This window comes from Colias eurytheme, chromosome 17 (assembly GCF_061535395.1).
Source record: "Colias eurytheme isolate Ceu_HAF_F1 chromosome 17, ilColEury1 Martin Lab GWU primary, whole genome shotgun sequence".
NCBI classification, from domain to species: Eukaryota; Metazoa; Arthropoda; class Insecta; order Lepidoptera; family Pieridae; genus Colias; species Colias eurytheme.
This window is the reverse complement of record NC_142996.1, coordinates 7085920-7230098: the sequence shown is the minus strand read 5'-3', so window position 1 is coordinate 7230098 and position 144179 is coordinate 7085920. Positions and strand designations below refer to the sequence as shown.

Genomic DNA, 144179 nt, shown 5'->3' with positions numbered 1-144179 from the left:
AAAACGACCGTTATTTTTTAGTTTTTGGTGTAGTGCTCAAAAAAAATTAGATAAGTAGATTTGAGTTCTAGCTATGTAAACTAGACTATATTACGGTTGCGTGAAACGTAAAAATATGCCCAGAATCTTTCGTTTATACCTTGGTGTAGTCGATTGAAATTAAGTCTTTAAGTGGGAAGATATCATCCCAGTGTTCGTCACTGCACACGACATTCGCAAATTCTATATATAAAATCTGTGTGTCTAAAAAATCTTTTTTAGTTGGTATAAGCAACTTATTTATTGTTATTCGTTATTTTCTGATCAGATAATTAGAAATCTTAACTCAATACATTAGTATTTACCTATTGTTTTTATTTTGTTTTAGAAAAATGCCATTTTTATGTTGAAGTCATTCATTTTTCAATTCCCGAATTCTTCCCTCAGTAAAAGAAACTTGCAGTGATGAGTACTTTCACCTCCTTTATTAAAAAACTTGATCTTTATAATTTTTTACGATAACATTAAATTCACAAGTGGAGTCAGGGCAACTAACTAGTGTTTTAAAATATTGATGTCTGGAGTGGACACTGGGAACTATAGTTCCCACCTTTCCAAACTTTTTACAAGAGATAACAGATGACGGGATATATACTTCCCACCGAAAAAAGGGTACTTCCCCCCCACTAACCCCTTTTTTGTGTGTATTTTTGAAATCTACGACCCAAAATTACCCAGGAACGTATCTTACTTTTTTGTTAGCTCCTCCACAGGCTCGCGTTTGAATAAGGGTTTTGGCCTTTTTTACTGATGGTGACAAATTGTAAATGTGTATTTTACGTCAATCACGCCGTAATATTTCGAATTCAAAGGTCAAGAAAAACATATTTTTTGAATAAGTTATAGGTTCAGAATATATAAATGATTTAAAAGATTTCGGTATCCTTATGGTATTTAAAATTTAACAATAAAACAGTGAGATTCTGGAAAAATTATAATAATGTCTAAAAATAGCGTTTTATATCTCATTTTCCCTACCTTACATCGTCTTTTCCTATAAAAAACCAAATACCCATACTTATTGATCTGATCCGAATAATTTGCTTCATTGACTTCTATGAATACGACCACAGGGCATGTACTATTACCAATTATTGACAGAGGTTTCTCGCTTCGTCGGAGAGTCTCTATAAATTATAATACAGTACCTAATGTGTGTAATGATGTGCTAAACGATTTTGTATGTAATTGTTTGCTATTCATAATATATTTATTTACTACTTACGAAAATTTTGCACAAAGCAAAAAAGACAGATAACCTGGTAGGAAAGAAAATTTAAGAAGTATAAGGGATAGCGCAAAAAAAGAAAAAGAAGTGTTCTAGAATATCATCGTGATTCCGTGTTCTAGAATATTCTATTCATAGTCAATAATATGATTGTCCGTAAATCGACCCAATGTCAAGTTAGTTCAAGCGAATATTGTTTAATCACCCGGATCATAATCAAAGTCTGATAGATGGCCTGAAAATTAATTACTATTATATTGCTATAAGCTGTTCGTATAGAATTATAACAGTACATATTTTAAACTTTCTGTTACGAAATTTTCCATGTAACTTTACTTCTCATTTATAAAGGTATTTTGTTCACAATTTCAACCAAATTGCTTAGAAAATGGTTCAACATAGCGTTGTCAGTATCTACCCGATTATCGCTGAATTTTCAAACGTTGAATGAGGTCTTAAGTTTTAAGGAGCAATCTCGATGGGCATCTAAATCTTGGCACGTCGTTATATTTTCTTTTTAGAAGGACGGTTTTGGCACGTACCCTCTTGAATTGAGAAATAGGTTAGTATCGGTCTCCCTTTCAAAAATTTTGCTTTGATATAAAAATTGTAAATGATATGTTTTTTAAAGTATGAATATTAGTTCCCGTGAATATATAAATTTAGTTCATAGACTATCCGATCACTACTTTTTAGCGCATATTTTCGGTAATTTAATGTTATTCGGATAATGTTTATAAACGTGATATTCGTATTAAAATTTAAAACATGGGATATAAATTGATATGCTGCAAATACCTTATTCAGTTTTTCTCAGTTTGCTAGCTTTTACTGAGATTGTTGGTCGATATCTAATATTATTACCATAAAAAAGGAAAATCTGTTAGTTCCGGTCCATAATAAATAATCGTACTCGAGCTCTACTTTTTAGTTACGTACCTACACTACTTTTTAGCGCATATTTTCGGTAATTTAATGTTATTCGGATAATGTTTATAAACGTGATATTCGTATTAAAATTTAAAACATGGGATATAAATTGATATGCTGCAAATACCTTATTCAGTTTTTCTCAGTTTGCTAGCTTTTACTGAGATTGTTGGTCGATATCTAATATTATTACCATAAAAAAGGAAAATCTGTTAGTTCCGGTCCATAATAAATAATCGTACTCGAGCTCGGAAAGCAACTTGCGTTAATCTAAAAATTTTGAATGTACATAGTGGTATTAAGGCTCCTTACTCGGCGAAGTGAAGACATGTTACTTTGCGTCAAGTTTAATTGAGTTTATGTGTATCGACATTTCGGAATTAGCTGGAATTAGTAGTTGAAAATGTTTGCTTGAAGATGTTAATGCATTAGACTTACATTTTAAATCTTTTTTCTGAGCTGAGTTGGAAATGACCATAATAATCCATACTAATATTATAAATGCGAAAGTAACTCTGTCTGTCTGTCTGTTACTTAATCACGCCTTAACTACGGAACCAATTTGCATGAAATTCGGTATAGAGATATTTTGATACCCGAGAAAGGACATAGGATAGGTTTTATTTCGGAAATCCTACGGGAACGGGTTTTTCTTTGAAAACGCGGGCGAAGCCGCGGGCGGAAAGCTAGTATGTATTATAAATGCGAAAGTTTTTAAATGGAAATATAAAAGTTTTTATGTCGGGACTGTCTATATTTTCCTTAGACTACGCGGACGAAAAGCTCGTCACCATAAATCTAGCTATCTTTTATCAAATGCTTTTCTCCTCACTTGGTGACAAATGACTCATGTCGCAAATGTGCAAGGAATACTTTTTAAACACGTAGTACTTCCTAGTCGTTATTCGGGTGAAAATAACACTTGTTGCGTTTTTAAATTAAAATTAAAACTAATGATAGAGTAGTCAAGTGGCTCTATCTTATGCATTCTGATATCAAATTTGCGAAAGTATGAACTAATGTTGAAAATAAATTTGATCTTGGAGAGAACAATAAGTCTTTTAGAGCGTGATATAATGAAAAAAATAAAGACATTTCTTTAAATAATTCTAAACAACATGATGCGACACTTATAACAGTTCCAAAAAGTCAAACTAAAATATTCCCCGAACTGGATAAGTTAATTAACATATCTTGTAACTTACTACTCATCCGATGCGAACGATAAATCCAATGTGATTGATTCTCATAATAATTGGATAAAGTAACATTAAAGTTATGTTTTAGTTGAGAGTAAACCTCGTCTCAAGGATAAGTGGTTATGTGAACATTGTTTGACACGATTTAGTTTTGTTAGTAATTTAAGTAATGTTATGTTCTAGCAGCGCGTATGGAATTTTAATGAAATGGGATTACATTTTGCATGTGGCTTTAAAGGAAATTTATATTTAGCGAGCTTCACCTTATTTGCGTGTGACATCGAGTGTGCTATTGAATACTAATTACTGTTACATCTAATTAAACAGCGCTCTTAGTGATAATTGAAGTGTTTGAAATTAATTTTGTTATTCATTTAGATACGAATTAAGTCAAATGCCTAGGAAAATAATTTACATTTAAATATTAACCACCCTTACCGAAAACCAAGAAAGTTTTAAAATCAGCACCATTTACATGTAGTACCTAGGTTACAAATAGAAAATCCAGTGAATGAAAAATATTTAAAGAGTAAAAAAGCTTCGCTTTTGCCATACCCTGGTCACGACAAAAGATGCGGGTTTGAATTCTGCTCTATGACCGAATTTTTTGTAATCTGCAAATATATAAAACATTTAAATCGGTATTAATCCAAATCTCTGGAAAAATATTAAATGTAATGAAAAATAAAGAACACAATCACAAAATATAAAGATAAACTCCCGGAAAGGCAATATCCCAAAGCCATATTTGGCTGCGCTGGGCTCTTAAAGGTTTCCCTTTATAATGACTATATGGTCCGGGAGCCAGCAGCAGATTTTATGACCAAGTTCCTCTCAAGCGGTAATTAGTAAAATGTATCAAAGTATAGTATTATGAAGCCTCGTGAACGTCAGCTGGAGCTCGGTTGGGGGGAAGAGCGGTTGTAGCCTCCCGTATCAGCTGACGGTTTTTCCACCAAGATACAGCCAGCTGACATATATATTTATCCACAGTTACATATAAGCTATCATCAGGTAAATTTTTGTTTGAGAGGAAATAACGGAAAATAAATTTTTCTTTAAATTTAACTTTCATGTTCGAGACACTAGCTGACGTATAATACACCATGTTGTAACCAGCTGACTATTTTTTTTCGTTGAGATATTGGGTTAGCTACAATTTGACAAATTTTTAGCTGAGAGGAAATGAATGAATGAATGTATTTTTTTTCCTATGTGCGTGGGAGGCTACAACCGCTCACCCCCCAACCGAGCGCCAGCTGACGTTCACGAGGCTTTATAATACTATACTCTCATGCGTCTGACGAATTATCTCTTGAGAGGAAATAGTTAACCAAATTTGCACCTGGCTCCCTAACCAATAGGCATAGGCACATAACTTTATGTTATTTCTAAGACATGTTCGTGAAGTGTCTTGGCGAAATGTCAATCATAAGCCGTAGGATTTTCGTCTTTGCAGACTGACAAACTGACAATAATTTAAAGAAAATCCCGTGATAGGCATCCACGGGATTTTGAATCAATGCGGAATGACTTTGGAATCAATTAGATCGAGATATGAATTTTGTCATTCTGGGTTTGTCGGCCTCTAAGTACATAAATCTGTGCACTGCGTTTGTTCCTGGGTATAAAACCTTCAGTCAGAAAACAGATCGAATTGTTCAGATCGAATTGATCGTTGTTGGGAAGTGTGTTACAGTAACTGCTTTATCTTACCCAATTTCAAGGATTATCACCAAGCTTATTAAAAATCAACTCAGTACTTCATTAGCGTTGTTTATATTTGATATAGCTACGTAATCACGTTCACTGAACGACGTGGCAGAGACAACGCGGGAAAAGTTTAATAAAATCTTCCGCAGAAAACTTTATATGACTTTACATGGAGGGATAAACGAGAAATGTTTTATGTGTGGGAAGAGGAAATTACGATATGTGTATAAAACTGTACTAAAAATTATATCCGATTAACTAATCAAAACATCCGATAACTATATCTGTATTTAATAAAATAAATACAGATATAGTTGCATTTATTTACGTTTTTTACATCAAGTTAGTTCCTTTAATACCGAATTTCTTCTAATTTACAGTTTTATTTAAGGGAAGTTACCTACCTGCTTATAAAAAATTCAAATAGGCGGTTACTTTTTAAATATTAGATATTTTAATTTCTTTTACTTAAGTATAAACAAAGAAAAAACCAATTCAAAATTCAAAAATTCAAATTCAAAATTCTTTATTTGGAACAATGACTATTATTAACATATTTTTTTATCTTTGACTCCTAGTTTTATTTTTCCATTATAATAAGGATTTAAAGTTCAACAGCCGGCTTAAAGAAAAGCACTTAAAAATAACAGGATAAATCTTATTAAAGATCTTTTATTAGATTTATAATGTAACAAATTATATTGCAAAATTAATTTTAAAGCTAAAACTTTACAATATATTAAACTTTTCGATTTAACTGTGGCGAACTGAAAAATCATTGCTGCCTACAGTAAAACATTAAGGAGTGCTAATTTAAGTCATGGACAATGTGAAAGCAGTTTAGTTTTTGTTAAAAATAAAGATTTTAATTTCCCAACTGTCAATGTAGATCATGATGAAGTCAGGAAATTAAGAACAAATCATGATTTGATATATAAATATGTATGTAACTACACAGGTCATATTTAACGTCCGGTCATATTTAATGTAAATCTTTATTAGCTTGAAGAAAATTAACTACATAGACCTACTTACATCAAAATTTCGCGTTATTGAGGTATTTTCAATTACATAACTTCATCTTATTTGTCAGTCAAAATTAGATCAGGTACGTTCTTATTTAGGCGAAATTATTCAGAATGTATTGGCAAAGTACAAATATTACAAACATGATAAAAATGATGATATGTTCCTTTAGATTAATTAATATTTATGCTTAATGAAGCTTAAGGCTACTTTGAATAAAATTATTGAAAAAAACACTTTGAAAAACAGATCGAACAATGTAACATTATAAGTATTGCAAAGACTTCTAGTTAAAAGTAGAAAAGTATGCTACCTATATTGAAATCATCATTTAACTTGTTGAATTTAAGAATCAAAATGTTCTTTTGTAATGTAATGTCATGTTGTTTGCTTTGTTTGAGCGACATTTTTCCGAATCGACTCCTATAGCCAATCCAAATAAATGACAGTCTTTACTTAGACCAACATCCGACAATATCACTCGCCCGAAATTGGCAAAATAGCTTTGTTCGGCTAAACACATTTTGTCTGTCAATATTGTTATATATTGAACTAGTGATAGAGTGTTTTTGGCGTTTATTTATTTGTCATAGTAAACAGCTATTAATATAAATATTAAGAACAAGCAAGGTAGTTAAGTGGTTAAAACTAATAAAAAAATCGGAGGTACGAGACTAGACGAGCGTGCAACAATTAAATGGTCTATTTGCACATTATTCACTGTTTTAATCGTTAAATTATAGCAACATGAGATAACCTAAGGTTTTTATACTTCAAGGATTCAAACCTTTAACAAGAAATAAGCATTACCATAAATTTCCAAAATATGTGACACCTCACACTTTAGCCTGCTTGTTTCATTATATTATAACTAATGTTTAATAAACTTTAATATTTATAGGAAAACGTTTCGATTTAATAATCATAAATGTATTTATTAAGGTTTTCTAAATGTATTATCAACAAATAAATATGTTTAATACATGAACCAAGACTCCAAAAGTCCATACATAATAATATTATGATAAGATCAACATGTACGCACTGTACGCAGGACATGTTCAGTTAGTATATTATGGTAAACATTGAGTGACCAAAATACATCTACAATCACAAAATGACTATTATTTAACCCATTGAGCCCCAAGCGGCCCGTTCGGTCCCAGACACAATAGATTTTCTATTGTGTCAGTGGTTCCGGGGCCTGAGTTAATAATATGTCTTTTGAACATAATATCTAAATATAAAAATTCCATAAGTATGATTTTTACAAGCAATCGTTCGCACCCCGTTTTCTGTAATACTCCAAATAATATACTTACCACTTGGCACTCTGTAATAATAGATTTTTCATAGTTATGCAGACTAGTCTAGACTGAACGCTGCATATTCGTGTTACATAATTTATAAACTGTAATTTAGCGAAATCGTGAAGTAGAGAATTTTTGTTATCTTGAAATGAAAACCTTATATAAATTATGTTAACCATATTGTTAGGAAATTATATCGTATTGTTTTAAGTTTAAACATTAAATTTCAATAAGTCAAAAGGTTTTGAAAATACAGAATCCCGTAAATATAGGTATATTTACGGGATTCTGTATTTTTATACGATAATACTATGATTTTAATTTTATTATAATAACTAGGCTTCTAGATATATCATATCAATAATAATTGTAGGTAAGTATTTTTGCGACGCCCAATCATGAGAAACGATAATGCGAAAATTATTACAAATGAAAATTCGTCTCCATAATATATACTTACAATAATTAGATATAGAATATAGAGAATATACTACATACTCCATATACAATATAGAGAATATCCAAATAAAATATAGAACATCAAAAAGTGACCTTAAGTTTCTATCTAAAAAAAACTCTGAGTCATTCTTTTAAATGAACAATTTCAGTAATGTAAGTTGAAGTTTTGCGTAAGTTCGGGAGATGTATTAAAGCTTACGCAATAATATTTCCCTGTATTCAAACAAGTTTTATTAGATTGTTTGCTTATTAATATTTTGATCGTTTTTTTTTTCATTCATTAGAACGCAATACCAGTTTTCGTATTACAAATTTACATAATGATTGACCAATTTTCCTTCTTAAAACTCGTTTGCGTCCCCTTTGGGAAATCCCCAAAATGACAATGAGCCACTTTTGTTTTAATTGTTATTTTCCTATAAACTTCAAGGGATAATGAGTTTTTGTTTTAATGTTTTTTAAGTGTTGATTGATGCGAGTTTTTGCTCTAACTAGAGCATTGTGACTCTTCGAACGTTGGTAGCGTTTATTATGTTTATATGTTTGTGTTTGTGTCGTTCACGGTATGTTTTCAAGTATTTGATTTGATAAACATAATATATTTACACATACAAATAATTCCAAAATAATAATAGTTTAAAAAACTAAAAAACACGCTTTTAGTTCGGTTTTCTATAAAAAGCGTATTTTTATTTTTTTTAAAACTATTATTTATTTTATCAAATTAGTGTATTGTCATCGGTCCTCAATAAATCTACAAAGTTTGAACGAAATCTGGCCGTTTAAAGTGGGTCAAAATCGCGCCCAAAGAAACCGGTTACAAACATACAGGTGAAGCTAATATAAAGCGTGTAATAAAAAATATATGGCAGCGAAAGTAAGTATATGTTTTAAAAATGTAATTCTAAGATGTTCAGCCTTTCTCGGAAAGAAGACTAGTTGAAAAAATATGTTATGTTAAGTTGGAATTATATTATTTTTCATTAATTTCTCGATGTTTTCATTTCTTTAACCATACCTACTATTCATTAATTTACTGATATATCCTATCACAATATTAAATATTATTCAAACGTTTATTATTATATTTAAGAACGAATTTACATTTATAAAAAATGTGTGCGTGTACTAGTGTACACACGTAAGAAGTGAAACTTCTTTATAACCTTATTTTTCAAAAAATAATTTACTATATGCAACTTTACAGAAATACGCGTGGTAGGGATATGAAAAAGATGGCGCGTAACGGAAAAATGTCACGCGTAACGAAAAAATGTTACTTTAAATTTTTTTCCAACGCCGATAAAGAAGTTTCACTTCAATAAACATTTATATAATTTACATTAATAATTGTAAAAATTAGATTATTCAGTTTGCGTCGATAATCATCTTCAATTCTACTTGGAACGTCCACATGAACATACAAATTATTTTTGGGTTACATATATGTTATTAGTAGCGGTCCGCCCCGGCTTCGCCCGCGGTACACATTTCGCAATAAAAGGTAGCCTATGTTCTTTCTCAGGGTCTAAAGATTGTCTGTGCCAAATTTCATCAAAATCGGTCCAGTAGTTTATGCGTGAAAACCATACATACATACATAATTACAAACCTTTCCTCTTTATAATATTAGTATAGAAGTATAGTTTTAATGCCTAATTTTTGAATACTCACTTTCATAAAATTTCTATATTGTATTGTAATTATTTGTTTCTTAAGTAAGTACTTTCAGTCCTACAGTACCTACCCATCAAAAATATTGAACGTTCATTTTATATAAATTAAATGTGCCTTTTTAAGGTTTGTAAGAAAATAACACTTATTTAATGGAACACTTTCAAAGGCAACATTCAAAAAGCACATAACTATGTAAACATAATCAGGCATTAAGTTGAGATTGATTTTTAACGTAAGTAATAAAAAGAAAACAATATCATGTTTCTATTTACATTACAAACACATTATAAAGCTGCTTCTGATTTCCAATTCTCATATTGAAAAATAATAGCTAATCTTCATGCATTATTCGAAAAATCTAATCTCATCGTGCATCTTAAAATTCTGACGAGAACAAGCCTCCCTTATTACATTGCAATTCAAATAAGACACGAAGGTAGTTGAGGCAGTTTATTATAGAATTTTTGCTATTACTTCCAAATACCAAAGGCGGTACATTCATGGAATTGTGCTTTAGAATTATTAAGTTGTTACTATTTTGTTTCCAGGTTCGTTAAGAAAACTCTTTATAGTAAGTCTTGTTCGGTAAGATATTTACAACTTGTAATCCCATAATTGGAAAGATATCAGTGATAATATATTAAACTAGCTGTGCTCCGTGGCTTCACCTGCTCCGCTCCTGTGGTTCTTAGCATGATGATATTTTTCCTCGATAAATGGGCTATCTAACACCGAAATAATTTTTCAAATCGGACCAGTAATTCCTGAGATTAGCGCGTTCAAACAAACAAACTCTTTAGCTTTCAAATATTATTATAGATTATGGGCATAAAAGTACATATTCTTTAATATTTTCCCCTAAGTAGGCTACATAATAATGTATCCCAGTAACATATTATGTTGTATATGTGAAAAGTTATAGGACGTATCTCTTCAGTGCATACAATGGAAAGGTTCGGAGGATCACCTTTGTACGGACCCTTCCGCGAGTCGTATATCTATTGGCATTTTATCCTGTTATCTTCACAAAGCTTTCTCAAGTCGCCAGCCTTTGACTGAAGTGCGGAATAAATTGTCTTCGGCCCGATTTCACCGAGAAAAAATACGTTACTGAAAATGTTATCCACTATTAGTGAATGCTTCTAAATTGTTGTTGTTACTGGTTATTTGTTGGTGGAATTAGGTTTTTTTGTGTATGTTTCACATGAATTCTGGCTGAATGGTGATGCTTGGGATCCACTTCAAATGCAAGAAAGTTTCATTTATGTTTATATTAGACATCATAATAAATTATAACTGATAACCACAGCTGATAACTAACCTACTTGTTGGATATTTCCTGTAGATTGGAACTTTAAGAAGCTTTTTTATGCATTCGATACAAAAATCAAGTTACAAACAACTACTTATGCAAATTTAAAGTGCAGTCTTTGAGCTGAGACGTTTTTTTTATTATAGCAAAAGTGGACTCGATCAGTTTCAGAAACTCACCATTTCCTGAACATTTATTAATTTATTTATTCCAGTACATATATTATCCATACTAATATTATAAATGCGAAAGTAACTCTGTCTGTCTGTCTGTTACTCAATCACGCCTAAACTACTGAACCAATTTGCATGAAATTTGGTATGGAGATATTTTGATACCCGAGAAAGGACATAGGCAACCTTTTATTGCGAAATATGTACCACGGGCGAAGCCGGGGCGGACCTCTAGTATAAGTATATTTCGATATAGTAGATGAAATAGTTGATTTCCTACTATAATATTTTGAACGTTAAAGTTTGTGAGGATGCATGAAATTAGATATAGAGCTTGTAGTCTGGCATATAGGTTTCATTTTACCCATACAATAAGAGTGAAGTCGCATATTCGACTAGTGGTGATATCCTTTAATAAGTATATTAGTCTCGTATCCTACTAGTAATATTATAAATGCGAAAGTTTGTGAGGATGTGTGTGCGTTTGTGTGTGTGTTTGTTACTCTTTCATGCAAATTCTACTGAACCGATTACAATGAAATTTAGCACACATATAGAGGTTAACTTGGATTAACACATAGGATAAGTTTTATCCCGGAAATCCCACGGGAACGGGAACTATGGGAATTTTCCTTTGAAAACGCTGGCGAAGCCGCGGGCGGAAATCTAGTCGTTCATATTTTCACTATTTTTTGAAATTATTTTATATCCCCGTGTGTATTTGTTCTTGTTGAATAGTATATTAAAATTCAAGATACGTAGGAGCCTTGCTCTATGAATGTAGATTTTTTGTCATTCGTTAAGCTATGTTACATACGTGTCATATCCCAAAGCCTATTTTGAAGACACCCTCTCTGGCGCAGTCGGGTAAACCTTTTCAAATACTATCACGTAATGTTATCAAAAATAGATAATCACATCTTGTATACTTTAGCAATATCTATTGGGAAAACGTCACGCATATTATTTAATAATTTCTTTTTTGTGAAAACTTACGTTAGTTAGTTACGTTTAGTTTCATTCATTCATAATGAATTGCTGTTTTTAACAAATTCTAAACGTTTGTATATTACAAGTTATAATCTGCAAGTTATAGTAAGACAGTTTAAAATCTGTCGATTGAAGTAATCAAGGAATTGTTAATATTATTAAATTATCTTTTTAAGTGTTAATAGCTATAATATCTAAGTAAAATGTGTGAGAATAATTATTTATATGTACGTGATATTTAAGCAACTCACCTCTGCGAAATTCTGCCAAGAATTTGTTATCTAGACTCTTCAGAGACTTTGATGTGTGACTATGAATAACATAAGTAAGCTTGTTAAATTAATACTAGTGTAAGAAATTACACGAGTTTGAATGTAATAAGAATGTACTGCGATTCTACACAGCTACCTAATTGATGTAGGTAGTTGATAACAAATCGCAGCAAGTCAACGACTATTAGCAAAGTGAGGGTAGTTGGGTCGAACGTCATATAAACAACGTCCGAGCCCCTAGGCACGATTCGTACGAATGCGCCACGAGTCAAAAGAAAGCAGCTTTTTATAGTATTCGACAGCTAAGCATGTTCACTGTTCAGACATGAAGTAATGACAACTACATTGACAACTATTCATCCACAAAAATATTAAATCAAAAATTATATACGTCTAAACCTGTGGTCGTCTAACCACTAGCATGATTGCGTTGACATTCTGATGTTTCGAATAATTATAATATATTTTGCCATTATTTCCACAGACAAGATTGAAATATTTAGTACTAGTGGTCCGCCCCGGCTTCGCCCGTGGTACATATTTCGCAATAAAAGGTAGCCTATGTCCTTTCTCGGGTATCAAAATATCTCCATACCAAATTTCATGCAAATTGGTTCGGTGTTTAGGCGTGATTGAGTAACAGATAGACAGACAGAGACTGCCTTCATTGGTTATTCACTGATCGATTTAAACATAAAGGCACCCACAAACTAGCTATTATTTTTCTACCCTCTTGTTACACAAAGTATGAGTTGTCGTCGTCTCTATGTTCGGGCGTTTCACTCTACGCCAAACAGTCGTAGAGAATAGTTCAGTGGTCTTAAAAGTTAAATATTCATTATTTAAATACATTATGACTATGCAGTATTATGTATTAGTTATTAATAGTAAATAGCATTTCACCTACCAAGCAACTCGTGTGTTTTGTACCGAGAAACAGCATTTAAGCCAGAAAACATGGAATTTAAGGTAAATATACTTTGTAATCAGTATTAGCTATTTTATAATCCTCACACTTATCTACATTAAATTAAACATTAATTGTTAAGAATATAGTAGCTTCAATCTGTTTGTAAAGCGACTGTCTATACAACATTTTTATGGTAGTATCTAATATTCAAAAATCAAAGCAGACGAGCATGTCGGCCAACACATCGTTATCAATCAATAGGCACGTGAATGTATTAGCTGGTATTACCCCGCTCGGTAGTCAATGGGTTAAGTAATTGTGAAAATATTTACAAATATATTTTCTGACTGCCAGAAATAAAAAATAAAAATAATGGAATATAATATGCATACCTTTATTAAAAAATATGCGCGTATGCTTATAAAGAAAAAGAAAAATAAATAAAGATGTATTGAAAAGACTGGCATGTGAAAACTCGAATTTGAAATTCAAATAACTCATCACTGATATTTAAATTGCAAATTTTCATACAATCCATATTTAAATGAGAGCACACAAAATTGTTAAGAAAATTACCTAAAACATAGCATGCATAGACGTTAGCGTCTTGTCGACCTACAAACGTCGGTGCCCAAATTTTGTAAACATATCTCCAGTCTTGTCTTTCAGTTTATTATAAAACTTGTTTAAAATGCATAAACGCAAACTATTACAGTAATATAACATTCATGCAAAGAAAATTGGTATATTATAGATTAAAAACCGTCCGGTTAAGTAGAACCGCACGTCAGTTATTTGCCGCCAAATAATAATTTATTTTTTATGTCTTCCCAGTAATAATTGTGGTTCGAATTACTTATAAGTAAAATTATTAGAGGGTAGTTTATTATTAAGTATTAACGTAACGTATCTTCGCCAGCGTGGTCAAAGGAAATTCCCAAGGAAGTTAAGATGTTTCGCCGCGTTGATACTAAGACCAACAAAAACTATAGCATTTATCATTTATTTTAGTTTTTATTTTTTAAATATGGAATAATCATTTATTTGTCTTCATTTGTGTTCTGTCAATTAATTCTTTAATATAACTCAAAATATAAAATATATGTATAGCCATATGCCTTTTTAATTTTACGGATTTACTACGGACCTACCTATGTAAATAAAATACATTTCGGTATCCATAGTCTAATTATTTCTCTATAAAAATTGTAAGCTCTTTTTATTGAGCAATTGTTTGATTACATCCTATTTTCGGCCTAAACCCTTAATGACGTAACATTCCCCTGGAGCTATGTAAAAGGAATAAATCAACGTTGAACGTTGGCGGGGAAAGTTTTAACAAATACATATATATATAAAAAGAGTAAATATCAACAACAAATAGGAACAAAAATCCAAACATGACGCTTAAAGCAACAGATTTGTTGAAATTTCACGATATTTCTGGAAATTCATAGGTCAACTAACTACATCTTAGTGAGAAAATATAAACGCATTTTCATGTGATATAGTTACTGTTCTGTGGATATAGTATAGAGATATATTATGCATACTCTTAATTTTGGCAGTATTATATTATAATGTATCATGAACTGAATAAAATTAACCCAGTTTTAATTTAAATATGTAATTTCTTATGTTACAGGTATTTTTCGTTATATTATCGGAAAAGTTTTATTGAAGCTCTAAATGAATGTTATAGGTACCATATAATTGTAGACAGACAAATCTGCGTCATCCATGTTTGTTATTGACAAACCGATCAAGTTTCAGTGACGTCATTCTCATGAATTTGTTCGTTTTGTATCGAGAGAAACCAAATTTATTTTATGGTTAAAGATTTTAAAGTACCTACCTAGAGGTAAATAATTTAATTACAATGATTAAAAATCTGATCTTGATAAAATTATAGATCGAATATACTTATTAGAATATCAACGTATAATTTTGGTTTACTCTATAATATAAATAATATAATATATTATGTCCTGGCTATGTAATAAAATTATCCAATTTGTTATTAATTGTAATAAATATAAAGTTAAACTTTTAAGTTTTATTGAAAATGTTAAATAAATTTCTGCAATAATATATTATACACATAGAAAACGTCATAAACAGATTACGTACTGGTTCTAACATTTACATACAGTACCATAAAAAGTAAATGAAAAATTTTCACGCAATGGTAATCAATCATTGCCATTTGTTAAGGGGTTTATGTTAAAAGACTGACCTTTAATATTTACCTGAGTTTATTTTTAAACTCTTCGGTGATTTAGGATTATAAAGCTATTTTTAAAACTAAATTTCATAATACAGCTTTTCTATTACAAGTTGGTTCAATTTGAAAGAAGTGAGTAGATACGTATACAATAAAGACTGCACTATCATTTATGGTAAAGGCAAATAAAATAAATAAATATTTCAGGACATTTTTCACATTTAGTTTCAATGTTGTAAAATATATAGGTATGTATTATGAAGTCATGCTATCTTTATTTGATGATCAATATCTATATACAGGGTGTCCCACTGTTGGTATACTAAGCTCAAAGGAGGTTATAGTTTTGCATAAGCTGAGTACGTAAAAAATACTTAAAAAATTCCAGACGCATTTTTTTTTCAAATAGATGAAATCTTAAAACTCTATGTGTACACCCATAACAAGCAACCCACCCAGCTTTGCCACCAGCACGTGGGCTATCGTTTAAGATTATGTTTTCATAGACAAAATGCTCACATTAGAGAAGCGTTATATGCCGGCTGCGCGAAACCAGAGAAGAAAACATGGATTTTCAGGAAAAATTTAGCAAAAAATTTTTGACGTAATTTTGTTGTTTAAGTATTTTTTTCATGATCAGTATATGCAAACCTATAAGTCCCTTCGCGCTTAGTATACCAATAGTGTGACACCCTGTATATCTTCTAAAAAAGTTTATGATGTGTAGACATCTAAAATTCCATTATATCAAAAAAGGAAAAAAGCAACTACCCTGCATACTGCATAGCACGCATAGTTCAAAAAACTATTTCCATCGATGTTTTCACAACGATTAAAACAAATGGAGGTAGTATGAAAACTCTCAACTGTATTAAAGATGCGGCAACTGTTTACATCCATGAATAAAACATGACTAAACTTTCAGCGTGGTTTAATATCTTATTTTATTAAGTTAATAACCAAGTAATGTGATTAAAAGGTTAGTATTTTGTTTATTTTAATGTATTTATAAACTACCTACATGAAATAAAGTTAACTATTGCGTGAGAAATAACACTAGGAAATATTGTGACGTATTCTTTACCAAACTTTTTGCCACAGAAATCTATGTACACTTCAAATTTAGTTTTTACTATTTAAATCATTGATTATTACATACATATAATATGTTTCTACAAATGACGTCACAACTTTATACATAACTGAGAGTCCGTATAAAACTATATTAACTAACATGTTGAATATGGCATGCCGAACAATTTTAGACCAAAATTAATTTTCCGGGAAATATTACCTGATAGCTGCAAAACCTATTTGTCAAGCGTTCTGTTAATAGCATTCAACAGCCTTTCTAGAACTCGGAAAGTTTCAAAGGAGCTTTATTGTGAATTAATTGTTGTATTTAAAGCCGGGTATCCACTTAGGTTCGCCGTAAACATAATGGATACGTCGTGATCGCGGAGCGCAACTGGAGCACGATCGGAGCACGGCGGAGCGCTCCGGAAGCGGTTTTTTGCGCGAACTCAAAGGGGAGCGCAGTTTGTTCGTGGACGCGAGCGTGTGTTTGTTAAGTTCGCGAACATGGAGTGGTCCGATGAAATGATGAATATATGCATTATTTCATTATTTCTTCTTCCCTTATTCATATTACCTTGCCAAAATTGAGGAGGTTGTTTGTATTCCATCACAATATAATGTATCAAAATATAAGCTGCACTTCCTACTAATTCTGGAGGCGGCATGTTTGCACCGACCGTTTGTCGTGTGTCTACTGGAGACCGGAGCGCGGAATTTAGCGCTCCGACAGGAGCACTGATGTTGCAGCCTAAGTGTGTACACTATACACGTTCACGTTCGCGGAGCACACATTGTTCGCAATCCACGGCGAATCTAAGTGGATACCCGGCTTAAGATAATTTTATGACAGCAAAGTTTTAAGACATCTATTGAGGGAACAAGAATCTGAAGTTTCGTTGATAATAATAATTCTTGTACTTTTATTTGTATTTAGAAGAGTTACAATAATTGAGGTTTTTTTTTTTGTAATCAATTTTATTGACATGAGGTTATTTCAGTATAATTGCAAAACATAATATGTTCATAGTTTCCGTGTTATAAATAATTATTCGTATTTATTACGAGCCACCACAGTAAGAATTTCAACTAGAAACAATCTTGTAGGCTCAGTTAGTACTGTGACAAATTACACGGAGCAGAATCTATATACTAATTGCTGCTGCAGAAGAGTTGAAGAGCTGCTGAAGAGTTTGTTTGTTTATTTGAACGCGCTAATCTCAGGAACTACCGGTCCGATTTGAAAAATTCTTTCGGTGTTTGAAAGCCCATTTATCGAGGAAGGCTATACATATCACGCTAAGACCATCAGGAGACACGCGGGCGAAACCGCGGAGACTCGGAGAGCAGCTAGTTATAAATATAAAGACAGCATCCAGTATAGGTACCTACTGTCTAGTGTCTAGAACACCAATAAAAAAATACATTTTCAACTCTACAACACTAACAGATAGCCACACTAATATTTTACTTTTGATGTAAATCATTGCATAGGTGTTACCAGCCGTTAATCATTTTATTTGTGGGAGTTAAATGGGAAAATAAATCGCACCTGCATGTTCAAACGATGTGGACGTGAGCGGAGTACTGTATACAATATAAAATACCACAAATCTGCGAAAATAAAGGATTTTCCTTATCAAGGTGTAATGGAAAGGAATGTCAAAAAACATGGATTTATTCGATTTAGTGAATTATGTATGAACACATTGTTCGTTTGCTTTTATATGAAAGAGACTTTGAATAAAGTTATACTTTTGTGTGGTTTCAAAGTTTACATGAGTGAGAATATTAGCCAGTAAGTTATATTATTATTATTAGGTTTATGTTGGTTTATCTCTAAGGTTTATCTGTCCAAGGTTAACTTCAAAGTTCTTCTTGTCATAATTTAAGAAAAGAGGTAGCGTTCGCAATGGATATTTTTTAACAATAATTAATGACGTCGTTAATTATATTAATAGCCATCAGATCATCCCCGATGCAAGAATAAAAATGGAACAGACGAAGGAATTAAAACTCTAATCTAGGTTAAGAACTTTAACATCTGCTCATTCTAACCTAAGTTGGGGAATGCTAGAATTAAAGTTTCCAACTGATAAAACTTCTATAAAACTACCATTTTTCTATCAAGACATATTTATGGTTATAGATAAAATTGAGAGGTGAAGTATAAGGGCAATTAATTAAATTTAGGATAATTTATTATGTGTTTTTGATTCCTGACTTTCAACAAAAAAAAAGTTTTTTTAATATTCCTAATCGTTCGTTAAATATGAACAATCCATCAATCGTCGTCATTTTTTAATATTAAATTCGAACAATTCGAAACTTCTAAATTTGATATCTGCTAACAAATTTAACAAACGTTATATAAATAAACACAGGCTACAAAGGTTTCTTATAATCTTTAGACATAACAATTTGATATTCAGCGGCAGTTCTTAGAAAATTATAACGATACCTATCAATGTATGAAGTGATATATTTTCTTAACAATGACGGTTTGTGCGTAGGTTTTAAGTGTTTATTTTGTAAATCAAACGTTTAATTACGAGCTTTATTTGTGTGGTTACGATTTATCCTAAGGGGAACTAATAAATAAATATTCACTTGATTGAAGTCTATTAATCAGACAATAGAAATGTTGACTTTTGAAGAACCGGACCGTACTTCATTTTTTTAGAGAAGCCTTCAACAATTCCCTAAATGTTTACGTACCTAATATTTTAGTTGTTATCGTAGGTAATATAGGTAATAAGTTAGGCAGTAGATATTTTCCTTTTATTGTTCTTTCTCGTTTAATTAAATAATATGAAATAAAATATCATGTTTTCAACTGCGCTTTGTAATTGGCATATAGTTCATTAGAATTCCTTCATACTAACAACTTGAATAAACTTCCTGCGAAAGCACAATGGGGTTTATTAAATGCAATCGTAGTGATTCGTTTAACCATCAGGCGTATTGGAAAAAATGTTTTTCTAGTTTTATACAATAGCTTTAGTCCCGTGGTTGAAGTAAATTCAAATGGCAATAAGATGTGAGACCGTTAATTGGTATTTATACATTGAAATATAAATCTTATCACGGTGAGATGAGATTTAAAATTGAGAGTTGGGTGACATTTTGCGTTGATCCTTATTTTACGAATAAATTGCAGTACAATTAACCTTTACAAATAAACGCGATATAAATAGAAATGGGCAAATCCAACAAAATTTATATATTGCCATAACTTTGAGGCTTTAAAATTAACATAATAATATCACAATTCTGAACAGGATGGTTTAGGTAGGTTATTATAATCAATTACATGCAATAATTTATTTACATACAAATGTAAATAAGTTTAGTTTATTGAAGATTTTTATTGCTGCAATATTTTAAAAGATATAATAGTCAAGTTTCCTCAATCTTTGCTTTCGGGCTGAAAATCTGTATGGTTGATGGTTCGTACTTCCAAGGTCACACAGCTCAAACTTCTGACGGTTCTGCAGCCGTTGGTCACCGTGCTCAATGATACGATTAACTAATTGTACAAATTTTCACCCGGATAATTAATAATTGCCAAATATTGTGTGGATCAGGGAAGTCGGAGACCTTATGTATTAAATTTACTGGACTTTATGAGGTGCGGAAGTAATTTTACCATTTATTTTTTTAATACAAATCAAAAAGCTAAATACTAGTATAGAAGTTACCTACATACTTCAAAAGAAGCGGATTTAAAGTTTGATAAAACAGTATGATTTAGTCACTATTATTCTAATAAAATTTACGCACAGTACCTATTGAACATAGTATAAATAAAATTGCGTTTACATAGATCGTTTTCCAGAAAAGTACCACTAAAAATAAACAGTAATTTACATCAAACGGTGCCCTTTACCATTAATGGTTTTAACCACAGAATTAAATACTTATTTTTGTAACTAGTATTAACTCACCGTTACAAGCCGAATTCTTGGATCTCGATTGCCATTAATAAGAGTTCTAACAGACGAACGGCAAGTTGTGAACGGCAGAGGCTACTTCAGCCGTCGCCACCCGTCGACGGCAGTCGTCGAAGCGTTGACGTATTGACTGCTGCCGCCGACGCTTCGACAACTGCCGTCGACAGGTGGCGACGGCTGAAGTAGCCTCTGGCCTCTGCCGTTCATAACTTGCCGTTCGTCTGTAAGAACTCTAAGTTGACAGTTCAACGAAGCGAGAATAAAGTAAACGAATAAAATTACCTATTCAATTTAATTAAGCGCCCCTCAATTACGGTCTTAGCTGTAATACGACACTCGATCTTTTGTATTGTTATCTTGTGCAGATGAAATGTTCTGTAGTTTCTACAAGCAGACAGTAATAATAGACATTGTAATGTAGTCTTTAATTGTTGTTGTTACCGTTTGTTGATTATTTTTTTAATGAAGGGAAATTTGGAGCCTTGTTGGGCGTCGTGTATATTATGTGTTACGTTTAAGGTATTTCTGAAATATTTTAAAGATTCGAACTCAAATGATATTTTTGTAATAGAAAGCAAGAACGAAGAAAGAAAACACATTTATTTTAATGTAATGCCACGCAGTAAAAAAAGAAAATAATAAGGCTTTAATACAATGCAGTACATATATTAAATATCGATTGGCTAACAATAAACAACGATAAAGAGTGACAATTGTTATCGGACTCTCAAATTAAATCCGATACAACGTGTCCATAGTCCATACAATCTGAAGCATCGTCCCGTTTCAAATAAGTCTCAAGCGGGTGTCGAAGTTCCTTACAATTCTCAAAGCGATGCAATGCGAACAAGGTCATTGAATAACATCGCGTTATTGCTTGTTGGATTCAAATAAATTGCTTCTGAGATCTATAACGACTTGAGTCTGATTAAAAACGTTTAACCGAGGGAAACGAATTACGTTCAACGCGTGGGTTATGTGAATATGTAACCAGAAAGTAATTATATAGGTACATTAATTGTTTTATTAATGAAACTTTAATTTTGGTCGATTAGAAGAGAATCGAGCTTGTTATTAGAATACTTTCGAGTACACAAACTTCAAAGTATCAAGCTGTTGAAAGTTCGTAATTGTTGTTTGTTTTAAACTAATTTCATATTTTTATTTACTTTATTTGGCCCTAATTTCCTGGTTGCTTTGTTTAAACTATATCGGAAAGATAACACAAATAAATTGGTACGATCACATTTACGTTGGTTCACTCGTTAACAATATATTTTTAAAATCCTTTTCTGTTATCTGTTCGAGGTGAATTCCACATGTTAGGTCAGTGACAATAATGAAGAAGCTATAGAAAATCCAGCTTTAGTTATCTCAGACCCCTGGCTCCCTTGAGATTAGCCTAGTTTTATTTGAAACTTATTTGGCTTGAATTAACCACTAATACAACGTATATCCTACTATATATTTCAGAGATTTTAGTACATGTATTTATAATAATTATTTGATCATGTCTGTTTAATTCCAGGCATCAATAATGGAGATACACTTATTTAAAATGTTATCATAACATTTTATTATTCTAAATCCTATCACAATAATTAATACCAAATCAATATTAATTTACAAAAGTAATAAGAGCGTATGATATTTTTCATACATTAACATTGGCTTACATAATAAGAACATCCTCTCATCCGTGAGGGTACGAAAAGGCATTAAATTATAATTAAGATTGGTCCAAATGAACAATATGGTATACCGTATACCGTAATGACCTTACATTTGTTTAATATTTAACAACCTAATATATGTAATTAGATAATTGTATTAACAACGTGTTTCGTATACTGATAGAATGAAAGATATAGTAAGTATGAATATTGTGGACACATCACAAGTACCTACTATAAGTCCAGGTGAATAATTAAACTCAGTCATCCTTTGCTGTCATCCTTTAAATTTAAAAGGACCGATTGCATAATAATGTTTTTTTAGGGCGAACTGTCAGAAGACTTCTGATTATTTTTAATATTTAAAACTTGTATTAAAAAACTGTTACCAAAAAATATTGTGTTGTTATAAGCTTAGCTCTTGTCATGTATTTAGCTGAAACAAGTAAGTAGATTATAAGATCATCAATAAACAAAAGAAAGTAGATTTATATAGGCGTAGATATATCTATATAGGCATATAACTCACTGCATTTTCTCGGATCCCTCTATACTCGCTCATTACTGATCCATAGCTTTAGTTCATACTATATTTTTCCACCATAACAAGTGCGAACGGATTCATTAAGTTGAAAGTGACGTAATTTCCTGTATCGCACGTTTATCACGTATCTGCATTACCGTGCTCCTCTATAGACGACAGAAATCGGTGGAATTTCATTGTGAAAGGGGATCACGTAGAGACGAGGCTCTGTACGAACAGGATAATGCAGTACCTATCAGGCTACAATAGTTAAACACGGTGGTACGTGTTCCACATGTATATTAGAAGCATCATTAGTTTGTTGTGTTGAGTTGATCCGTGATTAGTAGGGATTTTTCTCACTTCATGTGAGGTAATTAGATAAGCAGATACGTACCTACGACTTATCTTTATTGAAACTTTGGACTTAAGGTTATGTTTGTAACGACATTGCGATGTTTTTATAACATGTATTAAATAAAATAGCACTATAAGACTACCCTTTCTAGAAAATGACGAAATATTCTTTAATAACGTGGGCTATTGACCATACGGTAAAATACTAACATTATGGCCCTGTATAAAACTCCAATCCTTTGCCAAGGTCGAGGGCCAATCCCCTGTAATAGTAGCTATTTCATTATTATCAAACCTAAGTATGGTTTTATTATATAATTGAAATATTTCGTGACGGTGCACATTTTTATTATATAATTGTATGTAATTAAATGGTTCATATTTGATATTCTACACATTTTCACTTGAAGTCGCGTGCAGATTTGACAGCTATCGCGTGTTTATATACCTATTTAATTTTGACAGAATGTCTTGAAGTAAAACGTAAGGCTTACAATTTAAATTTATAATTACACACGGTACGCTATGTTGTTAAACACGACTGAATTCACAGCTAAGCATACTTTTCAAATACTGAAACATTATATTTAATAAACTTCACGACTACTTACTAAAGAAAAAAAAATAGATCTCAATGTATGTAGGGCATATTTAAATAATTTATTATTAAAATAAATCGCGGTAACATTTATATGAACGGGAGCTTACAAATTAATTCATTTTTAAAGCTTCAAAAAGAATCCTTATAGATTCGTTCTCAGATATTTTATATCAGCAATTTTTACTGATGACACTTGGGACTGTATAAAGTGATTGAACTGCTAAATAATTTAGAAATTGACATTTCTAAATCTTTATGATAATAATTATTAGTGCTTTCCTAATTCCTTGGTGAATGGAAATTTTGAGTTGTAGTTATTTCAAATATGCCTGTCTAAAATTACTTAAATTAGGTATGATGAAATGAAATAAATAACCACCATAATTTGTTTATTGGTAGAAAACTGCCTGAATTTTCTTCATGAATTTCATACTAGCTCCATCGCCATTCGGATTGACCCGGAATAAAAAACAAAATAAAATATAATTAATCCATCAATATAATATTGTAGCTCTCTGGTTACTGTAATTATTTGTCTTAAGGCACAGTGTGTTTAACGAACATACATACATATATACACATAGGTACATAATACATATAAATCCATCCACACAAACTTTCGCATTTATAATATTAGTAGGACTCGGCCATTCATGAAAAGTGTAATACCAGAATAGAAATAATAAAAATAAGTTCAAAAGGGTTTTCGATGTCTTTGTGAAAATATAGTTTTTGAACTATTTCGTGAAAGTAAAGAAGATAAAGCAAGAGCTATTCGAAAACGGACACTGAATAATAATGTGTCAGATACGTGAATAATTTTATCTTCAAGTGGTATTCAAGCCACAGATCAATATATTGTTGGAAATATTTATTTTATTTTGGAAATAAAATAAAAAGAAATTGTATGAATAGGTTCTTGCTGATATAGAGTGGAACTAAGAGACTAAAGTTGATGTCAAGCTTTATTCTACATTTCTATGGACATTAAAAACACTAGAATAAATTGTTCAAATAGTTATTTGATAAAACTTTCAAAAGCAAATTGAACTGATAGTACCTACCCTGTCCATTATAGTATTTTTCAAAGTGATTTTTCTATTCGAAATACCTCGATTAAGATAAAAATTCAAATGCCACTCAATATAAATAAATCATATGCCAAATAATGAAAATAATACAAGACGTAATTTTGTCACTCAAACGATTAATATTAGGTCACTCAAATATTATTATGAAGCTGCTCATTTTGTATTTTATGTAACGCAAATTAATGTTTGTAAGTTGCTGATCTATTAATTTATCATCGCTCGCAGTCAGTCGCTCTCTTAGTAATTCTGTTACCCCAATTAATTATTTTTGATAACTAAAACTTTAATTTACAGTCTCTCGTTTAAATACTACCCATAAATAAGTTGTCGTGGTATTAACAATCTACGTATTGAATTAACTGAGCCTAGAGTTTTCAAAACAACTAACTTTGTGGATATCAATAGTTGATAATAATTATAGAGCTTGTGACGAGCGTTTGTAGGTACTTTCAATTTAACAATACTTTAGTCATATAACCCTATAAACATATTATATACTTAAACATATTCAAGAAAAAGGTAATTTATTTTGAATTTTCTACAAAATAAGACGATGATTATCGTGGACAATTTAATACATTTTTTAAATATGGCTTCCATAATACGGATGATAATATGATCCGCAATAGAAATGAGAAAGGACTTCTTAGACCATTATGCCTTTGTGAATTGTGATGAATGCACGATGTAATTTCCAATCTTCTTGAAGCAGATATCTTATTTGTTGAAGGAATAAAATCATTTTAAAATATGAGTAGGTACATTTGAGTATTATTTACGATTGATTTATGTTACATATTATATTAGAAAGAGGGAAAGAATAGACATTTAAAATTCGATTACTAGTCGGTATATTTAATTGTGAATGATAAAATAAAAAAATAAAAAGGCCGACTGACGCTAAGCTCTATTTATTGAGAAACAGTTGATCAACATTGTCGATAAAGGGCAAAAATGTTGCTGAAAACTTTAAACTTACCTTACTTACTTAGTTACTTAATTTAAAACTTTAACTTTTTAAGTTTTAACATGCGTTAAAAGATATTGCAATTTAAATTGTAAAACAATATCTGATTTAAGTAATCAACCTAATTAAATGATGTAGCATTTATTTTCCACTACCTAGCTTTCGCATTTATTGTATTCAAAAGTAAAAGAAATAGAAGCTTATCTTAATATATATAAATCTCGTGTCACAATGTTTGTCCTCAATGGACTCCTAAACCACTTAACTGATTATAATAAAATTCGCACACCATGTGCAGTTCGATCCAACTTGAGAGATAGGATAGGTTTTATCCCGGAAATCCCACGGGAAAGGGAACTATGCGGAGTTTTCTCTGAAAACGCAGGCGAAGCCGCGGGCGGAAAGCTAGTATATTATGAATTACAATGAGATTGTCAAACGAGTTATATTTTGACAGCAAAATAAATAATTTTTTTACAAAATTCACTGGCAGAAGCTTCTTAAAATATCTTGATTGATCACCAGTGTGTCACTGCATGTCAGATTTAGGAAAAATGTAATTCAGATACATGTTATAGTTATTGTACTTACACTTGGTTGGTCGACGATTCTCTTCTATATTATTTACTATCTAGTACCTATTACACCCCTCGCCACTGTACCGCAATTTTTAGAGACTACACTTCAGGTAAGCTTATTAATTGTAAAATTATATTATGTAACGAAAGTTTTTTAAGTGAATTTAATTTGAGTTCAAGCTAATTTTCAATGAGTTTTCCAGCCATTTATGGTTGTCAGTTATAAGTGAGATGAAACATTAATCATTTGCTCTTAATGATGAAAAAACCAACAATTTATCAGCCTATTAATTGCCTACAATTTTTCTTACTTGAAAAATATTATGATGTATTTATTGGTTTCATTTTTCAAATAAAAAAATCGTTTATTTGCAAGTAAACATGGTATATAAATGTTTTAAGGTGTTACGACATTGTATCTTTGTTATGGTAATTGATTTTAAACAAATAATTGGATAGTTATACAATAATTTTCCTGAGAATTACATAGCTTATAAAGTTTCAAGTAAAAGGCTAATTTGAATAGTTATCAAAAATCAATATTCAAGTCGCATTGACCCATATAGGGGAGAGTACAGGAGAAACAAAAAGTCTAAGGTGGAATGCAATGACTCCAATGTTTAGTTCAGTCACGCGATTGCTTCGCGTCGCAAGCTTACTGCTTACATTCAAAGACTTACTAACTTTTAGACAATACAATATTAAATTGACTAATTTTATGGTTAAAAATACACATTCATTAATACGCGTATAAAGCAAACAAATATAGGTAAATTTTAGAAGAGAGAAGATACATTTGCATACAAGGAATACTATAGAAATTAAAGTCTTTAACGGATTTTAAACGCGATTTATTCAGTATATCATGATCCCCACGTTTCACACACTGCAGCGAGCGTGGTCACGGGGAGACTCCATTGCTTTTTTGTAACATTTTACATATTATAAGATATTCATACTGCTACACATTTTTATGGCTTCTTAACTTTGACAAGTGATTAAGGATAATAATCTTAAGATATAAAGCATTTGGTAGTTATAGAATGTAATATATTTTGGTCTGTACCAGTTATAACTTTCCGCTAAGTTCAGACGCATCCCTGTAATTTTACGCAGTTTATAAAGTTCCTAATGCCACAAATATATGTAAATGAATGCAAGCGTGTCTTTCTGCTTTGAAATGCATATTGACTTAACTCGCATGTACCTACTCAACTAAATTTGAGATTAAACCAGGATTATAATAATCTTTTGTGAGTAAAACAAATTTAAACTCAGTTAACTATTTACATAGTTGTAGAAAATGGTTAGTTACAAAAATCTTCAAAATGAAATAATAATACTTCAAACATAACATATTAAATAAGATTATAAATAAATTACCTATCCACACATACAAAAAATGTTAAAAAATTCAATAAATACTTTACTTAAAATTGCGTCACGTAAAATTCTTGTTTAGGTACAAGGATTTATTGTAGACCTGGATCATCTTCAATTATATTTCTTTAGGATGAAGATCTTATTATCTTCATAATATGATATTCAATATTGATTAAGTATTCTCATGGCTTCATCTTTTGATCTGGATTGATCGACAGAATTGGTAAATTGACTGAAGATTGACGAACCAACATAATCTATACATAATTTAATTAAGAAGGTTCTTTTTATATTAATTTTATGGATTGAGGAATAAAGAACTCGTAATGGATCCATTTGAAAGGATTTGCCTTGACTTTATGAGTACAAAGTCACTGTCACTCAAAGCTCTAACTAAAGTGGACTTCAGGGGACAAAGGCTTCTATTACGAAATTATTTGCATAGCGAGGGTACATTTTTGCGCATCGCATATCAGTTTAAATTCTTCGTACTTTGCATAAGTAATTCGAAGAAATATTATATATAAAACGCAGATTCATTTTTCAATTTGTGCATTTCTAATCAGTAATCCTTTTTAACTACAGTTTCTTGAGAATCCCCTTTTATATAGAGGAGAGCTTCCTACTATGTACTTAATTTTATAAATACGATATGACACAACACAATGCAAATTAGGAAATAGATGTTCTATATAGATTACTCATATCCCTTACCTACCTATTTCCTACTTACATATTCACCAACAACCCAAAAATTAAATCACAAGTACAAAAATAAAATCAAATATCGTGGCACCTCTGACCCACTCGTAGCTCACCAAAGCAATTCCTCGGTTTCTATAACGACGGACAACCCCACTGTTTATGAGCCGAACTCTGCACGATAACAGTAACGCACCACCTTCGAAACTGAACGGGTCTTTCCACCCCGAAAATGCAGAGTGTATCCCTTCTAATAATGACGTAATAAACCAATTACAATGTTTTACCTAATCGTGCTATCGTTGCTTGCGAGTGTGCTGTCTGCGAGAGAACCGAAGCAGATAAATATAGCGAATCAAGGGACGATAGCCGGGATGTACATCACCCGGTTCCGGACCAAAAGAATAGCAGCGTACCTCGGCATTCCTTACGCTCAGCCTCCCCTAGAATTCCGCAGGTTCAGCCCACCGGAGTACACAGACCTGCCGCAATGGGAAGGGGTCAGGAACGCGACCCTGTTCGCTCCCGATTGTATGCAGAGTGATCCCAAAAAGGAGGACGTACAGAACCCTTTGAGTAGACACGACGAATTATTCACTAAGTTACTAGAGTCGCAAATGGAGGAACCTAGGAAGAAGGAGTATTCAGAGGATTGTCTGTATTTGAACGTGTATGTTCCAGATGGTAAGTATACCTACTTACATATTATAGAAGAAAAGTCAAGATCCAACACATCTTAAAAGATTTGCCGAAAATAAGTTCGAGCTTTTAATTACTGTCAATCAGTTTTAAGTAGCATATTATTTTAAATAAAGCACTCCCCTCACATGTTTTTGACCATAAAACTGATTTAGGTCACAGATAATATAGGGCTAGAAAAGAAAGATAAATATGCGTGATCAAAGATTAGATACATTATTACCGGACGCAATCGTCATTTATTATACGTAGCAAATTCCTGCTAAACACACTAATATTCGGTACTGAAAGTGTATGGAAATGATTTATTTCATTCTGAGGGAAAGCGCTTACAGGAAAATGGGGTACGCAGTCATTTATTAGCCTAGTTTTCCAAATACAACGTACGTAACAATCTGATAAGGCAGTCAATTCGCCAACTGTACGTTTGCTTTTCTATACATTGAGGTTATGGAATTGTTTGAGTAAGAAAATGAAACTTATAATTAATGAGAGAAAAGTTTTGATTTATGTGTGAAATTCGAGATAAAAGATTTAAACATTTGTATCGTACAACTTGAATCAAGAAACTTTAAATCCACTTTTGAAATACTATAGAATGTTAATTCTTTCTATAGATATATGATATTTATTAGCTAATGAACCTGAGATTTTAAAACTTCAGTCTAAAGTTCAAAACGCAAGCAATGATAGACACGAAAACTATTATTACTAAACTAAGTAGGTATAATCTGGTATAATGTTATGATAAAAATATGTAAAGTAATACTTTAAACAAATTTAACAACGCATTTAAAGGTCACTGCTACCTGATATTCTAATATTGTATAAATTGTGTTCTCTACGTGTTCGTGGAAAGATTAGCGAAAATTATCGGCGCATCAGAAAGCCATTGCCATAAAAATTTTATTGGTATGACGCGCGATTTTGTCTCATTTACCATTTGAGTACGTTGACGCGACCCCTGATAATGAACTCGGATTGACGGCAGACGAGCGTTATAATTAATCTCCCGACAGCTAGAGGCGTTACCCCTTAATTACAAACACGACATTTTACAAAACAGATTATATTTACTAAGTGCACTTCTCGTATACATCGATTCATCACATGTAAGTGCTTTGCAATGATTCATAGAACTGGTTTTTAATGACATACGATGGAAAAAATGTCATAATTGATTATTTATCTAGTGATGAGAGCATTTTAAATTATCATAGAGCTATTTTGTTTTATTACGTAGTAACTTTGATCCTGTTCTAAGAATATCATGCGCATGGAAATGTGTGATATCTGATACATTTCTAATTTTCTGGAATATAACGTCAATGATATATATAAAATTAAATGTATATTCCCTATTCTAGAAATAGGTTATAGCCTCTGGGTTTACTCCGATACGTACGTTATCATGTAACAGCCATTTCACATGCAAATTTCCATCCCATTGCACTCTCGTATAGATCCTATTTCCCTATTATCCAGTTAAACGATACAAAATATTGATACCTATTAAAAGATAAAACATATTTATATAAATCTGTACCGATATAACATCATTCATCTTTCAATTGATAGTAGTAGTAGAGTAGTATAGAATAGTGGTTATTATAGTCTCTTAAATTGACTTTATAAAAATATTAATTCAATTTCTTTTTCTATTGGTAAAGTGCTACTAGACACATGAAACAGATAATAAAAATATCGCCGCTATGTAATTTAGAAGCAGTCAACGTTGCAATTTCATATATTTATCAAAATATAAACAAAGTATCTCTTACACTTCAATTTCCCTAAAGGATATGAAACAGGCATCTTTATTGAAAAATGTGTCAATGAAATTTTGTATAAAAATGAGAAAATTGTTCTGAGAAATAGTAACGCTTTGTATACGCATTTTTCATAATACACTTTTTATTATTGTACTGCGTATTTTTAGAGCTGAATTCTAAGAATAGTTTTATTACTATTGAGATAAATTTTGAAATATTGTGGATATTTTTATAATTTTCTGGATAACATTTTCCTATACATACATATCCTTCTCTCAATATAGGAGATTACAGTCTGAAGACTTAAATATGAACATTAAATATATGGCAGCTACTTTCCCACATAGACCTGTAAAATCAACGTCTAATCTGTGTATTTCCCATATCAGGTCGAGTCCAATATAATTATACCCTCGAACATCTAAAAGCCCTTACTTAAAATCTTTGCATATATTATATTTCTAGCTACGTAGCAAGTCGGTTCCCCATGCAAGTTTTTGTATACTTTGTAATCGATAAAGTTTGCCTTTGTTAAAGTACCGTAATTATAACTTTGAAGACCGCTGCTAGTTTCGTTTACCAAAATATGCAACTTCATAATTAATTTCGTAATAAGTTTGATCCTTTAAGTCTGATATTAATAGGGACGGTTAGGTTGTTCGCTAAAACTTTACAAAATATTATATTACGCTTTTTAGTATGGTTTGGGATTCAAAATTATAAGCGATTATGCGTATGGAATTCAAAATTAAATTATAAGCGTTGTGAACAACAACTTTTGATTGACCGCATGTCTTTTTCCTGTTTCATCTATATCTATATAAAAATGAAACCCGTTTCGCGTTGTCACGGCATCACGTGTGAACGGCTGAACCAATTTCGATAATTATTTTTTTTTAATGTTTGTGGAAGTCTAAGGATGGTTCTTATGTAGAAAAAAAGCCGGGGCGGACCGCTAGTTGTAAATAAAGTAAAGAAAATTATAGAAAATCCAATCATTTGTCTCTTCAAGATAATAATAAGCTATTATAAAATGTCAAGGATTACAAAACTAGGTAGACTTAACAGTCACAATGCAAACTCTTTTCACTGTCCGGGAATAAATTAGCTTTCAGCTGAATAATGGGAAGTCATTGTTTTTTCTCCTGGATGAAAAATTTATAGCAGTAAATTATCAGACCACTGTTCAGACTCATGATTGAGAACATTTGTCTAGATTAATGTAGACTCTAACTAGATGAGGAATGGTCTGCTCTCTTTTTGTTAAAATGTAAAAATATCTGAGGTCGGTTTCATTGTCTTTATTGGAAGGTTCTAGAATGTGTGAGAATTATGCTAAAATATAGATTGGATACTCTAACAGAATTAAGATAATGAATACCTATAGTCGGGTATATATAATGAATATGGTTTGAATGTAAGAAATTCCTATATGTGTTTATATAGGACCATGCCACATCGAGTTTAGTATCCAATTAGTATCTATTTATTATGTCAGATGTTTTCTTATTTATCCCATATGTCACGAATAAAAATACCAATCAAAGATCATTTAAATAGATTCGATTGTTCTTATATTTAAAATTAAATGTAGAACTAAGTAGCACTTGTATAAGTATGATAGTCATGAAAATTCGTGATAATGAAAAAAATCTTAATTAGTCCCACCACACAGAGCGAGCAGCCTCGCGAAGCAATTCCTGCGCGAAGTTTCCTTAGTTAAGGCACGTCCACACTGACTGATCTTCCCGCGGAAAAAGCTTCGCGAAGCTGTTCCCCCTGTGTGAACCCGCCTATTTCTGTACAAATATTTTCAGCATCTAATAATATATTGCCAATACAATCACGATACCGTAATTTTCTCTCCTGTATTTTTAATAAATCCATTGAGATTTCATCTAAATATAGAAGCAAAATTGTACGATAAATTTTAGTAATTCTTCATTAATTTCGTTGAGAACAGCAATTTATTAGATCTTTTATACTATTATTTTCGATAAACCTCTCAATAATTTATTAGTTTATTATTCAGAGATTTATATTGATAGATAATTGATTTCATATTTGGTGAATAGTTTTCAACCAAAGATCTATTTTGGGTCAAAGAAGAACCGTACATTAACATTTCAACAACAACATTTACATACAACCTAGTTTGTAAACAAAATATTTTCTTATAAATATTACTCAGTTCAATTTAACGTCTTATTAAGGTCATATAAGTCCACAATTTCTTTTTAAAAACTCGTGAAAAATCAGCTGCTAAACAACAATTTAAAAAATTACAAATAATTTTTGTTAGCTTTCTGTTACAGTTGGATGAGTGGTTAAAATAAAACAATTTTATTAACTCTCAAAACAAATCATTTATATTGAATGGTTGTATTCCTAAAGGGCAAATGCCATCTGTTTAATCTGTTTATCCTGTTCTCCTTATTGACACAATTTCAATTTTCAACCATTCTCTACATCTGTTAAGGGCGCCGATATTGCTTACGTGCTTGAATATCTTTTAGATGTTTTTCTTTACATAAAAAAAGGTTAAATAATAATCGAATTGCTATTGTTATACCAAATTTTTATTTGGGAAAGAAAATTCCCACCACGATAAAAAATTGGAAGACGCTAGGCTATATAATTGTAGTTCTTTTCATTATTTTACGAAAAATATAATTTTGATATCTATAGTTCAAAGCAAAGGTCGAATCTCATAACATTACCCAAAACAAACTATATCAAGACATTTAATGATGCTTTAGATCTTAAACATTATACAGTACATATTATACATATTATTCCAACATAAGTAATCATCAGTATTCAACTTGTTAATTATTTTTTTTAATAGGACTAGAATTAAACGAACATGTAACTTACTAGAAAAAATAGCAAGGAAAGAATCGGCACATGTATTTATACTAAAAATGCCTTGCGTGTGTATAATGTTCAATTAAAAAACGGACGTGTAATTAATATTATGCGTACAGAATCGGGGCATATTTTTATATTATTATGAACTTATGTGGGGTATATTCAAATTGTGTGGAAAAATAAGGATATGACCGTCGTGTTCTAGTGTAACCCCTTTTATAGGAACAAAACCTACTTATTTGAAAGTAAAATTTAAGCTAGCTGACGCACTTTTCTTTGGCCAGGTTATATGATTATTGGAGCTTTTTATTGCCTTGCTGTAGAAATTGATTTGATCTCGTATTTTTTTTTTATTCGACCTCGACCTTGAAACTTTACTTTGTTAAGTATAATATCCAGAATCAATTAATGATATTATCGAAGCAGGTCGAAATTTTCGACTTTAATTTCATTTTGAACCCAAGCACGATCGTGCACTGACTTAGTTTTCAATAGTTCCAATTTAGCGTTCAGTTAAATCGATCTCGATTGAAACAGAGTTTAAGTTGTCTTAAAACTATGAAAAGAAGTGAAAAACTTTCATTATTCCAACATAAGTAATCATCAGTATTCAATTATTCATAATTCTTTACTTATATATGCAAAATTCAATATTCTTTTTGTAACTAAAATTTTGTAGAATTCATAAAATCGTAAGAAACGTTGCTAGTATCTCACGCTCAGCGGCATGTGTGACGCGATAAGCATCGCTTCCATCGTCACCTAATCATAATTCCCTTTAAATTTTATTTTATTCGTACGTCTATATATTAAAAATAATATTTATTCCATATATTGTCCTGTGATAATATAATCTACGCAAACAATAGTTGCTATAATCTACACAGATACCTAATACTTAAATACAGAATTTGTTATTACTAAGTCTGAAAATATTTTTAATTCATATCCAAGTAATACAAATAAATTTTCAAGAGAATGGATTTGCGTAAGACAAATTAGCAAAACATGCAAACAATTGTGTTTGTTTGTAGCAAAATTATTGCTACGCGTGAAGTTAGTACAAATATTTGGGCATAAACTTCGTGTCAAATTTTAAAGGGTGAAGTGTCTTTGCCATGTAGTTTATATTTTAATTCTTATAAAGTTTAAATATTACATGCTTACTCATTCAACATGACTCATTCATTCACTCATAATTATTATTCCAAGCATTAATTTTTCCAAGTTTCATTTTTAACTTTTCCATTACAAGTATTTATTCCCGTTCAATCAGCATAAATCGTAACTTTTAACGGACATAAAATCCAGCGAAGGTACGAATATAAAGTTTAAATGCAAAACGCAACGCTTTTAGCCGAGATTAGGGTCTAAGCCCGAAATAATGTATTCATCGATACTTCAAAAGGAAGGCTGGGTTGGGTATCAATGATCGAGCTGTTAACTTGATGGTACATTTGTAAAGAATTAAATACACCACGATATAGAAGTATGTTCGTTTAGTTTTAAAAACTCCTTGTACCTTTTAGCCTTTAGAGCTTTTTCTTTATAGCGGTTGTGAAAGGAGACCTTCTAATATTTTGTGCTTTTATTAGATTTTTTTTTTGTTTGAATAGTTCTTGAGTCGAAGATGATACTTATTTAGTATCTTAAGCTAGTTAAGATGTAAACATGTATGATATATGATAATCGACTGACTCTATTATGTAGTTATATTATACTAGCTATGTATATTATAATATGTATTATAGAAGTTAAACAAATAAACTTTAGTTGCAGTCTAGCAAACATCAGCGAGTTGGTGCCTGGGAAATATTCCGGTTGTTATCCTCTCGGAGAATATGAATATTCAGTTATCATAATATATAGGTAGAGTAGGTATCTGCTTTAAGAAGAAAGAAGAAAAAAAAGACGTGTGGCACTCGGGGACTGCCGCGGTAAAGCTATTGCATAGCATGCCTTCAATCCACACCTCCGTGCCCGTCGGAGTGGGGAGCGTGAGGTTTTTTCGTTACGGAACTTCTCGATTCGGTCCCCGCGCTCTAGGCCAGCGATAGAAGCTATGCAATAGCTTAAAAAAATGTTTACTTACCGAAACAGAGTGACACAGAAAATTGGCTTCAAAAACAAGAAAAATAACAAGACTACAAATAAAACAATGTAATAAAAAAAATACGAGGGATTTTTATGTAGGAATATTACATAAATATGGTAAATAATTTTCGAACAGGCGATATTAAACGTGCCGGATATCAATTTCAAATCATATTTTCTGCTAATCGTTAACAGATATTTGATTTGTGAATGATATTATAATCGAATGTCCATAGGTCTTTACATAATAAAAAAACTCGTAAAAATTAAGTCTGATGTCGCATAGCATTATGGCATTATGGTGATAAACGTGTTTCTGCATAATATTGTTTACTTGCGGGCTAATATAAAAAGCTTTAGACTTTTGGGATATTTTTGTATTATTATTATAAGGATTAAAATATTTATTTTTGCCCTGCAGCCTTTGTATCCCAGTACCTATAGGTATAGCTAGTAATTTACTTATGTATTGACTTACGTCTTACGTTGCGTTTACATCAAACGAACATAGAGCTAGAGTTAGAGCAAGAGCATTATTTCGTGATCTTTAAGGGTAAATGAAAATTCAGTGTTGTTCGGTACTAGAACATTGCATAGAATCTTTTCCATCGCACTTAGAACGAAAGAATGCTCTACGCCTGTTTACTCTAAAATAATTTTATTTGGCATAGTGGAGTTAGAATGATTATTTTTCCGACCCAAATATCGACCAATAGAATTGCACCATTCGACGTCACGTGGTACAACCTACATGGTATTATACTGATAATTTTTTGAAAATTTTCTCTGGTCGTTGACGTCAAATTGACAGGTTCAATTCAATTGTGAAATTATTGGCCGACATTTGGAACGGAAAAATAATCTCCCGAATACCACACGAGCTTCAAAATTATCTGGCATTTCTCTCAAGGTTCCCTGCAAACAAATAAAGTCGTCAAGTTTTTCAGGAAAAATCACTCGCGCTTCGCGCTCGTGATTTTTTAACCTTGACTAAAAACTTGACTCCTTCATTTGTTTGCAACGAACCTATCGGAAAATACCCGATAATTTTGAAGCTCTTGTGGTATTATAAGTGAGCATTCGGTAGTTTGATGTAAATGCACCGTTTTATTAAAAATAATAAACGTCATAATTTTTCACATAAATATGCTTCAAAACATATTTTCGTAAACCCTTCAGCGCTGTGTCATAACCACTAATAAAATATTCTAATCTTGGCATTATACATAGGTGTGAAAAGGCGGCTAAAATGCATTAAATGTATGCAAATAATTACCCCGTAAGCCACTTACACGCTATTATGTGACCATTATTAAGATTTGCGTTGTTTATTTCAGCAAAGAAGCATAAGCATTGTTAGTAGTGAATATCGCATATACTCACGATACGGTTAAAAACCTTATAATTTTATGCAATTTTCCATAATCGATTCACATTTCCCGGAACGATAAAGGTAGTGTTTTTATCGAGGAAAATAACAGTACAAATTATTATTACAAAGCTTATGCACATTTGAATTATTTTACAGTTATTTAAAAATCTAAACGTTTATAAAAGTGTTGTTGTAATGAAGGTATTCGTATGCCTTAGTTATCTCAGGTCTATAATATTCTTACGAAGAACTTCAGACTTAGGTAGGCTAAATAATAATTTCTATAAAATACTTTTTGCTGTGTACAAATTTAATACTTACATTTATTTTTTATATATTTTATTTATGCCCGAAGTCTTTCTGAATAATATGAGTAGAGTTTGAGATTATTATGAGGCTTTCCCAATTAGTCAAAAGGATTAATAACAAGCGGAACTTTTTCTAAAAATTAATTTTAATCACAAGCATAATATATCAATTGATTGTATATTTACATTTTCAATTTTCCAAACGTGTTTGTTTTTCACCAAAAGGGTAACTTGAGTCGAATCTACCAAACTTTAAGATTGCGGTGTCCATTTTATTTACAAGAGATTTAAGAAAGGGTTTCGAACTTTTAAACAACCATTTATTTTGTTCTTTATTACCCGTATTAAAATAATCGCTTAAGAATCGTTTTAGATGAAAATTTCTGAACGCAAACTTTTTAAGATTAGCTGTACAAATTGCCAATTCAGATTCATAATAAACTTCTTCAGTATTTAATTTTCATAATGAATTGATGTACATTTAAGTAATTTATTTTTCAAAATTTTCTCTATGTCATGATAAGAAATAATATAAATTCTAAATTTAAATAAAATGCTGAAGCGATATAAAATAAATACTCAAAAGCGTTCTAAATACTAGTATATCTCTGACCTCAATACAAATACAATCTACATTTCAAGACCAAAAATATTTTGCCAATACAGAGCATTAACTAAATAAGCCACTTAAATAGTCGAAGCAGCCACTCAGAGTTAAATAAACGCTACAATATCGCTGACCTGAATATCATCAAAAGGTGATAAATATGGACTTGTCAAACATTGCAGACCAGGCTTTACAACGCTGAATAAATTTGAGTCATTAATGCAAGAATTCCGTGCCAATAGCATACTCGTTAAGCACTTTGACTCAACCTAACCTTAATCTACCGACTACCCTCTTTCTTGACCTAAATTTGACATGCATTACAGAAAGGGAAATTCATTGTAGCAACATATGTTGGATTGTTGCGCATTTCTTTATTTGACACGCGATTGTTTCTGCGATTTCCATAGCACGTGACACGTCTGCTTGGGGTGATTAATTTGAGGATTTAAATATGAAAAACTTAAAGCTTTTGCAATGAATTTACACAGAATAAAAACTTTTCGTCAAATGGAATGTATTTGTACATAGTATTAGATGGTTATTGGAGAATTAGACTTGCATTTCGTTTAAGGCCCAAAAATTTCAAATAGATTTCCCAGGTAAAAACTTCTTTGTTATCAATCTAGCCCAATTTTCGAAATAGACCCTTTTAGTTCAAGAAAAGCTGACAATATGAGATTGGAAATGCCACGTAATTCCAATATTCATTCGATTGCTTTAATGCTTATAATTTGGAACTCATTCGCTATAATTTGACGTAAAATTGTAACAGTAAAATTTCAGACTTGTTAAATAAGCAATCGAATATGAGATGACGAATATTTTCATTGAATATACACATTTGTGAATAAGAATATAAAGAGATTCTTATGAAATAATTAGTCGAGTTGCTTGATAGAGATTATAAATAAAATATATTTTATAAAACCGATGGAATATTCCTTTGTTAGCTGGAATATACTGGTAATTAAGAGTTTTATGCGAAAATGAAATATCAAAGAGAAAGTTTGATTAGTGACTTAATTAGGACATACATTGATTGGTCCCGTACGTTTTCCCTGGAGTATATAATTTGAGAACTACTGATTAGCATAACTATATATATCATGATTCATGACGTATGATATTACCTTATATACGTGTACATGATCATTTAGTGTTATGTTAATTAATGGAAAATTATTCTGTGGAATTAGTTAAGGGTCTGTTTAAATCTGCCTGAGATATTTAAATCGGATTATTCTCAGAGATATTTCTTACTAATATAAAGTAATTAGGTATTCCTGTTTATGCGTCTTTAATACTTAGTAGCAAAATATATTAATAAATGTACCCTCAGTTCCCAAAAGATTTGTGGATTAGTGTTATTATAACAGCTAATTTTATATATTTTTCTTTTGTTGCAGATGTGAAAGTAGAAGGTTACCCCACGATGGTTTGGTTTCATGGAGGTAATTTCGTTCGGGGAAGTCCAAATTACATAAATCCATTTCACCTTGTACTTAAACAAAAGGTATTTATCTAAACTACATATGCGACTGAATATGAATGTATTAAAATTAAGGTTGCACAAAAAAATTCATAAACATAACGTCTTATTTGTGAAAATGTTTTAATAAAATTTTCATTCGTAATATTTGCATTAATTCAATAAAGTTTTCATATTTCCAGGTAATATTTGTTTCAGTGGCGTACCGCTTGAATATATTCGGATTTTTCTCCACGCTAGATAACGAGGCGCCCGGCAATTTTGGCTTATTAGACCAAGTCGCTGCATTAACTTGGGTTAAGAATAACATTGAAAGTTTCGGAGGAGATCCCGAAAATGTCTGCATATTTGGTCACGATGCCGGTGCTGTTAGCGTTGGACTTCATTTGATTTCGTCTTATTCATCTGGACTTTTCCAGAAAGCCATTGCTATGAGTGGCAATGTGCTCTCTCCTGATACAGTAAACATCGCAAGAAAAGAAGTCATTACAGTCGACAAAGTTGCGAACGCATTTAGTTGCTTTCGAAAACCAACTTACCAATTACTAGATTGTCTTAGACGGGTTAATTATCAAGCTCTATTGGATATCGGCGAACCACTAGCTGAATGGAAACCTCTAGTTGATAACGGTTTCAGTAATATATCTCTTCCATTTCTCACAGATCTTCCAAGCAAAATGTTCAAAGACGAAATCTTCAGTCCCGTACCAATTTTGACTGGCTTTACTAATATGGAAGATGCCTTACTGTTGGATAAAGATGGTAATGAAGATTCAGGACTAACTCAAAGGGAGTTTGATGTCATGCGAGAAGAAGTTATTCTTTCTGATATTACAGTAGATAATAGTTCGTGTTTTACAAACCAACATCACATACAGGAAGCTGTTGCATTTTTCTACAAACCAATTCCACCAACCAAAAACGAGACTATTTTGAGAAAACTATTTCTGGAGTTTTATACTGACAAAGTATACGGGGCCACGACTTACCAACTAGCTAAATATATGAATAAGCATTCTCCAGTATATCTATATCGTTTTGATTTGAAGCCCTTTTCGGATGTAGCCAACGACGGGATCCCGGATTGGGTGGCAGTCCCTCATAATTTCGATTTAATTTTTACATTTGGCTTACCGCATTTAGCACAGCCGGAAGACTTGACGAAATGGGATTACCGAGATAAAAGCATATCAGAAATTGTTATGAAAATGTGGTCGAACTTCGCTTGGTATTCCAATCCCACGAATTCGGGCGTGATTATTCAATGGGATCCTTTTGAAGAAGAGAAGCCAGGTTTCTTTATAATAGACAGGCAAAATTTTACAATGAGCACAGCACAGACGGTAAATTACAAAGCGTTTGAATTTTGGACGGATTTTTATCCCAAGGTTGTTGAAATAGGTACAAAATGTTGTAAAGAGGTTCAGGATGACTCTGGAGCGGCATCCATTGTAGTTGAGAGATTAATATTGCACCTGGTTACATTACATTTGTTTTATGTTGTGTTTAACCCAAATTAATTCTGAAATAATGTACTTAAAGTTTTAATGTTATTTTTGTATAGTCTATTTAACTATAAAAGAGACATAATTTATTTACGATAATATTAATGGCCACTGTAAATGATGTATTATAATATTTACTTATTTGGAAATATATTAAAATTACATTATACCTACTGAAGTATTTTTCTTTCCCTTACGTTTGCTGAGTTGGTACTTTGTTTTTTTTTTTTTTGGAATAACACAGAAGGAAAATAAAAGCAATGACTCGTCCCACAGGTATATTATTTGCATTTTTAAGTAGTACTTAAATGTAAGCGATACTAAAGTAAGCACAAACAACAATTTTTCCTTATTCTTGCTAAATCGTTTAATATTTCAAGGTTGAAAAATATACCAACGTAAAGACACAAAACTTTCCCAGACTTTTTGGTTTATTTAGATTAGATCCAGTTTATATTTTACTAGTGGTCCGCCCCGGCTTCGCCCGTGGTACATGTTTCGCAATAAAAGGTAGCCTATGTCCTTTCTCGGGTATCAAAATATCTCCATACCAAATTTCATGCAAATTGGTTCAGTAGTTTAGGCGTGATTGAGTAACAGACAGACAGACAGACAGAGTTACTTTCGCATTTATAATATTAGTATGGATTACATAATTTATAATGCCTTCACCTACTTGATTAATTACCTACCTGCGACTTATATTGCCATTTGCCTGTATAAGTATAGTGTTTGGGTATTCAAAAAGTCCTTTATGTAGTTCAATCCCCGATAGCAACTATTTCCGACACCGAATCTGTCATTTAAAATCATTCAGTGAAACTTTGAGCATCAAAAGCTCGCACACTATGAAAACCTGTGTTGTCGTGGGAATTACGAATTATATTGGTTGATAATAATTAATGGATAATTATATTTATTTGTGACATAATAAAACACAATTCAAAATGAATATAATATTTACTAATCGAAAATCTGTTTGTATTAACGTATAATTAATAGCAGAGTTACAAATATAAGTGGTTTTGGTATTAAATTAAGCTGTTATTAATTTTACAAATAATAATTAAACGAATAAAGTGGTAGATAATAAAGTTATAATGACGTTGTTATTTATTCGCATTGTTTGTAGTTGCAAAGTAGATATGAATATACAATATGGAGTTATCTGCTTTTCTCGCGTGGTAGGTACCCTGTTTAAAAGTAACCTATTTATTAATCCAGATAAAAGATTTTAAACTATTTCTGTACCACTAATTAATTAATATTAATTTTATACAGTCACAGATATTATCGATCGGTACAGTGTCGGTTGTGTATTTCCCCACTTAAAAAAAGAGTGGGTATCTACATTTTAGAAAAAAAAGATTAGACACCGAACACATTAAAAATATGGAATAGGTATTGTCAACAGTTGAGATAATTAATAATTATGAAGTCATTTTTTCGAAGTTATTATCAAGCGAAGCTTGAAGGATAGATTTGTGTTGATTTTCCTCGTTCTTTATTTATGCAATCTTAAAGTGCCACAGTCAAGCGTCGGAAGGAACAGCGTGAGTACAGTGCAATATGTATTATATTTTTTTGACAAAAGGTAGTCCATGATAAGTGTAGTTAGTCCTACTACTAGCCTAGTGTTGTTTCTGCATACATGTTTGATAATCTTTCACGTTAAAACTACTAAATTCTTTTAAAGTGCAGTGCGGACAGTGCTTTAGCAAAAGCATTGCTTTGCTAAAGCACAAAGCACAGCACAGCAAAATATGGATTTCCTTTTTTCCGTAGTTTCGTTCGCAGGTGAAACTACGTGGCACATCTAGTGTTTAAACAAGTACTGACGTAGTTTTTAATTTATAAAAAAAATGGGATTTACACATTACATAGATAATGCTCTGACCTTTGAAACATAGACCGTACGATCTGAGATGCATCAATGCCATTTAATTAACTGGTTAGTGTTTATGAATAAAAAAATCATTAAATTGTACCTCATTCTATTTAGCTAATAGGTATGTAAATCGTGCATAAAATTTAATCTAAATCCCGATTGACGGTCATTTTTTTTTAATTTCCTCCTTAATTTTATTTAAATAATAATATGCCGAATAAAACTTGGATTTAACACAATAAAAATAAAAGCAATCATATATGTATTATTTATTTTATTTATAACAAGCGTAGTCTAGTTTATTATTAACTAGCGGTCCGCCCCGGCTTCGCCCGTGGTACATATTTATGTTTTCTCTACATAAGAACCATCCTGGTACTTCAAGGAACATAATAAAAAAAGAATTATCGAAATCGGTTCAGCCGTTCTCGAGTTATGCGCTTACCAACACATTTTGCGATTCATTTTTATATATAAGATAAGAGAAGATTATATTTAATACATAAACGTTTTATTGCCCCGAGTTAAGATTTAACGAGTCTACCCATCACAATAATAATTTTATCTCGTCTAACGGGAAACTTATCCGCTGTGTTTTTGCATCAAACGGAATAACCAGTTGGTTTTACACCGTTGTGACTAACAGATGTATTTATAAATCTTATAATTATACCAGTATTAATTTATATAAAGCTTGTGTGTGACAAAAAAACATCAATTGCTTTCGTACAGCGGATCTGTGCTTATCAGCGGTGAGATTTGTTTATAAACAAATAAGTTAATAACATAGTGATTCGGCAAAGTTTGAAATACGTAATTAATCGTTTTTTATTCGTGTTGTTGTTAATTTACCTCAAGCTTGGTGATTTTTTGTGCTCTTTAATTTGAAAATAGATAGAGGTAGGTGTGATTGAGTAGCATATTATTATGTTTTTTTGTTGTACTGAACATGTTCTCTGGGAAGGAACTGTCTTCCTTAACACAGGATTTTCCTAGCTAGGAAGACAGAGCCACACTGTAATTGTACTGTATTAATTTTTGTACTCAATAAAGATATTTTTATTTATTTTATTTATTTATTTATTTAATAAAATAAATTTACAGATATATTTATTTACATAGTTATGTAGTTACTTAATTTTAACAAATTTCTTCATCATTACAATCTGAATTAATGAAAATATACCTATTACCTACTTATACTTCAGGTTTTACCTACTACCTATTTATTAATTTATATCTACGTATTATCATTGTGATATTCCTAAATAATAATATGATTATTCTATCTATAGGTAATAGGTATCTCTACATTTACAGAAATTCGTGTTAGAGACACCACTTGTAACTCTAAAACGGCTGAACGGATTTTATTAATTTTTGATTTGTTGGATTTGTCACCGATCGGAATAGGAGGATTAATAACTGTTAAACATTTTCAAACTTAAGCGTCAAAAAGTCAAGACAGGCCTGGGCGAGCAACTAGTCTAATATAATTTTCTAGTACCTAGGTATCGATATAAAATGCCCATGCTCATATCCTACGTTTCAATAATTTTATTAGTGTTTAACATGTGTTTAAAGGTTAGATATAAATGTCAAAAGTTAATTAGTTTATACTTACCAAATCAAAATAGATTACCTATCTATCTCCCTATATAAACATAATCTTTCAACGCAAATAACCGATACGTATTAAATATCCTTAAGTATAAATTATAATAAATCTACTTATTAACTTCCAGCGAACAAAGCAATTTAATTAAATATTTAAAATTTGCAGATGTTTACTTGGAAGATTGTATGTTTACTTGTGACGGTAAATTTGGTGGCGGGTCAACGACCTACCTTCGCAGGATTCAGGCCAATCGGCTTTCCAGAACTACAGAACAAAACAAGTGAAGATGGACTCGGAAACAGGTAATCAATGCATTTTAATTTAATATAATATTATAATATTATTTTTGAGACGACACAGGAAAAATTGGAACTCAAACTCTATGTAAAGTAGGTATTTCTCATTAATATGCAGGTGTTTATTTCAATACAAGTTTGTCAAAAAGAAACCAAAAATGAAAATTACCCATAAGCGCGATTGATGATTTTGAGCGAAATTTTTCGTTTCAAGTAGGTAATGTGAAAAACAAAGCTAATATACCTATTAGACATTTTAATCTACCTATATTTTATAGGAGAGGTGACACGAGTTCATTTAACTTTCCTATTTTTAAAGGGTTAGCAGTCTTAGATATTATATTTTTGTAATCTATTTATATTTAGCAATCACACAACATAATATTATGTGTTCTAATTTTCATAACAGTTATTAACTCTATATTTGTAACTAGGGTAGTGTCTAGATAACATATTGTAGTAGAGTTGTTGTAGCTTACTTCTTAGACGTCTTCTTAGAGTATGTGTAGTTTACTTCTTAATTAGGAACCTATATCTACGCCATATTCCCTAACATTTATCTATTTTCCAGATTTGGCGATGACGGAACACCGCTACCTTTACCCATAGAAGCCAAAGGCGATGTAGAACTAATAAAACGCATCAGCAAGCTCCCAGTCGATAAGCAGCCTTTCTGGTACATCAATTGGAAAGCTCTAGAAGAAAGCCGCCGTAACCCACAAACATACGACCAAAGACCTAACCCATTCATACCTTCCGACACATCTTCCAATGTAAATGGTCCTTTGAATAACGCTTCCAATGTGAATATCCCTTCGAATAACCCTTCTAACGTGAATGTCAACATTCAGCCAAATAATGCGTCAAACGATTTGACATCTAAATTTGGAACTGTTAACGATACTCAGCCTAAGCCAGAACAAGCTAAGCCAGTTCAAACGCAACAGACGGGCTCTTATAAACAGTATAGGTACAGATCGTATAGAGGTTATTAATTTGACGTCAAATATTCAGTTATGCATGTAATTAACTCTTGCTAATATTATGTGGTAAACGAACAATGTCCTTATAATTGCATTACGTAATCTTTATTAGTGATGTCCGTCTATTGTAAACAATATAAAACCTTGTACTGATTATCTCGGTACATAATACAGGAGTTGTTCCAAAGGATTGTTTTTATTGTGTGAATGATATTATTTGAAGCCTTTTTATACGATTGGCTTGTATTTTTTACAATAAATAAAATTATAAAATATTATAAATAGTTTTATTGATCATAACATTATCAGTGATACGGGCTGGCTCTTATGATCAGCGCCGGTGTAAGGGCCACTGACACCCCGGGCGAAAATATTGTGGCGCCCACTTGAGGTGTTCTGAAGGTTTGCACCAGGAGAGGCAAGAGAGTCCAACTTCAGACCTTGGCGCCCCCCAGAATTTGTCGCCCTGGGCCATCGCCCCCTCCCCCCCCCCCCTAACGCCGGCACTGCTTATGATATAGGTATAACTGGTAATCCACTAACGTAATGATAATTAACTATATCGCATAGGTGTGGCATAGGTATCAACTTTTTTTTTGTCGTACCTATACAAAAAAATATATTGTTTATCCTGTGCTTAATCAATTACCACAATCTATACGACTGTTTATTTGAATATCACGAAGCCTTTGGAAAATATTTCGATATTTTTTTAGAAACTTATGCGATTCAAAAGCTTGTTTATACCTACTAAACAATGGAGTCGCTGGCTTATAACATAATTTGATTTTTTACAACCGCTGGAAACAAGCGAACATATTATTATAAAATCAAGCGATCAGTTTCGTATTTTTTGTTACAAAAAGCGTGCTTAAAATTTATCGGATTAGGCCCGATTTTTCAATCCTTGGTTAAAACTTATCCGTCCAATAAAGTATTACACGATAATATTAAAATGTCACCATTAAACTGTCAAATCCGGACAATTAGAATGCATTTTTGAAATGTTAGTTTAATACGTTATCCGAAGAATAAGTTTTAACCAACGATTGAAAAATCAGCCCTTAGTCGATTTAATTGACTACTAATAAGGTTAAATTTTTGATGCTAGAGCTAGTCGAGACTCGTATTTTAAAACGAAAACTCGTATTCAGTGTTTTTCAGTTTTAGAACATTGAATAGAATCTTTTCGAACGTACTAAGAATGCTCTACGCATGTTTACACTAAAAGCATTTGAGATAGTTGGGTTAGAACGAGCATATTTTGCTCGTTTGATGTAAATGCACCGCTATTAGACAAACATTATAATTTATTTATTTATTTATTATATAATATGAGTATAGTTTAAAGGTTTTCAAATAAAACAACTATTCAAATAATAAAACACATTATATTGACTTTTAAATAAATAAACCTTAATTACTAAGCGTATACTTACAACTACACCTTAGAAAAATATAAATTATAGCAAAATGCAATAAACCTAAAAAGAATGACTCAAAAACATTGTTCGTTTCAAATATTATGTTTCACAACTACCCTTCAATGTTTGTAAATGTTAAAAAGTTAAAATTTCAATATTATTTGTTGAGGGTAGTTGTAAAAGTATGGAGAGCCTATGTAGCACAGCCCTAATTGAATGTTAAGTCTTATAAATATTATTTATACATTTTCCATATTATTTTGCGGGTAGGTATAACTATTTACTGTGTGATCAACAACAAATTCTTTGATAAATACTAGTACATATTATGAACTATGAATCATTTTTAATTCAAGATTAAACGCTTAGAGGAATGCATTGCAAGTACATTGAAAAATATATAACTCAGAAATCAGTAGAACAATATTTGAAATTGATAAATTCAAATAATCTCAAATCAATCATAATTAAGCAAAAGAACAATTTTACACGAAAATAAAAGAAATATGAAGCCACAGGGAATTGGTTCATTAACTAAGGAGAATTCATACAAAAAATGTATAGCAAAAAATATTAGGTAGAAACATTGATAGATTATGTACAAGGAAAATTGAGACGAATCAGTCAGTATATTAATTGTAAATACTATAAAATAATACCATTTGGTATCGTTTATCACCTATAAAACATTCACACAGTCACGATATAAGTCAACGTTTTCGTGAGCAAATTCGCATAAGTACAAAAATCACAAAAACATTAACTACAATATTACATTATACAACATTTCAATGCATTGTTCCAGCCACAGATTAATTTGTCAATAAATTAAAAACTGCACAGATAATACGAAACGTATTTGGCATAAACTAATAATAATACTTTACAAGCCTTTCGCTTGGAACGCAATCAAAACAATAAAAGCTCTCGTTTTTTAAACTCACAACGAAAAACAACAATGGGTTTTACCAATGATATTATAAGTAAAAAGTATAAAACATTCGATCTTAAAAAACAAAAAAAAGACGCCAAAGTAAGATGGCATGATTCAATAGATAATAATCATTCTTTCATTCAACTCTTTTGTTGTCTCTTTTCTACTCATATGTGAACGAAAAAGAGCAATTAAAGCCAATTCTGGCCAATTAGCCACATTACAATTTACCTTTAGTCTATCTGCACCTTTCTGCTTTTAACATCATTGGTTTTAACATTAACAGATTGTTACCGCGCTATAAACAAAGAGGTTAGAATCAAGATGGCGGATATTTTTGTTCTAGAAGCTTCGCCGGTTGATCCCGTGACTGAAGGAAGTCGGACACTTTTGTAATGGCAGGATTTTTCGGATGCGTCGTTACTTGATAGTCTTGTGTAGTTAGGGTAGTTTTGGATTTGGATTGGCTGAAAGAAAAATATAAGAATAAATACAAGCTTATAGCTTTAGTCTAAGGATGGAAAAAAAGACGGGTTGCACTCCGGGAGTGTCGGCAAAAGTGAAAACTTGATTATTAACGTTGAGCATGTTTGATATTTTGGAATAGTATCCGTCTTACGCTTTTTCGATCAGGTCACGTGTCCCGACGCGAGTTTAAGATTTTATACCCATTACAGAAAAAGTGCTCAACGCCGCTAAAGAAGTTTTCAATTCAAAATTAAAGTTAATGAAAAAACATATGGGAAAGGTTGAAAAACAATTCGTTTTCGTTTACTTTAAAACTCATTTACGCATATTATTATTGTATTTCCATTTAATTTTACCATTAAATAATATAAGCTGTTAACAATAAAACTTATCTGGTCCAACATTAAATTCCGGGTTTTCCGTTAAATGTGGTTTCAATGACCGCAAAGCTTATAAAAATATAATAAACAATTACTCATTATATCTATCATTTATATATTTTATATTAATACTAGTGGTCTGCCCCGGCTTCACCCGTGGGACCTACATGTTTAAACTATCCTATCTCTCAAGTTGGATCGAACTGCACATGGTGTGCGAATTTTATTATAATCGGTTAAGTGGTTTAGGAGTCCATTGAGGACAAATATTGTGACACGAGATTTAAATATATTAAGAAGAAGATATGAATAATTATGTTCACATTACAATAACAGTTCAGGGTACGGTGATGATAGCAGTATTATTTCACGCATGGAAAAGTGCTGCCAACTTAGATTCCACATTGGAAGTAATATTGCTTTACATCAGGGAACAGGAGTAGTTCATGTTATATTCAAAAGACTAAAAAAAATGTGTGCGTGTACTAGTGTACACACGTAAGAAGTGAAACGCGTAACGGAAAAATGTCACGCGTAAAGAAAAAATGTTACACTAAATTTTTTTCCAACCCCGATAAAGAAGTTTCACTTCAAAAATACTCTCTGTTAATATTATATGATTGTAAAATTTGTAATCTTATATATAAAAATGAATCGCAAAATGTGTTGGTAAGCGCATAACTCGAGAACGGCTGTACCGATTTCAATAATTCTTTTTTTATTATATTCCTTGAAGTACGAGGATGGTTCTTATGTAGAGAAAACGTAAATATTATGTACCACGGGCGAAGCCGGGGCGGACCGCTAGTGGTACATAAAACTGTTAAATCCATACTAATATTATAAATGCGAAAGTAACTCTGTCTGTCTGTCTGTTACTCAATCACGCCTTAACTACTGAACCAATTTGCATGAAATTTGGTATAGAGATATTTTGATACCCGAGAAAGGACAGAGGATAGGTTTAATCCCGGAAATCCTACGGGAACGGGTTTTTCTTTGAAAATGCGGGCGAAGTCGCGGGCGGAAAGCTAGTAAATAATAAATAAATACTCACCGCTCCCCAACTATCATCTCTCTTCTTACAGAACGTCATATGCCATCCTCTATACAATGTCTTCTCAATTTGTTCAGTTAATAGCGGCTCGGACCAGGGCATTTCGTTCAAGTGCGCCATGAATGTTTTGTTGCGGAATTCTGGGGGTTCCTTTATTACTAGACCCTCTGTGGATGAATACTTTAGTATATGAAAAATGTATGTGCATAATCTTTAACAGTGTTTACTGAAATTTTATGAACAATGTCTGACGATATACAGAACTATATCGTGACATTTGACGTCTTTATCTAACATACTAATAGCGAACGAAAGATAGATAGTTCTAACGCGTACAATATCAAATTTAACAATTAATGGTATATAAATATAATGGTATATACCACAGTATATACTCTTAAAGTAAATAAACATATTAGCGGCCTTTACACGCAAACTCTATCGCGCGTTCTGTGGATCGTACAGGATTACGCGCGGGAAAGCCTGCACGCTCAATCGCTCGCGATTACCTTTGTATGTCTTAACTGCGACACTTGTTCTTTCGCGCGCGATTATTCGTGTTTGCTTTCCTTAGCGGAATGAGCGGCCGTGTAAAGACTAATCGCCCGTGATAGACCGCGTGAAAGAGGCGCGTGTTGGAGTGTGTGCAATGCACACGGTTTTATCGACAACCGCGAGTGATAGAAGTGAAAAAATGGAGACAAGATATCGGGTGGCGCAAGTTATCATGTTTGCTGGTTTAATTGAACTCAAAAAGAAAAAGAAACGTTCAGGGTGGGTTAAAAAATATAGACAGCAATATTGTCACATGCCTTTGATTAAAGAATTAAGAGAAAATTATATGCTTGGTCTTTTAAATTCTTGTTTTTGTACTCCTCCGATTTAATTTTCCAGAGACATGGGAAAGATCTGTCTATAGTAATAAGTTCCAATACTAATTCCTTGCTCCACGTGCGTATGTCCGCCATCTTATTCGTGCGCGAAAGAATTTGTGTGTAAAGGCAACCACAGTACAATCGTGAGTGCGATTGCGCGCGCGACTGATGAGCGCGGCTTGTGGTCTTTCCTTCCGCGCCCTACACCCTTTATACGCACGCTCTTTCGCTCACGATTGCTGTTTCATGCGCGATAGAGTTTGCGTGTAAAGGCCGCTATTGCGTGTAAATAAAATTGGATTACTTAACCCAAATACAAGAAAACAAGATACAGGCCTTGAAAAGATGTTGATTCTATGTGATATTTACTAAGTTTTTATGATATTACTCACTCATTAAGCCGACTCCTTGGTCATCTCCCTGCAGTGCACTTATATCGCCTTCGATTTCTTGTGGCAAGCCTTCCAAGTTCCTGTAACAAGGTATGATGTTATTTTTAACGTGATAACGTTTTTAAAATCGTTTTAGTCGGGTGACATGTTCAGAAACTTGTGTCACACCAAAACCTCACGAGCGCGATCGCAGGTATAACGAGAGAGAGACGGACCGATCTCCCGTCTCATCTCGAGCGCTGCCACCAATAAGACGTTATCACGTAAACATCTCGATCGTAAACCTACTTTACAAACAACCAATTTTTTTGATGAACGAAATTTGCACTTGGATAATGACAGCCAATTTTTTTTTGAACACCTAATTTTCAAACCACTTCCCTCACCATATTTCCTCTTAATCTTAGATAATATTTGCACTATGAAGGCAAATTAATAACAACACAGGTAGGTACGTTATAATCCCCGAACGCATTTCTATTAGTGACTCATGAAGAAATCATAAAACATAAAACAATTTATATGCAACACACATGATGGTTGTTGGACATTATTTTTCCCAGACTCAAACAGGTAAAACCTAGTCTAAATGCCATTTTTTTGTGTGCAAATTTCGAATCACAATTACGTCATAAGCAAAAAACTTTTATTTTCCCATACGTCCATTCAATAAACAAGTTTAAAAGTGCGCATTAAAATCATCAGAAAAAAAACTTGATGGTACCTATACCTACTGCGCAAAATCATCTACAAATTTTGGTCTTGGAATATATGCTTCCAGATTAAAATAGAAGAATATATTTCTTAGATAATATAGATAAATAAAATAACCTAATCGTATACATATTATTAAGTATATATAATAAGAAAAAAATAAGCTTTTAGTCATAATGCTCCTAAATTTTCTCCCATATTAAAATTAAGACCGATAAGATTAAATCAAGATAAATAAAATAATCTATCTATAAAAAATAAGAATATTAATAAAATAAAATGAACATGTAAATAAAAACTTACCCAGAAGACAGGAATATTTTCTCGACTTGCATCATGCTGAGTCCATAAAATTCTTTAACTCCAAATGTTTCAAAGAACTCAACAACTGGGGTCATTGAGTAGCAGCCGGCTAGCTCCGTCCGAGGGTAGTATAGAATGAAGGATAGGCACATTTCCTGTAGTCAAAGAAATAATTTATAAAAATGCACTGGAATGAGGTCTTAAATACTGTAAATTCTAAATCTTATAAACTTTTTTTCGGTAAATTTATCGATTGACTATTCAACACAAAAACATATTTTTCAATGCAAATATCAGCTCGGGATTAGTTTGTTCAACAAACCAATAAAAAACTATAAGTACAGCCTAATAGTATACGTATATATAGTAAGTAATAGTTATTGAAAGGATATAAATCGAGATTAACTAAGAAGATCTAGAATTTATATTTAAATACATGTAATAAATAGTATAATAACTAAAGATATAACAAAATTATCTAATACAAAATATAATTAGCATATAAACTGACCTGCGTAGCGGAATATCCACCAAGTATTGGCTTATCTCTGCTTGAACTATCGTAAGTGCATTCGGTGATAAGTGTATCGCGTTTGAAGAACCGTCGCCCACCCGGAACGATCCGGGATTGTTGATAACGCGCGTCGTATACGTTTTCCTGAATAATATATGGAAAAACACATGTAAGGGTTTTTTTTATTTATAGGCGATAACCTGGATTGAGTAGGTATGGTAAAAAATTCTTAAAGTTATGATCTTGATTGCTGAAGCCTGAATAACTGTTTTTACTTTTTTTTTTCTTTTTGGAGGGAAAGTTTGAATGTTATAAAAACTGTTTGCCCAAGCGCTAGATGGCGTTGTCAAATATCATGAAAAGGCAACTAAATAATAATTTTCTTTTGCAATAAGTGGATAACAGTAACCTTATGAAATTATAATTTGCGATACTAGGCACTTCTTGTGTTTTATTTTCACAAAATAACTTTTTTAAAACCGCCATCTAGCGACGGAATTAAGAATCATCCTAAAATTTTATAAAAGCGCCATCTAGATAAAACTACTGGTACTACAACAACGCGACACATTACATAAAACCTAGACGCTTTATGTTAATATATGTCATAAACGCTAGATGGCGTTAAAATCAAAATTACCTCTGATATTTTAGGAAGTTCCTCGTTTCCTCTAATGTGCTTGAGGGTGATTTTCCTAGCGGTACCGTGAGCGTGCAGTAGAACTGATACAATATTGATTCCTTCTTCTGGCATCGTCTGTAAAACAAAGAAATTTTTAACCTGTATACTTTTATAATTATTTTTTATGGCCTTATTATATGTATTTTATTTAATAAAAAATCGGGATCAAGTTTTGTGTCTCTACGTTCGATATAAGAGAACATTGAAAAGATAGGTACGTGAAATTTAAGGTTACAGTTTAATTATAAAAAGTACTTTAATTTTTACTCTATTGAAAATTGAAATAAATTTGATTCAGTTTAAGCTCGGTGCTTTATTGTGAGCTAAAGTACAACATAATGTGCTTATTTTATTAAGTGGCTTAAAAGCCCTTGACAACTATTTCCACTCAACCAAAACACATTTAGCAAAATTTTCATTAAAACCGATGCTTTAAATCCATCACTCTCCGTGATTGATGTTTAAAACGTTTATAAATTCCAATGAGAGAATTTCCCGATTATTATAACTGGTATTAAATTTAATGGAATTAATTTTCGGTTAAATTAAACAATTATAACAAGACGCTTTATAAATATGGACGAAATTGAAAAGACTATTTATATACAAATTTCTTAGAATTTGGGAGCGCGTTATATTACAGAGGGGGTTTGTAGAAAATAATCACGTGCAAAACTAATACCGACACTCCGATACCGATACCGAGTAACGCTGCGTCGTGGTTGCGATAAACTGGTGCTGATATGTATCGTACCGGTATATCGTAACTACAGTTATCAATATAAGAATAGTACTCACGCTATTAGTGCACTCCGGGCTGCATATACCCACGGTGCGGTATGCGCGCTGCTTCGGCGGTATCACGTGTAATACCGACACACCGATACCGGCACCGAGTAACGCGGCGTCGTGGTTGCGTAATACCGGTGTGTAGTGGATGCGGATACCGGAGTTGTCCAATACTGCAAAAAATAAAGCTTATATAAGTTTTGCCTAAGCCCTATGTTATACTTATTATAAATTGTTATAAATTCCCCTCGAAACATCGACGAAATATTTTGTTAACGTTATTTAAACAATACTAAATAAACGTTAAGAAGTAGTGGTTAAGTTTACCCTTAAGTAAACAAAGACCATGTCGCTTAGCTTAAAACGTCATGTAATCAACTTAGTGATTATGTCTTACGATAAGCACTACACAAAATTCTCAAACTTTACAGCCATATAAACATAAATGAAACATAAATCCGAATAGCTCTCAGCGATACAAAACACATTGTAATTATCTGAAAAGTACTCAAAGTTTAAGGATAATTACTTACCCTCGTGTAACGCCTGGTTATCATAATGAACCTCCAACATATAGTATGAGACGCCACCTCTCTCCCCTAGCGGAATCCCAACGTTTTCCGGCAAGAATTCACCTGCAAACAATCATGAACCTTATTAATAAGTAATACGATTGAATTTTAAATGATCTCGAAGGTGTCAGTAATGGATTGTTGTGGTTCTATTTAAGGAATTCAGTTTTCACATCTTGTCTTGAGGAAGATAAACTGTATTGCGGTTTATTTGTGCGATTTAATGAGGGCTGATTTTGTATACCTCATTGTTTGAATAATTACATACTTTAGTATATTTTAATCTCTTTGATATCTTTGTTATTATTATGATAGCAAAATCCTTTCGAAGAGGTTTAAAAAATTGTTCTAGCTATTTTGAAACCACTTTTAAGTAGGTATGTAGATGTAAGTGCACACAATATACAAAAACCATCTCATAAACTATTAACATAAATCTATATCTACATTACCTTTAGAACCCATAGCCCACGCGGCGATAGGAGTCACACATGTCGCCAATTCACCAGGCCTACTGGGCCCAAAGAAGCCTTCACCCTCCGCCCATTCACTCCACAGCCTTTTATCATGGTCTTCAGCACATTCATACAACACCATATGATGAACTGGAGATAGACTGTCCTTCTCTATAACTGGCTTGCCGTTCCTGATTGGTCGGCTGTCTATTAAGGGCTGGTAGCCGACTATGTGATGCTTCTTTGGCAGGTCTGGTGCTTTGAAGATCTTGCACCAGAAGAGGGTTGCCATTACGTGGGGGATTGTGAGCTGAAATTTGAAATAATGACTGTTGATAGAAAAATTAAAGTAGGGAGTTTTGTATGAATTGTTGTTATAAAGTGCTGAAACACAGACCCTTGCATACATATCGATTTACTGTATGTAATCATATTTGTGTAATGAATCGTCTTCATAGCCAATAGTGAGACAAATTAAACTAAAAATAGTTATTCTGCGTTAAGTATATGTTTCCTAGTTAAATATTTGTAAGTACAAGATTCATAATAATTTTAAACATTGTACGACGTACGTATCAGCCATATGAATACACGACTCGATTTAAATATTTAAAATTAAATAAACAGACTGATTGAGTGAGGCATTTTTAAAATAAAAGTACACTTCAGACGGCACGATTTGAATACACGATAATAATTATTCCTATTAATTCATTTAAAATTTAAAACACACTCAATATTCCCACGAAATATATTGAATGAAAAATCGTGTTTTCGCTCAGACGACACCGTCGTTTTATAATATAATTAACTAGTTTTTAAATCATAAATTGAAAAGTGTGCATTCATTGCCTTTTTTGCTATTAATTATTAATGAGAGGAAGTAATAAATATGCTAAATTAGCACGCAGGACGTGCTAGCTTTATCTTAGTATTCTTAACGTAATTATGTGAAAATACTAAATTGCCATGAATAAAGAACACGTTTGTCCTCATTATTCATTAATAATATGAATAAAATTGACAGTTCTTTTTATGTTGTTATACAAAAGGACGTTCATTGGAGCTTTATTTTCTTTGGTTGTATACCTACTAAAGACTAATTACTAGATATTATTAGGAAGGAAAATAAAGGAAAATTCTAATTAATATTATAAGAAATGCATTGAATTTATAGACTATTATGTGATTTTATTAATCGTTCTCTACATAAACAGAATACCGTTGTAAAAATATGTTCTCGTTTATTTTGTATAAAACATATATTTTATATGATATATTTTAAGCGTTTGAATTTGCATTGCATAGAAATTATTCATATAACTGAGTTTCGTGGGAAGTCAAAACTGCTTCGGCAATGAATTTCATTTGAGAATGTATTTTTATTTCAATTACAATACAATACAATAGATATGATATTTTAAGAATTATTGCTATTATGGGAGGTTAAATATTATATTGTATGTGTTTATTATCAATAAATAATAATCTAAGTATCACAATTTTTTTTTTACAGAAATTTAATTTAATTTCAAGTAGTTTCAACATAATACTAATTTCAATAACTTACATTAGCAATCCTGACGTCCCAATGTTTGAGCGGTACGGTGTCTGGTTTGGACAGAGGTTGCAATAACCTCAGTGGTCTGGTGCCGCTATTCACATGTCTGGGGAGGTCCCCATCGGAGCCCTCAGGGCCTAGAGCCCAGAGGATCTGGGTTGTGTCTTCCTGTAAAAAAAACATGATAAATTATGCGATTGATATGGGTATTGATGGTAATTGGAATCAGTACATAGTTATAGAATGAAGTCGCCGATATAGGCCAGATATTATGTGACTTACAAGAGAACACTACTGAATATGTATAAATTTATAAAGAATAGAAAAAATTCGATCACGAGGCGGGACTCGAACCCGCATCCTTTCGCGCCATTCCAGGGCGGATGCCAACTCAGTAAAGCATTTGAATGCCATAGAACCAAAAATATCAATTTCAACACTACTGAATATAAAATAAATTCGCTTTTCTCTGTCTTTGTTTATGTATGTTTAGATCTTTAGATTTCGCAACGTCTTTTTGATGCAGTTTTTTAATAGATAGAGTCGTTCAAGAGATGTCTGTTGCTCTGTAACACAAAACTATTGAACTGAACTGAATTCGCATCGCATAATTACGTGATTTAACTTTTATTGTGGTGAAGTTAGTATGTAATTAAAAATTTCACTTGCGTGTGTGTGTTTTCATACTTATGTATAGCTATCATTTATGGTGAAATAATGATTATGTGGCTTCAGGTAGAATATTAATTCCAATGGAGAGGATTTTAAAATTTATTGTCGCTTAGTTGGTAGGTTCTGCGCAAATTGGCGCAATAAATTTGCGCGTAATTAACTCTATCTGGCTACTTGCACCTTGCAACTGGATTCTTTTATATTTTAATGAATATAAAAGTGAATACACTAGTTTATCAAAAAGTATTTTGATACCTAGGTAGTCTACCTACCTACTATAATAATATAATATAGATACTTACAGGAATTCATCTAATTTGATTTTGAGATAGTATAAAATTAACTTATTGAAATAATTGTTATTAAATTATTACAATTTGCCTAGTATTCTATGGTCGTTGATATCAGGCATAAGTGAGTTAATGTTGCAGTGAACAAGATAAAAGAGAACTGAAACTGCATGATCGTCATATCCTACTGTTGTTACCTACTTTCTTAATCATTTACTTACTTAAAATTATGTCGTTTATAAACAACGGAGGAATTCTTATATGTTCTTATTTGGTATAATACTTACACCAATAACAAAGTCCTGTCGATCACACGTGTCCAACTGCCTCCTGAACTCCAGGGTGGTGTGGGTGTCATTCTGGTAGCCAGATATCAGCTCGTAGTTCTGCACCTCGTCAGCTACAGCTCTGTCTTCGAAGGTGAGGCCGTGACAATCCTAGAATAGTTAATAAACATTGTTAAAACAATCTTATATTATTGATGTAAGATATTTTTATGAAAATTGAAGGCACTGATTACTGTCTTTTGATATATTATGTAGGTACCTAATAAATGATGATAATCTGGTTCAGAAGATCGAGTAATGTTTTAGTAAATGTTTAAGTTTTTAATTAACTTTTTTTGGATTACAAATATTTGAAGTTGCTGCTAAACATTATTAAATTACGTTCACAATTAAATATCGGATCAGAATATAATAATTTGATATCCTCATAAGGTTTCGGGAACTGACAAAACAATCGTCTCTCATCAACTCTATAATTTAAACTACAACCTGTATTTAACAAGGGTTAGAAATTGATTTCATTTCAACATCATATCTACAAAGTAGGCACGGATATTTCAACTAGTTTCTAAACACAATCTAGGTAAAAAAAAAGTTACGGATGCGTGTCTGTGCAAAAAAGTATCGTATTCATACCGGTATTAGAGGAAACAGACTGTTTGATATATTTACGAGTGTAAATTAAATGTTTTGGTCAAAACATTCATTTATTTTATATCAGTTTCGTATCTAAAAATTTATAATGTACTTTCAAAATGCAGATGTTTATTTTTTATATTATGGTTAAGTATTATGCTTACCTAATCGAAATTATTCATCTATCATATTTTTTTATATCACAGCCATAAGTAATTCACCTTTATCAATCGTCTAGTCAAAGAGGAAGTTCTATACAACCCATTATTAAACCCACACTAATCTCACAATTTTCTCGATCCTTTATAACAAAAACTGTTAAAGGAATGTGACCTTTATCACGTACATAAAAGCACCCATGTTTGCGTAGCTATTCCGTTTATTTTTTCAAAGAAAACAGCTGATACGTTTTGAAAATAGTGAGGCAGATGTTATATAGGTGTGCAATAAAGATAAGTAATAATTCCACTATTTCTTGTTTTTTGTACAGCAGATGTCACGGCCGCACGTGCCGCTCCGTATGTGCGAGCACCTGGCTTCGCTCGCAAGTCGCCATACAGTTTCATTTACCAAATGTCAATGTGCCTATGCCCTTTGTTTGAGATACCACCAACTTTACGATGTATAAAATATCATTTCGCGTTGAAGATTTTTATATAGCGCGAAATAAAAACGTCGAGTGGCAAGAATAAATTTGTAAGCCCCTTTTTGCGAGCGATAAAAATGTTATGATAAAATGGATGAAATATTTTCGCTATAAGCTCCGTTCGGCGATGCTTAATTTAGCAGCTGATAAAACTGCATTATTAGCTGTCAGAATGTCTGTCAAGATATCTTTCGGCACTTAAAGAATTAGGAACTGCTTTTTGCAATTAGATACACTTCCTTTTTTAATTAAACACGTTTTAGTTTGAATAGCAACAATTTGCTATTATTTTGGCACGAGTATTCATTACCTACTAGTAATTAAGGTTGCATCACATAATATATTATATGCATAGTAGAGTTATTTAAAACAGACAATGAGTATAAAACAAGAATCAAGAATTACTACAATATGTAATAAAATTAAGTACGGCAATGATTAGCTCACATAAAGTAATTAAAGATAAAACTCTTGTGCATAATAATTTTTATTCAATTACTTTATTATTGCACCAATTATGTATCTATACAGAATACTTTAAGTGCTCATAAAACCGCATACAATTTACGATTAATACAATTTAATATAACATGATCATTTATACATTGTCCTTAACAAAAAAGCAAGCTGCAATTCACATCAAACTATCACTACATTTTTTTGCAAACCGGTTACTCAAAATCACAATTAAACCCAGGATGTTAATAAGAACAGCGCACCGTGGGAACAAAGCTTTCGTTCAATCGTAATCCAGTTTGGTGTATTTTTATAGGATTGATAAAAATCGTCGAGAATATTAAACACGATAGCGGAAGCCATGCAGAACGTTTTATTGGCACTAAATACAGATATGCATGCTTTGGGACACCTTTTATGATTAAAGTCGACTCGACTGCTTGTTGTATAAAATTTGTGCATTCAAATATATCGATATTTATTGATTGGTGGCTGCTATAGAACCTACTTATTTTATTAATATTGGGTATCAATGTCCTAGTCAGAATTTAAATTGCAAATACACATTAGCTTATGAAGAACGAGTATAGATTAAGTTGGAGGTGGATTTTGGCACCGATTAGCCTGGATGTAAAATGCATGAAAATTATTTTATGAAAGCTCGATAACGATATTATTTAAATTTCACTGTTTTATCAGAAGGACGCCACACATATGATAAAAGAGATGGTATGTTGTTTTAACTAAGGCTGCCTAAAGCGACGGATGTCCTCAATTCCTAGCATAAAAACATATTTTCATAAAACGATACAAAAACATGCGAGTATTTACAAAGTCTTTCTTACAATGGGATTCGGTGGCATGAAAGTAATGAGATAGGGGAATTTGCATTTTCTATTCTATTACCTATAGCAAAGAGTTAAATATTGTTTGAAATAAACACCAATCGTTTCCTGGTAATGTTCACTCTTCGTCGTGTTCGTACATTATTATATTTTCATTTTCGCCTTAGAGGAACATTGATAAAATGCTGCTGACACCACAGATTCGGAGGGTGATTTATTGTAAACAAATTTAATAACTTCTCAGGATATTTAGGGGTTTTAGGAGGTACTAGGTATACTGACACATAGGTGCACAAATATGTAATAAATAAGAATGGATATTTTATAAAGGACATTTTCTAAGTTATATGATTATTCATACCAACTATCCATGAATCCAAGCCACTGTGCACTGTTATCATAAATAATGTAAGGTAATCTGAATGTAGTAGGAATGTGAAAGTTAAAATGTAGGGTAACTTAGAAGAAACCTACCAACAAACTGCCCAAGTCCGCGCATTATCTATTAAAGCACACAGGACCATCTATTTTATATCATACAATACTCTACATCTCTATGGCTCAAACGGAACAACTTCTACGATCTTTAGAAAATATACCATTATCTTAACTCAAAACATCAAGCGGTTAAAAGTTGCATAGGTATTGAAACCGCAAACACGGCGGCCGCGGCAATCCTCCTACAATCGATTACCCATCTTGCCCATCTCTAAACCATGTCAGGTAAATTGTCTATGAACCTATTGCGTAAGAGCGGTCCCATTGTGCAATTTTACACCAGTACTGACGGAAGCATTAAAATTCCTTCGTCGCACACAAAAGAATAAGTTTTGAGAAACGTTTGATGGTTGGCGCATGTGAATCAAGTTCACAATGGCATTGATGTCAATTGCGAATGCTAGGTGTTCTCGGTAGACGATATGTGACGGTATCGAGGTATTTCAAACTTTCTACCTGAATTTCGATGAATGAATTGTATCTGTAATAATAAGGTGCTGGGTAAATCCGTGTGTGAATTTATTTGTGGGCATAAGCTATATCTTTTCTCTGTGGGAAGATGCTCAAAGCAATATCGTAATCGTAATAGATATGAAGCACTATAAAGCCAATATAAGAAATCTCCTCAATATATAAAAAATTAATCGTCATCTCGTCATCTGTTGCAACGATATCTAATAAATCAAAACACACGCATTACAAAAGTACTGTATAATATTTCAAGTAACTTTTTCTAATCCCACCAAGCATGCAATTAACTAAAACCGATATCACGTAACCCATGCAATATGAGCCCAGACCTTCGTAAAAGCACATTCCCAAATGTATTTATTAATATTACATTAATATTATAATCTAACGTCAAAGCTTCGATTCCATTTGCATTTTTATCGAAACGCTAATGTAACTGCTTAATTTGCGACGGAAGGTTTTAAGCATGTTTCATGTTGCATTTAATATCACATAAATAACAATTATGTATGGCCCAGGAGGGATACTTTTTACTCCATGTATGAGAATTAATCAACGTATAAAATTGATTAGCAATTCAATGAGAATACGGGATGTTGCCGTGTGAGCGTTAAATCATTAGTATTTCGGTACCAAATCCGTAAATCCTATCGGGGACATGTATTCATTTAAATTATGTAAATTCAATACACGGTTTACGTGTTTAGTTTTAAATATCAATATGGTTATCGTTTAAATTACATGTATTTATGAGTGATGGTAATGAATTAATGTGGGAACATTGCCATAAATTATTTGAAGTCACACAGTAGTCATTTAAATATCTTGGCTGCTGTTTTTTTCCTTCCTAATTATCACCAATTAGTTTCGTGTAAACAATATTAATTAATCTTAATCCAGTGCCTACTTATACCCTTGAATAAGCATATAATTATAAGAAGCGCAAAATGCACAGAGCAAGCAAAATGGCTTTTTCTGATCAGTGAAAAATGCTTATTCATAGATATTATATTAATAGCATAACGTTTGAGCTTTCATCTTTCTCTGTTTAAAATTAATGATATAATTTTTTATGTAAATCTTGGGTGGGATGGTATTTTCTACCTATCTAATATAAATTAAACAACATAACAAAATTGTCCCACTGTATTTGACGGTAGGTATTATGATAGCAAATACATTTTATATTCACATTTAAACGAGGCGCAGGTGTCTGTCCCGCATGCACCTTGCATCCGAATTAAGTACATTATGTAACAAACATTGTTTGATGGAATAATGAATGCCTACTTCTTTTGGAACAAGAGGTTAATACACGCACGATTAGTAGATATTAATATTGAATCTACAAAGCGGGATATTAAAATTTAAAGAAAAATATGTAATAATGAAAAACTATATTTGAAATATTATGAGCTCTGTGTTTATTATGGAAATTAGTACAAATAATAATATGTACTATTGTTTCCTATATATTCTGACAATTCCATAGTGATTAAATTAATTAAGCTAAATAATTAAAAATATACACTAAAATTATAAAAAAGCGCAGAAAAAAATTGTATGATAAGTATGAGTGTACGTATTTTTGGTGAACGTAGTTATTTTCTTTTACATTTAATTACCTACTTACAAATAAAATTATGTTGTTGTTAATGCTGATTGAGGTCACATTTAATAAAAATACCCAGCGCAATATTTATTGGAAAGCTGTACGTTAATAGACGTCCATTGTTCCAGGGAGTAAATTAAAAATATTTTAAAGGTTTTTATTTTCATTTCGCACTACAACTACAATATTTTAATCACTTTTGTAGTTCAATTTTAAATTTCAATCTTCGAACGTCGATAACAATTTTATATTTTTACAATATTTACAATGTTTTGAGTGAATTTTAAGTAGTCTTCACAAAAGGTCTGTCGATGCGTTTGTATAATGCAAGATACTAAAGTTTTCCACCGAGCATCGCATCAGCTATTTTCATTCTTATCACAAAGGAGATACGATTTAAATCAGCTTTGGCATTAAAACCATACAAAGTTCCTCGTATTGTATCGTATGCGAATTGCGAAGTTATTGATCTTTGATAAAGCTAAAGAATGCCAGGATTGATCATTAGAACGAGATTACGGGTACCGACTTAACTTTTTAGTCTCTGATGCGTTTATATGGTGTTTATTTATAGTATGAACGTTAGTCAATACTTCAGTATGTGGGAACGAGCCCGTCAATGTTCATTGTTCGGTACAGGCGACCAGATATTCTACGCACTAAAATTGTAGGACTTCCGTTGCGGTTTCTGATTTTTTAGCCGGAAAACCATCGCTTTGACGCTAAAGGGCTTTATGGGAGTATTAAAAGTTCGGATTTTATTTGTCTATTGGAGCAGCAAACTAGAAATGTTCACATGAATATGTGTATTTTGTTAGATTGTTATTTAATTCATAGTTATCTCGGACATAGCATGTATATTACGAGGAAAAAATGTTGATACCAATATCATCAGCTACTTTATTAAACATACATCTTAATTAATGCCAGTTACCTCACCGTGTATATATATTATATACGTAAATACTAAGTACAAAAATGCCCTTTATATGCCACAAGCTTACAAAGAGAATCGTCAACGAGCTAGAATTAGCAGTGCTATCTCCAACTCCACTTGAATAGCTCTTACATCCAATCGAATCCCTTAATCCTCCTATCATTCTTATACACATACAAGCTAGATACGTGGGAATCTATCACAGGAAGCCTGATTAGATCTATTTATAGGAAATGTCTATGTATTAATCATTCTGTAAACGTGTCACCTATAAGTGAGCTACGTGTACCTGAGTTCGTTTAAAATGTTGTATCACCAGGGGAATTTTAAGTGATACAAAAACAACGTGATCAGAGTAATGAACGTATCAAATACAGAACAGATTGGTATTCAAAAATTTGAGATAATGTTGTTTTTGGACATTTTGCACACGTTAAAGGTTAGGTTATCGTGTTGGGAGTGGATTGTGAATTATTGGTTGTATATTATCACCTTTTTATGATGCTGTTAATGTATCAGATGGATTCTTATAATTTATTACCAATATTACGTATCCAGAATGTATTGTATTGTATTTATCATCAAGTTGCATTCAACAACGATTCATAGAAATGTATGCAAATATTCTAAATAAGAATTGCAACTATGTAGTAAAAAAGCAGAAGTCCGTTATTGTGTTATTTGTGTTGAATCAAATTGATCAAAACACAATCTTCTATTTAAAAATAAATTGTAGAGAGATTTCGATCAAGTTCTTAAAAAAAGAACGAACCAAAAAGCAATCTACAGTAGGTTGACCTCCTACTTATTGTTAAAAATAGAGTCGTCATATAAATATTGAGAATATTAAAGGCGATAATGAGGCAATAAAATGAGCACTAAATTTTACAAATGCAGACCAGACTGCATAGAGATGACTCAAATTACAGTTTCTAGCTCTTACAGTTTCGCAATAAAATATATAATAACCAATGAGACAGATTAGACCGTGGGAATTACATGTGATTTTGAAATTAAAGATTTTTAACGGATTTTAAACGCGATTTATTCATTATATTATTTGCCTGTCTCCCCGTGACCACGCTCGCTGCAAAGTCAAAAATCGTCGGGAAAATAATATGATGAATAAACGGGAAAATAATATAATGAATAAATCGCGTTTAAAATATTTTCTAAATGTATAATACTCGCGTAAAATCAAACACTAGAAAATACAATTACATGTGATTTGAATACATTTGATGCAGATGTTCAATGCTTCGATATTAAGTAGGTAATTCGTGATGATATTTTGAACGTGTTTCTCTTATAAATGCTAAGTAAATGTTCCGTGAGAACGTCTTCAGTGTAATGTAATATTTGGCTTGAACTATTGTTTTTGTACTTACGATAAGTTTAACAAATTCTAGATTATTCGAAGATTCCGCTTCGTATTTGGCTGTTTAGACTTTAAGAATATCAGATGACATTATTAAACAAAATGGGTATAAATTGTATTCAAGTCTAATAAATGTTTGCTAACAATGTTAATTTAGCTCGTAGCGTGTTGAAATTGTGTTTATTTTAAGCAATATCACAGTTTGATCTTAACAGTTATTTACAAACTAATATATTTCAACCTTTTAGCTCCTCTGAGAAAGGTTTGAATTTATAATAATTTATAAATCGTATTCCTATAAAATATGTTTCAAATTACACATTAATAATGTTGATCTACTTATACTCTACAATACATCGTATTTCATTAAAAAAAACTTGTATACCTACCTAATAAAGAGTGAAGCTACCAATTTTCTATGACAAATGAAGGTAAAGGAATTTTTATGACCACTTATAGGAAATAATTTCAGCGTAGGTCGCGATGCCCGTAAGCTAGCGCGTTAAACATTTGGTTCAATAAATCGATTAAAATTTTTCTTCGCTTCCTGTATTAAATTGAGAGCAATAAATCAGTACATACTCTTATTTGGACGGTTTAATGTGAACATGAATATTGCATTTGGGAACATTTTTAATTAATAAGTATTCATTTTTTATGGATACGTAGAATTAATGTATTAAATTGATTTATGAACGTATACCTAGATGAAAAAAATACGATTCTAGGATCAAATATATTTCACGTCCTTAATGTAAGTATAACATTTTTGTCTTGCTGTAAGTACTAAGTAGGTGCCTAAATATTTTATATTCTAATAAACTGAAAGAAATTTCAACAAAATAAATTTTTTATATAAAAAAAGGTTTTTTTATTCAATTCCAACTTGACATAAAGAAGATGTATCACAACAATGAGTCACTGTACGTGATTGTACTTTACGACGCGATTGTACGGAGAAGCTTTAAAGTACAGTCGCGCATACAATTCATAGCATTGGGAATTCCCAAAGAATGACAGCGCGATGGGTACAGCCGAATACTAATTGCCCTTATTTCGTATTCTAAATTACGATAGCCGTGGAACGAACTGGAATTTGACTAAATAAACAGTCGCTTTATGAGCTTCTAGTTTTCAAACATAAAACTTTGAAAACATTTTAAATTACGTGAGGATAAATTAGTTTGAATATAAACCTACACATTTCATTTATGCGTAACCATTTTCTCTACTTAATATTACATATCAGTAGTTTATAGTTCGTCAAATATTCCAAACGTAAATTATTAAAAATAGTCTAAGTATATCAATCAACTTCAATACAAGCTTTACTAATTTCAACACAGGTTATTTTATTTTTTTTTATACATAAGCTCTAAGCTTTTCAATACGACTGTACTCAGAAATGTACAGGATTCAAAACCGGACTGGGCAGACTGCATTGTTACGTAATACCTACAGGATATGTAGGACTATCCTGTACATTGAAACAGGACCAAACAAGCGTAATTAAATACACAATTATTAAATCGATTAATATGAATTGAAAGCATTAAAATTGTTTTATGAAATTATGTGGAACTTAATCGCTTGTTGGAAAGTACTCGTATGGAAAATTATCATTGTTTTGTTTTGTTTAATGAATGTGTTAATGTTTTTAGTAAAATGCTTTTGATTAATATTATTTGTTCTTCTTGAAAATGAGGTACAATATGAAACTAAGTTTGAATGTTTTCTATTGTAATTTGTATTGGAAAGCACACTAACACAAATGAATCGGATTTGGGCGAATTTTTTCGAACTTACCCGGCCTAAGCTTACTTTCGGCAGATATTAAACTAAAAAGCAGATGAAACAAAAGCGAGCTTCTAATTAAAATGAAGATCAAGACTTCTTTTATAAAAGATTTTAATATGAGCAGTGCAAAATACTTTTACGGTTTCATATAATTCAAATAACAAAAGAATCTTTGTAATTAAAGACATGTGAGAAAAATTACAGGAATTCCCACATTCATAACTACCCAGATACTAAACTTTTGTAGTCTTTTGTTAAAACTTGATGTATAATAATATATCTAATCTAATGCATATACCTAGAGGAAAAATACCTACTACTCATATTTTTGTATGTTAACTTGAAAAATAATTTTAGCATTAAAATTAGCGAACTTGAACTAACTTGAACTTGAACTATTTAACTTATTACAATCTTACAATATTGCAACTGAATTTACCCGGGTTGAACATTTACAAAGAAAATATTACAGCTGCACCCACCACCCACAAAATCATCAAAATGTTTTTGCACTGCCCTATAATTATCATTTAACACATATCAATGTAGACAATAATTAAAACTCGGCCATATGTAAAACAGTTAAATTCACGTAAACATTCCTGAAATTGAAAGAGCAATGATATTATTCATAGACGCACACTAATAGCTCGAAGACCCTAATGGTTTTCTGATAGCATCGATTCCTAATCGTCCCCGCTCTGCTTCGTCATACTTGACGTAATTGCTATTCATACTATAGATGTATGTTTGTTTGTTACTTTAATAGTTGGTATAACTAATTGCTATTTAAAAAATACGAATTGAGAATGTTATTCGTTTTTAGGGATGTCTCTCTTTGGAAGACTACTAGTTATCGCCAAAATCTTTTTTATATAGCACATGTGACTCGTGACTTGTGAGTGACGCTCCAACAATTCACAGATATCTAACGACACCGTACATATTAAAAACCTCCAAAACCTCTTCATCTTTTCCTACCTATAAATTCCTATCTATGGTTGTTTTTAAATAAATTACAATTTATATACAAAAGCTTTGCACGAGATGTTCAAGCCAAAAGATTGTGCAACACTCACGTTATTTAAAACCACAACCCAACCTTTGTCATTAGATTCTTGTATTACATAATGGTTAAACAATGGCAAGTTAACGCTGTGTCAACGTCCACGCATCGAACCGTGGCGGTTGTCAACTCTTAGCTTTGTAATGGGCCCTCTTCACAATGTGCAGCGTTGGACGAGTAGAGGCAATCACGATAGGTGTAGGTGAAGCGGCCGTCATTGTAGATGTTTATGTAATGGCAACAAACATAGACGATCATTTGTTGGGCCAACGTTGCCCATTGTGTAGAGGGCCCATAATATCATGTTTGTAACAACCACCATTCTATTGTTTTTGACGTCAACATGTGGACATATAGTTTATGTTCTAACAAGAAAGTTGATCGTTACGCTCGCGATCACGGTTTTTAAAGTATAATTTTAATTTGCGCTTTTTGGAGCAATTTGGAAGTTCGATTGTATTATTTGGTCCATGAATGTTAAAGCGGTTCAGGAACGTATCCAAATTTTATGTATAAATAATGATTTCCTCAACTTTTGAACCGAGTTAATATACCTAATTTGGAACTTTTTTTCTAAAACAAATCAAAGTATAGTAGAGCATAATTTGATAGAATAATGATATACAATATAATATATATCAATTAATGTACAAATTTTACATGATTTACGATATAAATATAAATACTTAAATCTGCTATTCACCAAGCGCTCCTAATAATACTGCTCTATGTTCTGGAGTATCTTCTAACCCTTATAAAATACATACTACGGCCACTGGCCGTTTTTGGTCCAAGAATATTAGTATAATCCTCTTCTAGCCAAAGATAGGTAAGGGTTGTGGATTCAGCCATAATGATTAAAGAAACAGAGCGAGTGAGATTCAAAAGGATCTTTTGTAGCAGGCACTTAATCGCAAGGTCCATTCAGACCTCGCATAGTCTAAATTAATACTAAGATTTTCTCTATTACAGTATGAATACCTTGTTTAATCTAATCTTCGCTTATTAAGTCCTAGTCTCTACTGTAAGAATTTTAATGAGAAAAAATGTTTTAGAGCTTTTTAAATTACTGAGGAAATATTTCGACGCACCTAGATATCGTTAAAATTTAAAAACAACCAACTAGAAAAGTAAATTGATATTTTCCGATACGACAAAATCTAAGATACTATTAATACCTGCAGTAGATAATTTTTACTCGAAAAACGTGAATGAATTTGTGAAGTTAGTAACTCAATATGATCCAATTTGAAAATAAAAACTCAAAAGTTAATCCCATAAAGCGCAGTTCATTAGGCTTATTTTGGTTTTTTGACACAAAAAATAGTAGATATTGGATTACTGTAATGTTAATAGCAGTTAATTCGATATCGGAGCAGTGGGAGCATAAATTTAGGGCCGACCGCAATTTATCAAGCCCTTGAGATTTACTATGTGCGACAATATTTATAATTTACTTTTGGTAATCACCTCAAAAACGAGGCTTGTTTATTAAAGTATTTATTTATGCATAATTTATAATCTTTAAATCTTTGAATAAGATTTTCGTAATTACGTTAACATGTAAATTTCAGGACCTAAGGGTACCTACTTAAATATTAAATACAGTAGAGATTCAATAATTTTCATTTTTAATGTAGTTACTAATTGTATAAAATAAGGATTTCTATGGTTGTGTTAAAAGTAAACTAGAGACCTAACTGATTTAAATTACAATTAAATCTAGCGAGGGTGGACGTTAATGATACACAGATAAGTCTAGCTTAGTTCAACTCTAGGCTGTAATCTTATTGTGATAAACGAAGCTCTTCCTATATATATAGGAATTACATACATACATTTTTTGGTAAAAGACTAAAGCTAAACGACCAAAATTAGATAAGTCTAATAAGTCCTTTGAACTCATTCCTGATACCAGAAATAAGCGTATCTATTGTAGAATCTATTACTTATCTATAAAAACAAACTAGCATTTTGTAATATCCTAAAAAAGAGTGCATAAAAAACATCGACAAACATCACCGAAAACTCGAATCAAAATTAACATTGAAAATCAAGAACGTGCACCGTGAGACCAAAACAACAGGTGCACCGAAATATAAATATACGTATAAATATATGCTTACCAAAAGCTGAGCGTTGCCGTGCCTGTCGTCCACCCAAGCGACGACCAAATCCGCTCCTCTCATATTCCTCGCTGAATTAAAACCCAAGCCTACGTAACCACGTGTTTTCGCTTCCAATCTAAACGTTATACTCGAATCCGTGGTCACCCATCGCAATAAAACATCCCCATTCTCGTCCAATCGCTCCGAATGCGACCATATCAAACTCGATTCGTACGATCTTGAATCAAACGATTCCCTCCGATGCCGCGTTCTATATTCGTTCACTATTCGACTCGTTTTTTCATTCTTATTTTCCGTCTGTAGTAAGCCCAACGCTTGCGAGTTCTGTGTGGGATTCCTTGGTAATTCGTTCGGTTGGACGTTTTGCTTGTATCTCGGCAGTTTCGCATCACATAAAAGTGAAACGCTTAAAATAAAAAGAGCTTGTATGTTCATTTTGTTATTGTTTCTTATCCGAACATCACTTTCAGAGTACCTGCAAAAAAAAACAAACATTAGCGATTTCAGAACACGATTGTTGATAGTATTTATTGTTATTTTATATCATAATAAATTCTTAACAATACCTAGCGAAAGCCTAATAAAAATACATGTAAAATACGTATAAAATTCCTTGGTTATGAAATATTTACGACAAGAATTTCGCGAAAGTTGAGAACTTTTAAGACGTTGTAAACGCAATATTTATATGAAAAAATACGCAAATACAACGGATGAGCCTCGTAAAAAGTTATTTGCTTTATTCGAGGAATAAATTCAGCGAATTACCAGTAATTGTTATCTTGTTGACAAAAAGTTGCAATTATCGAAATTTAAGGCTTTGGGAGACAATTTATCGGATAAAGCTCGAAGAATTCCGGATTTATAATATTTTTTATGTGGTTTCGAGATGTCGTACAAGGAACGAGGGGTGAACAAAAAACGGATCGTAAAAATGTTGCACGGACCATCAAACTGGTACTGTTTCCTGTTTAGCGCATCCCAACAAGAAACTTAAAGACCTTCGTCTGTATAATATAATAATGTTATATAATCTCCACCTTTTTGTTCAACGCTATTTGTAGAACAATTATTGAGGTTACGTAATCTGAGAAGGATGATATTCGAGTTAAATTCTTTTAATTATTTCAAATGCGTGTAGCATAATTTTGTATAATTTCCAGATGGCAATTTAATTAGGTAGGTACCTATCTAAAATATATAATGTATTAATAGTCTCTGAATGAAGTACCTAAATAGTAAACAAATATAATTATTGTTCTAAATTCTTTCTTTTTCTGTATTTTGACGATTCAAAAGCGCTTCTAAACGAAGTCTAGTTCATCGTTGTTTGAGTTTAAATTTATGCGAAAAATAAAGAAAAAACATATTTTCGTTTAAAGACGAGGCTCCATCACTATAATTTTACAAATGAGAATGATAATCAAGTAACAAAAAACCGTAAAAGGTTATTCTTTAGATGTAAATTAAATCAAGAAAAAGACTAAACTCATTACTAATTGGCAAAAAGCAGCCCGCTAAAACCTTAACCGTGACCGGCTGTCAAGGTAAAAAACAATAATTTAAAATGCAAAATTTTTAATTTATTCCTAATCGTAACAGTTATGTTTGTTCGCAACGGATGTGAGATTGTTGCAACTTTATGATATCATTAAGAAAAACTATAATAAATTTGCAATATTGAAAATAATTTTAAGGTGAAAATAGACTTAAATAATAATCACATGACATTTAAAAATTTAATCTCGCAAAAAAAATAAAACTAAGAACATAATTTTCGTATAATATTCTGTCATTACTGTTTAACAAAATGTTTTTTTTTTTTTGTTATTGTCCGCTTATAAATTCAAATTTGTTTGTTTTAACGTTATCAATTTGCATTTAAAAATATTCAAAACTAAACTTAAATTAAATATTTTCGACACACGATATTAATGCAGGATAATTAATTATCTAGACAGCCTCACGATTCACAAAAGAGCAAAACCACGCAAAACGTTGGAATTCTACAAATTACTTTAATGCTAAACAAAATTGCCGCTAATGTGACTTATATGTTAAAGATCTCTCTAATTATTAAATATATTATACAAATGTATATAAATATACCTTAAAATGTTGTAATAAAGATACCAATAAATCTTGTCAAATTAAAATGCATCTTACAAGCCCACATATTTTATTAAATAAGCTATACCTACGTCGTATGTCAACGAAGAGTATTTTTCATGTTCTTAAAATGTTCCTAATAATATGTCCAATATAATGAATATAATATTTAAATGTTTTACTACATCTAGTTCTATCTGTAAAAGCACCCCGTTGTTTGAATAAAAGTGTATCAAAATCTAATTGACTAAATTAACAGACAAACAAACCGTATAGTTAGTAAAAGTAATAAATTTATAAAGGATACAATTCTGGCTGTCCCTATTAAATATTCAAGGCACAAAAGATATGAGAATAAGCGAATATGATACACAAACACAACCTTCGAACCATCTGCGAACGAACACCTTTTGAGATTTACGAGCGTATCACGGAAACATTCGATTCAATATTTATTTATTGCTAATTTAATATCTATAAGTATATATCGTTTAATAGCGAAACATTTGTAAATATTTTTTTCATATTTTCTAAACATTCATTAAAAAAAATGACATGATAATGATGATATTTTGGATATATGTAGCTACATACGGAATGATAGTATAGAATAAAAAATCGAGATCATATTGTTATAATATGATGAGCTCAGGGAAACATGAAAATGTGAATCGGTTTTATTAATTATATACAACCACTAAACTTGTATATTAAGTGATATAAAATTTAACAATCGCTTATTAAAAACATGGTTTCTCAGTTCTATTAAAGTTCCGTTATAGTCCATTGAATGAGTCCCTCCAAGGGGGGTCTAGAGTGCGTGAGTTAGTAACGTAAGATGTTTCTTCGGAAACATGTTAAGAGTCCCTAGGTAATAAACATACTAAAACCCCGGGACACTAGGAGGAGCCCCGGAGTGGGGGGAGGGGGGGAATGGGTCCATTTTTTCATTTTTCGCTTAAATCTCAAAAACGGTACATGTTAGAGAAAAACTTTCAAGGAAAAGTTGAAAGGCCATAAAATTATCTACAAGTTGTACCTAAATCATTTTTTCCTATATCCTACCGTTTCTGAAATTCTGAGTTATACGCAGTAAAACATGATTTTGGCTCAAACAATTTCCACATCAATCGATCAAAAAATATTTCTTTCTTCCAAAAAACTCAAATGTGCAACTTGTGACCGGTACTGATAGATTGCTCTTAATTAGGTCTATAATTGGTAAAATAAACACATTCCTCCATGGAAGCCTTTAGGAGGAATCGATTGTCAAAATATTATATTAGGGCAGTTTGAGTTACTGAACTTGGTCTTTTTATTTTTTTCTTCCAAAAAACTCAAAAGTGCAACTTGTGACCGGTACAGATAGATTGCTTATAATTAGGTCTATAATTCCTAAAAATACCAGATTCCACCACGGAGGCGTTTACGGGGAATTGAATTTTATCAGGGTAGTTACGATACATGAACTTTTTATTTTTTTTCTTCCAAAAAACTCAAAAGTGCAACTTGTGACCGGTACAGATAGATTGCTCATAATTAGGTCTATAATTGATAAAAATACCAGATTCCACCATGGAGGCGTTTACGGGGAATTGAATTTTATTAGGGTAGTTAGTTAAAAAGTTCAAGTATCGTAACTACCCTAATAAAATTCAATACCTCCTAAACGCCTCCATGGTGGAATCTGGTTTTTTTATCAATAATAGACCTAATTATGAGCAATCTATCGGTACCGGTCACAAGTTGCACTTTTGAGTTTTTTTGGAAGAAAAAAAATAAAAAGTTCAAGTATCGTAACTACCCTAATAAAATTAAATTCCCCGTAAACGCCTCCGTGGTGGAATCTAGTATTTTTATCAATGATAGACTTTATTATGAGCAATCTATCTGTACCGGTCACAAGTTGCACTTTTGAGTTTTTTGGAAGAAAAAAATAAAAAGATCAAATTCAGTAACTCACACTACCCTAATATAATATTTTGACAATCGATTCCTCCTAAAGGCTTCCATGGAGGAATGTGTTTATTTTACCAATTATAGACCTAATTAAGAGCAATCTATCAGTACCGGTCACAAGTTGCACTTTTGAGTTTTTTGGAAGAAAAAAATAAAAAGATCAAGTTCAGTAACTCAAACTACCCTAATATAATATTTTGACAATCGATTCCTCCTAAAGGCTTCCATGGAAGAATGTGTTTATTTTACCAATTATAGACCTAATTAAGAGCAATCTATCAGTACCGGTCACAAGTTGCACTTTTGAGTTTTTTTGGAGAAAAAAAATAAAAAGTTCAAGTATCGTAACTACCCTAATAAAATTCAATTCCCCGTAAACGCCTCCGTGGTGGAATCTGGTATTTTTATCAATGATAGACCCAATTATGAGCAATCTATCTGTACCGGTCACAAGTTGCACTTTTGAGTTTTTTGGAAGAAAAAAATAAAAAGATCAAGTTCAGTAACTCTAACTACCCTAATATAATATTTTGACAATCGATTCCTCCTAAAGGCTTCCATGGAGGAATGTGTTTATTTTACCAATTATAGACCTAATTAAGAGCAATCTATCAGTACCGGTCACAAGTTGCACATTTGAGTTTTTTGGAAGAAAGAAATATTTTTTGATCGATTGATGTGGTAATTGTTTGAGCCAAAATCATGTTTTACTGCGTATAACTCAGAAACGGTAGGATATAGGAAAAAATGATTCAGGTACAACTTGTAGATAATTTTATGGCCTTTCAACTTTTCCTTGAAAGTTTTTCTCTAACACGTACCGGTTTTGAGATTTAAGCGAAAAATGAAAAAATGGACCCATTTCCCCCCTCCCCCCACTCCGGGGCTCCTCCTAGTGGCCCGGAGTTTTAGTATGTTTATTACCTAGGGACTCTTGACATGTTTCCGAAGAAACATCTTACGTTACTAACTCACGCACTCTAGAACTTTTTATTCCATGGACTATTAATTACACACACCACACGACTCGCAAAGTTGGTCGGAGTGCAAAACGATGCAACTGTCACGAACTAAACGAGCTTTTTTAACTTAAATTATAAAAGAGTAAATATAGTTTTATCAAAATACAACACACAGTAATAATTTTATTTAATAAATTAGTTATGTAATAATTTATAAACTACATACATGTGTTCATATGTGTATTTCTTATTATAGGTACTCATTTATGTTACGATAATCTAGAGACGAAATTCTCCATAAAAAGTTCCAGAAAATATTAAGTTCTCATGAGACATCCAAAAACATCTTACTTTAGTACGCGCTTAATTAATCGTTAACTTTATAGCAGGAGAAGGAAAGAAGCATGCGGGCCATATATTAAACGTCGCTCTTTAACACGCAATATCAAAGGAGCAGGTGTCTTTTTGACCTTCACTTTAAACTAATGTATGTTTCAAATGCCATGATTGGTTAATATGTCAATGCGCAATTGGCAAATAGAGCCAAGACGTTCATACTGTAAGCTATGTACTACGAATTATTAGATTATGATTCTTCACGCTCGTAGTTGTCACTCTGCTGTGGTTAATAACCTCAACCAAGGGAATGCAGCTAACAATTTTCGTCACAAATACGTTGACTTCGAGTTTTTCTGACCGACAAAAAGTAACTAACGGCTCGATTCCCAATAGAATATCGCTAACCACTTTTTGTCTGATTACTTTTTATCACATTTTCTGGGACAAAAACGATTGCAATGGAACAAGATAACAGGTGATTATCCACTTATTGGACGGAAGTCGAAACCGCCGTACGCCTGTGCCCAAAAGAATATTTTGAATAAAAAAATCATAAAAGTAAGTGAAGCGTCACAAATTACTCTCGCGTTTCCCGGAGAGCACCTAGACGTGCATCCGTTCTGGATTATTATAGCTTATTGAGTTTTTATAATCAATATCGGTTGCTGGTTACGTCTTTTTATACGGCAGGAAGGCAAACGAGCAGAGTTAATGTTAAGCGATGAACATACCATGAGCATCCGCAATTGATATCGCTAATCGATCTCGTTTATGACAAATCCAATAATTTACTCTTTTGTGACGAAAAAGTACTTGTTCGCATCTATTCAAAGTTAAGTGAGGCAGCTCAGTTGAAAATTTTAAAATGGAATTAAATTCATTATAGATTTATTATCCTGCAATACCTATCTAACTAAACCAACTAATCATTTTTTTTAAATACAAATATCAAATGAATATCAACTAATAATAAGTCATATCATATTAAAGTAATCTTATATATAAAAATGAATCGCAAAATGTGTTGGTAAGCGCATAACTCGAGAACGGCTGAACCGATTTCGATAATTCTTTTTTTATTATATTCCTTGAAGTACGAGGATGGTTCTTATGTAGAGAAAACGTAAATATGTACCACGGGCGAAGCCGGGGCGGACCGCTAGTAGAGTCTATTTTAATACTTATATCGAAATATTCCGTTCCGTGCGATTCAGTCATGTTATTAATATTGCATGTATGGAACACGAATAACCAAACCTGGAATTTCAATTACTTATCCATATCGATATATATATCGATATTTCATATCGTTGTCACACCACTAACGGGTTTGCAATGTGTCGATATCATTAACGCTTGATGGAACTTTACTAATCAGCGTGGATAATCTGTTTTGAATTTAACAGAAATTATAACTAATTACAATATTTTACACGTATTTATTCAGGTGGGAAAATTCATGTTTACTTTAGTTATTAGCAATTTATGATTTATATTGGGATATATTTAAATAACTATAAAACAGATTGGACAATGAATACTTAATAGTTAATACTATTTTTGGTAGAATTTTATACTTATAGAAAACTTAACCCCCCGAAATCTCTGCTTCGAATAAGATTAGTTCTTAGCAGAATAATAAATAACAGTAAAGCAATTTACATAAATATCTACTACATATCTAGTTACCAGATAAATTGAAGATTTTATTAAATACTAGCGGTCCGCCCCGGCTTCGCCCGTGGTACATATTTATGTTTTCTCTACATAATAACCACCCTGGTACTTCAAGGAATATAATAAAAAAAGAATTATCGAAATCGGTCCACCCGTTCTCGAGTTATGCGCTTACCAACACATTTTGCGATTCATTTTTATATTATAGATCTGTCTCAAAGCACTGTATTCGAATGGATAAATTTGATTTCGTACAATATATACGAACTCCGCGATGCTGAACTTTTGAAAGTCATTGTTATATGCAAATTGTGTGCATGCAGCTTGAATTTACAAAATAAACACGATTTCATATACGATACGAGTATAAAATATGGTTGTATGGGTGGTATGGACGAAAACGTTTGCGAGAAAGTAATTTACTAGATGTAGAGAGGTCAACGTCTTGAGTCTTGACATAGAATATAGAGAAAAACTATAAGCAAAATAATAGCAAAATCTACTCGAAGAATACTCAGCCTTACAAAATTGGATAAATGTACAACACAATGATAGGTTTTTTGAATGACAAAGTTCACGATCTTCATACTTTCACGTGTATTTGATGATCTAAAATTTGTATAATCATACAATTTATTTTAAATAAGTTCAAAGAAATCCTTACGTATATGCCTTCATCCGAACAATCTCAATCATATAAATACCAAGATAACATATTAACGATTTCATTTGTACGATATCGAATTATATTCGCAATTTCAGCATGTTAAAACCATAACTCAAATTAGTTCGTATACATTACTGCGTGTATACGGAAATTAACTTGTATGTTACATTCAAACGACGCAATGTACTTGTAACATAACTTTATTTTCAGTGTGGTATGAATTGGTACACAAACTGAACACACGTTACGTCTTGGAGTAATTTAAGCTAATGGTTTTCATTTGCATGAGGATATGTCGCTCTAAAAAGGTAAACGTGTTAATAAGTTAAGTCGAACGAACCTATTTTTAAACACAGACGTTTCAAGCAGTTAAATAAATATTTGTCATAATATTTTGGCAGCGTTTGAATAAGATTGGCAAAGAAAATTATATTTTGTGAAACCGAACAAAACATTATAATTATAATAAGTTATAACTACTAATGTATTAGATACTATAAAATTTACCTACATTGAAAAATAACAAAAATTCAGTTAACAGACGCACAATGACAAGTTTTAATTTATAATTATTTTGTTTTATAATATCTGTAGGTATAATAGAAGTTAGAACCATGTTTATCTTATTTGCTTTATTTACAAATAAAACAATTTCTATATGACATGCATACGTACTTCTATATGTTTAAAGATATATATATATATATATATATATATATATATATATATATATATATATATATATATATATTATAGTAGGTACATTAATTAAGATGTTCCCATTTCCGATATACCCGACTACCATTACAATGCATTACCGTAATAGATGCATTAAATAACACACGATTGGGCAAATACAATTAAACTATACATTCTGTAAGTATTAGCAATGTAAATTTATAGTAGAGCAAAACAAAATAAGCTAGGCTGCTGATGGGGTCACGGACGAATTCTACCTATACCAGTGGCCCCGTCGTTGATGCGGCTTGACGGAATACAGTGGGGTTTTGGTCGGTAAGAATCCGACATAACCCATGGCCCTTTCCCCGGAAGCCGTGGGTATCTATGCAAGATTTCCCCACTTAAAAAAAATAAAAGGTACCTACCTAATCCATACTAATATCTATACTTAATATTATAAAGCTGAAGAGTTTGTTTGTTTGTTTGAACGCGCTAATCTCAGGAATTAATGATCTGATTTGAAAAATTATTTCGGTGTTCGATAGCCCATTTATCGAGGAAGGCTATAGGCTATAATATCATCACGCTAAGATCAACAGGAGCGGAGCACTGCGTGTAAAGCTAGTGTATTATAAATATTGTGTCTGTCTTGTTCGCTTTCAATAGGATCAAATTTGTAATTTTTTATAAATAAAACCAATGGCAGTGTAATATATACCTATACAATTATTGTTTTCGTTAATAGATACAATCACGAGGGTAAAGTGGTTAATTAAAATGTGAATTTCATTTGAAGTATGGAATTCAAGCGTAAAAGCCACAATGTACAAATTATTAACAAACCAGAAACATTGTTGATTGTAATCACTTTTTGAGTTAATACAAGACAAAAACAAAATGTAGGTATACCTACCTATATTATTATAAACGAAAATATTAAAATTCATGTTTATTTATTACGTACATAAGTACAAGTATATTATGTACATAGGAAAAACTTCGTCTCATTAAGTTATAGTATAAACATACTTAAGTGATTAGCCATTGCTTTAACAGGATATGAATTTTTGAGCGGATGCTACTTCACAAATATGGGAAGTCACAGTTTTCTCATAAAAATCTGATTAAAAAGTAAATGTCATTGTCATTTTCTGTACCTATATGATTATCATCCAAATTTTTTTTTTTTTATGTGGAATTACTTTTTCTTTCAGTTGATGATTAATCGTCATAATATTACACGGTAGGTACCTAATTTAATAAAAGATTTGTACAAAATGTTACATTATACGTCACATTATTTTTTATACTTAAATGGGAAATAAAAAAAAATTAGCATGGTATGAAAAGCGTCTTTCTAATTATATTTACACATAAAAATAATAAATACTGAACTACAATTAATTTTCATAAAATCCTTTTCGTCCTACGAACTAGCCTCATAACAGAGTTACGAAGATATTCCTTTCATAGAGGGAACAAACAAATAACTGTTATCGAAGATCGAATAACTCAAACAGAAACTGATCCAACAAACACAGAGGAACAGCGGCGCTTTGTTTTCATAGAGAATATCGAAAGGATCGTAATTGTAATAATATCGTGTTCGGAGCGTTAAGTAAAACGATAAATACACTCGAACTAGCTGTGCCCCGCGGTTTCACCCGCATTGCTCCGCTCCTGTTGGTCTTTATAGCGTGATGATGTATAGTCTATAGCCTTCCTCGATAAATGGGCTTTCTAACACCGAAATAATGTTTTAAATCGGACCAGTAGTTGCTGAGATTAGCGCGTTCAAACAAACAAACTCTTCAGCTTTATAATATTAGTATAGATATGCCCACACTTTGGACGGTGGTGTAATTGTTACTTTGAGAGTTGAAATTACAAAAGTATTAGCCAATGTTTAATGGAGAAGCCTTTGGAGGAACTTGAATGCGTAATATTGACTTTAGATTGCTACAATAGCAGTCTGTAATTGTAATAATCTATTACCTAGATATCATTGCCTAACTCCAGAATAGGTAGGTACTTCATTGAAATAATTTTCTTAGAACTATGAATTTCAAAAAACATTACTTAACCAAAACATTCATAATTTAATAACGTAACGTATAAAGGAAAGGTAAAACATCACAAATAATATATTTATTTTTAATTACATCGTCCATTAGTTACCTCACGATTAAAAAATACTTTATACTCATGTTCTTCAGACTACGATCAAACCCATAACAAAAGATTCCATAAAATTCGGTAAAACAAAACATTATACGATTAGCACTTACCAGCGAATTGTCCAAACGTTCTCACGAGAGCTTTAATTATTGCTGCCGATTTAATAACTGTTAGAATGATTGTTAATTCGTAACGGTTACACTGAACATCACGAATAACGTTTAGTCAAATGAAGTGTGAGTTTTTGATGATAAGATGCGTCGATAATGAGTAATCGCGACTATTTTTGACCATAGTGTGCTGTGTAAAGCGGGAAAGACAGCAAATCCTTAGTCATTTAAAAGAAGTTTGATTCAATGCAAAATTGGGAAGCTAAAAAAGGTCAAAGGAATAATAAATCTTCGTTGTCTGTCAACTACGCAAAATAAACTGTGTGCTTAAAATTTTACCTCCATTAAAATACGTAAAAAACTCAGACTCAAAAACGAGGCTTTAAACATTTAAAATTAAAGGAACAATCGCGATGCGTAGATCGTCATTTGTTTTAAAGCGACTTCGCTCCAACTAAACAGAAAGCACTTAAACAATTTTCACAGTGAACGCTGTATGCTCGAATTCAAACGTCAGTTACATACAAACATAATATTAAATGAGCTACCCCTTTGTTCTGGGCGAAATTACATGTGTTGTTACTCGGCTTAGGAGTAAGGAGTATTTTGATAGCACTGTGTATGAACTGTTTTTGCTAGTGTTCCCTTAGTTAAAAGCTCTTGCGTTTATCTAGTATTTGCTTGAATAGCGTTCTATTGTGTACTTACATTATTATAACAATATTGTTATGATAATACAGTGTAGTCGTAAGGACTTTAAAATGCATACCTAATATCTCCAAATTGTTTCGACGTCAAAATAACTTAAATATTTTGGGGTATTCTGTTTCGCTTCCAATTATTATCTAATTCGATTGGTTGAACTCAATAACTGCAGATGGGAAGTCCAATACCAATTTTCAAACACCAAATATACAAGATAATACAAACACCAAATATACAAAAATAAACAAGAATATGAATTTATATTTTGTAAAAAGGTAGTGCAGAATATTATTACAAAAGTTCAATTCCGTTTTATTTCAGGTGGAATACAAGGACCTATTATAGGGAACATAGCATATTATCGGTAATATCTAATAATAATATGCTTTATTTAGTTTTAAAGATATCATTGTAATTTTAGTTGAAATTTTTTGTAAAATTCATATAATTTTAAAATAATAACTACAGCCTACATTCCTAGGTTTCGCCTGCTCTATTTTGTATAGTTTCTTCAACGAGTGATTTACAAATAAATAAGCCATTCCGTTAATTGTAATTAAAATTATCCTTAAAAATGGCACATTATTCCCTATCTTATCAGTCTAATTCACAGAATGATCGTTTTATAAACGGATATGACCATTTAGAAGTCTTCAATTAATGCATCCCAATTCACCTATGACGTGAATTATTAATTACAAAATGGCTTTTAGTAGGAAAATCGATATTGTGCAGATAACTATTTGGTATTTAGGTCTAGTGTGCTAAGTATTTTGATGAAGTATGAAATATTTTGATGTTATTTAATCGAGGTATTCGATACAGATTTTAGGGTTAATATCTCTGTATCGAATTAACGATTAATAATTTGTCTTTAAATTTCGCAAAATTATAATATAGAAAGACGACATTAGACGTGTGCCTATAGATGCTTGCAAATTTACGTAAAACCACGAAAAGGAATGGCAAAAATAACTTTGTAAGTACAAAGAACTTTCAGTCAAGCTTTATATTGAAGTAAGTATACATACCTACAGCTGAAATAAGTAGATAATAGGTATAATAAATTGAATTAGTAACGGTTTTTGACGTGACAACGTCTTATAATTCGATAGAGCCGGCTGCACGCACGAAAAAACATGACTCATGCGGCGTTACCTCGCTCTGAGGCGTTCCATGTAAGGCTTGAAGTGCAAGCGAGAGCACGGAACGAGCGACAGAGAAGCACAATCGGACGTTGTCACGTTCAACTATCGTCAGTAAACCGACTTTACAGACAACCAATTTTTTTTTTAACTTTGAAACTTAAAATCATATTCTTCAAGTCAATGAAGCCATAGAAGTTAAGTATAAGAAGCTTACACGTTTCCTGTGTTTTAAAAGTAATATATTGAAGATTACCTGCATATTAAAGTATCGACTTTCAAAGCCCCTATTGAATGAATATTCTTTAAAACTATCGTGGTTTAAACATCGATATAAGAGTTCAACTTTCAGTCGAAACTTTATATTATTCATACAAAACATAAAATTTAACGGTTATAATTAACTAAAGTAATAAAGCTTGAAATTAATGGTTGCACAAAACAAAGCACGTAATATGCGGGTTTAAGAACAACAGAACCCTTCATATACATAATATATTTAATTTACTGTTCGATAACAAACGTATATTTTATAGAAACAAACAGTTATAGTATGGTTTCGATTGCAAATTTGATTCTACCCACTTAAAATTTTGCTATACTATGTGCTATGTTGTTAAAAGTTATTAGTGAACCCACGTGAAAAATTAAGTAAGTACCTATTTCTATAGCTCATGTGTTTATTATGATGATATATAATTATTCGTGTAAAGTTTCATCCAAATCTGTCAAGTAGTTTATGTGAAAGAGTAACAAACATACACATTGTAAACTTTCTTGTTTATAATATTAATAGGATTTAGTACAAGCGCCCTTAAAACGTCCCTTCTACAACATTCTTACATCTGTTAGTCTTTTAAAGACCTCTTTGTTGGAATTACGCGCTGAAAATTCTTCACAAGGTCCGACTGCGACCCAAATGTGTCCTCTTGAAGCGCTACTTCGTGCTTTTGTGGTGTTTTAGTTACGTTTAATTAAAAACAAAGGCTCTACAATGTGAATAAAAACAGTAGATAAAACATCGTATCAGATATCTTTTCTATTATTTGTACCGGTACCTGTATATTTCGAGGTTTTATTTTCGTACATTACTAAGCTTTGTTTTGTACAAAAAAAATCTTACTAGCAGATGAATAATCGGATGACGTAGGTTATGCAAGTTGCAATGCTAAATGCAATTTATCCCACGTGATTATCTATAATTTTCATTTAAACCCAAAAGTGAACCGATTAACTACATTGAATTGCCAAAAACGCTTTTTTATAACATACTAGAGGTCCGCCCCGGCTTCGCCCGTGGTACATATTTCGAAATAAAAGGTAGCCTATGTCCTTTCTCGGGTATCAAAATATCTCCATACAAAATTTCATGCTAATTGGTTCAGTAGTTTAGGCGTGATTGAGTAACAGACAGACAGACAGAGTTACTTTCGCATTTATAATATTAGTAAATACAACGGGATATTTTACTCCTAAATTAGTAAAAACTGCGGATAACATCAAAGGCAACGTTAAAAATGTTAAACATGGAACTGTAAAAAGTTTAATCGATCGTAAGCCGACAATCTCTACATAATGCATTTCCTGGGATTGTCTATTGTCATTTCTATTGTTTTCTTTATTTCTCACGATAATCACAATTAATGTAATTACATCTCATCAGAATGTGTGAGGTTGTCTTTGACAGATGCTAACATGAACAATTATTATTAGAACTATTTAGATTTGATCAAGTTTTAAATGAGCTTGCCGCCTTCTTGCCGCTTTATAATTTTATGTATTTTGTTCTATGGTCTATGGTATAGGTCTATTTTTGGTCACACACATAAATATTGAAGTTCTGTGACTGTACAGACTGTATTAGTATAAATAGGTGCTCTATTATTTTTCGTATTTTTCTATTTTTAAAGCTTAACTGATATTTTTTTAATAAATTAAATGTCTAAAACTAGAATTCAATAATGACGCATACAAACAAGATAGAAATAGCTATAATGTTGAATCTGCACAATGTGGACGCAGGTGACGGCTTCGATTAGTTTCTCTTGAAATTTAATGCCTCAGTAACAAAATTCTCGGATTTCTGCATGGGAATTTTGTAGGCGAAATGCTGTAATTCAAAGCGTAGGAAAGTATTAATTCTTCGTTAAATGCACAAGGTTATTGGAGGTAATGATAATTTATTAGCGTAGCTACATGTTAGGTAAATAATGTGCAGTGTGGGCGGTATGCAAAATGTCTAATTTTCAATACGAAATTCTAAGGTCCAATATATTATAGGTCTCAAATATACCACATATAAACAGCCAGAGTTTAATATTGTACGCACACATAATTATGTCTTAGGTAGGCATATTCTTTTGTAGCAATGTATTTCAAAATCACTTGACCGCACCTTTATCAACGAGAAACTTGAAATTCATTTTCCAATTAGTGCTATTTCACAACGCAGCATATAAGTATTATCTAATTGAACCGTATTTATTTACTAATCAACCCAATTCTCAAGATAATTATAAGGTATAATGTTTATAACTGCTATTAACTTCTGCAAAACTGGTTTTAAATATCCCTATATTGGTATTAAAGCACGTGCTTGAGGATCGTTGAACTAAGGACACCTGAACTGGTGGCATTCCAGCATTCTTTTGTATGAGAGCATCTGCTAGGAAGACTATGAGTAGTTGTACTTATAAGGTTAAGTCATAATGTGAGCTGTGCGGTATGGTACCTATAGCTTAGCGAGATGTCCTTTGAAAATTAGAGCTTTGAATAGCATTCGTGGACTTGAAAGTACTAGAAATTCATGACTAGTTTCACAAAAACAAGTATCTATCTGTGAGCGCATCTGACGTAAGTTTATTTCGTTCTTTTTATTAGTTCGAATATGACTGCAAAAATTAAATTAAAGATCGAATTAAGTAATTAAGAATCACAATATGCTCGCAATGTAGGTTACCTGTGCCTTAAGTATTTAAAGGTGCAAAATTTATAGTTAATAATGAAATGCCAAGACAATTATGGGTTTTATCTTACAGCTGGAATTCCGGAATTGCACTCGCACGACATATAGGTACGCGTAAGGAGAATTTAATTTACGGTTAATTAAATTTGTAAAGCTACGAAAAATACCATTAAAGTTTGGATTGGTTTTTTAAATTCTTAGTGAATAGTTTATAGTACCTACTTAAACACCTTACGCATTCAAATAACGCAATTACAAGTGATCACTATCGCAGAAAACATGACAATGCAAATTAGACAATTCGGAAAATTCGTAGAAATCAATGAAGTCATCGATCAATAGAACCAGAAGCGACATACACCGAAATGGTATAAATTCAGAAGCACGCGTCGAGATCAACGGCCGTGTACCTCGTGACATTCCAGGCCACTTCTTGCGAATCGTTTTTAGATCCACGAAATCGATTTGTTCCTCTCGCGGATTAAGTAGTCATTTGATGTGGCATGTGCTTTTTACGGGTGTTTGAGAAATTCGAAGGTGCTGGATGCGTGTCGGTGCGGCTTCGTCGAGCATTTGAAAGGGTGTGGAGAAACTGCTAGTAATTTGAGCTTAATTTATTTTGAAGACCCGCTAAAAAGACCAAATGTATTAGATGTTGTGTTGAGTCGATTTTGTGTCGTAAATATACGAGTTACTTTTAACTTTTTCTATGCTAATCTGTAGATTGTTGAGATACAAGTGAACACAATCAAGCAGCTATTACAAAAATATGATGTGTCATGCTTTAAAGATCTCTGAGTGCTACAGCTCTTAAGATTAAGATAAACCTCTTTATGAATAAATATTTGCATGTGTACAAAGTGATTTATACAAGAACACTTAAAAAGGTGACAAATGGTACTTGTGTCCAATGACTACTTTTCTGTGGGAATATGAACTATCCATTTTGTATTTTATGATAAAAAATGGACAGTACCTATTCAAATGATATTTTTACTTTTATTTTTAAAATACATAGTTAATTATTATATTTTCCCCGGTCGGGTTTCACAATCAATATTTATTATAACTTACTTATCTAAGTAGTATTTGCTTACTACTTTAGTGACTAACATTACGGAGGGTTCACGAATGAATTAAATTATGTCAACATAAACAGCTGATCAATTTCAGACCAGCGACCGGGCTCAGTGGCGTGCCATGACTGAGGCCTATGTCCAGCAGTGGACAAGTGTAGGCTGAAAGTGATGTGATGATGATGAAACAGCTGATGGCTGATATCCATATTTAGTTCACATACTTATTGATTCATCATTCATGTATTTTTTTTCTGTGATAACCTTTTATAAAATTCAAAATATTTCTTAACCTATCAGTTTTTCTACATTATATAGGCAAGTCTAATAATAGTCCACTTGATTCCCCTTTCATTCACTTCGTCTTGACATTTCACAATAAATTTTAACATAAGTAAATGAATAATTTTATTAACTGTCTTATTAAAGGTACATCTAGCTAGGTCTTTCTACATCTTAATAGTAATTTGCAACATTTATTTTTAAATAAATATTCCTCTTATGTCATAGCTTGATTTTATACAACCTAAATGTCTCACAACACTAAAACACGAAAAACTACCCAAAATTGCGTATTCAACCAAAAACCTTTATAAAATTAGTATAGATCGTACGCCCTTTATACATTGGTTCACACGCTCAATTCATACATGGCCCATTCATCTCTCCGTGAGAAAATTAATATAGTTACGACGATACTGTGTCAAAACCGAAATGGTGCCTTATTTGTAACTACATAATGCGCCATTGTAGTAGCATTAATATGAAACAGAGTAGAACATCAATTTCTAGGAACTGGAGTAGAGAAGGTACGCATCTAGTTTTTATATTTTAGAATTTATTGCGTTGAGTTATCAGTCGATTATTTCTCACTTATATTGTTTTAAATATAGAAAGACTAAGCTATAATCAAAAAGCGGTTCCGTGGTTAAAAACGTTAATGCTTTCAAAATTCAAATACGCTTTCGTCTTCTATAAGCTACTTAAAAAAACTATACAATAAAGCGTAGGGTACTACAATCGTAGCCAACGTCAATACCAATCAATGGCTGTACAATCCTATTAAGGCGTTCAAACATTTGCAATAGCACTCAAGACTGTTACGAAAGGCGCTCCCATCCGTGAACATTCCAGCGGACAAAAACGGTTGCTAGATAACTTTAATGCTTTACAAGTAATTAACTGGGGATTGTTTTTACTACTGGTATTGAAGTTAATAATAATTCGTTTTCAAAATGAGCTTATTCCAATTTTTTCAGCATTATTCGTTACGCGATATTATGGCATGTTGTAGGTACATGGCACGAGCGTTTTGCTACTTTTCCAGTCAATATCTCGCAAATAGGTATTGAACTCAATTTAACAACAAGCTTCATAGATTAGAAAATTATTTATGAAAAATATACTTGAATACCAGCTATATTATTAAGAGTGTCAACTCGTTCCTATTTTAGAGTTGTCTCTTCCTAGTTGTCTTGTATTTCAATGCAGAATTGTCCAATGCATTGCGATTTGCGATGTAGTGGAACGCAGGTGAGTCGTTACAATGAATAGGTCGAGTTTCGATCAACGGGAGATGCCAGTGTCATTTAATACTGAATGCCATCTAAATTTAAGAAGGAAATTTTATCATTCCCCACTCTTTTAATTTAGTTCTGATAAATTTAAAATTCAAGGACAGAATTACATTTACTGGCAAATTCATAATTTATGTGAATACAACTAGGTATAAATAAGTACTTAATCCAATAACCCGATTTCATTGAAATATTATAATTTAATTTAAATGCTCTGGTATGTTAATTGAGAAAGTATATTTACGGTACTTTTAAAATTAGAGAATCTTCATTAGCGAAGCTCATAAATGCGAGTAATCGTCTAATTTATTTGAACTAGTAGGTATGATATCAAGATATTTCCAATTTATGTTGATAACCTAGAATTTGTCAGTGTATTAACCTGACACCTCATTAATCAGAGTACAATTTTCGTAGTTAATTTCGGAACAGGTACTTTATGCTTATAGATTACAATTGACAGATTAATAATATGTTTGCACCAATATTGATTCATACAAATAAATTATTTATGTGACCGTTTGAACGATAAAATAACTTATTTTATAAATAAAAACTGTGTATAAAATTCCTATACAATAAATACAAGATAACATTCTCTATAAGAAAATTTATGTACCCGTTGTCTCAGTTATTTAAATTGGAACGAAAGCAAATAAAATGCAATGCATTCATCTTATAATGAATATAAAAAATGCATCCGATTCAAATGTTACCGCTTATGGTAAATGGATAATCACTGAGCGCCGGAAGGAAAACATTTCTCCTACAGTTAGACTTTCAAATCGCTTTTATATTTTATTAGGGTTCCGTACTCAAAGGGTAAAAACGGGTCTCTCTTACTGAGGCTTCGCTGTCTGTCGGTCCGTTCGTCTGTCACCAGACTGTAACTCATGAACCGAGATAGATACATAGTTGAAATTTTCAGAGATAATGTAAGTATGTACTTGCATATTTATGTTGCCGCTGTAACAACAAATAATTAAAAATCGAGGTAAAGCAACGTTTGGCACAGTCATTAATTGGATGGGTGACCAATTATTTTAAGACGCTCTTTAGCTTATTAGTACGGGACATACATTGGATAAGTGACCATAAGTTGTTGTTCAGCTTATAAAAACTTTGTACGGAACCCTTTCGTGTCGCCGCGACTCGTAATAGATTTTTTAATAGATGTACAATTTTAATTATTTTTCCACCATCAAAGGAACACGTGTAAATGAATTAAAAATTAATCAAGAGCGTATGCACCGTACTCGTGTATTCTGTGAATAAATAATACTGAAGCCTCCGGATTACGGACTTATTCATTCAGATTAATATTCAGCTTTGGATAAGAGTGAATAATAATTAATAAGTTATCATTATTTCTAGCTAGAAACATATACTTATACAAATAAAATAAATAAATATTGAAATTAATGAAATTACCTACTTTCAAACGTATTAGACAAATTATAACAGCATTTTTTTGTCATATATGTGTTTTAACAATAACACCTCAACTTTTATATCAATACGGAAACTACTAAGCGAAAAGCTGCATTATAAGTTTTAAATTTTTTACGCATATACGGCGCGGCGTGCAATTATTAGCGTCTAGTCTCCTCACTATATCCAGACACAAAAATCTATATCATATAAGTTTATTCCCTTGCTACCTTGGTAATTAGGAAGTACTATTATCATATTGTGCACATTTGAGCAATGCACAAACCCAAACGCATGCCGATCTCAACGGACCGTTAATGACCGGAGATGGTAAACGACTCGTAATTAAAACTATTCAGAGCACGCCACTCTTCCAAAACGGCCTTGTTTCTGATTCGGTTTGCTTCACTAAAGTAAATCGTTTATCACTGTACAGGTTAATGGACTGATGAAACCGATGTTTAACAGATTATTTTCCGATTTTAAAGCTCCTCTGTGTCCAGCTATGTGTTAACGGAATAGGAAGGTATATTTTAAACAGTCTCATTACCTGAATTAGATTTGCTCAGCAATTGCTATGTGTGGGTATGAAACGGAAACAGCAAATATTACACACATTGATAAATTATGTGTACCTACATCATCCGAGTATAAATAGGTGCAAAAATCGATTTGCTTAATCTGATGCTTTTGAATAACCTCAATCGCTTGTGATTTCGAATTGTGGTGCAAATATATGAGCAGTGGCGGTTACGGATCTTCGTTTGATCCTCGAATAATAAATGAAACTATACAGCTATTAATAAGCTAGGAGTATTTAAAATAACGATAAGACACAGATTTTAACTAAGCCGAAAATTGTGATTTGATTTGAGTAGGTATCATAGTTTACTGCATTATCTATTAAATTTTCCATCGATTCCTCTTAACGGTCGAGAGGTTTATAGAGAATGACGATCGAACAAGAGGTTTAAAATAATATTTCAATTTTTTTTATTGAATAAAAATAATAAATAAACATCTTATACACGTGTGAATCACGATATAACAACTACTTAAAATGTATTTATGTTCTAATATATTACGTCCTCGGCTAGTTAAGACATTGCTTACAATATTTTCTCAAGGAAATAGCAATAGTGGTTTATCTAGTTTAAAAAACAATGACTCATATATTACTAACATAGACATACTTACTTTAGACGTCTATGTTTTAAGAAATACATTGAAACGCAATTAGTATCGAATTGTATCATTGTGTATTTTATATTATTTTCGTATACATAGTAATTAACATAATTATTTAAAAAAAAAATCTCAACCACTTTTAAATAGTCAGAACTAAAATTAAATGGGCATGGGAGCCACCTAAAGCAACTTTCAAATAAAGAAGAATTATCAAATCGGTTGATCCAACCGATAGTTTTGAAGTTACAAACCCAAAAACAGTGGGTTGAAATAATGGGCGCAGTGGGAGGATTATTATTATTTCTATAGGTACATTATACATTATTTACATTTGTAAAACAAAAGAAGAGGATGTGTACCTCTTCAAACTGATCGAAACTTATCATAATATTATTACTTATACAAATTACTCATTCAAGTGGTATTGGCTTATGAATGTATTTAAATGTGATTATTTATTTTGTATATTTTCATAGCACGTTCAACATGATGATACTTGAAAATGTTTACAAACATCTTGTTCTTTTAATTTTTTATTTGATCATCTAAGTTATCTGCTGTTACAATGACCAAAACATTGTAGATGACCGGAATTTGCATAATACCTGACACCATTTAGACATAAATATTTTATTAAAATCTATTATTATTTGTCACAAAATAAAACATTAAAGAACTTAAATAAGAATGGAATAACCATATTATAACGATAACACCTAATGATTCATTGGCGCCTATTTACCTGTACGTGCATACAAACGTGGTATAAAAACTATTATTTACCTCATTATTACTCAGACTAAACTATATTCATTATTACGTATAAAAATAGTAGAAATCTTGAATAGGTATGTTCAGAGTCAACTTCTAAATTAATATCTATTTAATATAGTAGAATTGTAGAATCTATTATGAATGGTACCTACCATAATTAAAGAGAATTCTAAAACAAAAGTGTGAAAGATACTTCTCTTTCAGATAACATTAAACCATTTCTGTCCCATGTCTCAAGTCACATAATGTGACATTTCTCTCATTGACATCCTTATCAATTGACACTTTCTTTGTTTATTCTCTAATTATAGCTGTTTTCTATTGTAGCTGTTTCCCAAACAATACGGATGATTGGTATTTGGTACCAATTGATAAAACGATAACGTTTGAAAGTAAATATTATTTACAACAACAGTTATATTATTTGTAGATAGATAAGATCAATGGTTATTGTTAATTAAAGGAATACAATTGCTATCTGAACAATATTTCTTAATTATTTTTTTTGTTATAATGGAGTAACAAAACTGGTAATTCTAAGTTGGTTTTTATATCACTATTCATTCATTATAATTTTAGACGATTAATTATTTTATTATCTACTTTAATCTTGCAAATGTAGTTAAATATAAATTCAACACATTAAAATTCACACACTTTACAAACATATTATATTCAATGTATAATTAATTAATTAGAAATCATACTTATTTTATAAATATTATTTCAATGACTTTATATCCCACTTCTAATAATAATTATTCAGCTATTGCATTAGCAAATTGATATTTCGTATCACCATAACTATGTTTGGATATCGTTGAATTGCAAAATGCCGTCGTGACTGAACAGAGCACTAGGAGAATCGTATAGACTATATACTATAGTTGAACTTAGTAGCCGGCATTTGAAATATAAAGGGGCTGGTAATTGGCTTACTGACATTTGCTAAAAGTTACATTCTTCTATGAACGTGACAATAATTATGGAGTTGATTGCGATAGAACTGATACAAAAGCTTCCCTAGCTTTTGTAAGCATCTATTTTTAACCAATAGAATAAAGTATGCTTTCAGTCAAAAAGCATTCTTTTATTTTACTAGCTTTCCGCCCGCGGCTTCGCCCGCATTTTCAAAGAAAAACCCGTTCCCGTAGGATTTCCGGGATAAAACCTATCCTATGTCCTTTCTCGGGTATCAAAATATCTCTATACCAAATTTCATGCAAATTGGTTCAGTAGTTAAGGCGTGATTGAGTATCAGACAGACAGACAGACAGAGTTACTTTCGCATTTATAATATTAGTATGGATTATAGTATACCAGCTGTACCCTGCGGTTTTACCCGCAGCCACTCCTGTTGGTCTTAGCGAGATGATATATATCCAATAGCCTTCCTCGATAAATAGGCTACCTAACACCGAAAGAATTTTTGAAATCGGACCAGTATTTCCTGAGATTAGCTCGTTCAAACAAACAAACAAATTCTTCAGCTTTATAATATTTAAGTATATGTAGTTATTAATAGTTATCAATAAATACTGTATTGCCTTAATACTATCAATGAGTCAATGACACTATTAAATATAACTTTGCCTTTTGCACTCACCTGGTAAAATGCACTACCTCGAATATCAGTTACTCAAATCAAATAATATATGTATGTACATCAAGTTAAGTTTCCGATAGTACCTAACGCTAACTAAGATAGATGTTCAGATTTATGACAAGCCAAGGAAGTCAATGAAATCAGTTCTGTTCTCAATACTCGAGGGAATAGCCGAATTGCAGTTTCTGTGAATACCGAACACAATCAGGGAGGTTACCGGTACGTTTTATGGCAGTACTTATTCCAGTGAAGGAAAGTGACGGCGCTAGATGATCCGTCTAGCGCTATCACTTTCTAGCATTGGAAAAAGTACTGTTTTGAGAGTTCATGGTAAACCCCGAGAACTTGCAAATTGTTGAACAGAGCTACTCTGTATTCCTGTTAATTTTTAACATTTTAACGACGCAATATAGGATTAATGTTCTTCTCTATAATGTTCTCCTATTTTTTAAATATACATATAATTTAAACTTTTATATTTATAGAAATATTCCACAACGGAAAATGGTTTGCTTTCCTTGGCAAGATAAAATTTAATACAACATATCTTCAAATGTTTATTAACAATTTCATATTACAATTATCGGCAATTGTTATAACATAACGATATAATTGATTGATTTTCGCGAAATAAAATCGTTTTAAGTATTTAATGAAAAAGGTTCACCATGAAAGCCGTCCATTGATTAAAGTTAACCTCTTTGATTGCGTGTGAAGTTCAAGTGAGTCTAATTGAGCCAAGTCCCTTTACTGCTAACTTGGCCTTTTGAGGTAATATTATCTACAGATAAGGCATTTGGAGATACATACAGCAAGAAAAAGAGCATAATAAAAAATTACAAAGTAATTCTGAATTATTTCCAAGTCCAGACGAGATTAAACTTTAATGTTTAATCGCATGTAATTAATATAACTTGAAGAAGTCTGTTGAAAGTTTTAGTTGAGTAAATTTGTAGAGTAGTTTTCATCGCGAAATTTTAAAATGTCTTAGAAGGCGCTCACACTATTGCGGTATAATATTATGAAAAGTCACTCAAATAACTATTCAGTGTGTGTGTGTGTGTGTGTGTGTGTGTGTGTGTGTGTGTGTGTGTGTGTGTGTTATTTATTGATGCATATTTTACACATGATTAGGCTAAATATGAATAAGAGAAATAGTTGTAATAGAGAAAACATAGTACCGTTATTTACTTACCTACATGTATATTCCTACTGTCGCGAATGTAGGTACGCCTTTACACCTAAATAATGCACTTTCATAAGATTCTCATTATTAAGAAGTTCAACACAGTAAGTATTATCACAATGGGTAATTTAATTTAACAAAGTCTTTCACAGGGGCGTTCTTAATTAGCCTTACATGATACAATTATTAACAGCTATTAATAAAAAAAACTACAAAATTCAAGGTTACACGGCAGACTTAATTATGGCTATTCGGTGTTGAAAACGTGAGAAATATTAGATAAATCGAATAAACCGTGTGATGCATATCGATATCGCCGTGACGAACAATGGTAATTGAATCGATAGAAATCATGAGATGTATCGATACCTACGCATCGAATCGAGATTGATTTCTTCACACGGAATGAGGTTAACGTCGTAATGAGTACTTCAGACAATTTAATTAAGATATAAGAATATTATCTTTAGTCGTACATTTGCTCTAAATCTATCTCTGATTGATAGTAAGTAAAGTAAGGAGAATTTTGTTATACGCACGACGTACGCCTGATATTTTACACCTTCAATTGTTTATTCATTAAAAATATAAAATATTTAAAGTTTAAGTTTAAAAAAATTGCAAAAAATGCTTGAGTTAATTCCAGTCCGATTTTGTGTATCCGAAAATAAATTAAAACCAAACTTTAAAAACATTGCAATTGCCACAACGAAACTGTGCTTTATTCACTTCTAATAAGGTCATTTTCACTTAAACCGTTAAATATTTAACCGTTGTAACATATTGTAAGGGAAATGATCCATTCATTGTTACTCTCGAACCGAATTTTAGGGGTTGCTTTTGTAATATTTACCTTAATGTAAGGAGGGAAGATACAAAATCGGGTGTGCCCTAAAATGGGTTTTACGGTCTTTCGAGACAGGGATCTTGATACAGAACGGACGTTGAAAAAAGGGGCACGACGGGAACACACCTGTCAGTAGTGTTGCGAGTTTTTGAAAAGGACGGGTGAATGGAGACCGGTACAATGGGCTGTTTGAATTTTGTGTTTCGAACACTTTTTCCAAATTCCAATTATTCCCGCTTCGAATGCCCGTTGTTCAAATGCTATTCCTATTCATTATAATTGTCACTATTGTAGAAACTAGAAATGCTATGTCCTAACATTTATTATCAATGATTAAGCTAACAAGGCAAATTATGCAACATCCCGTGAAGCATTTATGACTCAAATTAAATAGGTGTAACTAATAAATATTCGATAATCTGCCCACGTGAGGAGTCGAGCGATGTATGTATTAAAAAATCATAACATTATAGAGGAGTTCCTAGCAAAGATAGATGTGTCATTCACTTTGACTGTTTCGTTACATCATAACCAGTTGAACATTCAACAGAGCCGCTTTTTTACTATTCTCTTTATGGTTAGCCACTTTAGTCCACATCGGATGCGACAACTATCGTATTTGGTTATTGTTTGGGAGATGAGAGCACTCGTGTTGTATTTTGGCGCTATGTTCAGTCACAGATTAGAGAATAGTTACTTCGTAAGTTCAGTGACAGTGAAATTATGAAGATTTTGTAGCTGTTCGCAACGTGAAAATTATAGTCTGTTTTGTATATGTGATTATTAACGCAAACATTTGAAGATTAACAAAAATAATTAATCTGACTATGTTTTTGACTATTCTATGTAGTAGGCTGTAGGTATGAGGTAAAACATAATGTTTCTAAGTATCTAGTTTAAAATAAAACATATATTTACAATGTCGTAAATACAACATAATATCCGTAATAAATAAAATAAAATAAACTTGAAAATAAACAATATTTTACACACAAATGTATATTTTACAAATCACAATGTCCATTCAAGCACACTTCTTGTATCTGAATGAATTATTATTTACCACAATTAAAGGCAAAAAATAACCAAAAAATTAAAGTTACAAGAGGAACAAAGCAAAGACCAACCATTCATTCGCCCACGACTGCATACCAAAATATAATGTACCTAGTTAATATTCTTTTTTTCGGCCTAACATTATGACGATACGAAATCAGTCAGATCTCACTATGTTAATAGCGCTTCATAGTAAATTATACATTTAATAAACAAAATAAGAAATGTAAGTTTAACGTTTTAACAGAAAATGTAGGTATATTACATATTATGTAAAGCTAGTAAATCGAATTTTAGTAACATGATATGATAAAATCAACCCATGGGCCATGTCTACATAGTATGCTACTCGGTACCAGTAAATAATTTTCTAACCAAAATCCCTTCAAAAACAACACATAAAATTACAAAAGCCCGAGTACACAAACATGTAGCTTTTCGTCGAATGCATGGAGATTAGCTTCATTAAATTCGCCATTAATACAGACATCACGTGACGTCATTACTAATAAATTACAGCCTCGCCCATATATTTGTCTTTTAGTTAAAACGTGAAAAGTGATTATTTCGAATTAGATGACATTTCGAGGTATGCGGGCGAGTGTAAAGCTGCGTATTCACTTAGTTCTACTGTCTACATGCTTTGTAAAATTTTACTGCTGAACGAATGTATACCTAATGCAGTGTGTATTACGCTTTCTATCTGGATTTATCTTGTAGTACGTACGTAGTAGTGCTTTTGACGCCCTCAAGTGAATACACGGCTTTAGACTAGTATTCTGTATTTGTACTTTAGTTTATTTGCATAAGCTTACGTTTCGGAGCTGTTGGGAATCCGTAATCAGATTTGAGCTTAGGTGAGTCGGTGAATTCGCGAACTGACCGGGTAATGAAGGTTAATGTCAGTGTGATATTCCGATGGATGTTTCTGGAGCTAGATATAAACGAAAGAATCATAGTTAAAAGTTATAAATACAATTTAAATCAATACATATAATAAAATTCTAGAAAAGTGATGTCTGTACAATGAAATTATGTAAAATATAATTTTTTATAAATGCTTTTTGATTTTATTTGTAAAGTGGTAAATTTTGAGCTTTACCAAAAAAAATGTAGTATCACAATGTCTCACTATTTTACGTCACGCATCGCTTACCTAACTTTATCACTAAATTTAAAAACTGCATACATAAATAAATAATAGATACGAAATGAAATACGCCAAATTCCAAGCGAGCTATGTAAAAGCATCCACAGCGGCGATCCCACGGAATTCCAAGCCAAGATTTAGTCAGGATTTACCAGAAAGCCGCACTTAATTGCGAAGAATGGTAGAAATTTCAAGGCTTAACACGATACCCAGTAATCCTGATAAATAAAGATAAAAGTATAAATACAAAAACACATAAATAAAAGTCAGGTCCAAAATATTTAAAGAAATTCAAGGCATAAGAAAGGTCAGGAGTATGAAATAGAGCGAACGTGCTTATTAATGCAAAAATAAATATGTCGCCTTTTGTTTTTACGAGTTAACAACTAGGCTGAACTAAATAACTGACATAAAACTGTAGTACCGTTTGATATACGAGATAAGTAATATTGAGAAAAACGCAGACTCAAATACTGTATAAATTATCCTATGATTTCGTATTTTTCGTTCACAATACAAGAATATTGTCAGTGTCGAAGTTAATTATACATTTAAACCCATGTATGATTATATATCTCCAGTCTACGGGATAGGAAAAGACCTACCAATAAGAAATATTACATCTAAATTAGATGTTACAGATTTGTTCAACGCGATTATACATTTCATTACACATAACTCGGTAAAAAAAGAAGTGAGGTTGCCGGTTGGAAGCCGTCAGTCCATCATTAAATGAAATCTGAGCATTCATTCATCATCAACCGTGATTTGAAGAGGTTAACCTGCTACCTCCCGAGGCGGAACCGGTCGAACGAGAACCCGAGATAGGATCCCGTGCTAAAAAAGGATAGGTTTAGATACAAAATTACAATTAGTGATGTATGGTGTTGTGTTGGTTAGGTTTCTTGTTAACGTTGTAGATGATTATTGTTTAGATTCATCAGACATCGTTGGTATAATGAATTCTCCGAAAGTCTATTCAGTTCAGTGATGTTTTTCAACATAAAAACGAAAGGTTAATAAAAATTCGAGAAGATTTAACAACACGATATGTAACGTAGAAATTGTAAGAGAAACAAGCACACGCGTGTTCATAACATTTAATTCTAAAGATTTTCAAAACGAAACAGCCATTACTTAAATTGAAGACGCACGGGTTATTTCTCATAATATTTCCTTTTCTGTAATTTTCGGCACGCGAAGCCCCTCGAGTAAAAAGGGTAAAAAAGTAAGTAAACGGTAGCCGTACGATATAAAACATGAGCGTCTTTTTGTATCCTCAAAACATATGTGGAGGATATCCTGTACCACAAGGGGTCATTATATTATACAGAGCAATCCATACTTTTTGCTTAAACAGAAGCTGTACGGTAAATCATCTGCTATATAATCAACCTTAATTGCATGAAGATAGAGTTCAGATCTATCGATTCCAGTTAATATCGCTAATTAATACACTTCGCATAATAAAGGCGGAAACACTTAACTCGTCTAGATTATGTTTTGGCGGCAGGCAAATTGTAGCTTTAACTTGTTTTGGGTTTTATTAAAAAACTGTAATTTCTCTATTGATTCTTTGTTTGATGTTATGTGAATTGAATTTCCTGTGCTACTTTTGCCCCCAAGAAAGATTTCTAGAAAGATGGAACTGATTTGGCTAATTTTTGGGCAAAATATTTTGGACCGAGAAGAGTAATATAAATTCACATAAAGTATTCACTTTGGTACTCATTTCGTAAAACATCAGTGAGGTCTTGAAATTGATGTCTCAAGAATTCAGCAGTTTTGGCGATTATGAACCAGTGAGTCAGATAAATGATTTTATGTTTAGTTTCGAATAGGAAATTTTAATAAGAATCCGCATTACGAATTGTTGGTTAAGGTGAATCACAATCGACTCACTGTACAACGTTAATAAGTCATTTCCTCTGGAAGATTAAAATTGGCACGAAAAATTAGGATTAATTTAGCGTATTTTGAAGTCAAACTTCGTTAACGTTTTCAAGGTAGGTACTTACATATTTCGTTAGTGAACTTTTATAAACTTATTTAGGATTATAACTAGGTAATTATTTGTTGTAATTATTTAGAAAATTTTGAACAAAATAACATTATGCTAGGTATACAAATTAGAATAGACACCAGAATTCTATTATTTAAATGAGAGCCGACGGCGATTGAAGAGATTTTAATCAAAACAATACTGTTTTATTGTTTGTATATCAAAAGATAATAGGAACTTATTTCTTCTATTTTAATAAAAGACTTCATGGAGTATAATGAATTTTATCATGCGTTACTAACCAATACGCAACTTCATTATTCAATGAATAAATAACAGTTGTACGTTACTTCATTAATATTAACGGTGTATTTTATTATTTATACCTTTAACACCTTGATTTTATTACTGTAAAGGAAAAATACTGATGATATTGTAATTTTATTTCAGCCATGCACGATTACTATTTGATTTTATAATTATGAAAGTCTATGATGATGATTGATAGATATTTCCTCAAGTAATGTTTACTCTCCAATTTAGTTGATAGATTGGTTTACGATAAATTGAGGAAAGAGGTAAAACCAAAGTTAATTATGTGGAAAATATTTAAAGAACTTCGAGTTTCCAGAAAGACTTACCGCCGCGGCGCAAGAAAGAAACTGTAAATTGGTACTGAGTGAAGACAAACAATACACTAAATATGATATTAGTTATTACAAACAAAAAGTTCTTAACGTTCAAAGAATAACAACTGTAAAAACGTTTGTTGATTCAATGTTTATTTGACTGATGGACGTAATTAAGCCCATGGTTTAAGAGTAACAAATGTTTGAAGTCAAGTTCATGACATGAATCGACCGGTCACGACATGTCTTCAACTGGGATGTGATAAAATAGCAGATGACTCACATATGATTACATCTGAGTAATCGTCTCATTGCTCGTTGATTTATTGATGTGCTTAATGTTAACACTAGGTACGCAGCAATCACAGTGATCATAAAATTGGGTTTGTGAATGTTACTATGGAAGGCTGAAATTAAATTGTTATTCTGGTGAAAAACTTCCATACGAATATTTAGATATTGAGGGCTTTTTAACAGATTTCAAACACGATTCAATACATACTTAAAAATACTATCTCTGTATTTATTTTGTTGGAAGCTCGCACATATGATAATTTTAATGGAAAAGTGTTTTGTTTATTGAAAATGTATACTTTAAGCAGTTAGCATCTTATAGGTTGAATGTAGTTTATACAAATCTACGGATATAATATAAACGGAAATAACCCATATACTTCGGTTCCTTCAAAAAATAACTAGTGCAGCATAACTTTTCCCCAAAGAATCTCCGTACAAAGCCGCGTCAGCGTGCCGTTCTTTTAATCTCATTTCTGTCAGATATTGAAATAAAGCTTCGAGATCTCGGCCTTTTATCTTATCTGGATCTTAGTTTAAATATAAATCGAGAAAACGGTAGCAATTCCGTAGCATCCACAGCTATGCGGATATACGTCCAGAGTAATTTAGATTGCCGTCATATAAATACACGGTGCTGTATAGATGTTTATTATTAGTAGAATGTTGATAATAGACTTTCACAACACGAATCTAGTGGTTGGGAAATTGGAACTGCTTATCTAATTCAATTATCGTAGCATGAGCTTACCTGACTCGACAATCGGTACAATATCTTCATTAGCTGAATGGGAGTCATAGCTACACATGTTACTATTTCGTTTTATTTCTTATACATACTTAGATGAAATAGTTTGGATATTTGGTATACATGATTGTCAAAGATTATCTTGATAGGTATTTTAATTTTGAATTTTTTCTAGGTAGGTAGGTACGTACATCTGATATGAAAGTGATAAAATTTTTATTTTATGTAGGTACCTACTCCAATCTTCTGTATTAATCGGACCAATCGAAAAAAAAGTCTTCATAAATAGTTAGAAGTATGTCATGATAGGATAGGTCATAGGATGATAGGAACCCTTCCCTTTATTAAATTAACTTTCATATGAATTCGTCGCTTTATTTATATTTGCGTTTTTTTAGCCACTGGGAACTTCCTTTACAAGATTGTCATAAAAAGTCAATTCCGGCATCCCACAAGGCGCCGGATCCTTGTTATTTAGCACCTCGACCACTCCCACGACTCAAGCGCTCCTGTCTGGGAATGTCCTGTTGGTTTCAAACTTTCCACCGTGAGGCGATTTTGTTACGTGTGGTGTGTGTAATAAGGTTTAATTTGTAATGATTGTGGGTACAAATTGAATCTTTCATTGCGATGTTACAGAGCATGTTGAGTAAAACTGGGGAAATTCATGACTATCTTTTATTTAATCTATTTTTTGTTTAATTCAGAGCATATAATATTTACCTGCATATAATATTATATAATATATGAACACAAAAAGAATCTGCTCTATTCATACATGCATTCAATTTATTGCTTGTAAATTGAAATTCTATAGAGTAAGTAAATATGTATCTATTTATTAATAATAAACAGAATCAACTTAACGTCTTCAATATAAATTGACAAACCGTTATTAATATCAGAAATGGAACATTAACATTGAGATAGAAAGCTATCAGTCAGAGTAATTTCAAGCAATAGCAAGTTATTTATTTATTTATTTATTTATTTATTGAACACGTATAGAAATATATCAAACCTTAAGAGCTATCAACGGACAGATTGAAACTATGATTTATTTGTGTGGATGCCAAATCAATAAATTATTCAATTACAGAAACGTTTCTTTTTGTATTTGTCATTTCAATTATGTTTATCTATAATATGATATTTTGGATACTAAAATCAAAGCAAATTTTGTATATCTTCGCCTCAAATATAAATTTCAAACGCTAGTGTCTTCCTAAGACTTATTTTCATCAAATAAAAATTTATTTTCATGTAAAATTCAGTATAAAATTCGAACAAGGATTGCTTTCTATCAAGTTACAATCCACAAAACGTGTAGATCTATGCACGATAGTCTGAACCTTTTTAACGTTTATCTTATACTCAAAACTTCGCTCTTATTATTATAGCAGTTAGGAGCATTTTCATTGGAAAATAATATGTGAATGAAAACTCACGTTTGAACGACGCAGCACATTTGAAAAGGCTTTTCAGCAAACATTTTACTGGAAACCATACTAGGATCGTATTGATTGTTAAATATAGAAACCTCTTTAAAGAAATAGAGTATTCTAAATGCTATCTATAAGTTTTTGTTAAAAGATACTGACTGAAAGAATATATTAATTTAATGTGGGTAGATTATGAATGAATTGTGGCTAAAAATAAACATTAATTTTCAATTTATGTAGGTTTCACATAATTCATCGATCTAATTAATTTCCATCTTTGGTTATAGATACTTTTAGATATTTTTATAAATAAAGTAAGTTTTGTTTTTATATAAAAGTGAATGAAATGAAAAGATCTACTTTTAATAAAAGCTGGAAATTATTTTCTATCGACCCTTTTATGAAAATGAAACAGGAAATGTTTATTCTTTCAAGTCTTCCATTTCATAAATCACGTAATGCATGCGATAAAATTCAGAGTAAAACTTGAAAAGGCTTTTTCTAATACAAATTACAATACATACTCAAAAGCTTTCTATTTCATAAAAAAAAAACTAGAAAGCTGTATCAACGACATATTAAATAAAAAAAAAATTATCCGATACAATTAACCATAGATATCTAAATTAATTAACAATGATTGACAGTTGGTGGTTCCTGTATCGCTAAGCGCCATGTCATGTGACGTCATGTCGCAGAGATTGTTTATTGCCTGAGTCATATTAATTGGCCAACAAAGCGGGGGTAAATGATCGTCGTTTGTACATTTTCGCTATTCAGGTGTATTTTATTCGTGACAAGTTTTTGTACAATTAATATTCCTATTGTCCTAAATAGCCCTTGTTATTTTCAAGTTTTTACAGTCATTAGGATATGGTTCACTAGGAAAATTATAAATGACAATCCATAGCAAATAGCAATTCCCGATTTTAATAAGACCTTCATGACATTTTTATTAATTTTATTTTGTACCTACATTTTATAACAGTTTTAACAAGATGACCCTTTTAGCTTGTCTTTTATTTAATTATTATCCTCTCAAAATATCTCACATAAAGAAAAAGCAAACTTTTCCTCAATCCCCTGTTAGTCGAACACCAAAAATGTTTGCATAGGCCATTTGCTGAGTAAATGTCGGATCGCAATTTGACTATACGACTAACTTGAATGTATACAAATACAAATAGTACTAAGCCACCTTTATACCACACGATATAAATGTTTCCGATAATTGCTTTATGAAGTGCTAACTTATTTTTATCCTGGATTATTCATACGTTGTTTTATTCAAGTATGTTTTTCGCAACTATGTGCTACCACATGTAAAAATGTCAACAAATACGAGACATCTAAAATATGACTAAGAATTATTATTTACGATCTTGATACTTAAATGGTACAAATGAATAGACGAACGATCTATTCAGAATATGATTTCGTCGTTACGCTTATAGCTAGTAGGAATTTTCATTAGGTAAACAGGATCGAATACCGAGAAATATGGTAAAGTTCCAAGTCATATAAAATTCTTGTAAGCTGCTACGGAACTAAGCATGTCAATAACAGAATTCCACTCAACGCGGAATCTTAGCTCATCCAATAAAACCAACAAATAAAACCGCAAATAGGATAATGTCATTACATCAATCGCGCCTCAAAAATGTTGATATCAATAAACATCGGGAAGTATGTGCGTAAATTTCGAAAGCAGTAGGTATAGTGAGTCATATATTACTAGTTTTGTTAGGTATGCAGAGTAAACTAAAAATATAGACTGGGGTCGAGGCCGAGGCAATGAGTGGAGTCAACGGCACGCTAATGTGACCACCAGTCGTTTCGCGAAAAATAGAATGTGTGAAAATTGTTACGTGCGAAAATACTATTGTTATAAGGGTGACATTGTTTTTAATGGAATTTTTCTATTACAGTAATTTAAATCATGTCGGAAATAACATGTTTAAAGAATTTAAATATCTTGTGGCTTCTTTAAATGAAGTCATAATAGAGATGTTTAAAATCAGTAAACGTAACCTTTGTTTTAAACTGGAAGCGGGATAAAATAATTGCATGATGCACGCCAGCAAATTTAATTTTCAACACAAAGACAAAAAGTTAATCGATTACAAACAATAGCTAGATCAGATAAACCTCATTTGAATTACAAGTACATCTACATATTAAAGCATTATTTCGTGACCGTAATGTGTAGCATTTATGGTCACCATTAGTTCACAGGAAGACAATGTTTAGCTTATCTGACGGGCGCGACGAATATTTACTCGGCTATACTTTTGTTCAAGTTAACCTCTAATTATGAATCCCATTAAGCCGACTTAGGTATTTAACTAAACATTTTCACAATTAGCGGTTAAAACTTAAAGGGTTACACTTATCTAGTAGATCCCGCAATTGATCTCGCAAAAGGGACGCTTTTTGGTCAGCTTTAGGCTGAACAATCGTTTTAAGGATACTAGGTGACTTATATATTTTTATCACGATGACATATTTGCTGATAATTTTACGTAATATTTTGAGAAATGATTATTAAAATAAAAAATTAAAACCTGTTCCATCAAGTAGGGTCTTTTTTCCAATATAATGTGTCAAATTTTTTCTACAGCTGATTAAACAAATGGGTGGAAATTTCCATGTTTTAAAATAACCATTCTGGTCGTTCAAAAAATCAGTGATAACGATCACTTACACGGTTGAAATGCAAATTCCGCTTGAAGCCGCTTAACAACGTCGTTTGTTTACCAATTTACATCAATTCGTGATCCCGAAACAGATTTAAACTCCACTTCCCATAGCTTTTAATTGTGTTAATTAAAAAGGAATGTTACAACAAATATGGGAAGGAGTATAGGACTTAGTGTGGCAAAGGTATGTGGCCGCTCCTTGAGAAAGAGCTGCCTTTCGCAATCAGCTTGCGTTGGCGAAGTTATGCTCAACTTTGATCTATCAGAAGTTTAATGGTTGTCTGTGAACACGAAAATTCACTCGAATATGTAAGTGCATAGTTAGTGAAGAGTTAGTCAGCTCGTTAAATTAATAATATCACAACAAGGAAGTGAACTGTTCATTTCTTTTAATTCATCACAAATTAATTAAGGTGCAAATCCTCTCGGAGTATGTAGGTACATAAAACATGTTTTATTAAACCGTCTGGCTATTCATTGTGATACGTTCTTATTCCCACAGTATTGCAATAAAATATGTTACCGTCTTTACATCCTTATTGTTTTATTATTCGCGAAAGAAACATAGATTTTAGGTGGAGATATGCGAATTACCTGAACCAGTGACGACGTAAGCGGCTATAAAGTGACTTTATATCTAATTGGAATTCTAATTAGCTAAATTTACCCATTAATGATACAATGACCCGCGCGAAATGTATCATCGCTAGCATAGGAAAATGTATGGGTACTGGACATAGGACATAGGTGCCGCGTTGACGGGGTATGTTTTGTAACGGATATAGCCAATCAATGAATGCCTCTTATTTTCAAGGGCTCTACGGTGATTAGATTTCCAGATAAACGCTTTCATATTATTAATAAGAAAATTGTACAAATAGGTATATTCATGTACAGTTATAATTAACGATAGGTTCTTGAATAGCGAGGACGAAATATTTACGCAGAAATTTTGTAATTACAATTAATACCTACCAACAACATGAAAATAAAGTTGAGACATTTTAATGAACACCTTGCAGTTAGTGAAATTAAAGAATAGAAAAAAATCGATCACGAGGCCAGGATGCGGTCCTGAGATTTTGATAACCATTTGAAATATGATTCATGTGTAATTACACCTATATGTACTAAAAATGATAAAAAATACAATGTCTAGGACATGTTTTAATATCTATGTAGGTATGTACAGCGATGACTTCACTTGTTTACAGGACTAATAGGCACCTAATAGGTATTTTAGAATACATACTAGGTAGGTATGCGCAGTCTCGTAAAATGCTTCATTCAAATCTTCATTCGAAATCTGTTCAGTCTGTTACAAAACGATTATTCCTATCTATATTTATATCTATACCTATTGTCTATGTGTTTGAAAGAAGATAGGGATATTCATCCGATAAACGGTCCAAGTTCGCAATTTATATGTCTGGGTTGTAAGGGTAGTGTGTGCCTTGTGGGGTCTCGTTTCGATTCTCATTTTTCAAGTGCGTCTTTATTTTATACCTACCTATGAAATTTCGATAACCAACAAAATATTTTGTAGTTTATTGCTGAAGTAGCGACGATTTCTTCGATAATATGTAAAAAAGCTGAACGCAAATATTTTTACCATTGAAAAAATTTTAGGTAGGTAGGTACCTACTTAGGTATAAGTATTTCATTTACCTAACTAAAGATGATTATTCGCAAAAAAAGAAAATGGTTTTGTCGAATATCATCGCGAATTCGCGTTGCAGATCTGGGTGAGTGAGTAGGGTACTGAGTACCTACCTACGTAAAAAGATGAAAGAGGTATTTTTAAAGATTCAACTAAGTAGGTACCTAAATGAGAAAAACATTATGAAGTATCTATTAATTTTGCTTCTGTAACAGAAACATAAAAACAGTCATTAGGTTTCCTTAAAATCAATGCGGTAGGTACGCAAAAACACCGGTGTCTACCTCCTTACAATGAGAGATTAATTAGAAGTCTAGCTAGACTAAAGATTAGACTTTCTTTGGCACATGTCTGGGATCAATGGCCGGGTAATTGCGTTTTGGTTTGAAGTTTAATTCATTTATCATTTATTGGTAAAATATCTATATGAATAGGTATATGATTAACATTCAATATGAATTTCAAACGCTCATTCTAAATTGATACACAGATTTGTCTATTTCTGAATAAAAAATTGTCTGCAATTAGGTACCTATTCGATAAATTCCCATTTTCATATTACATATTATCTACCCAGGTCATTGAGTTAATAATTATGTACTACATGGTAACTCAATGACCCATACCTATTTTGTTCCACTGCAGTTCAAAAGGAACCAAGTAGGCTTGACATTAGACCTCTATTATAATTAATTATAATATACCTAACTACTTTATAACATTATTAATATAACTTCTTAATAACAATAATTCATACATGGTACGTGCTTACACTAAATTTGAATAACGAATACTTATTTCAAAATAAGAAATGAAAGAAATAGCTGATACCTACTTAACATCAAATCAAAATTGGAATACCTAAAGATTAAAGGCGGATGTCATGAGCAATGTAAAAATAAGTTTAAGTATAACCACATCCAATATTTAATTTACTTGTAAGGAAGTTAATTGTTAGAGATATTGATCTTTACTTCTTATTTGATGATCCCGTTGCACAAAACAAATCACAGGCGATGCCGGCTGTGCACCGTGCGAAAAAAAAGACAAAAGAAATACTCACTTGCAAATTCGTTGCACTAATTGGCACGGTAATTGAAATAGTGTTCTTTTAATTGTAATTAACTTATATCACGCACTAAGCAGTATGGGCTCACGTAAATGAGATTCACTTGTTTATTTACGTTCTTCGAATTGACAGTTCGTTATTGACGCGCAGAGCGCATGCGCAGTACGTTCAAATCGACGGTCGGCGCTAGACTGGCGCGACTGAACAAAACAGCGCGGCGCGGCGGCGGTCGGCGAGCCGCGAATGGCGGAACATTTTTCCCTTTTCGTTTTTGGAATTGGTCAATTGGAAGTCGGAACTTTTTCGTCACTATCCGTGTATATTGGCGTGCCGGTGAATGAGTCAGAAAGAGAGCACACGTGGTCATCTGTTAACATATTAATACCTATGTATTTTATTGAAATGAATTAGCGTTTTACCTGTGGTTTTACCTGATAAAATCGCAGATTTTCGTTATAGAGAAATGACCCTGAGAAAATCACTCTATCTATGGAATTCGAGAATGTTAACAAAAAATAGTAGGTATGTAAATAGGTACCTACCTACCTAGCACCTACTTTATACCTTAAACGAAAAGGTAGGTACTGCAAAAATATGAAAGAGAAAATACCTAGGTACTGTGATTTAAAAAATTTAAATCATATAAGACAATGACAAGGGTCATGCATAAAAAAAACCGGCCAAGTGCGAGTCGGACTCGCGCACCCAGGGTTCCGTACAAACCTGCAAGGTTTACAAAGTTGATTTTGTTACAGCTTAAAGGTATTATAGACCTGAGTATTTGGTATGAATTTCAATTTAATAACTCTACGCGTTTATGAGGAAATGGGTAGTAAGTTTAAAATTACTTATTAAAAAAAATATATTATGTAATGTAACTAAAAATTTATGGTTTTCGTAATTTTTCCTTTATCTATGCTATAAGACGTTGCTTCGTACCAAATTTAAAGATTCTGAGTTCACGGGAAGCACCCTGTAGGTTTTGATTCCCTTGCAAGTGTCGAAAATTTGCGACATAAACGGCTGTATCTTTTGATTGCGTTGGCTTAGAAGTTTGATTTTTTCACAGCTTCAAGGGACAGTAGACCTGAGTAATTGATATAAATTTCAGCTTCATACCTCCACGCGTTCCTGAGAAAAAGGGTCTTGACAGACGGACGGACAGACGGACAACAAAGTGATCCTATAAGGGTTCCGTTTTTTCCTTTTGAGGTACGGAACCCTAAAAATAATATTCAGACAAAACATAGGTACCTAATATTCGATAAAAAGACTAATAACACAGTATTACAAGTCTGTGGTATTACAAAATAATATTGTAATACCATCGAGATATATGTAAGTACTACATCGAGATATGTGTACATATATCTCGATGTGTAATACTGTGCTAATAATAAGACGAACGTGTATTACTATTATCAATAGTCAATAGGTACATAAGAAAACCGTAATAATGAGGAATTAGACTTACAAGTTCTTAACTTAGGTACCTACCTACACCTAGTTTGTTTTTCTTTGTCTTAATTTATTGTGTATTTTTTTTCATAATAAATATGAGCATACATAATATGACACAGATTATAATATTATATCTAAGTAATTCCTTTGCATTTTCTTAAGTAGGTAGATGAAAATATATTTAAATAATAAACCGATTTATATATCATCGCAAACAAACATTATTATATTTTATGAACACGATTACATTATTATCTGCAGTTTCAGAATTCAATTTTGGAACTTAAGAGGGCATATAAAGCCAGATAATTCTACGATTAAGCCTCGCCCATTACGCGCCATGCCGCGCGCCCTCACAATACCCTCATACACCCGGCTCATCCAACGTACGTAAAGTTCATCGCACGCTAAATTATACACAATATTCTTCGCTCGTTCAACGCGTATTTTCGGTAGTTAGTAGGTATGTTGTCTAAAATAATTGTATAAAACAGTGAAGTTGAAATCATCACAAATTATGTATTATGTCTTTTTATTATTATTTGTTTATAATTATTAATGATAATCTATACATATTATAAAACAATAAAAAAACTGTCTGTATGTAATATATAAAAAAAAAACAATATTAGGGAAACAGTATAGAGCACGAATCCGTAAAAAAAGTCTGTCGAAATAGCGAGTATAGATACTATTTTTAAATAAACATACGCAGTCGACGACACACATTCCTCCAGAACTTTATTTTGATTAATTTGGTTATAGTCCATTGAATGAGTCCCTCCAAGAGGGGTCTAGAGTGCGTGAGTTAGTAACGTAAGATGTTTCTTCGGAAACATGTCAAGAGTCCCTAGGTAATAAACATACTAAAACCCCGGGCCACTAGGAGGAGCCCCGGAGTGGGGGGAGGGGGGAAATGGGTCCATTTTTTCATTTTTCGCTTAAATCTCAAAAACGGTACATGTTAGAGAAAAACTTTCAAGGAAAAATTAAAAGGCCATAAAATTATCTACAAGTTGTACCTGAATCATTTTCTCCTATATCCTACCGTTTCTGAGTTATACGCAGTAAAACATGATTTTGGCTCAAACAATTTCAACATCAATCGATCAAAAAATATTTCTTTCTTCCAAAAAACTCAAATGTGCAACTTGTGACCAGTACTGATAGATTGCTCTTAATTAGGTCTAGAATTGGTAAAATAAACACATTCCTCCATGGAAGCCTTTAGGAGGAATCGATTGTCAAAATATTATATTAGGGCAGTTTGAGTTACTGAACTTGATCTTTTTATTTTTTTCTTCCAAAAAACTCAAAAGTGCAACTTGTGACCGGTACAGATAGATTGCTCATAATTAGGTCTATCATTGCTAAAAATACCAGATTCCACCACGGAGGCGTTTACGGGGAATTGAATTTTATCAGGGTAGTTACGATACATGAACTTTTTATTTTTTTTCTTCCAAAAAGCTCAAAAGTGCAACTTGTGACCGGTACAGATAGATTGCTCATAATTAGGTCTATCATTGATAAAAATACCAGATTCTACCATGGAGGCGTTTACGGGGAATTGAATTTTATTAGGGTAGTTAGTTAAAAAGATCATGTATCGTAACTACCCTAATAAAATTCAATACCTCCTAAAGGCCTCCATGGTGGAATCTGGTATTTTTATCAATGATAGACCCAATTATGAGCAATCTATCTGTACCGGTCACAAGTTGCACTTATGAGTTTTTTGGAAGAAAAAAATAAAAAGATCAAGTTCAGTAACTCAAACTACCATAATATAATATTTTGACAATCGATTCCTCCTAAAGGCTTCCATGTAGGAATGTGTTTATTTTACCAATTATAGACCTAATTAAGAGCAATCTATCAGTACCGGTCACAAGTTGCACTTTTGAGTTTTTTGGAAGAAAGAAATATTTTTTGATCGATTGATGTGGAAATTGTTTGAGCCAAAATCATGTTTTACTGCGTATAACTCAGAAACGGTAGGATATAGGAAAAAATGATTCAGGTACAACTTGTAGATAATTTTATGGCCTTTCAACTTTTCCTTGAAAGTTTTTCTCTAACATGTACCGTTTTTGAGATTTAAGCGAAAAATGAAAAAATGGACCCATTTTCCCCCTCCCCCCACCCCGGGGCTCCTCCTAGTGGCCCGGGGTTTTAGTATGTTTATTACCTAGGGACTCTGGACATGTTTCCGAAGAAACATCTTACGTTACTAACTCACGCACTCTAGAACTTTTTATTCAATGGACTATTAGATTGTACGACATTTTTCGACTCAGCAATTATTCTAAAAATAAAAATAAAAATTATCCTTTATAAAATATTACAAAGTTCTTCGAAATTTACGTATTATTTTATCGAGAGCTGGTAACTTTAGCAGGTACCTTTCTGGAGTATTTTTTTCTGCGTGGCAATAGTCAGTAGACACAGGTTGAGAGTGAGGGTCCACATTTTCCAAATTTAAAATTGTTCTGTGAAATTAGACTGAATCATCAGACTGAAAAATTTTTGTAAAACGTCATTCTTATAAATGTGTAGCTGGGCTCTTATGGGTCTATATCAGATGTTCCAGATCTTTGATTTTTTTTAATCAACAGAAAATTTCCATCAGACGCAACAATTTTTGTTGACGTCACTCCTATAAATGTTAGAGTGTGATCTCAGGGTCCCTCATCATACATTCTAGATCTTCGAATTTGTATATTTATATTGCCCAGATAATACCTACACAACAAAATAACTTTCATTCAAAGCCGTCCAATAGTTCCGGAGATTGGCGTGTACAAACAAACAGACACATAGAGTTTTTTTAGGATTTACGGGAACAAACCTATCCAATGTCCTTTCTCAGGTCTCAAGCTAAAAGTCTCTATCAAAGTTAGAGCTTAGAGAGCCAGACATACATACAGACAAACAGACAAAAATTCTATAAACTATGTACCTATATTTTTGGCTCCTATATCGATTGAAAATCACGCCCCAAGTATCCGTAAAAATATTCAATGTACAGTTTTGACTTTCGTACAATTTTTTTTTATACCTATGTGATTGTAATATTATTATCTAATACAGATTGTAAATCTTATATATAAAATTCTCGTGTCACAATGTTAGTCTGCATACTCCTCTGAAACGGGTGGACCGATTCTCATGAAATTTTCTGTGCATATCGGGTAAGTCTGAGAATCGGCCAACATCTATTTTTCATATGTACCACGGGCGAAGCCGGGGCGGACCGCTAGTATTATATATAATGTGTAGTTACTATTCACAACTTGTATTGGTTATTTACTGGAGCAAACATAGGAATCTACCTATAGTAATACTATAATATAAATATATATATATATTATGGTTTTGAAAAAACTTTTCTACTCGAGCTGTAGCTCGGTTTATTATTTTTATTCCTAACTCCCGCCCTGAGACCCTCAAGGAAGAGGAGGTTCGGAATCTCTATTTATAAATACTGTGTTTCCTAGCACCTTGCTTATGATAGTGACTGAATGTATTGCCGCTTGTTTTTGCAATATTTGTATGTTGATGTTCGCGTCTAATTTATCTAAGTACTTATTTATACTCTTAGCAACGATTCCAGTTGCTCCTATCACTACTGGTATAATCTCTGCAGAAGTATTCCATAGCCGGGCTATTTCATTTTTAAGAGGATGGTATTTGCTTAATTTCTCTATTTCTTTTGGTCCTATATTATAATCTGATGGTACTGTTATGTCTATTAAATATGTTTTATTATCTGTTTTATTTATATATATAATGTCCGGTCTATTATGTACTATTGTTTGATCTGTTTGTATTGGAATTTCCCACATTATCTTCGCGGTCATATTTTCTTTCACCTGAGGCAGTGTCAAGTGTTCTAGCCACCACTGTTTAGAAACTTCTATATTGTGTTTTTTTGCTAGCGCCCAAAATATATATTGTACTAAATTATTGTGTCTCTTTGTATAATAAGTTCCAGCTAATTTTTCGCATCCCGATATTATGTGTTGCACTGTTTCGTCTTTCACTACACATAATCGACATTTACCATCTACTGCTTTCTTTAATATATCTCTTATATATATATATATATATATATAATATAATATTATAAAACATTCCCGATTTGATTGATTGCATTTGCAAGGCGACCGTAGGAATTAGGTACCTACATAACTAAGTATAAAAAGTGTCTTTGTAAATTGTAGGTACCCATTATGAATGTAGGTATCTATAAATATCGTCGCATGAATACTCAATTCGCGGAAACGAATTTACACAAATAAAAATATCCAAACTCGCCTGGATAAACTTTCTCAAATGAATCTATAGTTTAGGTGGTCTGTTGCGGTTCTGCATCAGGTGTTTCAGTTTTCAAAATAAATTATTATTTTATATTTCCCGGATAATATAATAGTACCTACACAACAAAATAACTTTCATTCAAATCCGTCCAGTAGTTCCGGAGATTAGCGTCTACAAACAAACAGACAAACACAGACAGTTTTTTTTATTTACGGGATAAAACTCATCCTATGACCTTTCTCAGGTCTCAAGCTATATCTGCACCAAAATTAGAGCCCAGACATACATACAGACAGACATACAAAAATTCTAAAAACTATATATTTATGTATAGATATGTACTACATATTACTATGTAATACAGATTATGAATATATTATATATATATATACATATACATATGTATATTATAAAAAAATACCTATTCAATGTAAGTACAGTTTTGACTTTCGTACGAATTTGTTATACCTATGTATAGATGTTATGTATGATTATCTAATACAGATTGTAAATATAATATAATATATGTACTATTCACAACCGGTTTACATATTATTTATATTATTATTTACTGGAGCGAACATAGGATCTGCCTATAGTAATAATAATATTATAAATCTTTCTTGACTTGATTGATTGCACCGCGACTGTAAGAATAAGGTACCACTATGAATTTTATTTACCTATCTATAGTTGCTGCTGCTATCGCGTCAATACTCAAGCCCGCGGAAATTATTTTACAGAAACTAAACTTTCTCAAATAGGTAAATCAAGACTTATCTTTTTATATTATAATTATTATTTATTAATATTATAACAATACTATTATAACCTTCGACATTTAGTTATCTTTTCAATTTGAATCTTCTTTAGTTCTCGTTTCTTAAGTCTTTTCATTTTGTTGTTTACCATTTTCAACAAATCAATATTCGGCGTAATTATAAAACACGGCGCAGCAATTTTAGCGTGGTCTACTCGTCTCAACGGAGCGATAGCGTCTGATGTATGAAATAGAATTATGTTTTTAGCTCCCGGAACGTGCGATGGAAGATGATTTCTTGCGTAATTAAAAATATAGTAAGCGCCAAAAGTGTTTTATCGTGATTAAACCAAAACTAAAAGTAATTACACAAAATGCTCTGACAAATATCTTGCAAATGTTTTAATATAATTGTTTATGAAAAAAAAATCATAATAAGTATTACCATGTCCAGTAAAAAACGTAAAAGTGTGAAATTTAGAGGTAACTTCGTGAATTTTTTCTATCGAGTCAATTTCAATATTTTATGTTTTTGATCTGACAATATCATCGAAAATATCATCAAGTTTTACATATATTTTATTTTTTATATTTGGTCTTGAATATTACACGTATCAACTAAAAGTTGATTGGTGATTTGACTTTATACGCGCCCTTAACGCACACCAACACATTATCGAATTGTATTGAAACTTCAATCTTATAGCTATTGCAATAAGATTTATAATGTACTGGCTGTTCTTGTGGTATGTAATACAGTTCGTTCTTAAGTATGTGGTATTGCAAAGGTGTGGGGTAGCTCTTTTATTTTCAAACAGGATATCCTGAGTAGGGAATCATGCCAGCTTCCGAACGTTCGGTTCATTAGGTGTTTCTATAAAAAACCTAGCCGGTAGCACGTGTGCCTACAAGTGGCTTAAAATAACTTGATATTTCATCACAAGGGGTGACGAAAGGACTTATAAGATTATTAAATTATAATAGAGTAGGTAAGTAGTATGTATTTTTAATATATCTTACTAATAATATACCTAGTACTTAGTAGCTATGTGGGCTAGTACCTATCTAATCTGTGATGTGGGTAAGTATTTTTTATTTTACAAACTACTAAACATAGACCAATAAAAAGTACCTGGTTTGTGCGGTAAACTAAAACATTTTGAATCTGTGTAATTTATTAGCGTTTAGATTAACACAAAATGGTTAAAGTACCTACCTATTATTTTTTCATTTCAATCATGAAACTTATTAGGTACCGCTTTTAGGTAAGTACATGTTATAATCAAACAATTATACCATAACAAGACAATTATATGATAATGTCCTGAAGCATTGTTTGCAATTACGGAATTGGACGCAATCCCGTATCAGTAAAAGCAAAATGTGTCCCAAAAATGTAATTTCTCCGTCAATTAACGGTGAAGAGCCCTTGAATTAGATACAAGGGCCTTTTTAAGAACAATAACATGGCGGAAACAATTGCCTTTTCTGCGTTAAGCCGAGAACAAAATGATTCTAACATCTCAAAGGACAATCCTTAGTCCACTCGAAACGTAATTATTGGACACTTTTTATGCCACCTCTTGACTCGTGTTTGTGCTTTTGAATGGTTATAATCGTGTTTTTGTGTATTTATGGTGTAAATACTATGTGTGTGTATGTATCTACTCGAAGAGGCGAAATGTACATAATTTATTAATTATTATAAACGATTTGTTGCGTTTCTTTCTTGTATCTATTTCATTATGGATAGATGGATATTATTCCCGTTAGATTTTTTCTTCATGCATTAAAAAGGTGACCCAATTCATACATGAACTCAATGCTAATAAGAGAATTATGAATGTTTCCTCATTATTAAGTTGGTATACCATTTTCAAGATGGGTAAAGAGTTAGCCATGGAATCATTATAGTAGGTCTGCTATTCCACATTATCCCAATTCCCCAGATGTCCAGGGGTGTAATAATATCCACAACACTTAAATAAATCTACCTGGCGGCCATATTGTTAGTATCCCTCATTCATACAAAGTGTAGACCGGTAAGGTCAAAAGGGAATTCCTTAGAATTGCAGATACATTGAAAAAGATCCATCCCTGTCGTCCATTGTGGAGTAAATACCTATTTATCAAAAGAATTTAGTCTTACACACGGGAATGGATCGATTTATATAATCTACTAGGTGCAGGTGATGTGTGTAAAACAATCTTATAGATGATAAAAACTTGGTAAAACTTCGCTATGATGAAGCAATAATGGTAGTTATAAACCTTAGAGATAAGTAGAAAGTAAATATTCTATAGGTACATACTTTAAAATTTTAAAAATTCCAGAAATTTTAAAGTTCCAGTCAGATTGCCTAGACATTCTAATAATATGCCGTTCCATACAAAATTCCACAAAAGTAATCTAGGCCATTATTCAGGCATTTCTCGCCTTACCAAAGAATATAATAATATAGTTTCTGGCAATAACAAGACTATTGACATTTTCTCAAACACTGTACATAAATTTAAAAAGGAATTGCTCTCGATTGAACCTTTACCAAAACCCAGTTGATCAAATGTAGTTTTATTTTAACATTAATTGATTATTTTGCCGTCAAAATTGGATTTATGTATTATGTATATGTATACTTTTTACCTAATCTGCAGCTAGCTGCAGACTGTGTGTCTTTGATTTAATGTTATATTTGTTAGTGGTGGTTGCCTATAATTGTGACAGCACTATGTCTACGATTGTTATTACTTTAATGCTTTTATCTATGTATCAGTGTATGTCATGTTGGTGATCCTTAATGAAATAAATAAAATAATAAATGTCCAGTTTTGCGTCCAATACAGAATGACTATAGAGCTATAGAATGTTATTAGGTAGGCACGTGCGGGATGAAGTAAAACTTTACAATAATTATTGTCTTATATATTTTAATTTGTTAATAATCTTTGTAATATGTTACTGTGCTACGTATTATAATAGTGCAATATAGATCTGAATTTTTAATGATAATATTAAAGTTATGTAGGTAGGTACGTATAGTTTCAACTTTCAACTTTGAAATTAACGTTGCAATAATATGCAGCTTATTTTTATAATTTGAAAAGCACTGGTTAACTAATTGTTTTAGATTAGGTATTACTTATCGCTTACCATATGGTGACATAGTGTAAGCTTATTTCCTATACAAAAAATAAATATGCGGATGCGGGTGTCGGTACATATAACGTCTGTTTTGCTCAAAAATAAATTACATCAAGAAGAATTTGACTTTCTAAATCTGCGTAAAAAGTCCTCGAAGTGCGTGTCTACCACAGCCTGTGAAGCCTTTTTGGCTCGTGTCACGCAATGAGATGAACATATACCTATGTGTTTTTTTTAATTCCATTATTTATGCTGGTATAGATTCTGACAAATGCATAGCTTAAAAGCTTGCGAACCGAAATGTCAATGAAAATCTACCTCATAATTTTTTTTAGGTACTTACCTAAGTATTCTTACAATTTCGGTAAAGAAGCATTGTGTTAGCAATGTGAACAAAAATTGTACCGACTTAAATAATCAATCAACGTATTGAAATTCTTCGATAAGCTCAATTGCAATCTAGTTGAGCATTCCCTGCATTCGTCATATTAAAGCTCGAGTGTACCTATTGTTTTTAAAATAAACTATCAGCTACAACTTACAAGATAAGTAGATCCAATTCAGCACAACTTTTGTTTTCACAGTTCCGCTTTTTTATGGGCCTAACTTGTTCAAAAACCTGTTACTTCCGGGGTTTATTTGAAGAGTGCTTGAAATTTTGAAGTAAGTAATTTATATAACAATAGAATAATTACAACCATAAATAACTCAGGTATTACACAGTCCTCGATGTCTAGTATGCAATTGTTGCAGGAAGCCTTCACACAAAAGCAGTTTATACGCGAATATCATACGTATGTCTACAGCATAAGGATGGTTATTAAATAGTAAATACACGTCATATAATATCAATGGCAGTACATCGCTGTGGGGCTTGTCGTACGTTTGCAAAGAAACAATGCATCTGTATACTTTAAAACAGTTATTTATGAGGCCTCCGTACGAGCATTAGTTTCGAGTGCTGTTGCAATTTTATATTTCTTCGTGAGCTTTACAATATTTATAGAAATATTCTAGGAATTTAATATATGAAATAACACTTAACCTGAGCTGCGCCACTGATGGAATTGCTGGAATAACCTCAACATGAAAAATAAATAAGAGGAAATTTACAATAGATTTTAGGACTATTTACACTAATAATATAATTCACTCTAAACCTCTACGTCTGTATTTTAAACACAATGGTGTAATTTAAGATCTACAATATCTTAAAAAAATACGCCTTTTGTAATTGAGAGCAATGTTCGTAAGGCGCTATTTTGCCATTTTCTCCTTACATTATCGTTTTAACTTAGCAAATAAGCACTATACGAATATTGCTCATTTCCAAATCAGGCGTAACTACTTACTAAATTCCAGTACTAAAAATCTCCTTACTTACTAAAAAAATACATATTGCGTACCATCCAGATATTCCTAGATCCTAGTGAGTAATTTAATACACTTTTCTAAACACAACGAACGTTCTCCACAAGCACAGTTAATTTCCAAAGTAATCTTCAAACTTGATAAGGACTTAGTGGAACTCTGAAAGTTTTATACGACCACTTAAAGAATAAATATTTAAAGCAAACGTTGAAGTTTTGCTATATGCTTTTCCTTGGTTTTGGATGTCAATTGTGGTCTAGTGAAAGAAGTATTAACTTAATTGAAAATACTGGATTATCCATAGAGTTAGCTCCCCTATAGATCATGGGATCAATAATTCTGGATCCATTAAGATTTAGAAACTTGATACTGCTTTGCTACGTATTCTGCATTGTCTTAGACCGTACGTATGTATTCTGTATCTGTGTCAATGATTTAAATGCAATCAAACAGATCTGCTAGCATGCTAAAATACATTTCTTTGAGCACGATAAAATATGACCGAAAAAAGTTACAGACGAACACCATTGAACCTACACATTTTTACTAAAAACCGATCACAAACTTATGCCGTACGTATATATAATAAATTTCGTTCCGTTTTATTAGTTCAATTCCCCGAATGTTTCCGATGAAACACACTCCACAAACTATACTTTTCAAGTCTGGGACGGTGTAAGATGCCCCGTGAATAGAAACGAGGCTAGACAATCTGGAAATCAATAGTTGTTTGAAATCTATCGATAGCAGCTTTTCTAGGGGTAGAAAATTCTGGAATACCTACGTTAGTGGCGTGAATTTTATTTGGTAGGAAATTTTGAGTGCTAGATAAATTCTAGATCTGTAAATGTGGAAATAAAGGGTTGTTTTATATACATCAATTATTATTTCTCTCTTTCTTTCATGCTAAAGTAAGTTGTGTAAATAATCTCGATTGCCTTACCACAGAATATTTAATAGTTGGCCTTACTAAGATATAACGAAAAACCGCGACCAAGAGAGAAAATAAAAAATATATCTAGGTACCGACTTAGATACCTAATAAATAGTTATATTGCATGACTGTGAAATTATTTTAATTCTATCAGCTGTTTAGAATTAAATTTCTAGTTTAATTCGATTATTATACCTAATAGCTAGCCAATTTACATAATATTTAAGATTAATTTGAAACCACCGAATTAATCAGATTTACGTGGAATCAAGGTTCCTACTAAAATATTGAGAAAAGTTACGTAAAAAGGTTTTTATTAAAAAAGTTTGTTATAAGACTTATAATCTGAGTAAAGAAAGTTAGAGAATGACAATCAGAGGAATAAAACAAATTTCTTTATGGAATATGAATTGCTCTTTATCTCTATTCGGACAAACTTTAATTGAATATTACTCAAAATTGTTAGATTTTTGAAAATAAGTAAAATGACAATTAATGTTTTAGTCTAAAGACTCGAGTTCGACTCCCGCCTCGTGATCGAATTTTTTCTGTTCTTTAAACAATCTCATTTGTAATTTATAAATCACTAGCTTTCCGCGCGCGGCTTCGCCCGCGTTTTCAAAGAAAAGCCGCATAGTTCCCGTTCCCGTGGCATTTGCGGGATAAAACCTATCCTATGTGTTAATCCAAGTTACCCTCTATATGTGTGCTTAATTTCATTGTAATCGGTTCTGTAATTTTTTCGTGAAAGAGTAGATAACAAACACACACACACATCCTCACAAACTTTCGCGTTTATAATATTAGTTAAGTTATTATTATTATAAATCATATGAATACTATAAAGCAAAGTATCAAAATAAACAAATTTCTCATAAAAATAAGGGTTAGGTACAACCATCCTTTGTCCGTTTTTTCACAAGAAAAACACACATGATAATTATTTCTACAGCACAGCTTTACAGTTCCATAAGCCACGACTGCGAATGTCTTTGATCGTTTTGAGATGACTGAATTGAAAACGACGGCAATGAATGCCCGTATTTCCTTTCTGATTTTCATCCTGAAATTGTTAACGTAGCCATAGATTCGTATAAGACTGGAAAGCGCATGATTTATATAAAAAAAACTTTCTCCATTACAATGTTATAATGATGAGATGATGAAATTTAACACAAAACGTTCAATGAAAATGATTCAGTATGTTACTGGAAACCTTTCATCTAATTGGTAAACGTAAAGCTTTCTGATATATTTAAACGAATAAATAACTCCTTTTTATAAGAGTAGGCAACCGCACTGCAGTTTCACCTGATGGAATAGACCTTTTACATCACTTTTAGTTCTCAATAATAGTTTTCTGACTTATCCATCCACATAGCTATTATTGACACGTTGTGTCTTTATTAATGTTTCATTATACTTATAGAATTAAAAACTAACTTAACATAGAAGTATGTACATTAAAACAAATATAATTATATTACTTGCTACTAAAATTGTCATAGGCGCATATAAATGTTGATTTTTTTATCAGTGTTAATAATTAATTATTCTGGACTGTTGCGTATCCAGGATATTTTGTAAACCTTTGTGAAAGATGATGGTTCAGTAAATAGAAATGTGCTTCAGTTTGTACCATTTGTGGCAAGTATAATAAATGGTTTCAATAGAAACATGTATTTTCAAACTACACGGAAACTTGTGCTTGTATTTAATTTACGTAAAATTTTAGTTACTTTTGTAGTACATATATTATTCTGTTAGTAATTTTAGGAAAAAAAAAACAGAAAAATGTTGAAAATTCTATTACCTAATGTAAATAGGGTAACATATAAATAGTATATTTACGACCTTTAGTTAGTTAGTGTTACCCAATGTCGAGCAAGAGCAACGGCATCTCCATATTTTTTTAAGGCTCATACTAAGCCAATAACAAACATATTGACTAATTGCAGATACATTTTAATACAAAACAATTATTATTTGCTCCAGAAGTTAAAATCAAAATCTCAACCTAGAGAGTTCTCAACATACCACTAGATTCCTTACTCATGTTTCAGTAAATTATAAACGACTTAAGCACCCTATACACAAGTTTTAGCAAGTTCAATATTCAATAAATGTAAAGGAGTTCACTCTTGTGTAAGGTTACTTACCTTTGACGTAACCACAACCAATGTTTAATTAATATCTTTCGAGGTTTCGAGAATCAAATATATAAAACGAATAATCGCTTTCTACTGCTTTGATTAAGAAATTGAAGGACTTTTGGAGCTTTGAATTAGAGGGAATCTGTAATTGATTTAAAAAGTAGATTTTTCTATAAATTTGTTATTGCCTAGGATCCGATGGTACTTGATTGACAGAACAATTAAGTTCAATCAATTTTTTAGAACAGAGCCTATAGAATACTAGCACAGTATTACAATATTAATTATTACTAGTGTATAAATATCAAAACAGCACCTACTGATATAAATCGTTATATTTCAGTTGAAAGTTTATAAATTTCTGTGTTTTGTATTAGGTATGTGTATATATTAGATCCAAAAATTGTTTATTTAAATTATAGTATTTATAAAAATATAAACTACGAATTTATAAAAATTTAACAAAAATCAAACTATTGTCAACTATTGTAATGAATTTTAGACAAGTCTCTTTACCGTTTCCAAGCCGTTTCCTATTAGTACTTATAGTTTACCAGAAATAGCTATAGAGCTATATAAAAATAATGTATGTTGATATAGATCAAGGCTTATATACCAGAAACTACAAAGTGAATTCTATATCACTATCATTACTATGATATTAACAGGGTTTAATATGAACTCGAATCGCATAAATCCCATCAAAACAGTAAGAGAGAAGGTTCTAACTTCTGATAAAACCGCAAGATCATTATCCGCAGGATTATAAATAATTGTATCAAATTGTTGTATAGTTTTGTTTATAAGCTTTATAATTATAGGCTAAGCTGTAATACCTAACTCAAATGTCTAATTGGTTTTGGATTGCTGTTAAGTTTGTGAGCTTATCCAAATTTTGAACTTTGATTGACGATGGCATAATTTGTAATGGAGAGCCATAATTCTACTATTTATTTTTTCTATAAAAATCTGAAGTTTTATCAAATCAAAATAAAATACGCTAATTAATTATTAGAATTATTTGCAATTAATAGATGTAAAATGCACCTCCCATAATATTTACTCATCAGTTTTACAAATAAACGTAAATATAAAATAAATGGCGGTTTCACACGTGGTCGAACCCGCTGATAAAATAAAGCATTTCTATTATAGGCACATGTGTAACTCTTGTACTTATGCTATACTGCCAAGTATCATGAAAATATATTCAGTGCTAATTTCGTAAAAGAACACACATACATACTTATCCATCCTCACAAACGTTCACGCTTATAATATTAGGAAGAGTAACATAATACAAGATATTAGTAGCATAAGATAAGATATTTATTCGTAGTTCGATAGTTACCAATATCGACCAGAATATACACACAAAATACATTCTATATAATATATTATTAAGGTGAATCTGAGCCATTAACTTCGGAAATCAGCACAGCATCCGCTGCATTTAATACTTGGCAATATTTCAACGAACTTCTGCATATTTGGGTTATTCATAATATCACACAGATAATATATTGATGATTTTATTTGCATTTTTTAGTAGAAAAATATTAAATTCTGAATATACCTTAAATACATAATATTATGCATGAAAAATAATGAATTGATAGGAAAATTCACAGTAGCGGTCCAACCCGGCTTCGACCGTGGTACATTACGTTTTCTCTCTATAAGAATCATCCTCGTTCTTCGAGGAATATTATTAAAAATAATTAACGGAATCGGTTCAGCCGTTCTCGAGTTATGCGCTTATCAACACTTGCGATTCATTTTTATATTAAAGACAATTAATTATCTCTACATCTTTTTTTTTTCATGGTTCATAGTTATAATAACTTATATTAGCCAGATAAATTCACAATTAAAGTGTGTGTTTGTGTAAGTAGTAATTATTATAATCTATACTACACTAGATTTCCGCCCGCGGCTTCGCCCGCGTTTTCAAAGGAAAACCCGTATAGTTCCCGCTCCCGTTGGATTTCCGGGATAAAACCTATTCTATGTGTTAATCCAAGTTACCCTCTATATGTGTGCTAAATGTCATTGTAATCGGTTCAGTAAAATTTGCGTGAAAGAGTAACAAACACACACACACACACACACACACATCCTCACAAACTTTCGCATTTATAATATTAGTAGGATTTCACATTTCCATAAAATTATATAAGTGAAGCTAAATTTTAATACTAGTTTGTATTTTTTAATAAAAATAGCATGTAAATCTTCCAGCTTACATCAACAAAATAACGCAATAACACTAAATCTCTTCAAAAAGGTTTTACGGTTTGTCCGTACCTGCAAATAAAACCCACACACGCACGAGCGAGCTATTTTCATTTGAAAAACATATGTATGCAGTTTAAAAAAAAAGCTAGGTATTAGATAAATCATATTAATCTTACCAGTAGATTGTTTATAAAGCATTGAATGCATTAAAAACAATTTTTGTTGGGAGAGTATAATTATTATCGGTTATAAATAATGAAGTACCTATTAAAAAAAATAGAACCAATGTACTGAAGTATAATTTCTTGATCTCTATCTATATATATATAAAACTCAAAGGTGACTGATATAGTGATCTATCAACGCACAGCCCAAACCACTGGACGTATCGGACTGAAATTTGGCATGCAGGTAGATGTTAGGACGTAGGCATCCGCTAAGAAAGGATTTCCCGAAATTCTTGTGGGAACGGGGAAAAACGGGTATGCACGTACAAAGTCGTGGGCGGAAGCTAGTCTATTATAAAACACAATTTTTAAGTTGTTTTAAAATAAATTTCTTCACGAAGTCGCAGGTAAAAGGGGTAAGTAATAAAGTGATAAATTGCTATTTAATCTCTGTAATCATACCTCAGATTATCTATACTCACGTTCATAAAGCTATCCATAAAGTAAATTGAACTCTAAAACTAATGTTATACCAGTTATGCTAAAATCTGTAGCAGTTTCCAACTAACGGGCTCAGATGAGCCAGTGTTGGCAACTTGTATCTTCTGTAATAAGAGATAAATTATCAATTAAATACCCAAAGGGATATAAAACGTCTTTCAATCCATTAAAAAGTCTGTAATATATTTTTTTATTATTTGAAATCGTCCATAGGTCTCCGTTTATTTCGTTCAACTCCCGTAAAACAAAAATAAGAAGAAAATATGAGAAACAAAATAATGTTTAGCTTTCCATATAAAAAATAAGTTGAGTGAGAACATGAAACGTCATCGTCCTTGAGTGTATAGAGAACATTTCATTTTCTTTAGTTCCAAGTCTACTTTAGAAAAATCTCGAGATGCATTATACATAATATCATCCACATCAGAATTTAAAAGAGATCACCGCACGAATTTCCACACAAATTAGGCTCTATGAAAATTAGTCGATAGAATCATTTCATCGCTACATTCTTTTGAAAAAGAAAAATTGAACGTGTACTAAATTTGAATGGTTGTAGTTTTGAAACTATTACCTTTGTCCACAACTTCGCACGAACTAGACTTTGATTGTAAAAAAGTTTTATTGTTACCGGCCCTCGTAGAGTTCAACACTCCACGCTCATCGTACCGAAAAGGTTGGGCATATTATAGCGTATCCATTTTTAAAAGTTATATAGGCTTTGAACTAGTAAAGAATATATGCAAATTCCCGGAAAACAATTTTAATACAGTCTTATGCATATATATTTTAAGATTTTGTGTGAACTCTATTGTCAGCAAAATGTTATATTAAAAAATATAGAGACGTGTGTAATATTGGAGAATATATATTATTATCTCTCTGGTGTACTGCGGCATCTTCTTATTACAGAGATTGCGATAAGGAACACATGGAGTAGTTCCTTCACTAACATAAATTAGGAAAGTTTCAATATTAAGTTACCCCCTAAAAGCATTTTACACACTGTGCGATTTAGAAAGGCAATCCTTCCCAAATCTCGTGCAGCTTAAAACGTATACTTCACACTGGCAGACACAGCAGTGCATCAAGCCAGGAATATCCAATTACGCTTCAAAGAGACTTGTACCTCACGTGCAATTCCTTTCAAGTTCCAACATATACATACTTATTCTGACATCGAAATTTCGAACTTTTCAACAAAATATGTAGGTACATACTTCATTTATCAGACGTAAACTCGGAGTTAACCAGAATTTAAACAGCCAACTCCCGAACATCCTTTGAAGTTGGAGCGCAAAGTGAGCCTGAACTTACTTATTAGCTCTAAAATTTTACGGTACACGATTACGCAATTAATTTGCTATTTTTGTTTTTGTATGCGATAGAGGACGAGGTGGATCGCCCGGACCGTCGTCATGGCAACGGGGTGCGCTGTCGGCGCGCGCCGCATCTCAACGGCAGAAGTGACCCCGCCACCGCCGCGGATGCTGTGTCAAACCGTCCGTTACCCTTTTTTGACGTATCGAGAACAATTAGTGCGTCATGCTGCATAACCTCTGACAGCTAAGGTTATCCAGTGATATATAAGTGTCGATACAAATGTGTTTGTGTGTGATCGAATGTAATAGCTATGGAATGACGAGGGGAGGGATGGAACTGTGACCGGGGTGACTGCAGGGGAGGGGCGCTTTTCACGCTTGGTATCATGCCTTTCGAATTGAGATCAGGTAAGCCTTATAGAAACCGCTTAAGGATATGCGAAACCGCAAGTGCGTGGATTGAATCTTAAATGTTGTGATGTGAAATGATCGGATAGACATAATATTGTCAGCTCGTTTTGCTTAACAGAATAAACGTTGAATGGACATTTTTTGTAAACAGCCTTGAGTATTACATAAACGGAAAATAGCTCCTTAGCGAAAATGCCCCTCGCTAAAAGTTTTCTCCGTCTCGTTAAATGTTTTGTTTCTACAGGATCTCCAAGGAATTTTGTACACGTTTATTGCGAAAAAGTAATGAATTCGTTATTCATAGCCTTTTTCTTTTGTTTTCTAGTTGTTATCGTGTAAAATTTACCACTGTCAGCAGAGCAATGTCCTCTGAGGATAAATTTAAGGGTTTCAACATTTCTCTTGGGATGTTCATTTCGCTTCATTTTTCATGTTTATGGCTTACATTTAGCTCTATTTGAGACAATGGCACCGTTAAGTGGCTGTTTATCCCTTTCTGCTGCTTCAAGAGTTCCTACTGAAGCTTTGTAATGAAATTCTGCCGTGATATTGGAATAATTCATCTTCTTGGTGACTGCTTTATGTATTTTATACATTTTGACGATGTGCTGTTATGTATTGTTCAATGTTCATACAGATATGGAGATAGTTTTACAGCATCAGAATTGTATATTTTCTTTTGTTTAACGATAATACAATATGTGTACTTTTTATCTACAATTAAATGAGATTTGTTTTATTATTCTGTGTTTTATTCGAAAAGAAAGTCGCATATAATATACGAATCTTCTTTCTATTTTCCTAAATGAATGAATAATTACATATTACTGATCAATTGCGTAGGATAAACAGCTGAAACAAACGTTTTAATACATCAGCGTTAAACTGAATAATACATTTTTTGTACCGAAATGAGATTGTTCCTCCAAGCTACTTCGCACCAAGTAAAGATACATTTTTAAAGACCCGAAGCGTAGCGTCAGCGTCACGTAGTCTCATACAATGTAGGATTTCACTGAAGTTTTCATTGTATAATGGTGCAACACTGTATTGTTAAAACAGTAATAGTGTGTAGTTTTAGTGTATTTTATAATTGGAAAGATACGACCAATTTAGACGTCTGAAATTGTATAAGTATTTATATAGATGTAGGTTACTGAAGACGAGTAGAGGTTTTCACTATTTCTTTTAGAAATCTCGTTTTATGATAATCATGAACGGTTGTGTGAGCTTTTGTTTCAATATTAAACCTGAATTTGTATGGGGAAAGATAGTCTATTAAAAATTTATGAACTTGGTAGCAGAGGCAGGAACAAGTAAAATTACTTGTATTTTGATTAAATCTGTAGGTTATTGTGACTGTGTCGAAAAGAAGCACACAATTTTGTAAATAAACACGACTAATCAGGAACTCTATATTCAGATGATCATACAAAAGAAGAATAAACTTAATGTAATTTTATATAGTTGAGAACAATTATTCCATTGATATGATATGATTTATTGAGTTATGCAGAGGTATGCGAGGTATGTCGACTTCAGGCTATTAAATAGGTCCTATTAGTTCATTGAATAATATTTATAATACTAGGTAAAATGAATGTTATAGGTTAGGTTAGCAATGACTAGTATTGTCTATCTGAATCCTGTATTAGAAATAAATTTGATTAAACATAGAATTATAGAAGATGGATGTTAAATAGTGCTTTAGTTTTAATGTCACCAAGGGGTCCCATGGAACAGCATTTGTCTTTAATAAAAAATATTGTAAATATGCTACCTATATGTATCTAAATTAATGTATGGACTACTAGCTTTCCGCCCGCAGCTTCGCCCGTGCAGTCAAATAAAAACCCGCATAATTCCCGTTCCCGTGGGATATCCGGGATAAAACCTATCCCGGGGTAAAAAGTAGCCTATGTCCTTTCTCGGGTATCAAAATATCTCTATACCAAATTTCATGCAAATTGGTTCAGTAGTTAAGGCGTGATTGAGTAACAGACAGACAGACAGAGTTACTTTCGCATTTATAATATTAAGTATGGATGGATAATCTCAAATCTGATACCCAAAGGATACGATTATTTTTGTGTTAGATGCACTTTTATTTCATATTTATATATCGTTAATTTTATATTTAATGTGTATTGCGATAACAATGTAATATATTGAAATATTTTATTTTACACTAGCTTTCCGCCTGCGGCTTCGCCTGCGTTTTCAAAGAAAAACCCACATATAGTTCCCGTTCCCGTGAGATTTCTTGGATAAAACCTAGCCTATGTTGCTCAATGAAGATGCAGCTTTCTAATGGTGAAAGAATTTTTGAAATCGGTCCAGTAGTTTATGCGTGAAAAACCATACATACATACATAATTACAAACCTTTCCTCTTTATAATATTAGTATAGATTATAACATTTAATTCACAATATAAACGTACTTTTTTCTTGTTCACTCTACCAATAGATATGAAACGTATTCCACGTAGCAAAACTAGAGCTTCGAGGTGTTCTACAGAGTTTCAAAGGATGGGTACAAAATTAAATATTTAAACGTTTTCGCCAACTAATTGCGCATTTTGTTCCGCTTTCCTCGTTGAAGCGAGAAAACATTAAATTTTACTTACTAATTTTATATTCTATTTTTGCTTTTTTATTTATTATCTCATGCATTTAGTATGTATTCAGTTCTTGTGAAAGTCATACTACCTATAGTATTATATTATCTGTGTACTAGCATTTCCACTACTCCTATATATAGCAAATCGATTCATGAGTTTTTAAACTATTTATTATTAAATATAAATAGATATAGATTATTATATCTAAATCAATATTTCTACAATTTAATAAACATAATATATTTACACAAACTTATAACAAAATAAATCTTATATACTTAAGTAAATAAATACACTTCTTTTCTTTATTTTTACTAAATTTTCACTATAATTTCATCTATCTTTTTAACCGACTTCAAAAAAAGGAGGAGGTTATCAATTCAGCCGGTATGTTTTTTTTTTTTTTTTTTTATGTATGTACAACGATTACTCCGTGGTTTCTGAACCGATTTACGTGATTCTTTTTTTGTTCGATGCGGGATGGTGTCGAATTGGTCCCATAAAAATTTTATTCGGATAGGCCCAGTAGTTTTTATTTTATGAGCATTTTTGTCTGTATTTGTAAATGTTGCAAGACGTGCAAGTTTGAAGTCGGTTGTTTTTAACGCAGTTATTGACTTGTCATATTTCGACTAGGGTCACATAAACAGCACTGGGTGAATTCCACCAGCTGCATATTGAATCGTAAATTCGGTTCCCAATGCCGTATGTTTGCACACCGCATTTGGTTTTCTTTTCATATTTACCAGAGACTCGATGAGTTCGAATTTTTATGATTATTGTGTTTGAATAAATTATTTTGTGAGACTATCTATACTAATAAAGCTTTGGTACTTAAACTAAATTAAGCTACTGATTCGATTTGATCAATTCTATTTATTTCAGTAAGTCTATTTATCGAGGAAAGCTAGGTATATTATCTACTATATAAAAATAAGTCGGGTTTTCCTTCCTGACGCTATAACTCCAGAACGCACGAACCGATTTCCACGGTTTTGCATTCGTTGGAAAGGTCTCGGGCTCCGTGAGGTTTATAGCAACGAAAAGGTGTCTCTGGTGGAGAAACAGAGTTCGCCGGGTTTGGTAGTGCTAAATAAAATCACGCTACGACTAAGAAGTCTAATTGAATAAATAAATGTTTGAGTTTTAGTTTGAGTTTGAAGCATCAATAAAAATGGTGCAAAAATATAAAGAAATATTCCTTTTCATAATGGACTAAGTTGTGTGATTCAGCTAATCTAAATATAATTCTAATTACATCAGCATTTCTATTCTTTTCGTATTTAAAAGCTGAATCTTATTGTAGCTTGCAGATAAATTTATAATTTGTGTTAACCGGCTTTGAGTTGAAGAAAGTAATTAAATTGCACTTATTTTAGTTTTCAGCCATTAAAAAGACTGGACGCGATTATTAATATTACAACATCGTTGTTTCTTTGAGTTCCTTAATATTACTTCACTATAAACTGGTTTGCTTTGCATAAAGGTCAAAGGTATTTTTACTACATTATCTATTTATTCATTATATTATTTCATTCAAAAATGCTTCAATTAAATATGTATAGGAGTTATAAAAGCTGATCAAAATTGCAAGTATTAAAACTGCTTTTATAAAGATACTAGCTGTGCTCCGCGGTTTTACCCGCAGTGCTCCGCTTCTGTTAGTCTTAGCGAGATGATATATAGCCTATAGCCTTTCTCAATAAATGAGCTATCTAAAACCGAAAGAATTTTTCAAATTGGAATAGTAGTTCCCGAGATTAGCGCGTTTCAACAAACAAACAAACTCTTCAGCTTTATTATATTAAGTAGAGATTAAATTCACAATTAAATAAGCTCTTTGCAAACACAAAAAAAGTGTGGATTATGCTCATATATTTGAGTTATTGATAGGTCATTTGTGATTGAATACTATAATACCACATTGTATTATAATACAATGGGTATTAGACGGGATGATGACGATGACGTCATATCAGGTGGCATAATGCAGCTTATATATTTAAGCTGATAGTATATTCATGCAACATATATAATATTTGGAGGTATACTCGTACATAGCTGCATTGTTATGGAGTGATTGTTTTTACTAAATTACCTGATGTAATACACTTAATATTATAAAGCTGAAGTGTTTGTTTGATTGTTTGAACGTGCTTATCTCAGGAACTACTAGTCTGATTTGAAAAATCTTTCGATGTTAGATAGCTCATTTATCGAAGAAGGCTATAAGGCTTTATATCATCACGTCAACAGGAGCGCAGCACTGCGAGTAAAACCGCGGGGCACTGTTAGTGTAATATAAAAAATCAGGGCACTTTTTCTTCGTAACTATAAGACAAAGATACAGCTTCATAACAAATCCTAATGTAAAGATATATCATTCAATTTAATTCTACTGTACAAACAATTTCCAATAGATATCCATTTTTAGCAGCCAGATCAATGTACGCATGTTGCGATATTTAAATAAATATTTGTTGTTATTGAAGATAAAGTGGATAGTGTATTTGAAGAAGCTTTTTAGCAGACCAATTTTGATAGAAGTTGGCAAGGATCGCCTCTCATGAATATGTATTACTTTCGATTCGCTATATAAATCTAAAATTATATGAAATATATATTCCTTTTTATAGTAATCTCAACGCAAATATATTTGACAATATTTGATTTTCTTAAATATTGTTTTCTCTTACAGTATTCGACATTTTATTAGAGTATGATAATATTATGGTAATGCAGTAACGAAGTATTGTCTTTTTTGATAGCGTTTGTAGTTCAAGCTGAACTTTTTCAAGAAGTTCTGAATAATATTTAATTTAATAATTACTCAAAGTATTGAAAATTATATACTTGCATACATATATCTAATAATTGTATTAAAAAACTTCAAAATAAGCTTTTATCAATTGCGTTTTCTCATTTTCCCGTTGTTCAAACGCTCTCAAGATATTTTCGTACCAATGAACACCAACTATTGGTTTTTATCATTTCATTACATTTAGTTAGCAGTCGATTGAAGCTCTATGGATAGCGAAAAAACTGAATTGTAACAGATGAATGGTTGCGTCTTTGTGTTGGTTCTTCAAAGCAATAATCAGAAGCTTTCAGCTGTGTATTGTGTAACGTGTTTGTGTGAATACTTTAGATGTTGCAATTTGTTATATTTACGTGTGATGATAAAGCTTACCTTTGGTGAATCCGATTTCAGTGTGTTTGTTTATTCTTATTATGTGAAAGTATATCTAGCTGGAAAGTGCGAAGTGTGTATTTTAGGTACCTATTATAAGACACAAACGTTGAATACTTACACAACTATTTATCTACTACCTTATTATATCCCAGTAAAGCATTAGAGTAATATTATATATAAATTTAAATTCCAAGTTCTCTGTTCTATACTATCAAGTATCTACGTCTACTAAATTGCATATTACGTAAATTTCTTCTGTTCCTAGCATTATTGTGTAGAAAGAAACGCCGTTTGATCACAAGCGTGGCTCTAGATTGCTTTGTATTGATCGATTGTTTTATTTCCAATCGCACAAAGCAGGACGCCCACTAGGTGACATTTTACTGGCCTATCCATTGATATTTCATGTCATGTGTATCATTTTTTGAAGTTAAACTTCTTTAGGCGCGTTGAGAGTAAAATTTAAAGGTCGCATGGCAATTCTGTGACGTCATGGAGTAAAGCGACGATTTTGGTATCTTTGAATAGAGACTATTCTGACACGTGTGCGCACGCTCTTTTTTATCTTGTAGTAATCCTACAATTACCTACATAAAAAACACATGGTAGGTAATAATAATCTGACAAATATATACTTGTTTATATAGATATGCAAAAGAATATGGATATTGATAGGGAAAATATTTAAGTAAGAAAATTGTTTCTGGAAATTGTAAGCGATACGAAAACAAGGATGCGTATTATATTTTGTGTTAAGGAAAGTGGGAGAACTATAAGTGACGTAGCAGCTTCCTTATTTCTCACATTATACGAAACGTGATAACATTTTATGAAATACACCCTCGCCACGGCAACGCCCTAGTTGACCCGGTATAAAATCAAAAACATAATATTATAGCCTAGTATTGAGAAATATTATTATAGGGAAAGAGAGAAATATTATGAGAAATATTAGGGAAATAATTTTTAAACTTTTAAATTGCTGTTGATTTCATTCATCACATAATTATAATATAATAAAATTGTACCTGTTACTTCTTATCTTTTGCCCAATAATATTACCATCAATAACGCTTTTCTCTTAATCATTATTTTCACAGTATCAAAAAACGTAATTAAATATTATGTTTTTAATTAATCTTACTAACATTACTCTATGTTTTTCGAACACAATATAAAACCTTATTACGTTTCAGAATTATCGTATATTTAATAAAGTTATTTCAAATATACTTCTCATCATACTTAGTCTTATCGAGGCTCAAAAACATTTTATATTAATATACTTTGCTTCATCCAAATTTTAATTTTGCATAGTTAAGGTGACATGAGAGGGCATGACTCTACGAAGATATTGTCTGGTTGACGAACTCGGTTGAAATTCTATTCCCAAGTGGTATTCTTATAAATAGTTAGATTTTTGTCATTAGATAATGGAACGAGTGGGTGGGTAATTGTGAATTTTCTCTTTTAAATAGTTAATGTGATATATTAGAGTAATTTGATAATCACTAATATTGTAAAGTTGAAGAGTTTGTTTGTTTGTTTGTGTGCGCTAATCTCAGGAACAACTGGTCCGATTAGAAAAACTATTTCGGTATTAGATAGCCCATTTATCGAGGAAGGTTATTATCATCACGCTAAGACCAATAGGAGCGGAGCGGGTGAAACCGCGTGGCGCAGCTAGTGTTTAATATAATGTATCAATGAGAGTAATTTTTATTAGTATTGTATTTTTAGATATTTTATTTCAGCTCTACATTCAATGTTTTTTAATTAATTCGTAGGTTTTTACCAACCGACTTTCCTCGACTTGTACTGGTAAGTGAAAATGTTAATATGTTGTTATGCACGTTGTTATCAACTTTAAAAATACACATTTATGTAGCGTAATATGCATATGGTAATATTCTTCAAAAGGTATTTTTAACATGAATATAGACAGAAAAATAGCATTGACCCAGAAAAAGAAAAAAGAACTAGCCAAAATAATAATGAAGATAGCAAAAATATGTATAACAATATCAATTAACCAAACGTAGCTTTATACCTGTAGGCTAGTATATTCACAGTAATGAAAATTCAAATAGGCTCCTTTCAGGATATAATAACTCTCCTTTATTATATGTTGGTATGAAAATTGTTTTCTACGGTAAATGAGAAAAAGTAGGACCGCTTTATACCGTAAGATAAATTCGCAAAATAAATTGTCAGAAGTTTTTATTGTTTGTTAGCGGAGGCTTAACTTACTTTTGGTGTAAGTGATCATCATAAACAAGATTTATCCGGTTCCTAGCTGTTGTTTTTATCCTTTCAGTTTATTCAAGTCAATTATACCAATTGCTGGGTTGATTGTTATGTGACTTCTTTATTATAAAATACTGTAATAAAATAAAACTCTTAACTATTATGTCTGAGAGATGAGAGAGATTAGATGTTTCCGATAATAATATCAAACAATTAATCAATAAAAAGTAAATTTACTATGTCAGAAAATTCCAATATAATGAAAAGAATTAAATGCAAGAGAAAAATAAAAAAAAGCAATAGGTAGGTACATTTAGTAAAACATGATTATATTAGAATTTTTCTAACTTGAACAAATACGAAAATGTGAAACGTTGTTTAATTTAAAACCTCAAGAGCGTAGCAAATAGAGTGACCTGAAACTCGTTCGTTCAGAAACAGACACAAGAAATCAAATAACGCGGTACAAACTAGCCAACTGGGAACTTCAAGCTAGTAAATTGTTCATTGTCTCGTATTGTGTATAGAAATACCTAATTTATTTTGGTATTTTATGTATACTTTTAATATTATGATAAAAAGTAGTAGTTCTTAAGGTTCTATTCAATTTCTTTATTCTTTCAAAACACAATTTTAATATTGTTCTTATACTGAACAACAGTGAATACGAGTTTTCGTTTATACTAAAAGATCACGAAAGAATGCTCTTGCTCTAGCTCTAGGCTCTATGATCGTTTGATGTAAATGCACCATTACGATGTTACAGAATATACATATATAGAACTAACATCTGGAATTGAAATCGATTTTGTTCAAAATATATACATAACTAAAAATATATACATACATAAATATATACCTCTAAGTCTTTATTATCTTAGTCTATTCAAATAAAAGTAAACTAGATAAGTAAATATTTAATAATGTGAAACTACGTTGTAATAAAATTATTCATACAACACACAGACAATGCATCAAACGAGATATTAGCAATGCTGACGAATTAGTCAAAATTAGTAGCAAAGTGAAGGAGTTGGTACGTTCAAATAGCCTCAGCTGCGTAACGAGAATGCGCAGTTGAATCTAGTTTCAAAGGCTTTGCAACTTGGCACAATGCCAACTAGCCGATGTTTCATTTCATTAGATCGGAGATCTGCGCCCCTTTTGCGTTTTAAATTTGAGTAATAGACCAAACTAGTTCGGACGTGAACTGAATTTGCGTATGTTATCGATTATTAAATAGTTGTCTGCGAAAAATTTCCATGGAAATGGGAGGTTACAACGCGGTAAAAAGTCTATATCATTCCCTAGCCTCCTATCTCCAGTCACTAAAATCATACCATATAACCGGTCCGTGGCGACGTAAATGATAGACGTACGCTTTCTCATCACTACATAGTATAAAACAAAGATGTTAGTGAACTTAGCAGATCATTTTTAGCAGATCAAAAAAAAAATGTGAGTTCTTATCGCGTGCAGTTGAGTTCTACAGTTCCTGATACTTTTTAGAAATAGTTCTGGCGTTTTTACCTTAAAAACGACATTTGAAAAAATGATCTGCCAACTTCCCGTAGCAGATCATTTTTAGCAGATCAAAAAAAAAATGTGAGTTCTTATCGCGTGCAGTTGAGTTCTACAGTTCCTGATACTTTTTAGAAATAGTTCTGGCGTTTTTACCTTAAGGGTGCTATAACAGTTTTTTAACAAAAACCGCTATTTTACGGTACAATTTTAACTCAAAGCACTTACACGTGAGAACAAAGTAATATCTTAATTTAAAGATAATATATTCAGTTATACGATCATCTTATAAAAATTGTACGACGTCATACAAAATTGTCACTGAAATACGATTTTCCCAGCACAATGATCGCATAAAATGCAAAAAAATGGGGTCTAAACCGGTACACTTTTAAGAAAATTAAAAGCCTAATCTATCTTCTTACCTATAAATTATTGAGGGATATATAGTCCTTTATAGATTGTGATAATTTTTTTGTATCTAAATCAAAATTTTATTTCAATTATAAGCTAAATTAAAAATACTTGTCGATTTCTTCATACATTTTGCTCTCGCGGGTCGTCAGACCGCGCTCAGAAGCGCTCTTGGAAGGACGGGTGTATCGCTCCTCGTCCCAAAAATAAAAACGAATTAGAAAAAGATTATTGTGCGTATACTGTCGTTTTCGTGATTTGAAATATTTGATACTTTATAAGAGTAAACTGTATAAGTTTCATATTCCAGTTATTTGTAATTTAAAATTATGTTTTAAAAATTATGTTGACTGAGATCCTCTTTTTTTATGGGTTGTTGAACGGATTGGTGGGGTAAAGCAATTTGACAAAACTTAAATCCAAAATGGCGCCGACGAAAATTTGCCATCTTTTCGTCATGGGTGTCATTTTCATGGTTTTTGGGGTAGCTATTAACCAATATGAGGTCAAAAATAAAATCCAAGATGGCGCCGACGAAAATTTTACATCTTTTCATCATGGGTGTCATTTTCATGGTTTTTGGGGTAGCTATTAACTAATATGAGGTCAAAACTAAAATCCAAGATGGCGCCGACGAAAATTTTACATCTTTTCGTCATGGGTGTCATTTTCATGGTTTTTGGGGTAGCTATTAACTAATATGAGGTCAAAACTAAAATCCAAGATGGCGCCGACGAAAATTTTACATCTTTTCGTCATGGGTGTCATTTTCATGGTTTTTGGGGTAGCTATTAACCAATATGAGGTCAAAAATAAAATCCAAGATGGCGCCGACGAAAATTTTACATCTTTTCGTCATGGGTGTCATTTTCATGGTTTTTGGGGTAGCTATTAACCAATATGAGGTCAAAAATAAAATCCAAGATGGCGCCGACGAAAATTTTACATCTTTTCGTCATGGGTGTCATTTTCATGGTTTTTGGGGTAGCTATTAACCAATATGAGGTCAAAAATAAAATCCAAGATGGCGCCGACGAAAATTTTACATCTTTTCGTCATGGGTGTCATTTTCATGGTTTTTGGGGTAGCTTTTAACCAATATGAGGTCAAAAATAAAATCCAAGATGGCGCCGACGAAAATTTTACATCTTTTCGTCATGGGTGTCATTTTCATGGTTTTTGGGGTAGCTATTAACCAATATGAGGTCAAAAATAAAATCCAAGATGGCGCCGACGAAACTTTTACATCTTTTCGTCATGGGTGTCATTTTCATGGTTTTTGGGGTAGCTATTAACCAATATGAGGTCAAAAATAAAATCCAAGATGGCGCCGACGAAAATTTTACATCTTTTCGTCATGGGTGTCATTTTCATGGTTTTTGGGGTAGCTATTAACCAATATGAGGTCAAAAATAAAATCCAAGGTGGCGCCGACGAAAATCTGTTATTTTATTTTAGTTTACTTCTTTATTATTAAGAAAATTACACCTATGACGAAAAGATGTCAAATTTTCGTCGGCGCCATCTTGGATTTTGGTTTTAACCTCATATTCGTTAATAGCTACCCCAAAAACCATGAAAATGACACCCATCACGATAAAAGTCAAATTTTCGTCGGCGCCATCTTGGATTTTGGTTTTAACCTCATATTCGTTAATAGCTACCCCAAAAACCATGAAAATGACACCCATCACGAAAAAAAGTCAAATTTTCGTCGGCGCCATCTTGGATTTTAGTTTTGACCTCATATTAGTTAATAGCTACCCCAAAAACCATGAAAATGACACCCATGACGAAAAGATGTAAAATTTTCGTCGGCGCCATCTTGGATTTTAGTTTTGACCTCATATTTGTTAAGAGCTACTCCAAAACCTTGAAAATGACACCCATGACGAAAAGATGTAAAATTTTCGTCGGCGCCATCTTGGATTTTAGTTTTGACCTCATATTGGTTAATAGCTACCCCAAAAACTACCCACACTTGCAAATGTGTTTGCTACGTAGGAAAAGTTCAGATTTAAGAGTATCCTAGGTAATGTGTTATGTGACGAATACCTATAATTTATTTCATTCCGACTATTTTTCGGAATAACATACATTTACCATACATTTACTAAGAATTGTATACAATGCCGGATTTAATACAGTGCCGGTAACATCATATGTATGATAATAATTCTACATTTCTTAAAAAGCTTTGATATTGTATACAATTCATAGATTATTATTCAATGAAATAATGATGTAAAATAGTCACACTTTTTTAAGTTGTTTGAATATACTAACATACTTATTAGGATCGTACCTACTAATAAAAGTAACAAAATGAATTTTTAAAGTTCCTAGTAATCTTCTGGAATCAATTTCAATAAAAATACATAATATCAAAAATTAAAAATAATATCAAGTATGAAGATGGTCTATAAAATGGAATGCGCTATGTTTACGTGAGCGTGATATTGCCGCGAACAAAGTTACGTCGTTAGATACCTAAATTTGAGTAACGCAGATTTGTGACAGCGTCCTTAACAAACGACATTTGAAAAAACCCGACCTGGACCCGGCTTAACGTGATGCTAAAGCTGGGTCCACATTTGTAGCATTTCGGTGTATCGTATCTCCGTTGCGTGGCCTCGGCGCGTATCATGATCGCTAGTTTGGACGCAAGATGATACCCGTTGATGATACACGCCGTATCTGATACGGCCCGATCCGCACTAACCGTGTATCATGATACACCTCGTATCTGATACGCGTATCACGATCGGTGGTATGGACGTATTTTGATACTGTATTACGATACGATATACGTGATACACCGCGAACCATCGTGTGTCGGTTTTTCCGCGATCATCAAAGAGGATACACATCGTATCGATCAAGTTTGGACGTGAATGCAATTGATACGCGATCATTGCCTGTGTTCCCGCCATTTCGTGGTTTGTTGAAGATGAAGATGAGCTGGGATAACGAAAGTGTTATAAAACTAATCGACGCCTATAAAAGAAAAGAAGTGTTATGGGATCCCAAGCACAAGAATTACTTCAACAAAGTGTTGAAGAAAGACGCTTGGGACGAGCTGGAGGAAGAGTTACAGTTTTAGAGTTACTGAACCGTACGAGAGGGGAAGGTACACTGAAAGAAACGCGTATCAGGAAAAGATATGAGGATCGGATGAAAACTGGAGCGTCCATTGCCGCCGATACACTGACATGATACAGCATTTGATAAGTATGGACGCGTTTTTTTTCAAGATATGCCTTTATAATACGACATGGACAAATGAGCGTCCATATTTATGATACAAATACTCGATACGATACGACTGATCGTGATACGTCAAGATGCTACAAATGTGGACCCAGCTGACGTAATGCTACGACGTGATGCTACGACGTGATGCTACGACGTGATGCTACTGCGTGATGCTACGCTGTGATGCTACGGCGTGATGCTACGGCGTAATGCTACGGCATGTGTTACGGCGTGATGCTACGCTGTGATGCTACGGCGTGATGCTACGGTGTGATGCTACGATGTGATGCTACGGCGTGATGCTACGGCTTGATGCTACGGCATGATGCTACGGCATGATGCTACGGCGTGATGCTACGGCATGATGCTACGGCGTGATGCTACGGCGTGATGCTACGGCGTGATGCTTCGGCATGATGCTACGGCATGATGCTACGGCATGATGCTACGGCATGATGCTACGGCATGAAGCTACGGCATGATACTACGGCGTGATGCTACGGCGTGATGCTACGGCGTGATGCTACGGCGTGATGCTACGGCGTGATGCTACGGCATGATGCTACGTCATGATGCTACGGCATGCTGCTACGGCATGGTGCTACGGCGTGATGAAATATGACATAAATAAATTTTCTAGTGTTTCATTTTATGCGAGTATTTCTAAAAAGTATCAGGAACTGTAGAACTCAACTGCACGCGATAAGAACTCACATTTTTTTTTGATCTGCTAAAAATGATCTGCTACGGGAAGTTGGCAGATCATTTTTTCAAATGTCGTTTTTAAGGTAAAAACGCCAGAACTATTTCTAAAAAGTATCAGGAATTGTAGAACTCAACTGCACGCGATAAGAACTCACATTTTTTTTTGATCTGCTAAAAATGATCTGCTAAGTTCACTAACATAAAACAAAGTCGCTTTCGCTGTCCCTATGTCCCTATGTCCCTTTGTACGCTTAAATCTTTGAAACTACACAACGGATTTTGATGCGGTTTATTTTAATATATAGAGTGATTCAAGAAGAAAGTTTATATGTATAATAACATCCATTAAATAGTGGAGAAGTACTGTTATTTTTGAGGTTTCTAATGTGATGTCGTAAAAAATTACATTTTTTCCGCTTACATTGCAAACGCAGGCTGAACCCTACGAGTTTGATCAAAATAATGTACTAAGTATTATACACATTGAAAAGGTCTACAGAAAGAGTCCGTGATGGTATATGTCTATCTCTTATGGATAACCCACAATAACTTTTTTTTGTCATTTACTTTTTACGACAAATAATGGCTAATTTTCGAAGCGATTTTAACCAATACATAATTACTCCTTAACCAAATAAATACCTTGAATACATTGTTCATTTAATATAGATCTATATGGCCCTTTACACCGTATGATTTAAGTGAATACTTTCGAAGATAATATTACAGATTTAAAAATTGCGGGACGTAGCGTTTGCGGCGGTACCGGCCGGCCGCCCGGCTATACTATATTTTATACCCGTGCGAAGCCGGAGCGGGCCGCTATGTTTTTATATACAACGTTCACAGTTTTTCTGTAGTGTATTTAGTATCAGCATTGCACCCGTGCGAAGCCGGGGCGGGTCGCTAGTTTCTAATATTACTAAGTACTAGTACAGCTTTTTGGCTGGGGCTATGGCTATTGTTAGGCCTAATAAATATTACCAAGATAGTCAAATTGGTATGCCATTAAAGTTTCGGCTGAATAATAAAGTAATTTGTAATATTAAAAATTGTATAGCCTTTTCATACTTTTCATAACGTAAGATTAATGATAATACTAGCAAATGGCCTAAACCAGATAATTAGGGTTGCTCAACCCACAACACTAAAAGTTTTAATTGAAAGCGTTAATACAACGCTGGGTTAATGTTTTCCATTTAATTTGCTGTTTTATTAGTTGCTTTGATGAGGTATAAAAAGCATTGTATCGGAATTAATGTTGAAAGGTTTATTTAGCGAACTAACAAGTATCGATAGCCGAATAATGATTTCTATATGAAATAAATATAACATCAGTAATATACTATAGTACCTAAAGATATGTTTTCTCTTGGATACACGTTTGAATTTTTGTGCTCGAAAACATTAGGAAATATTATTTAATTAGAAATACAAACCACATATCGCTTTCGCCTAGGATTATGAAGTACCTAAATAAAATAGATTTGAAATACATTAATAAACACACCCTAAACTAACGAGGCGTAAAATATAATATAAAGTAAATCCACATCTCCACTCTGTCTATATTATTTAGAATTTAAACTGTAAACAATGTTCAAAGTAATTTCATACGTTTATTATTACTATTGTCAAACAAAGCTGTAATAATATAGCTCAGTCAACAGATATAATGAGAAATATTTACAATGTTAACATTAAACTGTACTGTTAACTATATTTTTTTAGCCGAACTAAAGATTTTCATTTTCAAATAACTTACTTACGAATACATGTATTTTTGTATTAGTTTTCTTAAACACCAGCATTTTCTTTTTTAAATACTTTACGACTTACGACGTGACGATCATTGAATAAGCCTGCTCTGTTGTGGTTCTGTTATAATATTTCGTAAATACTTAAATCCTCATCTAGTGGTCATAAGACAGGATTGAAACTTGCTATTTCTTGTGCCAATTAGGTCGTCAAAAGCTTAAAACTTCGCAATATTTTCTCAAGTTGCTCAGTTAATCCCAGATCTGAATGTCGAGTTCAGTACTTGGCTGATCTTTTGGACGAGTCTTGCCCCATTTTGCAAAGAAACTCGATTTTATTAAACGAGATAATGATTGCTAAGATTCTTGGTAATAAATAATATGTTTTACGAGCTTAAATTATGACGTGATGAGAAAGCTTATTCGTTAATGCGGAGTAAAGGAATACTTAGGTTTATGATTTTTTTTTATAATGCTTTTGAAAGCGTTTAATTTGCATCGAAGTTACGTCACATATGATATGGCTAAAGATATCTATATATTAAGATACACATGTGCCTCTTTCGTTTTTTTTTATAATTAATAAGAAAGATTACCTATGTCTCAAATCTTCTATACTTGCGACTTATGTATGTCCCTTTTTAGGTGGGTACGTGAAAAACGAAGTACCCAGCACCCAGCCAACTTGCCATTTTGCGTTCCTATTCAAAAAACAGATTCGAGCACCCGGCAGAATACAGAACTAGATAAAATTTTTACAAATTTTTGCGTTGTAACAAAATTGAATTTATAAAATGCAGATTCGTACATATACATAAATTTTCGTTTTGAGAAATAGTTTTACGGTTATTACCGTACTGAGCCACGGCTAGCTGGGTCGTAAAAATCGTGGTTTTATTAGTATTTGAGAAGTTCACAAAGTCATTTAACTGGTGACAATCTAATTTCACGGCTCACAACTTTGGTAATTGCACAACACTGCATGGAGGTCTAAGTGCTAAACGGCAGTTAAAAGTCACTGTTTCAATAAAAACTTTATAAA

General features: G+C 32.1%; 3 protein-coding genes and 1 long non-coding RNA gene across 6 annotated transcripts; 3 read left to right on the top strand and 1 right to left on the bottom strand.

Moving 5' to 3' along the window:
• The first annotated feature begins 28576 nt into the window (after positions 1–28576).
• On the top strand, positions 28577–41237 carry LOC149901298 (carboxylesterase 1E). Its single transcript, XM_090111749.1, has 3 exons — positions 28577–29048; positions 39497–39603; positions 39762–41237. The coding sequence occupies exons 1-3, from the start codon at positions 28643–28645 to the stop codon at positions 41097–41099; spliced, it is 1851 nt and encodes a 616-aa protein (XP_089967875.1). The 5' UTR covers positions 28577–28642; the 3' UTR covers positions 41100–41237.
• A 1337-nt stretch (positions 41238–42574) lies between these two features.
• LOC149901297 (uncharacterized) lies at positions 42575–46151 on the top strand. Of its 3 annotated transcripts, none has more exons than XM_090111753.1 (3): positions 42575–42637; positions 44756–44892; positions 45458–46151. In XM_090111753.1, exons 2-3 carry the CDS (start codon positions 44756–44758, stop codon positions 45879–45881), a joined length of 561 nt encoding a protein of 186 aa, XP_089967879.1. In that variant the 5' UTR covers positions 42575–42637; the 3' UTR covers positions 45882–46151. The 3 variants fall into 3 exon arrangements, with proteins under 3 accessions (XP_089967879.1, XP_089967876.1, XP_089967877.1); XM_090111750.1 differs by lacking the exon at positions 42575–42637 and adding an exon at positions 43581–43724; XM_090111751.1 differs by lacking the exon at positions 42575–42637 and adding an exon at positions 43737–43872.
• Positions 46152–47240: 1089 nt separating this feature from the next.
• Positions 47241–108847, bottom strand: LOC149901296 (MOXD1 homolog 1-like). The gene is made up of 13 exons (XM_090111511.1): positions 108635–108847; positions 70707–71184; positions 58239–58388; positions 56999–57157; positions 55426–55738; positions 54935–55036; positions 54411–54574; positions 53571–53687; positions 52928–53074; positions 52417–52571; positions 51400–51479; positions 50133–50299; positions 47241–48694 (listed from the first exon to the last, which is right to left on the bottom strand). The coding sequence occupies exons 2-13, from the start codon at positions 71142–71144 to the stop codon at positions 48518–48520; spliced, it is 2169 nt and encodes a 722-aa protein (XP_089967637.1). The 5' UTR covers positions 71145–71184; positions 108635–108847; the 3' UTR covers positions 47241–48517.
• A 28315-nt stretch (positions 108848–137162) lies between these two features.
• LOC149901295 (uncharacterized) lies at positions 137163–139884 on the top strand. The gene is made up of 2 exons (XR_016457688.1): positions 137163–137247; positions 139760–139884. It is a non-coding gene; the product is annotated as an uncharacterized LOC149901295 (long non-coding RNA).
• The last annotated feature ends 4295 nt before the right edge of the window (positions 139885–144179 follow it).

What these genes read in the sequence shown, in the direction of transcription:
- LOC149901296 (XM_090111511.1), bottom strand. Translation starts at nt 71,144, where the DNA reads ATGAACATACAAGCTCTTTTTATTTTAAGCGTTTCACTTTTATGTGAT. An exon ending in TAACCAGGCGTTACACGAGG is followed by an intron (nt 54,575 to 54,934) that starts GTAAGTAATTAT and finishes TATTTTTTGCAG; the next exon opens with TATTGGACAACTCCGGTATC. An exon ending in GTGGATATTCCGCTACGCAG is followed by an intron (nt 52,572 to 52,927) that starts GTCAGTTTATAT and finishes CTTTGACTACAG; the next exon opens with GAAATGTGCCTATCCTTCAT.
- LOC149901298 (XM_090111749.1), top strand. Translation starts at nt 28,643, where the DNA reads ATGTTTTACCTAATCGTGCTATCGTTGCTTGCGAGTGTGCTGTCTGCG. An exon ending in GAACGTGTATGTTCCAGATG is followed by an intron (nt 29,049 to 39,496) that starts GTAAGTATACCT and finishes CTTTTGTTGCAG; the next exon opens with ATGTGAAAGTAGAAGGTTAC. An exon ending in ACCTTGTACTTAAACAAAAG is followed by an intron (nt 39,604 to 39,761) that starts GTATTTATCTAA and finishes TCATATTTCCAG; the next exon opens with GTAATATTTGTTTCAGTGGC.
- LOC149901297 (XM_090111753.1), top strand. Translation starts at nt 44,756, where the DNA reads ATGTTTACTTGGAAGATTGTATGTTTACTTGTGACGGTAAATTTGGTG. An exon ending in GAAGATGGACTCGGAAACAG is followed by an intron (nt 44,893 to 45,457) that starts GTAATCAATGCA and finishes TCTATTTTCCAG; the next exon opens with ATTTGGCGATGACGGAACAC.